Here is a 144179-nt window from a genome sequence, read left to right on the forward strand (position 1 = left end):
GCTCAAACTTACAACCCCCAAGATCAAGAGTCACATGTTCTACCGGCTGAACCAGCCAGGCGCACCCCTGAAAAAAATATATTCTAAATATACTGGAGGGATGAGATATTTTAAAGGTGATTTAAATATGCTTAGGTGTTTTTTTTTTTTTAACTTTATCACTTTAGCAAGATCTCTTATCAGTAAAGGACAATAACAGCAGAATGATCCTAGAAGCTAGAGTCAGAAAAGCCAAGTTTGAGACCTTAATTTGGCATCTATAGCTCTCTCCTTTAAGATGTGAATCACATTTGAATACCATAGTATTATTAAAAGTTTTCTTAAAATGTCATCTGCATGTTGTGTTAAGATCAGTCTACAGGGGTAATTTTAGAGTCAGGAAGACTTTGGAAACCTATTGTAGTAATTTTAGCCCCAGGCCAGAGTGACAGTTACAGAGAAGGGAGCAACAGTCAAATTCTGGATACACTGACAAAGCAGAGCCAACAGGATTTCCCAAAGGATATGGGTGAAGAGGAAAAGAAGCACCAAAGATGACTTCAAGGTTTTCAGACCGAAAAGTGGAAAAGGATAGAGGTGGAACTCATTGAAAGAAGAAAGGTATAGTCGGAGTAGATCTGTGGCAGAATACCAGGCATTCATTGTAGACACTAGGTGCAAAATGTCTATTAAATATGACAACAATGCTGAAGAGTGAATGTACAAGTCTCACGTTTAGAGCAGAAGTCTGGGACAGGGATATCAATTTGGGAGTCATCAGCATATGAATGTTTTTTAAAATCAAGAGACTGGATAAGATCACCAAGGTAGTGAGTATAGATAATAAGATAAGAGGTTGAGCCCTGGGACATCATATCAGCAATAGTCAGTATTAAAGATCTTTACCTGTCATGATGCAGGGGTGACAGATGATAGTGAGGCCTCTCCATTCTCTGTGTCCAATTATAGATCTGGGCCCACAACTGTCCACCCTGTCACACAGTTGTCATTCTGTATTTAACTATCATTTTAGTAGCTATATATTTACTTACATGAATTAAAAATATCTATCCTAATCATTCCTCTATTCAGGAGTGTTTCTAATCAGTGTCTATTATCACTAATGCTGAAATAAATATCTTCCTGTGTTTGATTTTCCCTTCTTTTTGATGAAATCTTAGAGTAAATTCCTAGGAGTGGCTTTACTTCATCAAAGGCAATGAACAATTTTATGGCTCTCAATAGAAAAGTTTTATAGTTCTTGAAATATATCCCCAAATTACTTTCAAAAGGGGTTATACCAATTTATTTTACATGCTACAGCTCTATTAAAATAGGTAATATTACTAAATGAAACTGCAACACTAATTCAACCCAAATCAAACTGTCTAAAACTACTTTTTCATGATATATTCTTTCTACAACTGTTTTGTTTTTTGTTTCACTTCTCCCATTTAATATGTGTCTTCATTTTTCTTATTAAATATCTTGTGTAATGGTATTAGTAGGCATTCAGATGGAATTTGAGAATTCAAATGCAGAGGAATTTGAGAAAAATTGGGCCTACCTTCAGAGCTTGAAAATATGTGTACATAGGAGAGAGTAATAGCTAGAGCTATAGTGACTCAAATGTCTGGACTTAAAAGTTACCCTTTGGCTACCTCACAGAGCTATATGTTGGCATCTGTCCATATGGAGTATGTCAGCAGTAATAGGTTGAGAAGCTGAAGACTTGGAAGTAAAATAATTCTGGTTAATGATGAAATATGAGGATTGGCCATGAAAATCAATTTCTAATATGGAGTCAAAGGAAAGGTCATTGAAGTTGATAAGATTAAAGTATAGAAACCAGATGACAACAAAGGAAGATTTTTCAGCTAGATCCAAAACAGGGTATCTCTTAGCACTCCATGATTGGATATCTCTACTCCCCTATTTAGGAAGAATGGTTAGTATGCAATAAACAGAAAGCTCTTGGGGGTTCAGTTTTTTTTTTAATTTCATCTTTTTTATTATCAATTTAAAGTTCTAAAATCCTACAAGAACAAAACTCCCTTTGACCTTAGTGAAAACAACTTTATGGGCCTGCAAACCTTATGTTTGATCTTGTCTCCATCTCTTAATTTACATGTAGGATGCTCGAGAAGAGATTGTGACAAATATTCTGAAAATGTGAAAGAATTTGTTATACATGTTTGTTTTCAAACTTTACACTACTAATTTACTTTCTCCTCAATTTTTAAATATATGTTTATCCTATTATACAGTCTGCATGTATGTTAGGCATAATTTCTTTTATGCATGATGTATTTGAATAAATTTACAAATAAAATTAAAAGTGCAATTAGTCTCAGGGGCACCTGAGTGGCTCAGTCAGTTAAGTGTCTGACTCTTGATTTTGGCTCAGGTCATGATCTCAGGGCCCTGGGATCCACCCTGCATTGGGTACCCGGCTCAGCAGGAGTCTGTTTGAGGATTCTCTCCCTCTGCCCCTCCCCCTGCTTGCATTCTCTTTCTCTCTAAAATAAATAAATAAATCTATTTTTAGAAAGTGCTATTAGTTTCTCTTTTGTTGATGTTGTTTTTATTGTCAAGGAGAGCTTGGACTCAAGTGAGCCCATTACATTTGTGTTTTCATCATGTTGGCTTCCTTTGTAGGCAGCCCAGTAGATGGTCAACTGGTCATGCGGCAAAAACTTTTCTGGACAATGTCTAAAGTAAGATCTTCATTTTGAGTGAAAAGTTAAGGATGGAGATTTCAGATGTGCTGAAAACAGAGGCAATCCTGAAGGAAGGGCACCTGCATGTCAACTGGTGTAGACAGAGTTTTCATCTTTTTTTTTTAAGATTTATTGATTATTTGTTTGTTTGTTTGTTTGAAGGGAGTAGGGGCAGAGGGAGAGAAAAACCCAAGCAGACCCCAGGCTGAGCGTGGAGCCTGATGTGGGGCTCAATCGCAACACCCTGAGATCACAACCTTAGCTGAAACCAAGAGTTGGACACCCAACCGACTGGGCCACCCAAGCATCCCATGTTTCATCTTCCAAAATGGTCTTTCTGTGTGTTCAATAATTTCCCTATTCAGCCTAATACAAAGGAGGAAAGGCGCAAAAACTAGTACACCTGAGCCTAACAATTGGAATTTATGTACACTGTTCTACTCTTGTAGTTTCTGTGTAATTGATGAGCAAGATGAGTCCTACTAAGTAAATCTATTGGGGTACAAGCTGTGTAAGACTGTCATAGCTGGTTTCCCAGGTAACGACTCTGAGACAGAGATTTGCCACTGGAGATTGACTGGGGCATGTCCTCAGAAACAACATCAATAAGAGGGTAAGAGAAGAGGACTGTGCAGAAAGGAAGTTATTTGCAACCCAGGATCAGAAGCCTCAGCCAATCCCACAGTGATCTCTAAAACTGATGGTCCTTTACAGAAATCCCAAATCGAGGCTAAGGTCTAGGGCATTTGTATCCCTACATGGAACAGTCATTGGATAAAATCTGACCCTAGGAAGGAGTAAAATCCATGGGCAAAGCAGCTCTCTCCAGCTGAAAGAAATTGCCACAGATGGACACAGCTGTGGATCATCAGCTGCCAAAAATCCCAGCAGGGTGGTATGCCACAGAAAAACAACTGCCATAGTGAAGATGAACACTTTAATTTGTCAAATGATAGGATGGGAAAGAAGTGGAAAGGAGAGAAAATAAAATCAGAAAAAAAGATCTTGGCAATAATAAACTCAAAACTTACAGGTGAATCTTATAAAAACAAAACAAAAAAAAACCTAGGTAGCCTCTGGGCCTGATCCATTCATACCCTTTTAAGAGAACCCCAAAATCAGTCTTGATAAGAAAATCTCCCAAGTTAAACAACCAGAGCCTAGTGTATAATTAAGGTATAGTCTCTGGGCTAATTAGGGAAGATAAGAAGTAGAGAGAAAATTAAAGAAAAAGTGAAGGGCAGACTAATAATACTGTGCAGGATTTTCATTGTGCTTTGCCAGGCACTGTACTTGGTACTTAATAGCTATTTCATTGGATTCTATCAATAAGTCTAAGAAGTAGGTATTAGTCCCATTTTATGGATAGGAAGCTAAAGCTCATAGATTAAATGTCCAAGTTCATACAATTTAAGGAGTTGTAAGTCACCTTATCTAGATTAAGAAAAAGTCTTACATAGCACAACTTTCTTCGGACACACAATCAAAACTATGTGGCATGTGAACCCATGCAATGGTAAGTCATATTAAATTGATGTTTTATAGAGATTACAAATTATATCATACTTTTTATTCATAATTTATTATTTAATGATAGGCTATTTTATGCCAATAAAGAAACTGAAGTCCAAAGAAATGAAACAACCTGGCCTAGAATCTCCAACTGGGTGATGGCACAATGACTCCTATGAAACTCCACCCTATGTGACTTTAATATCATCACTCTTCTCATCATTCCACAGTATCAGCTGCTTGGAGAATTAAGGCCAAAACCTTTCTATCCATCTCTTTCACAACAGAATAAGGCTAATGAGCCCCCAAGTGATCTCTAACCCTGTAAAATCTGTAGGTTCCAAAGGGGGCCAGATAATATAGCATCAACCTAAATAAAGAGGTAAACTGAGCCAAGCCTGAATTACCAGAAAGTTTAATTAGGAATAGAAGATAAATTGCAATTTAGGAAACTCAAACTGTGCAAACCACAGGTGAGCCCTTTGAAGGTTTGGGTTAGGCTGTATTTATGGACAAGGAACATAAGGAGTCGGGAAGTTTCGGCTGGAGTCCAAGTAGGAATTTCACTTGCTTGAGGATGGGGAGAGATTCTTGGCAAATGTTCATTGTTGGGAGAAAATTCCAGTTTTCTGTAAGTCAGGCATTCACAGGGAATCAGTCTCACAGTTCTTAAGTTTTTTATTCCTGAGGGCACATGCCTGTTTCATTTTAGACTGAAATCCTTTCACACTAGGTAACTGTTTACTTTCTTTGTTAGTACATATATTGGTATGGGTAAAATCACTTCCCATGGACATGCAGGCCACATTCTAATATTTAATGTTTTACTGGAAACCACATCTTGTTCATTTCTAAGCTCCCTTAACAGTATGGGCCTGGGCAAGAGTTGCTTCATGAGTCTATAATAAATTAGGAGTCTGCCTCAGTCTGGCTTTGCAACTTGTTTCTTTGCAAAACCATTACTTTGTTTTCAAAGATCGGAGCCTGCACAAGGAAGATGGAAGGGATTGATGATTCCTTTTCAGGACTGAAGTAGACCTGATTACCTAACCAGCTCCAACATGCTCTCAAAATAACACAGAAGCATATCAGTATAGAGTGGCTTTGGCGTCACCACAGAAAGATGGCCTCTCCATAAGTAATTGCATTGTAATGAGAAAGAGAACTATTTGGTAGGAAAAATTAACTAAACAGGGAAGAAAGGCAATACTCTGAATGCCAGAGAAATGAGGGTTAGCAAGCGCTTCCAAGAGAGAATGACTTACTTACAAAGTGTTATGGTGACAGCATCATAAAGAATGAACAAAAATTCTCATGAAACAGGATTCCTGGCTGCAGTAGTAATACTAAAAGTAAGTAATAACTAATAATAATCCAGAACATTTATTGAATTATTACTGTGTTCTAGACACTCTCCTAAGTTCCTTACATGTAGTAATTTAATACAAACAATAATGTTATGAATTGGTATTCATAATAATTTATTCTGTTTCATCAACCATATTTCTTCCTCTACTTTCCAAACAAACAACCTTAGTAAAGAGAGATTAAGTGACTTATGTTGTTTACAAATCAGGTACATGCAAGAGCTAGGATCAAAGCAATTTGACTCCAGAACCAGTCACTTAATGATTATGCTATTCTTCCTCTCACAATAAACTGAACATCCTTGAATTCATGTTTCCTTCTCATCGTCACTACCAGACAGTTATGTTGGAAAAACCTTGAAGTCCAAGTTCTTCAAAAGCTTTTACATTGGGTTAAATTCCTGAATCCTCATATTTATCTTCTTTTTTTTAAATTAATTAATTAATTAATTTTTATTTATTTTTTTAATTCTTATGTTAATCCCCATACATTACATCATTAGTTTTAGATGAAGTGTTCCATGATTCATTGTTTGTGCATAACACCCAGTGCTCCATGCAGAATGTGCCCTACTGAATACCCACCACCAGGCTAACCCATCCTCCTATGCCCCTCCCCTCTAGAACCCTGTTTGTTTTTCAGAGTCCATCATCTCTCATGGTTCGTCTACCCCTCCGATTTCCCCCACTTCATTCTTCCCCTCCTGCTACCTTCTTCTTCTTTTTTTTTTTCTTAACATATATTGCATTATTTGTTTGAGGTACAGATCTGAGATTCAACAGTCTTGCACAATTCACAGCGCTTACCAGAGCACATACCCTCCCCAGTGTTTATCACCCAGTCACCCCATCCATCCCACCCCACCCCCCACTCCAACAACACTCAGTTTGTTTCCTGCAATTAAGAATTCCTCATATCACTGAGATCATATGATACATGTCTTTCGATTGACTTATTTCACTCAACATAATACCCTCCAGTTCCATCCACGTCATTGCAAATGGCAAGATCTCATTCCTTTTGATGGTTGCATAATATTCCATTGTATATATATACCACTTCTTCTTTATCCATTCATCTGTCGGTGGACATCTTGGCTCTTTCCACAGTTTGGCTATTGTGGACATTGCTGCTATAAACATCGGGGTGCACATACCCTTTCGGATCCCTACTTTTGTATCTTTGGGGTAAATACCCAGTAGTGCAATTGCTGGATCATAGGGTAGCTCTATTTTCAACTTTTTGAGGAACCTCCATACAGTTTTCCAGAGTGGCTGCACCAGCTTGCATTCCCACCAACAGTGTAGGAGGGTTCCCCTTTCTCCGCGTCCCCGTCAACATCTGTCGTTTCCTGACTTGTTAATTTTAGCCATTCTGACTGGTGTGAGGTGGTATCTCATTGAGGTTTTGATTTGGATTTCCCTGATGCCCAGTGATATTGAGCACTTTTTCATGTGTCTGTTGGCCATTTGGATGTCTTCTTTGGAAAAATGTCTGTTCATGTCTTCTGCCCATTTCTTGATTGGATTCTTTGTTCTTTGGGTGTTGAGTTTGATGAGTTCTTTATAGATTTTGGATACTAGCCCTTTATCTGATATGTCATTTGCAAATATCTTCTCCCATTCTGTCGGTTGTCTTTTGGTTTTGTTGACTGTTTCCTTTGCTTTGCAAAAGCTTTTTATCTTGATGAAGTCCCAATAGTTCATTTTTGCCCTTGCTTCCCTTGCCTTTGGCGATGTTTCTAGGAAGAAGTTGCTGCCGCTGAGGTCAAAGAGGTTGCTGCCTGTGTTCTCCTTTAGGATTTTGATGGACTCCTGTCTCACATTGAGGTCTTTCAACCATTTGGAGTCTATTTTTGTGTGTGGTGTAAGGAAATGGTCCAGTTTCATTCTTCTGCATGTGGCTGTCCAATTTTCCCAACACCATTTGTTGAAGAGACTGTCTTTTTTCCATTGCACATTCCTTCCTGCTTTGTCAAAGATGAGTTGACCATAGAGTTGAGGGTCCATTTCTTGGCTCTCTATTCTGTTCCATTGATCTATGTGTCTGTTTTTGTGCCAGTACCATGCTGTCTTGATGATGACAGCTTTGTAATAGAGCTGGAAGTCCGGAATTGTGATGCCGCCGGCTTTGCTTTTTTTTTTCAACATTCCTCTAGCTATGCGGGGTCTTTTCTGGTTCCATACAAATTTTAGGATTATTTGTTCCATTTCTTTGAAAAAAGTGGATGGTATTTTGATGGGGATTGCATTGAATGTATAGATTGCTCTAGGTGGCATTGACATCTTCACAATATTTGTTCTTCCAATCCATGAGCATGGCACGTTTTTCCATTTCTTTGTGTCTTCCTCCATTTCTTTCATGAGTATTTTATAGTTTTCTGAGTACAGATCCTTTGTCTCTTTGGTTAGATTTATTCCTAGGTATCTTATGGTTTTGGGTGCAATTGTAAATGGGATCGCCTGCTTAATTTCTCTTTCTTCTGTCTTGTTGTTGGTGTATAGGAATGCCACTGACTTCTGTGCATTGATTTTATATCCTGCCACTTTACTGAATTCCTGTATGAGTTCTAGCAGTTTTGGGGTGGAGTCTTTTGGGTTTTCCACATAAAGTATCATATCATCTGCAAACAGTGAGAGTTTGACTTCTTCTTTGCCAATTTGGATGCCTTTGATTTCTTATTGTTGTCTGATTGCTGTGGCTAGGACTTCCAATACTGTGTTGAATAGCAGTGGTGATAGTGGACATCCCTGCCGCATTCCTGACCTTAGGGGGAAAGCTCTCAGTTTTTCCCCATATTCGCTGTAGGTTTTTCATAGATGGCTTTTATGATATTGAGGTATGTACCCTCTATCCCTATACTCTGAAGAGTTTTGATCAAGAAAGGATGCTGTACTTTGTCAAATGCTTTTTCTGCATCTATTGAGAGGATCATATAATTCTTGTTCTTTCTTTTTTTAATGTATTGTATCACATTGATTGATTTGCGGATGTTGAACCAACCTTGCAGCCCAGGGATAAATCCCACTTGGTCGTGGTGAATAATCCTTTTAATGTACTGTTGGATCCTATTGGCTAGTATTTTGGTGAGAATTTTTGCATCCATGTTCATCAGGGATATTGGTCTGTAATTCTCCTTTTTGACGGGGTCTTTGTCTGGTTTTGGGATCAAGGTAATGCTGGCCTCATAAAATGAGTTTGGAAGTTTTCCTTCCATTTCTATTTTTTGGAACAGTTTCAGAAGAATAGGTATTAATTCTTCTTGAAATGTTTGGTAGAATTCCCCTGGGAAGCCATCTGGCCCTGGGCTTTTGTTTGTTGGGAGATTTTTGATGACTGCTTCCATTTCCTTAGTGGTTATAGGTCTGTTCAGGTTTTCTATTTCATCCTGGTTCAGTTTTGGTAGCTGATACATCTCTAGGAATGCATCCATTTCTTCCAGGTTATCTAATTTGCTGGCATAGAGTTGCTCATAATATGTTCTTAGAATTGTTGTATTTCTTTGGTGTTGGTTGTGATCTCTCCTCTTTTATTCATGATTTTGTTGATTTGGGTCATTTCTCTATACTTTTTGATAAGTCTGGCCAGGGATTTATGAATCTTGTTAATTCTTTCAAAGAACCAGCTCCTAGTTTCGTTGATCTGTTCTACTGTTCTTTTAGTTTCTATTTCATTGATTTCTGCTCTGATCTTTATTATTTCTCTTCTCCTGCTGGGTTTAGGCTTTATTTGCTGTTCTTTCTCCAGCTCCTTTAGGTGTAGGGTTAGGTTGTGTACTTGAGACCTTTCTTGTTTCTTGAGAAAGGCTTGTATTGCTATATACTTTCCTCTTAGGACTGCCTTTGCTGCATCCCAAAGATTTTGAATAGTTGTGTTTTCATTTTCATTGGTTTCCATGATTTTTTTAATTCTTCTTTAATTTCCTGGTTGACCCATTCATTCTTCAGTAGGATGCTCTTTAGCCTCCATGTATTTGAGCTCTTTCCGACTTTCCTCTTGTGATTGAGTTCTAGTTTCAAAGCATTGTGGTCTGAAAATATGCAGGGAATGATCCCAAACTTTTGGTACCGGTTGAGACCTGATTTATGACCTAGGATGTGATCGATTCTGGAGAATGTTCCATGGGCACTAGAGAAGAATGTGTATTCCATTGCTTTGGGGTGGAATGTTCTGAATATGTCTGTGAAGTCCATTTGGTCCAGTGTGTCATTTAAAGTCTTTATTTCCTTGTTGATCTTTTGCTTAGACGATCTGTCCATTTCAGTGAGGGGTATGTTAAAGTTCCCCACTATTATTGTATTGTTGTCGATGTTTCTTTGCTTTTGTTATTAATTGCCTTATATAATTGGCTGCTCCCATGTTAGGGGCATAGATATTTACAATTGTTAGATCTTCTTGTTGGATAGATCCTTTAAGTAGGATATAGTGTCCTTCCTCATCTCTTATTACAGTCTTTGGTTTAAAATCTAATTTGTCTGATATAAGGATTGCCACCCCAGCTTTCTTTTGGTGTCCATTAGCATGGCAAATGGTTTTCCACCCCCTCACTTTCAATCTGGGGGTGTCTTTGGTTCTAAAATGAGTCTCTTGCAGACAGCATATCGATGGGTCTTGTGTTTTCATCCAGTCTGATAACCTGTGTCTTTTGATTGGGGCATTTAGCCCATTTACATTCAGGGTAACTATTGAAAGATAGGAATTTAGTGCCATTGTATTGCCTGTAAGGTGACTGTTACCGTATATTGTCTGTGTTCCTTTCTGGTCTATGTTGCTTTTAGGCTCTCTCTTTGCTTAGAGGACCCCTTTCAAGATTTCTTGTAGGGCTGGTTTTGTGTTTGCAAATTCCTTTAGTTTTTGTTTGTCCTGGAAGCTTTTTATCTCTCCTTCAATTTTCAATGACAGCCTAGCTGGATAGAGTATTCTTGGCTGCATATTTTTCTCATTAGTGCTCTGAATATATCATGCCAGTCCTTTCTGGCCTGCCAGGTCTCTGTGGATAGGTCTGTTGCCAATCTAATGTTTCTACCCTTGTAGGTTACAGATCTCTTCTCCCGAGCTGCTTTCAGGGTTTTCTCTTTGTCTCTGAGACTCGTAAGTTTTACTATGAGATGTCGGGGTGTTGACCTATTTTTATTGATTTTGAGAGGGGTTCTCTCTGCTTCCTGGATTTTCATGCCTATTTCTTTCCCCAAATTAGGGAAGTTCTCTGCTATAATTTGCTCCATTATACCTTCTGCCCCTGTGTCTCTTTCTTCTTCTTCTGGGATCCCAATTATTCTAATGTTATTTCATCTTATGGTATCGCTTATCTCTCGAATTCTGCCCTCGTGATCCAGTAGTTGTTTATCTCTTTATTTTCCATCATTTCATCTTCTATATTACTGATTCTCTCTTCTGCCTCAATTATTCTAACAGTTAGCGCCCCCATTTTTGATTGCCCCTCATTAATAGCCTTTTTGATTTCTACTTAGTTGGATTTTAGTTCTTTTACTTCTCCAGAAAGGGTTTCTCTAATAACTTCCATATTTTTTTCAAGCCCAGCTAGTATCTTTAAAGTGATGATTCTGAACTCTAGATCTGACATCGTACTAATGTCCATATTGAGTAGGTCCCTGTCAGTCGGTACTACCTCTTGTTCTTTTTGTTGAGGTGATTTTTTCCTTCTTGTCATTTTGTGCAGAGGAGAATAGATTAATGAGAGAACAAAATGCTAGCAGAGTAATAACGTCCCCAGAAAATATACTCTAAACAAATCAGAAAAGACCTGAAGCAGTGGGAAAAGAAAGGGAAAGAGAGAAAAAAGAAAAAGATAAAGATAAAAACAAAAACAAATAAAACAAAACAACAACAACAACAAAAAAACAGAATGTGACAAATATGATCAGTCTGGTATATAGATCAGTGCCACACACTAGATTTGGGGTGTATTTGGTCTTTTAGAAGAAAGTGCCTCCCAAAATTTTAAAGAAAGAAAAACTTATGTATGTACAAAAATAAGGGTTGATATGATGAAGGGATGGAATATGACTGTAAAGATGGAAATTATAAAAAATTTTATAAAAGGAATTGATAAGAAGTTGTTTGAAAAAAGAAAGAAGTGGATTTAAAAAAAGAAAACGAAAAAAAAAAAGGGAGAGGATGTGATCAGGCAGGGGAATAGAAAACACCATATAGTAGAGATTTAGGGTATATTTTAATCTGTCAGAAGAAACTATCTCAAAATGTTAAAGAGAGAACAACTTATATATATAAGCCAATAATATGGGTAACTACTATGAAGGGATAGAATATGACTCTAAAAATGAAAAATAAAAATGTTTTTTTTAAAAAAAGGGATTGATAAGATGTTGGTTGAAAAAGGGAAAAAGAAAAATTCAAAGAGAAATAAAAAGACAAAAAGACAGTTAAAAAAAATTTAATTTTGAAAGACTAAAGAATCATGGTAAAAAAGCCATGAATTCTATGTGCAGTAGTCCCCTAGCGCTGGAGTTCTGCCGTTCTCATTGATCTGTAAACTTGGTCTTGGCTGGCTGTTCTCGCTGATCTTCTGGGGAGGGGCCTGTTGCCGTTGTTTCCAAATGTAATCTGCTAAGTAATCTGCTCGGGTTTGCTCTCCAGGGCTTTTGTTCCCTGCGAGCTTTCCGTACAGCTTTGGAGGCGGAGAGTGAAAATGGCGGCCTCCCAATCTCCGCCCCGGAGGAGCCGAGAACTCAGGGCCCTGCTCCTCAGTGAGCCCCCAGAGAAAAGCCGTCAGTCACTCCCATTTCCCCGGTCTCTGGCCGCACTCCGTGCTCGCCCGGCCGGTGACCACGCGTTTCTATCTCTGGCACCCGACCCCGTGTGAAGTCTCCAAACCCAGCAGATCCCTGCGGTGCACTCCCATGCAGCTCCTCCCGGGGGAGGAAGGTGAGTCTCCCCGGATCTGCCGCTTGTTGGGTCCCTGCTGGAGGAGCAGTGGCCGGACTGTGCCGCGGATCACGGTTTATGGCAACCCTGAGCTGAGAGCCCGCACCTGGGCTCTGCCTTTGCAGCTGGCTTCCCTGCTCCGATACCTGGGATCTCTGCCACACTCAGGCACCCCCGGTCTTTCTGTGACCCCGAGGGTCCTGAGACCACACTGTCCCAGAGGGTTCCACCCCCCGCTTAGCCACCAGAGTGACGTCCCTCAGCGGAGCAGACTTTTAAAAGTTCCGATTTTGTGCTCCGTGGCTCTATCACTTGCCAGAAGTGGCCGACTGAGGCCCCTCCCCCTCTGTCTATGCTCCCGAATATCGCCTGGGATTCACTTCTCCACACGTCCTACCTTCCAGAAAGTGGTCGCTTTTCTGATGAGAGAGTTGTTACTCTTCTTTTCTTCAATCTCCTGTTGAGTTTGTAGGTGTTCAGAATGGTTTGATCCCTATCCAGCTGAATTCCTGAGAGGAGACGAAATCCAGGTCTCCTACTCCTCCACCATCTTGCTCCGCCCCCCCTCATATTTATCTTCTTTTGAAAGTACAGGAGCACCATAGTTTACTTAAGAGGCAGGGCAAGATTTAGGTCAACTCAAAGTGAAACACACATCATAATGAACACTTCCCTGCTCACTCCAGCCCTTGAAGATCATCAGTCACCCCATAAAGATCATCATAAATTATCTCCTACATATTCTCTTAATAGGTATGGAGAAAAGCTGAGGAATGAATCCAGTGGCATATTATATACTTCCTTCTCCTTAGCATCTTCAAGAATAATATCCCAGACACAATGAAATTGAACTTGAGGTTATCTCCTTCTTGAACCAGTAGTTGTAAATAGATTAATTATTAAAAGGTATAAAAACACAGAAGCTAATTCTTTTTTTTAATATATAGAAACAAAAACAGGGAAACAGAAGAAGTTAATAACAGCAAAGGTTTCTATCTAAAATGACATAGACTCAAGACACTTTTAGCACTTGATTCAGTTTTATTTTTTTATGGAACTACATACATATATAATGATATTAGTTATCAGTTGTTTAGGTATTGTGTATTTCTGCTTGTAAACTGTAAGTCTCATGAGAACTTCTCAATCTTATACTATACTATATCCCCATTTCCTTCAACAATGCTGAAAATATATAAGCACTTTAAATAAATATTTGTCAAATGAACCAAAAGAAGCTATTAAGAAAACAGAAAAATTAATCCAATAGAATCCATGGAAAACTAGCAGTACGTAAATAAATCATTAGTTAGCCCATTTAAAAATAAAGAGAATAATAGAAATACATTAAATTGTGAACAGAAAAAGTAAAATCACATATACAGAGTTATTTTAAAAGGATAAAATGTTATGAAAATATTAATTCATTTGAAAAATATTTTGCAATGATTTTTGAATGATAAAGAAATATGTTTTAAAACCAATAATCCAGAATAGCAAAACTTATATCAGACAAAATAGACTTTAAAACAAAGACTATAAAGATGTGGTGTATATATATATATATACAATGGAATATTATGAAGCCATCAAAAAAATGAAATCTTGCCATTTGCAACAACATGGATGGAACTAGAGGGTATTATGCTAAGCAAAATAAGTCAATCAGAGAAAGACTCATATCATATGATCTCAACGGTATGAGGAATTTGAGAAACAAGACAGAGGGTCATAGGGGAAGGGAGGGAAAAATGAAACAAGACGAAACCAGAGAGGGAGACAAACCATAAGAGACTCTTAATCTCAGGAAACAAACTGAGGGTTGCTGGAGTGGAGGGGGTGGGAGGGATGGGGTGGCTGGGTGATGTACATTGGGGAGGGTATGTACTATGGTGAGTGCTGTGAATTGTGTAAGACTGATGAATCACAGACCCATACCCCTGAAACAAATAATACATTATATGTAAATTTAAAAAAAAAATTTTAAATAAAAATAAAACAAAGACTGTTAACAAGAGACAAAGAAAGACACTGCATAATAATAAAGGAGACAATCCAACAAGAAGATACAACAATTATAATATTTATGCACCAACATAGGAGCACCCAAATACATAAAACAGTTAATAACAAACATAAAAGAACTAATCATAATAATACAATAATAGTAGGGAACTTTAATATCCCACTTACATCAATGAGCAGATCATCTAAACAGAAGATCCATAAGGAAAGAATGGCTTTGAATGACACACTGGAATAGATGGATTTAACAGATATATTTATACATTCGATCCTAAAACAGAAGAATACACATTCTTTTCAAGTACACATGGAACATTCTCTAAAATAGATCACATTAGAACACAAAACAAGCCTCAACAAGTTCAAGAAGACTGAAGTCACCAAACATCTTTTGTGACCACAATGCTATGAAACTAGATGTCAACCACAAGAAAAAAATCTGGAAAGGCCACAAATACATGGAGCTTAAATAACATGCTAATAAACAATGAATGGGCCAACCAGGAAATAAAGGAAGAAATAAAACACTATATGGAAGCAAATGAAAATGAAAACACAATAGTTCAAAACCTTTGTGGTTCTAAGAGGGAAGTTTACAGCAATCTCAAATAAACAACTTAATTTGACACCTAAAGGAGCTAGAAAAAGAACAAGAAACAAAACCTAAAACCAGCAGAAGGAAGCAAATAATAAAGATTAAGGCAAAAATAAATGATATAGAAACAAAAGGGGTACCTGGGTGCCTCAGTTGGTTAAGTGACCACTTTCGGGTCAGGTCATGATCCAGAGTCCCAGAATCGAGTCCTGCGGTCAGGCTCCCAGCTCAGCGGGGAGTCTACTTCTCCCTCTGACCCGCTCCCTCTCATGCTCTCTCTCACTCTCTCAAATAAATAAAATCTTTTAAGAAAGAAAAAAAGAAACAATAGAACAGACCAATGAAACCAGGATCTGGTTCCTGGAAAAAATCAATAAAATTGATAAATCTCTAGCAAGACTTATCAAGAAAAAGTGAGAAAGGACTCAAAGAAATAAAATCACAGATGAGAAGGGAGAAATAACAACCAACACCACAGAAATATAAACAATTTTAAGAGAATATTATGAAAAACTATATGCCAACAAATTGGACAACCTGGAAGAAATGGATAATTTCCAGATATCAATACTAAAATATAAATTTTATATAAATATAAATTACCAAAATTAAAAAAGAAAGAAACAGAAAATTTGAACAAATACATAACCAACCAAGAAGTTGAATCAGTAATCAAACACTCCCAACAAACAAAAGTCCAAGACCAGATAGCTTCACAGGAGAATTCTACCAAACATTTAAAGAAGAGTTAATACTTAGTCTTCTCAAACTATTAAAAAAAAATAGAAAAGGGAGGAAAGCTTCCAAATTCATTCTGAGGTCCGCATTACCATGACACCAAAACAAGATAAAGATACCACTGAAAAAGTGAACTACAGGCCAATATCCCTGATGAACATAGATGCAAAAAACCTCAACAAAATATTAGCAAAGCAAATCCAACAATACATTAAAAAAAATCATTCACCATGATCAAGTGGAATTTATTCCTGGGTTGCAAGGATACTTGAATATTCACAAATTAATCAACATGATACATTACATCAATAAGAGAAAGAATACAAACCATATGATCATTTAAATAGACACAGAAAAAGCATTTGACAAAGTACAACATCCAGTCATGATAAAAACCCTCAACAAAGTAGGTTTAGAGGGAACATACCTCAACATAACAAAGGCCACTTATGAAAAACCCACAGCTAACATCATCTTCAATGGGGAAAAAAATGAGAGCTTTTCCCTTAACGAAGAAGACAGGGATGTGCACTCTTGCCACTGTTGTTTAACATAGTACTGGAAGTCCTAGCCATAGCAATCAGACAACAAAAAGAAACAAAAGGCATCCACTACTGGGTATTTACCCCAAAGATACAAATGTAGGGATCCAAAGGGGTATGTGCACCCCGATGTTTATAGCAGGAATGTCCACAATAGCCAAACTATGGAAAGAGCCAAGATGTCCATCGACAGATGAATGGATAAAGAAGTGGTATATATATACAATGGAATATTATGCAGCCATCAAAAGGAATGAGATCTTGCCATTTGCAACGACGTGGATGGAACTGGAGGGTATTATGCTGAGCGAAATAAGTCAGAGAAAGACATGTATCATATGACCTCACTGATATGAGGAATTCTTAATCTCAGGAAACAAACTGAGGGTTGCTGGAGTGGTGGGGGGGTGGGAGGGATGGGGTAGCTGGGTGATAAGACATTGGGGAGGGTATGTGCTATGGTGAGTACTGTGAATTGTGTAAGACTGTTGAATCACAGACCTGTACCTCTGAAACAAATAATGCATTATATGTTTTTTTTAAAAAAAGAAGAAGATAGCAGGAAGGGAGAAATGAAGGGTGGGAAATTGGAGGGGGAGACAAACCATGAGAGACTATGGACTCTGAGAAACAAACTGAGGGTTCTAGAGGGTAGGGGTTGGTGGGGGGATGGGTTAGCCTGCTGATGGGTATTAAAGAGGGCACGTACTGAATGGAGCACTGGGTGTTATATGCAAACAATGAATCATGGAACACTACATCAAAAACTAATGATGTAATGTATGGTGATTAACATAACATAATAAAATAAAGAATGAGAGATGAACCATGAGAGACTATGGACTCTGAGAAACAAACAGGGTTTTAGAGGGGAGGGGGGAGGGGGGATTGGTTAGCCTGGTGATGGGTATTAAGGAGGGCACATACTGCATGGAGCACTGGGTGTTATATGAAAACAAAGGATTGTGGATCACCACATCAAAAACTAATGATGTATTGTATGGTGGCTAACATAACATAATAAAATTAAATTAAATTAAAAAAAAAAGAAACAAAAGGCATCCAAATCAGTAAGGAAGAAGTAAAACTTTCACTATTTACAGATGACATGATAGTATATATAGAAAAATGGAAAGGTTCCACCAAAAAACTACTAGAACTGATAAATGAATTCAGTAAAGTCACAGATACAAAATCAATGTACAGAAGTCTTGCATTTCTATACATCAATAATGAAGCAGCAGAAAGAAAAATTAAGGAATCAATCACATTTACAACTGGACCAAAAGTAATAAAATATCTAGGAATAAACTTAACCAAAGAGGTGAAAGACCTGTACTCTGAAAACTATAAAACACTGACGAAAGAAATTGAAGATGACACAAAGAAATGGAAAGATATTCCATGCTCATGAATTGGAAGAACAAATATTGTTAAAATGTCTATACTACCCAAAGCAATCTACACAATCTCTATCAAAATACCAACAGGACTGTTCACAGAACTAGAACAAACTATCCTAAAATTTGTATGGAAACACAAAGACCACGAACAGACATAGCAACCTTGAAAAAGAAAAGCAAAGCCGGAGGCATCACAATTCTGGACTTCAAGTTATATTAAAAGCTGTAGTGATCAAAACAGTATGGTACTGGACCAAAAAAAGCCACATAGATCAATGCAACCTAACAGAAAACCCAGAAATAAACCCACAACGATATGGTCAATTAATCTTTGACAAAGGGGGAAAGATCATCCAATGGGAAAAAGACAGTCTCTTCAACAAATGGTGTGGGAAAATTGGACGGCAACATGCAAAAGAAAGAAATTGAACCTCTTTCTTACACTGTACACAAAAATAAATTCAAAATAGATGAAAGACTTAAATGTGAAACCTGAAACCATAAAAATCCTTGAAGAGAACACAGGTAGTAACTTCTTGGAAACTGGCTGAAGCAACTTCTTTATAGACATGTCTCCTGAGACAAGGGAAACAGAAGCAAAAATAAACTGTTGGGATACATCAAAATAAAATGCTTCTGCACAGCAAAGGAAACAATCAACAAAACTCAAAGGCAACCTATGGAATCAGAGAAGATACTTCAAATGATATATCTGATAAAGATTTAGTATCCAAAATATATAAAGAACTGATACAACTCATCACTCATAAAACAAATAATCTAATTAAAAAATGGGCAGAAGAGATGAACAGACATGTCTCCAAAGAAGACATCCAGATGGGGGCACCTGGGTGGCTCATTCAGTTAAGCATCTGCCTTCAGCTCAGGTCATGATCCCAGGATCCTGAGATTGAGCCCCATCTGCTTCGATATCCCTCTGCCTGCTGCTCCCCCTGCTTGTGCTGTCTCTCTTTCTCTCCCAAATAAATAAATAAGATCTTAAAAAAAAAAAAAAAGGCATCCTGATGGCCAACAGACATATAAAAGATGTTCATCATCACTTACTATCAAGGAAATACAAATCAAAACTACAATGAGATAGGGGCGCCTAGGTGGCTCAGTCAGTTAAGCGTCTACCTTCAGCTTAGGTTACAATCTCAGGGTCCTGGGATTGAGCCCAAGTTGGACTCCTTGTTCACAGGGAATCTGCTTCTCCCTCTCCTCCCTGCTTGTGCTCTCTCTCACTTTCTCTCTCTCTCAAATGAATAAAAAAAAAAATCTTAAAAAAAAAAAAACTACAATGAGATATCACCTCACACCAGTCAGAATGGCTAACAATCAAAAACACAAGAGGGCGCCTGGGTGGCTCAGATAGTTAAGCGTCTGCCTTCGGCTCAGGTCATGATCTCAGGGTCCTGGGATTGAGTCCCGCATTGGGCTTCCTGCTCCTTGGAAGCCTGCTTCTCCCTCTGCCTCTCTCTCTCTCTCTCTGTCTCTCATGAATAAATAAATAAAATCTTAAAAAAAAAAAACACACACAAGAAACAAGAGGAAGATGTGGAGAAAAAGGAACCCTGTGCACTGTTGGTGGGAATGAAAGCTGGTGCAGCCACTGTGGAAAACAGTATGGAGGTTGCTCAGAGTTAAAATAGAACTACCCTATGATCTAGCAATGCAATACTTGGTATTTACCCCAAAAATACAAAAACACTAATTCAAAGGGATACATGCACCCTTTTTTTTATAGCAGCATTGTTTATAATGGCCAAATTATGGCCACTGATTGATGAATAGATAAAGAAGATATGGTAATGGAATATCACTCAGCCATACAAAAGAATGAAACTTGCCATTTGCTATGACATGGATGGAACTGAAGAGTATAATGCTAAGTGAGTAAGTCAGTCAGAGAAAGAAAAATACTATATGATTCACTCATATGTGGAATTTAAGAACCAAAGCAAATGAGCAAAGGAAAAAAGAGATAGAGAGAGAGACAAACCAAGAAGCAAACTCTTAATTATAGAGAACAAACTGATGGTTATCAGAGGGGAGGGAGGTGGGGTAATGGGTGAAAAAGATAATGGGGATTAAGGAGGGCACTTGTGATGAACACTGGGTGTTGTATGAAGTGTTGACTCACTATATTGTACATGTGAAACTTAAGATGTATGTTAACTAACTGGAATCAAAATCAAACTTATAAAAACAGCTTCTTTATAAATAATAACTGCCAAAAGTTACCATGGCAAAATATTCAAATAACATAATAAATATAAAATATTAAAAGTACAGTAAAGATATTGAAATATCAAAAAACTGCAATATATATAAAGTAGTGATAATAATCTTGATAATTAAAGAATTTTTACAAAAAGAGAGGAATTTCCAATTCATTTATTTTGCCCAATTTTCAATTGAAACCCAAGTAGAAAATGGATAATCAAATAATAAAGAAAAATCACAAAGACATAGAATAGAAAGTGAATATATGAAAATATGCTCAATTTCACTGTTATGAAAATAAACACTAATATATTCAGATATCAAATGTTATTTTTAAGTGATTAAAAAATGTATACCAACCTGTATACAGTTTAGTGATGATAACAGCAGGTACTTAAATCCATATCTCCCTACATAGTCTCCAAAAACAGTACAGAACAACAGAACAAATAACACTATCCAAACCTACAGTCTAGACGTTATAACCAGAAGATAGAAAATACTCAAACTTCAAGTTATCTATAAGCACGAAATTTAACATCCAAACCCTAGCGTCTCTCATGCTCCCACTGAATGTTTTCACAGAGCAAAGACTTGCATGGAAAAGATAAGTAGGAAACTATTGGCAAATTTAAGATTGACCTAAAACCAAGACAGAGCCCTGAATATAGGTGGGACACAAAACTGTGTATGAGTTGAGGTGACTGTCTTTTAAAGCTCCAGATTTAGGGGGGAAAGTAAGTTAAAAGGAAGGGAGAGGCACCTTTGGAGATTTAGAAGTGAAAAAGCAAAGAAGCAAAAAAGAAATTTGGGGTCATGCTAATTAAAAAAGCTCTAAAATATTAGAGGGCATACAATTCCTCCCTACTTAGTCAAAGAAGATAAAGGAGAAAGATAAGAAGAGGGTCAGAGAGCTCTCAGGACAAAGAGTTGAAGTGGCTTCACAAGCTACTGGTGGTATAAATTTCCCTCTATTTCTGCAGCAGCAGAAGGGGACGGGAGGAGGAAGCCAGAGCAATCATTTAAGGAAGTTCTACTTCACAACACAGACAGACGAGGGCACTCTTGACCTACAAATCTTGCAAATTAGGCCAAATCAAGAAATGAATGATGAAAACTATATTCAAAGCAACAATAAAATGAAATAGAAAATGAGAATCAAAATTCCTCTGCTCCTTATTCTCAAAAAAAAAAGACAATTAAAATTGTAAAACAACACTACAAATGGATGCCAATATCCTCAATCATTTGAAGAGTCAGAAACTACTTTGATTCAGAAATTCGAAAATTAAAAAGAAATTGACCTTTTTTTTTTTAGTATATGTGCTGCCAAAGCAAGCACGCTAAGTGAAATAAGTCAGAGAAAGACAAATACCATATGATTTCACTCATATGTGGAATTTAAGAAACAAAACAAATGAGCCAAGGAGAAAAAAACAGAGAGAGGCAAACCAAGAAACAGATTCTTAACTATAGAGAACAAACTGATGGTTACCAGAGGAGAGGTGGTTGGGGGATAGGTGAAATAGGTGATTGGGATTAAGGAGTTCACTTGTGATGAGCATTGGGTGAAGCATGGATGTGTTGAATCATTATATTGTACACCTGAATCTAATATAACATTGTATGTTAACTATACTAGGATTAAAATTTTAAAAACTTTTTAAAGATTTTATTTATTTATTTGAGAGAGACAGATAGTGACAGATAGGGAGAGAGAGCACAAGCCGGGAGGAGAGGGAGAAGCAGGGTCCCACTGAGCATGGAGCCTGATGTGGGGCTCAATCCCAGGATCCTGGGATCATGACCTGAGCTGAAGGCAGATGCTTAACCAACTGAGCCACTGAGGTGCCGTGAAAATAAAAACTTTTAAAAAGAAAAACAAAAGAAATTGACCAAATAATGTATCAGGAAGAAATGAAAAAAAAAAAGCTGAATGAACTCAGAAAATAATAAGTAAAAGACAAAACTATCTTGGAAACGAAGACTAAAATAAAGGTAGCCAAGGTAAAATGTATTAAAATGCAGTTTAATTAAGGGCATTGAAGAAAGACAGGGAAGCAATCAATAAAATGAAAATAAGAGTGTATCCAAAAGTTGTCAAAATGAACAGGCAAAGAAGAAATATTATTTCTTTAACAAATAAAATTTGAGACTCTAAAAAAAGAAACAAACCAATGAAACAGAATTAATGTTAAAAATCTAAGTCCAGAAAAACTTTTCATAAATAACAAACTGAAAATGTCCAACAGATGTGGAAAAATAAGTTCAGCATAATCAACTCTCACACTATTTCAGTTATCAGAGTTTAAAGATTAATACAAAATCTTCAAATCTTTAAAACAAAATGGTTAATACCTTATAACAGCAAAAGAATCAGTCCAACATGTTACTTCTGAAAACAATTCATACAATGGAGTTGCATTTTTGAAACACTCAAGAAAAGAAATATGCACTAAGAAATTTAAATTCAGTCAAGCTGTCCTTCAAATATTAATGTTTTTGAAAAACAGTTTTAAACATACAAGATCCAAGGAATGCTATTCTTGCAATCTCCTTTTAGACTTGAGAGGACAATCTTAATTCAAACAAAAGATGAATGGGGAAATGGGCAAAAGGATAAGTGGCAAGCATTTCATATATTTAATTATACATCTAAGAATAAAATACAGGTGGGAATGAAGATGTCAGAATAATATATGAGCATTATATGTTCTGAAAAAGTAAAAATGATACAACCAGAAAAGCTAAGAAGGAACACCTGCCTCTGGCCATAATAAACTAACCAGAGCCACACTTGCCATCCCACCATGAACGATTAGAGAACTGGACAAAATAGATGAAATAACAATTTTTAGACACTGAACAAACAATGCAAAACTGTGATCCCTGGAAGAAAAGACTAAAATTAAAGGAAACTTAAAATTACTTTTTAGATTTTGGTTCATGGAGGAAGATCCCAAACAGATCACAGTGGTCTCACTAAATTAAGAAGAGTCAGAAAAGAGTTCAAGGGGCCAGAACAGCTGGTATACAGGGAAAAATTCTGGAGGTGAAAAATCTAGGCAAAGATAAAGCTCCAGATATCATCAGAGGGGTTCCATTGAGTCTGTTGCTGAATGTTAAGCATATACACAAAATGGTGAAACTCCATGAGTCTAAGCAAAGAACAATCAATGACGAGTTATAAGTCAAACCATTCCCAAAGGTTTGGGAGACATTTGAGTTCCAAGCATCTAGAGTGGAAAATCTTCACTAAATATCCAGACAGTTTAGAGACCCATGAATCGTCAGCTAGCAGTAGGGCTAAACGAGTTCTAAGACAGAGATTCTCCACTAGAGCACTATGTACTCTTTGGGCTGAATAATTCTTTGCTGTGGAATTGTGTCCTGTGTATTGTAGGATGTTTAGTAACATCCCTGGTTTCTACCTAATAAGTTTTAGTAGCAGCATACCCACCCCCTCCCCCCAGTAATATAACCAAAACTGTATCTAGGTCTTGACTAATGTCCCCTGGGGGCGAAAATCATTCACAATTCTAAAGTAAATCACAATCATAGATTCAGGGTAAATGCAACTTTAGATCTACCCTCATAAAGTTAAAAATTTGTCCCAAAGGGGTCAAGGTAACTTCAGGTAACTGCTTGCCAAAATATATCCAAAACATTTCAAGGGAAACCCCAAAATCCAACATTCAATGATATAAAGGTCAAAATTACTAGCTACAATTCAAAATTACAAAAAAAAAAAATGCTAAAAGGCAGTATAATCTGTCCCATAACCAGAAAAAAATAAAAGCCATTCAATAGAAAGTTTAGGAAATGATAGAGATAATGAAACTAGCAGATAAGCTATTATAAATTACCCACAATTTAGAGAAACCAAGAACATAATGAACATAAATGTTATTTTTAAAAAAATAACTTCTGGAAATGGAATACACAATTTGTAAAATGAAAATTCTACTATATGTGGTTAATGGCATATTAGAGAGTGCAGATGAAAATATAAGTGAACTTGAAGACTCAGCAATAAAACTATTCAAAATGAAGTATCTCACTGCTAGAGATGGAAGGTACAAATATAAAAAAAGGAAAGAGTGAAACTTGTAGGGTTGGATTGAATTTTAATGTCAGTAGGAACTAGTGGTTTTATGTAGCTATAGATATATATATAGACATTAAAATGGTTATACATGTAAGTATTTACATACATATCATAGCTGTAATTATTGAGAGGGCCTAGAAAGAATGTACCCTGATAACAATGAGTTTTGGTTTCTAAGTATACTCGCCATTAAAAGAAACCAGAACTCTTCAAGAAATGACAGTTTCCTGGAACTGGGATTGGAAAGCATAAGATGAGGTTGAAACATCTTGTTTTTTAAGAAACAAATTTTGTTTTGTTTTTTAAGAAACAAATCAGATAAACATAGGGGAAGGGGAGGAGGAAAAAAAATAAGATAAAGGCAGAGAGGGAGGCAAACCATAAGAGACTCTTAAATATAGGGAAAAAACTGAGGGTTGCTGGAGGGGTGGTGGAGGGGGCTGGGTGATGGGCATTAAGAAGGGCACTTGATATGATGAGTACTGGGTGTTATATGCAAGTAATGAATCACTAAATTCTACCCCTGAAACTATTACTACACTATATATGAACTAACCTGAATTTAAATAAAATCTTGAAAGAAAAAAAAAAGGAAACATCTTGTTTTACCAGATAAGGAAGTGCTCAGAGAATTGTGGACACATTTCAAAAGAATACAGGAACCAACTTGAAGGGAAGGCATTGCAAAATTCAGGCCAAATTGAGCACTGAAATTAATAATAGTAATAATGGATTGTAACCCAATGAATAAAATAAGAAGTTGTGAGTTCAAATGTATTTAAATAAACCAATGGATAAATAAATACGTTAGTTATTTTATTTATAAAGCTATTCCTTTGAGTAGAATGCCAATGGATAAATTAGAAGAAATGATGGTATTAGAAAATCACCAAGTGACAACCATAATAATAAGAATTGATTTAAGGGGGCACCTGGGTGGCACAGTTGGTTAAGCAACAGCTCTTGGTTTCAGTTCAGGTCATGATCTCAGAGTGGTGAGATTGAGCCCCATGTCAGGCCCTGCACTCAGTGCAGAGTCTGCTTAAGTTTCTCTCTCCTTCTCCCTCTGACCCTCCCCCCACCCCTCCCTCTCCCCCTCCCTCAAAAATAAATAAATAAATCATAAAAAAAAGAATTGATTTAGGGAAGAATTATCAACTAATGCTAAAGCTGGTGGTGTAAGTTTGTGAAGGAATAGGATATCCATATAATATCAATGTATCTTCTTACAAGAACTTAACAATGAAAAAAGGGAAAACAGTGATTTTACACAGGAGAAATCCAACACACACCACCTTAACCAGTATCGATGTTAATACTTCCCATAATGAATCAAATCAATATCAAGTGTCTCCTGATACCAGATACGGAGAAGAACAAAAACATAATGTATTATTCTTGCAAAAAAATTGCATAACTTGAATTTTATCATGAAGAAACAAAGTGAAATTTAAAGGGAATCCTAATATACCTGGCCTCCAATTACATTTAGGTCATGGAAAACAAAGATAGGGTAGGAACCATTACTGAATTGAATCTTTGACTTGAAAGATTTTTTTTCTATAGAGTGTTTTGCAAATTGTTGAGATTGAATAAATTTATCAATTAGATTGGCAGTAAATGAACTTTTTTTTGTTTTGATTGGTAGTGTTTACAAGAATCTGTACATAAGATAAAATTGCATAGAACTATACACACACACATAATATATGGAGAAATCATGAAAACTGAGTAAGTTCTGGTTGTGTAGCTAATAGCACTGAACAAATATCATTTTTGTGGTTCCGCTATTGTACTACTATAACATATCACCATTGGAAAAATGGGGTGAATGGCACACAATATATACTATTTTTGCAATTTTCTACATGTTTATAATTATCTCCACATAAAGTTTTTTAAAAAAACTTTATGGACACTCAAGTTTGATATTTATATAATTTTCATGTACCATGGAGTATTAATATTATTGTTATTTTTTCAGCAGTTTAAAAAGATAAACATCATTTTTAGCTCATGGACCACACAAAACCAGCTGGCAGGCTAGATTTGGCCCAGGGTCACTGTTTGCTGACAGGTAAACTAAATAGTATTATTTCTCCATGTCAATAATTGTATTCTGATTATGGTAAAACAATGTCATTGAGTGATTTTAAGAATGACAAAATGAAATGTTTAGGGGTAAAGAAACATAGTATCTGCACCTTCCTCTCAAACAGTTCTCCCTCTCTTTCTCTCTCTCTCTCTCTCTTTCTCTCTCTCTCTCTCTCTCTCTCTCTCTCTCTATATATATATAATACACACACACACAGAGAGAAATGATAAAGCAAATATGGCAGGATGTTACTACCTGAAGATTTGGGGTAAAGGCTTAAAGAAAATTCCTTCTGTGCTTCTTGCAACTTTTCTATAAGTTTGAAATAGTTCCAAAATAAAAAGTATTTACACACACATATAAATCCAGTATTTGCTTAAAAACCCAGAGAAAGGGGATAAGTGGGTATAGATAATCAAATAATGAACTGGTAATTATTTAAGCTGAGTGATTGGTACATCAGGTTTCATTAAATATTGTCTTTCAGTTTATGAGTATTTGAGGATTTCCAAAATGAGAAGTTTATATATGTAAACACACAGAGACCAGAGCTGCAAAAGTTTGTGGAAATCCTTACAGTGTCATTGACAGCAGATAATACAATCTTGGGGGTAGGAGAAAAATGGGAGATGTTTTCCCTTTTTTCACAATTAGCAAGAGAACTTTTTTTTAAAAAAATCATATCACCTGACCCAGTAACTTTATTTTCTAGAATTTATTCTGTGAAACCTAGATATATGTACACACATTTTTTTAAAATTACAAAATAGTTGGGCACCTGGGTGGCTCAGATGGTTAAGCATGTAGCAGGGAGCGGGGAGCCTGCTTCTCCTTCTGCCTCTCTCTCTCTGTCTCTTATGAATAAATAAAATCTTTTTTAAAAACTTATAAAATAGCAACCTGGAGTGTACACAGTGCATCAAAAGAAATCAACATAAAAATGATGAATTTTATGGCTCCAAATTAGTAAGACAAATAATAAATATGTTAACAGTGGTCACCTGTAGGAGGTAGCAACAGGGAAAACCATTTTTTCCGCTTATACTTTTCCATAGTTTTTGGAAATTTCTAAAATATTTATTGTCATAAAATAACACATTAAATAATCTTTTTAAGATTTCTCAATTTCCTGGGAAGGCAGATTAGTTTTAAACCTGTCAATTTTCTGAGCATTCATCAGTATGAGCAGAACTTCTAAACTAAGGCAACACTGCACCAACTTTATACATACAAATGAAAATTAGAATCAATTTTTGTAAATAAACATTCAATCTAATATAAACATGTTTATGAGACACTAGCACCCTTCCTATTCTGGAAAAAAATTAAGGTGCTAAGGAGTTACCTGGGACAACTAGAAGCAGGACTTTGTTGTATATCTATGGATGTGTGCCTAAAACCTTGATGGCAGAGGTCAAAATCTGAAAAGATTTAAACCTGAATCAGACTGAAATACAGGGCTCATCCCAGTGGGAGTGGGTAGATGTTAAAAAGCCTCACCCACAGACAGGGTTTGGTACACACCTGTCTAACATAGAACCAAAAGCAGCACCCACTGTGATCCAAGCCAGAGAAGCACCAGCAGCTAGAGGTTTACTGCAGTGACAACACTCCACCAGGGAACAGGTACTATTTACCTCTAGGATGTAGATTGGCTGGGAGTACAGCCCTCAGCTAGGAGCCCTCAGGCTATATTATGGCTCTGAACCAACAGGAAAGAGAACATTTAGATAGGAAAATAGACTGAAATCAGCTGTCACAATGGCTGGTGATATGGACCAATGATATGCTATGCTCAACCATGGCAGAAAAATCTACACAAAGGGGGGGAAAAACCTGTAATAGGTTTACTGAGGAGTTTCAACTCACTCGAGTAGAAATGAAATGGTTTTCTCTTCTCAGACACTAATTTTAGCCCTCTTTCAGAGCCTTAAAAACATTTCAGGCAAACTAAAAAAATTCTGATTATTTTCAGCCCTAAGATAGTCATCATCCTCCAGGCCTTTTGTTAGACTAGTTTAATGGCTGAGTCTATGGCCCAGAGAAGAAAAGGTCAGCAATCCTTCATTGATCAAGCCAGACATCAGCTCTCCTTTGCAGGCAGCCCAAACCTCAAGAGGCTCTTTTGCAGCATCCCCTTTACTTGCCTTGGATTGGAACAGTTTTCCTACTCTTTCACAGGGACAATAATGAAATGCCTCTCATTCACTGAGCTCTCCTCATGATGTAAAAGTCTCCCTTGATTCTATCTTTCCCTTTCTTGATGTTTTCTTTATATAGAAATGTGGGGAGAAGGTGTAAGGAGGAGTGGTGATTGATATTATTAGGAAGACTTAAGGGAGGGATGGCTGACCCTAATAATTGTAGTTTGTTTGTTTGTTTGTTTGTTTGTTTTTAAAGAGGTGCTAGCTAGTGTCTTTTATGTTCAATTTGGAATCTTCAATTCCTATATTCTGAATCAACAGGAAAAGTCAAGCTCAGCATCGTCTACAAAGAGAACCACTATGAACTTGGCACTATGCCCGGTGCTTTGTGCAACTTACTGAATCTTTATAATAACACCGGAGGCAGTGTTTAATTACTCCCTTTTTGAAAATAAGGAAACAGCAGTTTAGAAAGAATAAATAACTTCCTCAATATTAAGAAGTTTGTGATACAGCAGAATTTATACTCCTGCTTCTCTATTCCCAAAACTTACATGTGATTGTTTTCTATTATGTTTTCACACAGGACACCAGAAACGCTCATTTCAGATATCACCATGGATGAGATTCTAATGGAATTCATTGTCTTTGTGAGATATGAATCAGAACCTATCACAATCTGAGTTTATGGCAGACTACTGTTCTTAGTAATTATAGCTAAGCTGGGCCAGTGAAGGCAAAGAATAAAAATCTTCTTTATAAACTTTGCTTTCCCCAAAGAAGGTCCTCAATGCTGGCCCAATGATGCCATGTATTCTTTATACACCAAAGACTCACATTTCCCTTTGGTTTTATTGCTTAACAGCTTTCCAATTCAGCAAATATTTCACAGCAGCTTTAACATCCTTATTTCTCAAGCTATAGATTATAGGATTTAGCATGGGGACCACTACCCCATAAAACATGGAAATAAGCCCTTCTGTAGCTTGCAGATTGTCATTCCCAAGGTGGTCTTGAGACTTGGGCTTGGCATACATGAAGAAGATGGTACCATAAAATATGATCACCACAGTCAGATGCGCTGAGCAGGTGGAAAAGGCTTTGCGTCTCCCTGTGGCTGAGTTCATTCTCAAGATGGTGTAGAGGATGAACATATAGGAGAAAAAAATGACCAGCAGTGGAAGAACCAAGAATGCCATATTTGATACTGCTAGGGTAACAATATTGAGGGATATGTCAGCACAAGCTAGCTTAAGGACAGCTAATATCTCACACAAGAAATGGTTGATAATATTATTCCCACAGAAAGGCAATCGCATGGCAAGAGATGTTTGCACAATTGAGTTGATTCCACCAGAGAGCCATGACACAGAAGCCATCGGTACATACACCACCTTGCTCATGATGACAGGGTATCTCAGAGGGTTACAGATGGCTACATAGCGATCAAAAGCCATCATGCCAAGGAGCAAACACTCTGTTGAGCCCATTGCAAACCCAAAGAACATCTGTACTGCACATCCAGAGAAGGAAATGTTCCTTTTCTTTGAAATTAAGCTCACCAAAGTTGAGGGAACAGAGGAGGATGTATAGCAGATGTCCAGGAAAGAGAGGTTGCCCAGGAAGAAGTACATGGGGGTGTGAAGACGGGAATCAAAGATGCTTGCTATGATCAGAACACCGTTGCCAATTAGAATCACTATATACATTACTAGAATTAGAGAAAAAAAAATGATCTCAAGTTTTGGGTAACCAGAGAGTCCCAGAAGAATGAATTCTTTCACAAATGTCTTGTTTATCCTATCCATATCCCAGCTTCCAGGATATCAGAGGAAGACTTAACAAAATATTTTCACTGTCAAGCAACAAATGTAACAAATGCTTTGCATAAACATTATTCTGGGGTGAAATAGAGTGTTTTCTTTGAAGCTCTGTCATCTGCTTCTGTCATCTGTTGTTATCCTCAATGATGTTTATGCCTAGAATACAATACCAGGATATTGAGAGTTTCTATGCCCTGTGTCTAATGCGTGAATACCTACCTACCAAAAGCAAGTTCAGAAGCAACCTTCCCTACTGCTGAAGACACTCTAAGTAGAGTCTTCTAAAAGCCCTAGAATATTTCAGACAACAAACCATTTCTTCATTTTAATCAGGTCCAGTGAGAGAGTGATGGGGAAGGCAAAAGACAACTCAACAAGGACTGGAATTTTGATTCAGTGTTTAACAGAAATGTTCAAAAGTGTAAAGCAAATTTTATTTGTATGCATATTTGCCTACCTCACATTCTTTTTAGTCAAATTGTGTGTTTTTATGGGGCAGACATTTGATCATATTAAACTGAATCATTACACAGCAATTTAACATCTGCTCAAAGGCAAAGTTAGTTGAACTCACAGTCATGGCCCACTCTTACTATTTTGCTTTTTCCTATAATAAGACCAGCGTACAGACCAGCTGTGCATGAATCTGATGGAGAATCTTTGAAGAACAATGATCTCTCTTCATTTGTTTTATTCTCTGGCTTCAGAGTTATTTTTCATAATTTATTTACTTAAGTGAACCTGAGAAAACAGTAATAATGCTTAAATATATTTGTGTATACAGTGTAGCACTTTATACTTTATTTAAAAAAAAAAACAAATCAATCTTCTCATTATCCTTATTTTCTTTTTCAAATGTGAATGACAGGATGTGGCCAAAGTTATCCAGCCTGTAAGTAAAAAGTAGAGCTTGAAGCTCAGATCTTTGCCAATAAACTGCAGCTGCTGGGGCTACAACACAAGTCAGTATACCTTGTTTTCCCACTGACTAGCATCCAGAAATTTTGGCCTTGGTGGAATAATACAGAATCAACTATTCCAGTCTTCCAAAATTTTCATATGCACATAAATTACCTGGGGATCTTGTTAAAATGCAGATTCTCTTTTAGTAGGTCTGGGGCAAAGCCTGTGATTCTGCATTTCTTTTTTTTTTATGATTTTATTTTTAAGTAATCTCTACACCCAATGTGGGGCTCAAACCTACAACACCGAGATCAAGAGTCACATACTCTACCAACTGAGCCAGCCAGGCATCCCTGTGAGTCTGCATTTCTAATAAGCTTCAAGTGTATGTCAAAGCAGTTGGCATGAGGCCACATTTTGAGTAGCAAGGCTTTAGTTTACTTAGAGTGAGTTGGCAGACTATCCAGATATTTGTGATCCAAATAGATTTCCTTTTCTTTTATTATATGGACTAGCTTAACAACCTAGAAAATAACCAGAAGCATACTTCTTTTGTGTTTTCCAGTGAACAAATTCCAGAGCCATATCTCACTGTTCAGTACAATTCAGATAATAATACTCTTGAAAGATAAATTTCATAAAAGAAATATGAATTTTTGCTGGACTACTATAATATGTGTAGGATATTATGGATAGCCTAACTTGAGCTCATTTCTGTTCTGAGATGAGTAAGGATAGGACAAATATAACAAATGTCTATAATCCAAAAATCCACAATTTGATAAGGGGAACAATAAAACTACATATGGGACAATTAGATACAGACTATAAATACCTGTGTGACCAGAGTGAACATTACAAGTGTTCACAGAAGGAGGAGGCTAATAAGAAATAAAGTCAAGGGAGAGTTCTAGAAGAATTTCAGACAGGCTGGATCTGTAAACATGGAAAAGTTGAGGCAGGTTTGGAAGACAAGAGGGGGAAGGAGTATTCCAGAAGGGAGAAGAGGTTGAGCAAAGTTTAATAGTAAGCATATTGGCAGTACCTCCTTTTCAGACAAGGCAGTTTCTGTGGAGGAATGATGGGAAGCACATTTGAAAGGGTAAATGAAGCAAGCATATAGAAAGGTCCAAAAGTGAGGCAGAGAAATTGGCACTTCTTTTTGGGTGAAGGGGCCCATCATTAGAAGCACCAAGCACAAGGTGAGTGTTTAGACCTGATGATTTTAGCTACCCTCCAAACTTGACATCATACAGTTTGATTTTGTCAAGTTTTTGAGCAGATATGTGATATGAGGAATTAAAATGTTTGGTTGAGTGGCCAACTATTGATTTTGGTTCAGGTCATGATCTCAGGGTCCTGGGATCAAGCCTTGAATTGGGCTCTGCAGTCAGTGGGGTCTGCTTAAGGATTCTCTCCCTCTCCCTCTGCCCCTCCCCTTGCTCATGCATTCTCTCCTTCTTTCTCTCTCTAAAAATAAATCAGTAACTCTAAAAAGATCTGTATAGAAAACGTGTCAACAACAGAAAATGGCCAGCAAGAAAATGGCCAGTATCCGTGGATATACTGAAGTCTCAGAAGCAAAACTTGACTGAATGCAGTTAACAGTATACAAAAAAAATGGGTCAGTCTTGAGGACTTAGTACTTCTTATCATGGAGGAAGGTTCAGGACTATGGAATTGAATCATATGCCTGGAATACACTATTTCTCTGAAATGATTCTACACTCACTGTACACTACTTCTTAGAATAAATCAGAGTTCTCCCAAAGTGGGGCTAAGAAAATAGTCAAGGAGTACTTTAGATAAGTGACATGGGGAGTCTCATTGGCCCAGGCATGAACACAAAAGAAAGAATATAGTAATACACTGATTTACCAGGAAATGTGGTGATGTTCCAGATCCAGCCTGTTTGGCTCCAGGCCTGGGAGAGCCTATTGGCTTCTCTTCCCCCAAAAAAGGTAGTGACAATATATCTTAAACCACTTCTACTATATGCTTTAAGCCTTCCCCTCCTGGACATAAACTCCCTCACCAATTCAAATCTACCTCGAGCCAGACCTGTCTTGCTGCCTTTATTCTTCTCCCAGAAATCTAAATTGGTTATTTTGTATATTGTAAGATAACAAAAGACATAAGGAAGAAACTTGTCTGTCTTGCTCACCACTACTCACGGATGGCCTAACAAAGGGGCTGCACATTATGAATGGGTTTTGACTAAATAGATAAAGGTTTACTTTCTACACTCTTAAGAAATTTCTCTGTAGAGTATTTGTGGATTCATATTCAAGAGCATTTTAACATGCCCAAATTGTTCATTTGCAGCAGGATCTAAGTTTCAAAAAAATATATCTTTAAGTCAGCACCAGATGCCATCTTATATAGAAATTTACCAATTTATGTAGTGAAAGTGCAGCAGGATTGCCTAATACTCACTTGAATGGATATAGCATGGGATTATCCCAGTTAAAAAGTTCTTGGAACTTAGAAGCAAAAGCTCTAGGTTTAAGGTTCTTTTCTTATAATATAGAGTCTCCGTTTTCTCATTTGTGAAAATCTCACAGGTCTGTTTTCAGAAAAACTTAGGTGGCATATGGAAACTGCTTTATGGATTAACAGGCATTATACAAATAATAACAATAATAATAAATCATAGCTATTCTGTAATAATAAATTAGTAGCTGTATGGCCTCATGCTGTTCACATTTACATCTACATTTGATAACAGCTTTAACTATAGGTTGCCTGGGTGGCTCAATTGGTTAAGCGTCTGCCTTCGGCTAAGGTCATGATCCTGGGGTCCTGGGATTGAGCCCCACATCCGTCTCTCTGCTCACTGGGGAGTCTGCCTCTCCCTCTCCATCTGCCTCTCCCTCTCCATCTGCCTCTCCCCCAGCTCGTGTTCTCTCTCTCTCTCTCAAATAAATAAATAAAATCTTTTTAAAAATAATAGCTTTAATTATAAAAAGTACAGTGTCATGGTATTCAAGACTCACCTGTATAATGATAAATTATTTCTACCTCCTAGAAGACCCAGTTACTTTCTTCTTAGCATTCATGTCAGCATTCTGAATTAAGGTCAGGTTCAACAAACAATGCCAGATTCCACAGATATGGATGAGTAAATATTTGTTATGCAACATTTGTTGTAATTGTTCCCCAATTCCCAAAACAATTTAAAGTTGAAATGAGAGATCTGTGGAATGGAGGAACTTCTGGTGCATTAGGGACAGTGTCCCACAGACCCAATTAAGAATGGTGCTGGGAATAAGTTGTGCTTGAAACACAGCTCAAAAATGAAATGACATTCTCCTACCCATGTAATTCTTGGAAACAGGGGCAAAGATTCACAAAACTAACTTTATGAAATGTGAGAGCTTTTTAGTTTAAAATAGCCAAGTCAACTCAAAGTAAGATCTTAAGTCAAGTGATAATTACCAAAATGGAATGCTAGAATTGAAAAATGATCTAGATATTATGACATACATGAAGCAGATATTTGCTATGAATTAAATGTATTGTCATTATTTGGGGGGGAATGAAAAAAATACAGACAAGCAATAAAATTAATAAATTTATAGGACAAAAGTGAATTCATATGTTTAAGGCCAAAAAAAAAAAAGTTTTAAAAGTCCAGGACAGATAGTTTGGAGCATGAATTCAGATAAGTAGATAGCACATTATTGATTCAAAGTGTTTCAGAAAGTCTATTGAGCTATATTATAGATGTTAACACTTAGATTCTGACTGTAATTTTCCAATAGATGTTACATTTCACTGTAAAATATCTAGATCCTAGAGGGCCACTTCAAGAAGGCAGACCCATACCCAAGTAGGAAACTCAAAGACCATGGACTGTGGTCCCAGCTACTGACTCAGAAACAGCCCTGTCACCTTGTAAACTTGGCTACAGCCCTATTTGCCCTTGATCCTGTCACCGAACCAATTCAAAAGCACATTAAAAGGATCATACACAATGATCAAGTAGGATTTATCCCTCGGATACAAAGATATGCCAATATATGCAAATCAATAAATGTGAAACACCACTTTAACACAATGAAGATTTAAAACCATATGATCAAGAGGGAGGAGCAGGATGGCAGAGGAGTGGGAGACCTAAATTTCATCTGGTCCCAAGAATTCAGTTAGGTAGGGATCAAACCATCTGAACACCTACGAACTCAACAGGACATCGAAGAAAAGAATAGCAGCAAATCTCTGAACAGAAAAGCGACCACTTTCTGGAAGGTCTCTTCTGATTTGTTCAGCATATATTTTTCTGGGATCATTGTTACCCTGTTAGCATTTTGTTCCCTCATTCATCTATTCTCCTCTGGATAAAATGACAAGGTGGAAAAAATCACCTCAAAAAAAAAGAACATGAGGCAGTGCCGACTGCCAGGGACCTAATCAATATGGACATTAGTAAGATGTCAGAACTAGAGATCAAAATGACGATAATAAAGATACTAGCTGGGCTTGAAAAAAGCATGGAAGATACAGAGAAACCCCTTCTGGAGAAATAAAAGAACTAAAATCTAACCAAGTCGAAATAAAAAAGGCTATTAATGAGGTGCAATAAAAAGTGGAGGTTCTATATGCTAGGATAAATGAGGCAGAAGAGAGAATCAGTGATATGGAAGACAAAATGATGGCAAAAAAAGAAGCTGAGAAAAAGAGAGATAAACAACTACTGGATCACGAGGGCAGAATTCAAGAGATAAGTGATACCATAAAATGAAACAATATTAGAATAATTGGGATCCCAGAAGAAGAAGAAAGAGACAGAAGGGCAGAAGGTATATTGGAGCAAATTATAGCAGAGAACTTACCTAATTTGGGGAAGGAAACAGGCATCAAAATCCAGGAGGCACAGAAAACCTGCCTCAAAATCAATAAAAATAGGTCAACACCATGACATCTAATAGTAAAACTTAAGAGTCTCAGAGACAAAGAGAAAATCCTGAAAGCAGCTTGGGACAAGAGATCTGTAACCTACAAGGGTAGAAACATTAGATTGGCAACAGACCTATCCATAGAGACCTGGCAGGCCAGAAAGGACTGGCATGATATATTCAAAGCACTAAATGAGAAAAATATGCAGCCAAGAATACTATATCCAGCTAGGCTGTCATTGAAAATAGAAGGAGATAAAAAGCTTCCAGGACAAAAAAAAACTAAAGGAATTTGCAAACACAAAACCAGCCCTACAAGAAATCTTGAAAGGGGTCCTCTAAGCAAAGAGAGAGCCTAAAAGCAACATAGACCAGAAAGGAACACAGACAATATATGGTAACAGTCACCTTACAGGCAATACAATGGCACTAAATTCCTATCTTTCAATAGTTACCCTGAATGTAAATGGGCTAAATGCCCCAATCAAAAGACACAGGCTATCAGATTGGATAAAAAAACAAGACCCATCAATATGCTGTCTGCAAAAGACTCATTTTAGAACCAAAGACATCTCCAGATTGAAAGTGAGGGGGTGGAAAACCATTTACCATGCTAATGGACACCAAAAGAAAGCTGGGGTGGCAATCCTTATATCAGACAAATTAGATTTTAAACCAAAGACTGTAATAAGAGATAAGGAAGGACACTATATCCTACTTAAAGGGTCTATCCAACAAGAAGATCTAACAATTGTAAATATCTATGCCCCTAACATGGGAGCAGCCAATTAAATAAGCCGATTAATAACAAAAGCAAAGAAACACATCAACAACAATACAATAATACTAGGGGACATTAACGCCCCCCTCACTGAAATAGGCAGATCATCTAAGCAAAAGATCAACAAGGAAATAAAGACTTTAAATGACATGGTGGACCAAATGGACTTCACAGACATATTCAGAACATTCCATCCCAAAGCAACAGAATACACATTCTTCTCCAGTGCCCATGGAACATTCTCCAGAATAGATCACATCCTAGGTCACAAATCAGGTTTCAACCAGTACCAAAAGATTGGGATCATTCCCTGCATATTTTCAGACCACAATGCTTTGAAACTAGAACTCAACCACAAGAGGAAAGTTGGAAAGAACTCTAATACATGGAAGCCAAAGAGCATCCTACTAAAGAATGAATGGGTCAACCAGAAAATTAAAGAAGAATTAAAAAAATTCATGGAAACCAATGAAAATGAAAACACAACTGTTCAAAATCTTTGGGAGGCAGCAAAGGCGGTCCTAAGAGGAAAGTATATAGCAATATAAGCCCTTCTCAAGAAGCAAGAAAGGTCTCAAATACACAACTTAACCCTACACCTAAAGGAGCTGGAGAACGAACAGCAAATAAAGCTTAAACCCAGCAGGAGAAGAGAAATAATAAAGATCAGAGCAGAAATCAATGAAATAGAAACTAAAAGAACAGTAGAACAGATCAACAAAACTAGGAGCTGGTTCTTTGAAAGAATTAACAAGATTGATAAACCCCTGGCCAGACTTACCAAAAAGAAAAGAGAAATGACCCAAATCAACAAAATCATGAAATAAAGAGGAGAGATCACAACCAACACCAAAGAAATACAAACAATTAGAAGAACATATTATGAGCAACTCTATGCCAGCAAATTAGATAACCTGGAAGAAGTGAATGCATTCCTAGAGATGTATCAACTACCAAAACTGAACCAGGATGAAATAGAAAACCTGAACAGACCTATAACCACTAAGGAAATGGAAGCAGTCATCAAAAATCTCCCAACAAACAAAAGCCCAGGGTCAGATGGCTTCCCAGGGGAATTCTACCAAACATTTCAAGAAGAATTAATACCTATTCTTCTGAAACTGTTCCAAAAAATAGAAATGGAAGGAAAACTTCCAAACTCATTTTATGAGGCCAGCATTACCTTGATCCCAAAACCAGACAAAGACCCCATCAAAAAGGAGAATTACAGACCAATATCCCTGATGAACATGGATGCAAAAATTCTCACCAAAATACTAGCCAATAGGATCCAACAGTACATTAAAAGGATTATTCACCACGACCAAGTGGGATTTATCCCTGGGCTGCAAGGTTGGTTCAACATCCACAAAGCAATCAACGTGATACAATACATGAATAAAAGAAAGAACAAGAACAATATGACCCTCTCAATAGATGCAGAAAAAGCATTTGACAAAGTACAGCATCCTTTCTTGATCAAAACTCTTCAGAGTATAGGCATAGAGGGTACATACCTCAATATCATAAAAGCCATCTATGAAAAACCTACAGCGAATATCATTCTCAATGGGGAAAAACTGAGAGCTTTCCCCCTAAGGTTAGGAATGTGGCAGGGATGTCCACTATCACCACTGCTATTCAATATAGTATTAGAAGTCCTAGCCACAGCAATCAGACAGCAAAAATAAATCAAAGGCATCCAAATCAGCAAAGAAGAAGTCAAACTCTCACTCTTTGCAGATGATATGATACTTTATGTGGAAAACCCCAAAGACTCCACCCCAAAACTGCTAGAACTCATACAGGGATTCAGTAAAGTGGCAGGATATAAAATCAATGCACAGAAATCAGTGGCATTCCTATACACCAACAACAAGACAGAAGAAAGAGAAGTTAAGGAGTCGATTCCTTTTACAATTGCACCCAAAACCATATGATACCTAGGAATAAATCTAACCAAAGAGGCAAAGAATCTGTACTCAGAAAACTATAAAATACTCATGAAAGAAATTGAGGAAGACACAAAGAAATGGAAAAACGTTCCATGCTCATGGATTGGAAGAACAAATATTGTGAAGATGTCAATGCTACCTACAGCAATCTATACATTCAAAGCAATCCGTATCAAAATACCATCAACTTTTTTCAAAGAAATGGAGCAAATAATCCTAAAATCTGTATGGAACCAGAATAGACGCCAAAGAGCCACAGGAATGTTGAAAAAGAAAAGCAAAGCTGGTGGCATCACAATTCCGGACTTCCAGCTCTATTACAAAGCTGTCATCATCAAGACAGCATGGTACTGGCACAAAAACGGACACATAGATCAATGGAACAGAATAGAGACCCCAGAAATGGACCCTCAACTCTATGTTCAACTAATCTTCGACAAAGCAGAAAGAATGTGCAATGGAAAAAATTCAGTCTCTTCAACAAATGGTGTTGGGAAAATTGGATAGCCACATGCAGAAGAATGAAACTGGACCATTTCCTTACACCACACACAAAAATAGACTCCAAATGGTTGAAAGACCTCAATGTGAGATAGGAGTCCATCAGAATCCTAAAGGAGAACACAAGCAGCAACCTCTTAGACCTCAGCTGCAGCAACTTCTTCCTAGAAACATCGCCAAAGGCAAGGGAAGCAAAGGCAAAAAGGAACTACTGGGACTTCATCCAGATAAAAAAGATTTTGCATAGCAAAGGAAACAGTCAACAAAACCAAAAGACAACCGACAGAATGGGAGAATATATTTGCAAATGACATATCAGATAAATGGCTAGTATCCAAAATCTATAAAGAACTTCTTAAACTCAACACCCAAATAAAAAAATATCCAAAAAATCCAAATCAAAACCTCAATGAGATACCACCTTACACCAGTAAGAATGGCTAAAATTAACAAGTCAGGAAACGACAGATGTTGGCAGGGATGCAGAGAAAGGGGAACCCTCCTACACTGTTGGTGGGAATACAAGCTGGTGCAGCCACTCTGGAAAACAGTATGGAGGTTCCTCAAAAAGTTCAAAATAGAGATACAATACGACCCAGCAATTGTACTACTGGGTATTTACCCGAAAGATACAAATGTAGTGATCCGAATGGGTACATGCACCCCGATGTTTATAGCAGCAATGTCCACAATAGCCAAACTATGGAAAGAGCCAAGATGTCCATTGACAGATGAGTGTATAAAGAAGTGGTATATATATATATACAATGGAATATTATGCAGCCATCAAAAGGAATGAAATCTTGCCATTTGCAACGACATGGATGGAACTGGAGGGTATTATGCTGAGCGAAATAAGTCAATCAGAGAAAGACATGTATCATATGATCTCACTGATATGAAGAATTCTTAATCTCAGGAAACAAACTGAGTGGTGCTGGAGTGGTGGGGGGTGGGAGGGATGGGGTGGTTGGGTGATCGACATTGGGGAGGGTATGTGCTATGGTGAGCACTGTGAATTGTGTAAGACTGTTGAATCACAGACCTGTACCTCTGAAACAAATAATACATTACATGTTAAAAAAAAGAAGAAGAAGAAGAAGATAGTAGGAAGGGAGAAATGAAGGGTGGGAAATCCGAGGGGGAGACGAACCATGAGAGACTATGGACTCTGAGAAACAAACTGAGGGTTCTAGAGGGGAGGGGGGTGGGGGGATGGGTTAGCCTGGTGATGGGTATTAAAGAGGGCACATACTGAATGAGTACTGGGTGTTACATGCAAACAATGAATCATGGAACACTACATCAAAAACTAATGATGATGATGATTAACATAACATAATGTTGATTAACATAACAAAATTAAATTGATCAACTCAATAGATGCAGGAAAAGCCTTTGACAAAATTCAAAACCCTTTCATGATAAAAACTCTCAACAAATTAGGTATAAAAAGAATATATCTCAACATTATAAAGGCTATATATGACAAGCCCACAGTTAACATTATACTTAACAGTAGGAAGCAAAAAGATTTTCCTCTAAGAATAGGAAGAAGACAAGAGTATCCTTTCTCGCCTCCTGTATTCAACACAGTATTGGATGTCCTACCCAGAGCAATTAGGCAAGAAAAAGCAATAAAAGGCATCCATTGGAAAGGAAGAAGTTAAATTATCACTGTTTGCAGATGACATGATCTTATATCCGAAAATCCTAAAAACACCACCAAAAAAACTGTTAGAACTAATCAACTAATTCTGGAAAGTTCCAGAATACCATTTAACAAAATGAAAGATCTGTACACTGGAAACAATAAGACATTGGTGAAAAAATTCAAAAAGACACAAATAAATGAAAATATATCCCGTGTCCATGGGTTAAAACGTCCATACTACCCAAAGCAATCTATAGATTCAATGCAATGTCTATAGAAATTCCGATTTTATCTCACAGCAATAGGAAAAACAATCCAAAATTCATAGGAACCCCAAAGGACTCTAAATAGCCAAAGCAATCTTCAGAAAGAAAAACAAAGCTAGAGGTACCACACTCCCTGATTTCAAACAATATTATAAAGCTTTAGCAATCAAAACAGTATTGTACTAGCATAAAAACAGAAACATAGACAATGGAACAGAATAAGTAGCTCAGAAATAAACCCAGGTATATATATAGTCAACTAATTTTTGACAAGAGTAACAAGAATACTCAGTGGGGAAAGGATAGTCTCTTTAATAAATGGTGTTGGGGAAACTGGATAACTATATGCAAAAAATGAAGTTGACTCATATACACCATACATAAAAATTAATTTGAAATGGATTAAAGGCCTATCTATAATATCTGAAACCATAAAACTCCTAAAACTCAGGGAAAAGATCTACTTGACACTGATCTTTGCAATGATTTTTTTGTATATGACACCAGAAGCACAAGCAACAAAAGCAAATAAATAAGTGGGTTTATATCAAACTAAAAAACTTCTGCATAGCAAAGGAATCCATCAACAAAGTGAAAAGGCGATCTATGGAAAGACAGAAAATATTTGCAAACCATATATCTGACAAGGGGTTAATATTCAAAACCCATATGAAAAAACTCATACAGGGGCACCTGGGTGGCTCAGTCTTTAAGTTTCTGCCTTCAGCTCAGATCATGATCCCAGGGTCCTGGGATCAAGCCTCGCATCAGGCTCCCTGCTCAACGGGGAGCCTGCTTCTCCCTCTCCCACTCCCCCTGCTTGTGTTCCTTCTCTCGCTGTGTCTTTCTCTGTCAGATAAATAAATAAAATATTTAAAAAAAAAAGAAGAAAGTCATATAACTCTATAACAAAAAAAGGGGTGGGGGCAAAGGAACTGAATAGACATTATTCCAAGGAAGACATTAAAATGGCCAACAGGTACAGGAAAGGTGCTCAATATCCCTAATGATCGGGGAAATGCAAATCAAAACCACAATGAGATAGCTCCTCATATCTGTTAGGATGGCTATTATCAAAAAACAAATGATAACAAGTGTTGGTGAGGGTAGGGAGTAAAGGTAACTCTTGAACACTGTTGGTAGGAATGTAAATTGATACAGCTATTATGCTAAACAATATGCATGTTCCTCAGAAAATTAAAAATACCTTATGATTCAGCAACCTCACTTCTGGGTATACATCCAAAAGAAATGAAATTAGTATCTCAAAGAGATATCTGCACTCCCATGTTCACTGCAGCATTATTTACAATGGAAAAGATATGGAAATAATCTAAGTGTCTGTTGATGTACGAATGGACACACAATGGAATATTATACAGCCACAAAAAGAAGGAAATCTTGCCATTTGTGACAATATGGATGAAACGGGAGGATATTATGCTAAGTAAAGTAAGTCAGACACAGAAAGACAAATACTGCATGATCTCACTTACATGTGAAATCTTTAAAAAATAACAATAAAAAACTGATAGGACCAGGGAGTAGAATGGTGATTGCCAGGGCTTTGGGTAGTGGGAGAAATGGAAAGATACTGGTCAAAGGGTACAAAATTTCAGTTATAAGATGAATAAATTCTGGAGACCTAATGTACAGGATGGCAATTATAGTTAATAACACTCTATTGTATACTTGAAATTTGCCAAGAGAGTAGATCTTAAGTGTTTTCACCACACACACAGAAAGGTAATGTTGTGAGGTGATGGATATATAAATTAACTTGACTGTGGTAATCATTTCACAATTTATAATATATATTAAGTCATCATGTTATATACCATAAAAACTACATTGTAGAACCTAAATATGTTTTAAATAAAATATTTGCATTCTGAGAAATAAAAATTGACTTAAGAAAGATTGGTATCTATGCATGCACATAGACACAAACACACACATGCACCCACTCACACCAGATACCATAGCATGTGTACATTGAAATTCAAATGGAAATATGTCCAGGTTACTTTTACATTATATTTATAGAAGTTTAGAGCTGGAAAGCTCTGTAAAAATAATTTAGTAAGATTTCCCCTTCTATAAACAAGGAAACTGGAGTAAAAATGATGAAGTAATATTCCAATGTCACAAAGTCACTGTTACTATATAATTAGGAAGAAATAAAAATAGTCTTCCTCATTCATTAGAGGAATCAGACAGTAACAATAATGATATGGTATGAATTTTTACTGATTCTCAGACAGTAGCTAATGGACTAGCAATATGGTCTGAAAATATAGACCTTATATGACTGGAAGATAAAGGACTCCTATATAGGGTGGTATGTTATAGGGCACTTTATGGGTTGAAGAAGGATTTTCAAAGTGGGAAATACCTGTGTCTATCATAACATTTTCCACATGAATTCATAAAAGGACTAGATTCAACAAATGAGAGTCCTTTATTCTCTTTTGGAAGTGGCTCCTTGGGGACGAGAAATGAGAGTACATAAAGGCATTCAAGCAATGCAACAATGTGTGCAAAAAATATGCATCCTACAATCTCCCTAAGGATCTGGAAATGTACCTAACAATTGTTATGCTTGTAAGCAGAAAAATCTGGGACTAAAAGTGGTTATGGGCTACCTACTAAAAGGATACAGGAAGAGACATATCTGGCAAGTGGATTACATTGGCCCATTACCCTTGTTTCTGGGTAAATAACGAGTCTTGACAAAGAGAGACACTCATTCAGGATTTGATTTGCATAACCTGGCAAATGAAGCAAAAACTCCTGCCACTATTTAAGGCCTAGAGCAAGAGTATTATTTTAATTTGAATGTTGGTTATCTAAATTGAAATTCAATGAGTTACAAAGCATTAAACATCATATACATTCTTATCCACAAGATGTGGACTAAAGAAAATTGGAATAGACAATTGAAATCCCTGCTTACAATACTGGAGGGTGATAAGAGACCAAAAGGATGGTTTTCAGGACTGAATGAATGTGTGTTAACACTTAATATATGTGGGATTAAAAGAAGATCACCACTGGCTATATTGTTGAGATATCTGGTGAGGGAGATATAGAGAAAATGGTGGGAATGATACAGGCACTCATAGAAACTTCTTCTATAGTTCTAAAAAATTTTCTTTTTCTTTGGTTGACCCTGTATTCCTGTGACATGGATTGCATTTATGAGTTCTGGAGGAAGGGTCAATTGTTGAACATGACACATGACAATACATCTAAACATTACTGCCCACATTCCTAAAAGAAAGATAATATAGATCATTCCTTCTTTTATCTTTTTTTTAAAAAATGGGATTAATGGATAAATAACTAGTAGTGCAATAGCTGGATTGTAGGGTAGTTCTATTTTTATGGGGACCCTCCATACTGTTTTCCACAGTGGCTGCACCAGTTTGCATTCCCACCAACAGTGCAAGAGGGTTCGCCTTTCTCCACATCCTCCCCAAAACCTGTTGTTTCTTGTGTTGTTGATTTTAGCCATTCCGACAGGTGTGAGGTGATATCTCATTGTAGTTTTGATTTGTATTTCCCTGGTGAGCAGTGATGTTGAGCATCCTTTTATGTGTCTATTGGCCATCTGTACATCTTCCTTGGAAAAGTGTCTATTCATGTCTTCTGACAATTTTTTAGTTGGATTCTTTGTTTTGGGGGGTATTGAGTTTTATAAGTTCTTTATATATTGACCCTTTACCAGATATGTCATTTGCAAATATCTTCTCTCATTCCATAGGTTGCCTTCTAGTTTTGTTGATTGTTTCTTTCGCTGTGCTAGAGCTTTTTATTTTGATGTAGTCCCAATAGTTTATTTATGCTTTTGTTTCCCTTGCCTCAGAAGACATATCCACAAAGAAGTTGCTACGGCCGATGTCAAAGAGGTTATTGCCTGTGTTGTCCTCTAGGATTTTTACAGTTTCAGTCTCACATTTAGGTCTTTCAACCATTTTGAATTTATTTTTGTGTATGGTGTAAGGAAGTGGCTCAGTTTCATTATTTTGCATGTTGCTGTCCAGTTTTCCCAATACCATTTGTTGAAGAGACTGTCTTTTTTCCCATTGGATGCTCTTTATTAATGGTTTTTATCTCTTTCTTACCTGGTCAATGAGATAAACCTATATGCTTATACTTATCCAACCATACTCTATAACAGACTAGAAAAAGGGGAATCATTGGCCATATTTAAATTGCTGCTAGCATTATGGGTTCATCCTCTAGCTGAACCTAACAGTCCTACCCCAAGGAGGATAATCTGGGTAAAACTAAACAAAAAGTGGAAAGAAGGGAAAGTGACTGTTGATATAAGGAAGACATAAGGAAGCCTATGGGAAGCTCTTTGGCATACTCTAAAGTATATTTGGTGGTTACTACTATTTGTATTATAGTATCATAGGGAAATCAACTTTTGGAGTAGAAAATACATGCTCAAACTCAATAAGCAGTTAATGCCAACATGTTGTGTATATAAACCAAGACTAACTGAAATGTTCTAAGAGACAGTTGCATAATATTGGCCTGGGAGTTACAACTGAAGTTTCAGAACTCTCCCTTTTAGTTTGTAATTCCTTCCTCCTGCAGGACCATATCCTATACGTTTATGGGAAAGCATTAGCCATACTTGAGTATACACTCTGAAGCCTCATGTATTCTTCAAAATATCCAACTCTGGCTAAGTGCTGCAATATTTAATTTTAAAATCTGCCCTCTCTTGAAATTTAGAAAATCAGTTAATACATAGCCTGCATTATCTCACGGCAACAAACCACTGGCTTGAGAAATAATGTCTTTTACCTGGCTCATGTGCCCTTTTCATGGCTCATAGTCCTCATCAGCACTGCTCTATTGTTTAACTGGAGAAGGCATTGTTCACAGTTTATGTCCCCCAGGAGGTGCATTCTCTATATTTATAAAGAGTCTATATTGTAAATATATAGATAGATAAAATTATGTAATTATGTCCAGGATTTGCTTCAAAATAATCTGGAGGAAGAAGATAGATAATGATGAAGGAAGGTTGACCATGTGCTGGTAACAATTTAAGTTGTATGATTGGTACCTGGGATTTTATTAAATTATTCTCACTCTCTTGTTAAATATTTGAAAGTGAAATTTCCAAAAGAATGCTTTAAAGAAAAAGTAAATATAAATATGTGTATATATAGATAAAGATATAAATATGTATGTGTAAGTATACAGAGCTGTACCATATTGGGGGGAACTCTTCTAATGGTATTTAGGGTGGGTAATACCTTTCTGAGAGTAATTTAACTAGAAATTAGAAAAAGTTCATATCATCTGCCCTTTGAACTTGACCTCTTAAAATTTATCCTTTGAAACCATAGGTATTGTACATCAAAAAACAAAATGAAAACAAACTTTAACCTTAACTGTTCATAGTACATTAAAGTGATAAATCAAAGTAAAAACATGATAAATGTATGACTCCTAATGACTAGGAGAAATATTGAAAATGATATCTTTGGGAGATGGCTATATAGACAACATTTTTTACTTTTTTTTTATTTTAGAGGGAGTACACGCATGTGGCATGTGTGTGCATGCACACTCAAGTGGAGGGGGAGGGAGAGGAAGTAGAGGAGCAGTCTCCCCGCTGAGCGCAGAGCCTGACCTGGGGCTCAATCTCACAACCCTGAAATCATGACCTGAGCTGAAATCAAGAGTCTGCAACTTAACCAACAGAGCCATCCAGGCACCCCTTTAAACACTTTAAAATAATTTTTTAATTTAAAAAATATTTATTAATCAGGAAACAATACACCTAGCAATCTCTTGGAAAATTTCTGATTTTCCACAGAGGGCAACTTTATCATCAAATCTATTACCTTTCTGATCATTGATAGACATGATCAATCCTGTTTATATCAAAGCCCTATTGAATCCACTTTTATGTACCTATGGAATATTTTATTAGGTGAAAGCTTCAACTTGATATAAGCCTGTATATAAGATGCTAACATTCTCGATGTTATGTGGGAAACAATTAAAAATTAAAGTGCTAAGGAGATGGTTTAAACAATATAAATAACATTTTTACATGCCTAAAACCTTGTTGTCACATATCTAAAATTAAAGAGAATTAAACAAGGGTCAGATACAAATGCAGGGCTTCTAGTGGGGAGGGAGGAGGGGAGAAGTGCCAGAAATTCAAAAGCCATTACCCGCAGAGTCTAGGGCATGCCTTTCTGAATAGAACCAAAAGCAACACTAATGTGATCCAACCCAGAAAAGAGAGCAGCAGCTGGAAGTTTTCTGCAGTGACAACACTTCATTCCTGGTGGGGCAGTGGCAGAACAGCAGAATTCAATGACCAGATCATTTAGGTAGAAGCTTAGATCAACCCAAGGCAGTGGACTGGCAAAGACTGTAGCCTCTACTAGGAGATACGGAGTTATAGTGTCGTTCCAAAACAAAGTAAGAAAGAGGAATATTAAGTAGGAAATAAAGTCAAAGCCCAGCTATCACAGTGGGCTAAGAGATGGCAGAAAAGATAGATGGTATGGCCAAAAGACACCCTGCGCTCAGCAATGGCATTCTAGACAAGGGATCAATAGAAAAAGAAAAAAACCGTAATAGACTTACTGAGGAGTTTCAACGCATTGGAAAATGTAAGACCTGATTTTATTTTCCCAGTCATTGTTTTTACCACTCCTTGTGAGCCTGTAAGAACATCTCAGGCAGGTTTGAAATGTTTCTGTTTTATTTGGCAGAGAATACTCACCTTCCTCCCCTTCTAGACTAACTCCTCTGCCAGCCTGCAGCCCCGAGAACTCTGCAGGCCTCCACTCATCAGGCCAGAAGCCAGGCTCTCCTTGTAGGAATCCAAGACCTTAAAGGGCTCTTTGACAGCACCCCCTCACTTAACTTGAGTTGGAAAAAACAATTTTCCATTCTTCCTCAGGGACTACAGAGAAACGTCTCCCACCACCCACTGTGCACTCCCCATAAGGTAGAAAAGTCCCTTGAATAGTTCTTCCCTGGGCCTTAGCTTCTCTTTATATAGGTATAGGGGGAAAGGCAAAGACAGTATGATTTATATTAACAGAGTGACTTTTAGGAGATTTTAGCTCTCAAAATTATTAGCTTACGGTAAAAGAGGTGCTCAGTACTAACTTTTAGCCCTCAATCTGGAGTCTTAGCTTCAATTCTGAAATTCTAGGACATTGTGAAGTAGCACTATGCTAGATGCTTTCTCCAATTTATTGAAACTTTAAATGACACTGAAATCGGGTTTTATTTCCTTATTACAAGTAAGGTAATTATTGCTTACAAAGAATAGTCTATCCAATATCATTGAGGTAGTTTGTGAAATGGCAGATTTTGTACTCTTGCCTATTTCCAAAGCTATGTGTGATTGTTTTCTATTATGTTTCCACACAGGACACCAGAAACACTCATTTTAGATATCACCAAGGATGAGATTCTAATGGATTCGCCATGCTTGTGAGCTCTTAATCAGGACATTTTGGAAACCGAGTTGAAAGTGAACTACAGTTGTCAGAAATTCTAGCTGAGTAGGACTAGGGAAGGGGAAGAATAAAATATCTCTCCTTAACCATAGTTTCTCCAAATAAGATTTTTATTAATTGACCTATGAGTCCATCTTCATGCCTATTACACAAAGACCTGCATTTTCTGTATAGGAAATACTTACTGAATAGGTTTTCGGTTCAGAAGATATTTTACAGCAGCTTTTACATCCTTATTCCTCAAGCTATAGATTATAGGATTTAGCATGGGGGTCACTACCCCATAAAACAGGGAAATGAGTTTGTCTGAAGTTTGAAACTTGTCTTCCCCAGGCAATTCTTGAGACTTGGGCTTGGTATACATGAAGAAGATGGTACCATAAAATATGATCACCACAGTCAGATGCGCTGAGCAGGTGGAAAAGGCTTTGCGTCTCCCTGTGGCTGAGTTCATTCTCAAGATGGTGTAGAGGATGAACATATAGGAGAAAAAAATGACCAGCAGTGGAAGAACCAGGAATGCCATATTTGATATCACCATGGTGATAATATTGAGGGATATGTCAGCACAAGCTAACTTAAGGACAGCTAATATTTCACATGTGAAATGATTGATAATATTATTCCCACAGAAAGGCAATCGCATGGCAAGAGATGTTTGCACAATTGAGTTGATTCCACCAGAGAGCCATGACACAGAAGCCATCAGTACATACACCACCTTGCTCATGATGACAGGGTATCTCAGAGGGTTACAGATGGCTACATAGCGATCAAAAGCCATCATGCCAAGGAGCAAACACTCTGTTGAGCCCATTGCAAACTCAAAGAACATCTGTACTGCACATCCAGAGAAGGAAATGTTCCTTTTCTTTGAAATTAAGCTCACCAAAGTTGAGGGAACAGAGGAGGATGTATAGCAGATGTCCAGGAAAGAGAGGTTGCCCAGGAAGAAGTACATGGGGGTGTGAAGATGGGAATCAAAGATGCTTGCTATGATCAGAACACCGTTGCCAGTTAGAATCAGTAGATACATTATTAGAATTAGGACAAAGTAAATGATCTCAAGTTTTGGGTAGCCAGAGAGTCCCAGAAGAAGAAATTCTGATGCAAATGTCTGATTAATTTTATCCATGTCATCTGCTTTCAGTATGTCAAGGGAAGATCTAATAAAAATACATTCATTGCCAAGAAACAAATGTTACAAATTACCTGAACAACTCATTTTTTAGATGGTGTTATAAGGAGTGTTTGCTTGAAGCTCTGACATCCAGTCATCTTCAACAATGTGTGTGACTAGGAATCAGTGAAATTGGGAATGATAGAAGTGCTGATGCCCACTGCTAATAGGCAAAGCTCTACCTATGATCAAACATACCTTTCCTGCTTTTGACATGTTCCTGTGTTAAGGTTTCTAAACTCCTGACTAATTACCAACTATGAGCCTGACTTCCTCTGCCCCAGAAAGCAAGCAGTGGAGATGGCAAAGTCTACTCAACAAGGACTAGAAATGGGATTCAGCAATGACACCATGGTCACCATTTCACAGGAGCTTGGTATATATCTCTTTCTATGACTGATACTATATACCTTATGTTAGTCAGTTAATTGTGCATTTTATATACATTTAATAATAATATATTGAATAGCATAAAATAAAATTTAATGTCTGTTTAAATATAGTTAGTTGTTGATCTCATATTCCAGCTCCCTCTTACTATCCTTTGTGACTGTTCCTAGGACAAGATCACTGCATGAATGTTACAATCTTTGGAGAACATTACATAGTCTCTAACTTATTTTATTCTGTAGCTTCACAGTGTATCTTGACTTGTTTAAGTCAATCTAAGAAAACAGTAATAAGGTTTAAATATTTTAAATAATTATATATATGTGTATGTATATGCATCACTTTATGCTTTACAAAATATAATCATTCTTCATATTAGCCCCATTTTTTCCAAATATAAAAGATGGAGCTTGTTCAAAGTTAACCAGACAGTAAATAATAAGTGGAGCTCAAGGTTCAAATCAAGTCTAGTTCATAGAGGTGCCTGGCTAGTTCAGTAGGTAGAGCATGTGACTTTTTATCTTGGGGTCGTGAGTTCAAGCCCCATGTTGGACATAGAGATACTTAAAAAAAAAAAATCTAGCTCATAGCTTCACTGGTTTTAATAATCTGGGTATCTTGAAAAAGTTTAGATTCTGTTTTAGAGTTCAGGGCAGATCCTGAGATTCTCCATTTCTCATAAGTGGACAGGTGGTATTTATGCAAAGGTCTTGAAAGCACTTGAGTAGCAAGGGTTTAATCTACACTGAATTGACAGAGTATCCAGATTTTTCTGATCTAAACTGATTTTCTTTTGCCTTATTATGGAATGGAATGCCAATCTGGAAAATAAGAACATACTTTTGTGTTTTCCAGAAAGCTCCAAATTCATATCATGTTGTTATAGACTCTTAAGAAAAAATATTATTAAAAGACATATTTTTTTTAAAAAAAGCAGTTTAAACTTGTGCCAGACTACTACAACAGCTTTAGAATATTACTGATAGCCTACCTTAAACTTCATCATATTCCAAGCACAGTAAGGATAAACTAAAGAATAATGTAAAGTGTCTGCCATTACAAAGCTCACAATTCAGTTAGGGATATAGGAAAAGTACACATGAAAACATATCATAAATATAATTACATTATGTAGTTTGAGTGAAAATTATCAATTTTCCCATAAGGAAGAAGCTTATGAGAAATAAATCATGCGAAGGAGAACTTGGGAAGTGTTTCAGATTTGGGACAGATCTGGAAGCATAGGAAGAATTAGAAAGGTTTGCAAGAAAAGAGGAGAAGTGGGGTAGCCCAAAAGTGAGAAGTTGAGCCAAAGTTAGGAGTAAACAGAGCACATCCTTTTTGGACAAGGGAGTTTCTGTGGAGCGGTGGTAGTGAGCACATCTGAAAAGGAAAGCATAGTAGTACACAGAGTCTCTAAGCTTGGGCAGAGAATTTGCATTTCTTTTGGTAAGGAAGGGGTCCATCATTACAAAGCACAGAGCATGGGTTGAGGGCTTAGACCCTGTGGTATTAATACTCTCCAATAATTGCCATCATACTATGATTTTATGAGAGTTTTTAATCAGAAATGTAACACAAGGAATTAAGGTATGTATATTAATGGGGTTGTCACTAATTACTGACTAGATGTGAAAACTGATCTTTCCAAAATCACGACCAGATTTAACATTGGGCAAAATCACAAATTTAGGCTTCCTGTGAGCTAACAGTTTTGAGAATTTCAGCAGAGCCACACTTCCCCCACTCTACCACTTTGTTTGTCATGGGACAGTAGTTGGGAAAATTACTGTAGAACAGGTATTACTTAGAGCCAGAAATCCAACTTGACGAAAGGATTCTCAGTACAGGAAAATTTTAGTTAAGAATACACAGTAGAAATATTTCAACTCTGAAGAGAAAGACAAACAAGGGAATATAAAAATCTCAATTTTAGGGTGCCTGGGTGGCTCAGTTGGTTAAGTGTCTGCCTTCAGCTCAGGTCATGATCTCCAGGTCCTAGAATCAAGCCCCACAATCCCTCTCCCTCTGCCTGCCACTTCCGCTGCTTGCATGCGCACTCTCTCTCTGTCAAATAAATAAATAAATAAAATCTTTAAAAAATTAAAAAATAAATAAAGATCTCAATTTTAGAGTTGAAAAAATAGCCACAAAGAGATTGTTAATTTTTATTTTTTTCAGCTTAAGTCCAGAACTTCCTTTAAAGAGGAGGGAAGGAAGGTGGGAGGGAGGGAGGGAGGGAGGAAGAAAGATCTTCATTTCATTTATGTAGCCAACTCTTATTTCAGAACCCTATGTGCCTTGAAATTGGTTCAGTTGGAATAATGAGCAGAGGAAAGATCCAAAGCCCATTATCTTTACATTACTAATATGTCTAACTGGTATCATTAAAACTGTATAGAAATTATCAACAGAAGGGAATGCTCAGCAAGAACTGTAGAAATATTGGGGTCACAAAAACAAATTGACTGCATTCATTCAACAGTGCCCAGAGGGAAGGGGCAATTATTCTACAATTATTCTACACTACTTCTTATAATAAATCAATATTCTCCCCAGTTGAGAAATTGGTCAGAGGATGCATTGGATAAGGGACATGAGCACTCTAATCAACCTAGTCATTAAAGCAAAAGAACACAGCAAGACACTGACTTCTTAGGCTACATGGAGATGTTCCAGGTAGAACCCAAAGGTCCAGGCCTTTCCCTCCTAGGCAGGAAACCCCTCACTAATTCAAACCCTTCTTGAGCCAGACTTGTCTTGCTACTTCTGCTCCCAGCTCTCTTCAAACTGGTGATCTTGTTATATTGTCAGATAACAAGAGACACAGGAGAAGTAGCTTGTCTGTCTGGCTCACCCCTCTAACAGGTAAGCCTAATACAGTGGCTGCACATAATAGATGGGGGGTTTGACTGAATAAATAAAGGAGCTGACTTTCTAAACTCTTAAGCAATTATCCTATGTAGTATTTGTGGCTTAATCATCAGGAAAACTTCAATATGTCATATTTAATTTGCAGCAGGTTTTAACTTTTTTAAAGTATCTTTCAGGCAGTACTAGCAAGCTGCCATCTTATACAGATAATTAACAGTTTATGCACTGTAAGTATAGAGGATCACCTAATATTCATTGGAATATATATATATATGACATGGGTTTAGCATGGGGGAAAAGTACCTCAGACTAAAATAAAAGTCTTTGGTTTGAGGTTCTATGCTCCTAATTTATAGCCTCAGTTTTCTCATTTGTAAAATAGTGATAAAAATATCTGCTCTACTTTCCTTGCAAGGATATTGTCAGGAAATGAGATAGCATAAGGAAATTGTTTTAAGGATTAAGAGACATTATACAAATAATAATGAAATACTATCAATAATAATGATTCACACCTGTATTTTGATAATAATAAACTGGTACCTGTATTATACCAGATTATTAACATTACAAATTCATATTAATAATAGCTTTAACTATAGATTGAAAAGGTACAGTGTCATGGTATTCAAGACTCACCTGTATAATGATAAATTATTTCTACCTCCTAGAAGACCCAGTTACTTTCTTCTTAGCATTCATGACAGCATTCTGAATTAAGGTCAGGTTCAACAAACAATGCCAGATTCCACAGATGTGGAAGAGTAAATATTTGTTATGCAACATTTGTTGTAATTGTTCCCCAATTCCCAAAGCAATTTAAAGTTGGAATGAGAGATCTGTGGAACGGAGAAACTTCTTGGTGTGCTAGGGATAGTGTCCCACAGACCCAATTAAGAGTGGTGCTAGGAATAAATTGTGATTGAACCACAGCCCAAAAATGAAATGACATTCTCCTACTCGTGTAACTTTTGGAAATAAGGGCAAATATTCACAAAACTAACCTTAAGAAATGTGAATTTTTTAATTCAAAATATGCTTACCAAAGTAGAGATAATTCAATGTAATAAATTAGTAGTTCAAATAATAATTACCAAAATGAAATACTAGAGTTGAAAAGTCATCTAGATATTATAAATGAAAAAAACAGATATTTTCTGTGAGTTAAGAGTATTGTCATTTAACTTGATTGCTTACTTTATATGCATTCTTTTGGATAAGTTAATTTCATGCAGGATGCCATTGCCAAACTTTTTTGGCATTAAAAGAAATACATATAAAAATACAAATAAATAAATCCACAGGACAAAGGTGAATTCATATTTAAGGCCACAAAAGTAAAAAAAAAAAAAAGTCTAGAATGGATAGATTGGGGCATGAATTCTGATAGGTAGATAACATTAATGAAGTAAAATGTTTTAGGAAAATCTATTTACCTATATTGTAGATATTAACATTGAGTTTCAGTAGTTATCTTTCAGAAATGAAGGAGAAATTAAGACTTTCCTAGATAAACAAAAGCTGAGGAAGTTCATCACCACTAGACCCACCTTACTAGAAAGGTTGAACGGAGTTCTTCAAGCCAAAATGAAAGAACACTAATTAATAATGTGAAAACATATCAAAATATACAATACACTAGTAAAGATAAATACATAGATTCATAAGTCTCTAATTCTGCAACAGGATGGTGTGTTCAGCATTTAACTATAGCATAGAGGTTAAAGGAAAAGAGTATTAAAAATAACTATAGCTACTATAATTTTTTACAAATACAAAATATAAATAGAGATAAATTGTCACATTAAAAACATAAAAGGGAGGGAGTAAAATAGTACAGTTTTTGTATGCAATTGAAGTCAAGTTGCTATCAGTGTAAAATAGACTGTTAAATGTATAAGACATTTAATGTAAGCTGCATAATAACCACAAAGCAAAAACCTATAGTAGATTCACAAAAGATAAAGAGAAGGAAGTCAGAGCGTACCACCAGAGAAAATCAGCAATCCACAAAGGGAGGTATCAAAAGAGAAAAAAATGGAACAATGGAACTATAAAATAGCCTTTAAGCAAATAATAAGATGGCATTAGTAAATCTTTACATATTAAAAAGTACCCAAAACATAAATGGATTGAATTCTCCAATCAAAAGGCATAGAGTGGCTGGATGGATTTAAAAAAAAAGAAAAAAGACCCAACTTTTTTTGGGTCTACAAGAGATTAATATCAGCTTTAATGACAGACATAGGCTTAAAGTGAAGGGATGAAAAAAGATATTCCATGCAAGTGTAAACCAAAAGAGAATGGGGGTAGCTATACTTATATAAGACATTACAGACTTTAAGGCAAAACCTGTCATGGAAGACAAAGAATGTCATTATACAATGATAAAAAGGTCAATTCATGAGGAGAGGGGTAAGATGGCAGAGGAGTAGGAGACCCTAATTTTGTCTGTTCCCTGGAATTCAGCTAGAGAGCTATCAAATCATTCTGAACACCTGTGAACTCAACCAGAGATCTAAGAAAAGAATTGCTGCAATTCTACAAATAGAAAGGTAACCACTTTTTGCAAGGTAGGAGGTGTGGAGAAGTGACTCCGAGGAGATATATCAGAAGATAAATGGCGGCAGGGGGCAGGTAGGTGGGTAGGGGGTAGGGAGCCTCATAAGCTGGGTACCATAAAGTGATATAAGCAGTGGAGCACAAAATCAGAACTTGTAGAAGTTTGCTCTGGTGGGGGACATCCCTGCCTGAAAGGCATGCAGAATCCTAGATAGGACAGTGTGGTCTCAGGATCCCAAGGGTCACAAAAAGAATGGGGGTATCTGAGTATGGCAGATTTCCCAAGCATGGGAGCAGGGAAGCCAGCTGCAAACAGCGAGCCCAGGCATGGGCTTTCTGCTCAGTGTTGCCATAAACCATGAGCTGCTGTACGGTCTGGTGACCAGTCTCAGAGCAGGGGCCCAGCAGAAAGCAGAACCACAGCAACACCCCCCTCCCTTTGCTGGGAAGAGTAGCATGGGTGCACACAACAGTAGTCTGTAAAGTTTGGAGACTCAAAATGGGGTCTGTGTGCCTGAGATAAAAATGATCAGTCGTAGGCTGGCTGAACACAGAGTGTGCCCGGAAACTAGGGGGACTAGAGTGATTGCTGTTCTGTGAGGGCTCACTGAAGAGTGAGGGGTGCAAACTTTCAGCTCTGGGGCTGGAGATCAGGGTGCCGCCATTTTCATCCCCAAATTAGTGCTGAAAGCCTTCAGGGAACAAAAGCCACATAGAGCAATCTGGAGCCACTTACACTAAGCCAGGCCCCATGGCAAGGGGGGTGCAATACAGCCCAAGCAAAGATACTTGAGAATCAGTGCAACAGGTCCCTCCCCCAGAAGTCCAGGAGGAATATCTGGCTAATACCAAGGTTACCTATCACACAGAACTGCAAAACTCCAGCACTAGGGGAAAAGAGTATTACAGAATTCATGGTTTTTTCTCATGATTCTTTAGTCTCTGTTTTAATTTTTTTTTCCTTTTCAGCTGATTTCTTATTTTATCAATTCTTTTTTTAAGTCTTTTTTAATTTTCATTTTTACAGTTACCATTTATATATATATAATTTTGGCTTCCTTTCACTGTATTCGATTTTATTTTTGTGTATATATATATATTTTCCTTTCTTTACAATTTCGTGATCTAGTTTCTTCTAACATACAGACCAAAATACACCAGGATCTAGTTTATTGTTCTGTTCACCTTCTTTTTTATTTTATTCTCTTTTTTCTTTTTTTTCTTTTTGGTTTCTGATCTCTTCTGATTTGTTTAGTCTATATTTTTTATGGTGTTGTTGTTGCTATTTTTGTATTTTGTTCATTTTTCCTTCTATTCTTCTCTGGACATAATAATAAGACAGAAGAACTCACCCCAAAAAGGAGAACAAGAGGTGGTACTCACTGCCAAGAGATTTAATCAATATGGATATAAGTAAGACGTCAGAACTAGAATTCAAAACAATGATTTGGGCAGAAGGGGAACAGACATTTCTCCAAAGAAGACATAAAAATGGCCAACAGACACATGAAAAAGTGCTCAACATCACTTGGCATCAGGGAAATACAAATCAAAACCACAATGAGATAGCACCTCATACCAGTCAGAATGGCTAAAATTAACAGGCCAGGAACCAACAAACGTTGGCGAGGTTGTGGAGAAAGGGGAACGCTCTTACACTGGTGGTGGGAATGCAAGCTGGTGCAGCCACTCTGGAAAACAGTATGGAGGTTCCTCAAGAAGTTAAAAATAGAGCTACCCTATGACCCAGCAATTGCACTACTGAGTATTTACCCAAAAGATCCAAATGTAGTGATCCAAAGGGGCACCTGTGCCCCAATGTTTATAGCAGCAATGTCCATAATAGCCAAACTATGGAAAGAGCCCAGATGTCCATCCACAGATGAATGGATAAAGAAGATGTGGTATATATATCCAATGGAATATTACTCAGCCATCAAAAAATGAAATCTTACCATTTGCAATGATGTGATGGAACTAGAGGGTATTATGCTAAGTGAAATAAGTAAATCAGAAAGACAGTTATCAATGATCAATGATTTTGCTCATATGTTGAATTTAAGAAACAAAACATAGGATCATAGGGGAAGGGAAGGCAAAATAAAATAAGATGAAATCAGAGAGGGAGACAAACCATAAGAGACTCTTAACTATAGGAAACAGAGGGTTGCTGGAGGGGAGAAGGGTGGGGGGGATAGGGTAACTGGGTGGTGGCCATTAAGGAGGGCACATGATATAATGAGCACTGGGTGTTATATACAACTGATGAATCACTGAAGTCTACCTCTAAATCTAATAATACACTATATGTTAATTAATTGAATTTAAATAAAACAATTTTTAAAAGGTCAACTTATCAAGCAAATGTAACAATTGTAAATATACATGCATCTAACATAGAGCACCTAAATATATTACTTAAATACTAGCAGATCTAAAGGGAGAAATAAACAATAACACAATAATAAGAGACTTCAATACCCCACTTTCAGCAATGGAGAGATCATCAAGATAGGAAATCAATAAGGATACATTTGACTTGAGCCATACTTTCGACCAAATGGACCTAACATATATAGAACATTCCATCTAAGAACAACAGAATACACATTCTTCTCAAGTGCACACAGAATATTCTCCAGGATAGATCATATGAGAGGTCACAAAACAAGTTTTAGCATAGTTAAGAGGACTGAAGTCATACCAAGTATCTTTTCTGAGCACAATGGTATGAAACTAGAAATCAACAAAAGGAAAGCTAGACAATCTACACATGTGGAAACTGAACAACACACTCATGAACAACAAAGGGGTCAAAGATAAATTTAAAAAAATACATCTTTAGACAAATGAAATTGGAAAACACCACATACCAAAATCTATGGGATGCTAAAAAACAGTTATTAGAAGGAAGGTTATAGTGATAAATGTATCTATTAAGAAAAAAGAAAGCGGAGCCTGGGTGGCTCAGTTGGTTAAATGTCCAACTCTTGATTTTGGCTCAGATCATGATCTCAGGGTCGTGAGATCAAGCCCTGCATCAGGCTCCACGCTGAGCATGGGAGGCTGCTTAAGATTCTCTCCTGGGACACCTGGGTGGCTCAGTCGGTTAAGCATCTGCCTTTGGCTCAGGTCATGATCCCAGGGTCCTGAGACCAAGTCCCACATCGGGCTCCTTGCTCAGCGGGGAGCCTGCTTCTCCCTCTGCCTGCTCTGCCTTCTGCTCCCCCCGCTTGTGCTCTCTCTCTCTCTAACAAATAAATAAAATCTAAAAAAAAAAAAAGATTCTCGGGCACCTGGGTGGCTCAGTTGGTTAAGCGACTGCCTTCGGCTCAGGTCATGATCCTGGAGTCCCTGGATCGAGTCCCGCATCGGGCTCCCTGCTCGGCAGGGAGTCTGCTTCTCCCTCCGACCCTCCCCCCTTTCATGCTCTCTCTCTCTCAGTCTCTCTCTCTCAAATAAATAAATAAAATCTTTTAAAAAAAAATCTCTCTCTCCCTCTTCCTCTTCCCCTCCTCCCCGCTCATGCTCTCTCTCAAATAAATATATAAATACATACATACATAAATACATAAAAAATTAAAAAAGGAAAAAAGAAAGTTCTCAAATAACCTAACTTTACATCTCAAGCAACTAGAAAAAGAACAAAATAAGCCCAGAGTTAGCAATAGGAAGAAAATAACAAAGTTAGAAAATAGAGACCAGAAAGAAAAAAAAAAGTAGAAAAGACCAATGAAATCATAAAACTCCTAGAAGAAAACATAGGGGAAAACTTCCTTGACATTGGTCTATTGACATGTCCAACTATTGTTTGGACATGACACCAAAAGCACAAGCAACAGAAGTAAAAATCAACAAATGGGACTACATCAAACTAAAAAGTTTCTGCACAGCAAAAGAAATAATCAACAAAATGAAAAGGCAACCTATGGAATGTGAGAAAATATATTTGAAATATATATCAGATAAGAAGTTAATACCCAAAATATATAAAGAAGTCACACAACTCAGTAACAAAAAACAAAAAAATAAAAAAAATTCTGATTTTAAAATGGGCAGCAAAATTGAATAGACATTTTTCCAAAAAAGACATACAGGTGGCCCATAGGAATGTGAAAAGATGCTCAATATGATTAATCAACAGGGAAATGCAAATCAAAATCACAGTGAGATATCACCTCACACCTATTAGAATGACCACTTTCAAAAAGATGAGATAACAAGCATTGGTGAGGATGTGGAACAAAAGGAAACTTTGTGCACCATTGGTGGGAATGTAAATTGCTTCAGCCACCAGGAAAACAATATGGAGGTTCCTCAAATATAGAACTACCATATGATCCAGCTATTCCACTTCTGGATATGTATCCAAAGGAAATAAAAACAAGATATCAAAAAGAGATCTGTACTCCAATGCTCATTATAGCATTATTCACAGCAGCCAAGATATGGAAACAACTGAAGTGTCTATCACACCAATAAATGGATAAAGAAGGTATGGTATATATATAGAATGGAATATTACTCAGCCATGAAAAAGTAGGAAATCCGGCAATTTGGAACAACATGGGTAGACTTTAGGGGCATCATGGTAAGTGAGATATGTCAGACATAGAAAGACAAATATTGTATGAAATAACTTAGGCCAAACTCATAGAAACAGAAATGGAATGGTGGTGACCAGCGGCTGTAGGGTGGGGGACCTGGTGAAATGTTGGTCAAGAGGTACACTCTTGCAGTTAGAAGATGAATAAGTTCTGGGGATCTAATGCACAGCATTGTGATTGTAGTTAACAATACTGTATTACATATTTAAAAGTTGCCAAGAGACTAGATCTTTTTTTAAAAAATTTTTATTTATTTATTTGAGAGAGAGTGAGTGGGAGGGAGAGGGAGAGTATCTGAAACAGACCCCGCACTATGTGCAGAGCCCGAAATAGGGCTTGATTCCTCAACCACGAGATCATGACCTGAGCTAAAACCAAGAGTCGGATGCTTAACCGACTGAGCCACCCAGGAGCCCTAAGAGACTAGATTTTAAATGTTCTCACCACACACAACAAGACAATTGTGTATTGTGTTGGAGGTATTAGCTAACATTATGGTAGTAATTCACAGTATAGCATAAAAGTGTATCAGATCAACTCAGTGTACATCTTAAGCTCACACAACATTATATGTCAATTATATGTCAATAAAAATGTAAATAGCACTTAAAACATAATTATTTCAAGTTTTTAAGGCTGAAGGGACAGAGAAAGAGATTAGGGAAAGAGGACTCAAGTTTTGCTTCCTTTCAGGATCCTTTTTTCTTCAGTGGTTCTTCAATGAAAAGTACCACTCCAATATTAAAGTGACATAATTTCATACTATACAAAATATAGAGTGGCATTTGAGGAACCAAATGTATATGGCAAAATTGCCCATCTACCTACAAATATATATTCTGAGCATCCACCATGCTGAAGGTACATCTTGAGATGGTGCTCTGATACAGAAAAATAAAATAGAAAGTTTTCTGCCATTAAGTAGTTCTCAATCCCTTTAGGGAAACTTGCATACACATATCATGGGCAATGAATAATATCTTCTTGTTCCTCAGTTACTCAATCTTTAAAATTAAAATAATAGTATGTATCTCATAAGATTATAATAAGGATTAGATAAGTTAAATACATGTAAAGTGCAGGGGAAATGCTCCTCCCCCCACTCAGTTGGTATTATTATCTGGCAGTAAATGTCAGATGCCTGAACAGCATAATTTACAGCATTTAGAGTGAACTAAAGAAGAAATATGTAGAAGGTTATGGTGAAATTACCAGCTTGAAAAAATAGGCTTGTCTAAAAAAGCTTTCACAGAGGGGCGCCTGGGTGGCTCAGTCGTTAAGCGTCTGCCTTCAGCTCAGGTCATGATCCCAGGGTCCTGGGATCGAGCCCCGCATCGGGCTCCCTGCTCGACGGGAAGCCTGCTTCTCCCTCTCCCACTCCCCCTGCTTGTGCTCTCTCTCTCGCTGTGTCTCTCTCTGTCAAATAAATAAATAAATAAATAAAATCTTTAAAAAAAAAAAAAGCTTTCACAGAAAAATATTGAGAAAGGAAGATTCATTTCCGGGACAAAAATCGAGTTAAAATGCAAACTTTAGTTATTAAAGTCAAAGAGGAATTGTTTTTAATAAAAAGTCACATTCTGTTCCACATGCTTCAATCTAACTTGAATCTAGAGAGGTTATTGCTCATTTTTAATATTTTATTGACATTTAACTATCAGTTTAAATTGTTTACATTCTTCTAACCTAAATTTCCTGCACTCATTGCAGAGTGGGGATGCAACATTCTAATTCATGGTAATATGCTGGAAAGCACATTAGATATTTGAAAATACTATACAAATGAAGGCATTTTATAATATTAATCATGGAAAGTTTTTAGATAACATCAGAAAAGAAAAAACAATACTTATTAAGGACTATTTTTCTGTTTGAGTCTTAAAATCGTCAAATACTGTGGAAATGTAGATGGTGATATACATTTCTTATTTGAGTTGCATGACAACAAAAACAGACCAATTATATTATATAATTGGATCCAACTACAATTTCCCTGGAGTTTTGGAAAGTTTTTAATTCTCCATGTTTACATTCCTAATATTAGTTTGTTGCAAATACTGGATTCTTCCATGGCTTGCCCCAAAAAGAATTTAAATTGATTTACTGGGATAATGACTGGTCTTTTGGAGGATATTTCCAGAGCTCAAAATATAGAGACACACTTAGATAACCACAAAGGCCTTCAGAATCTATAGATCATCTTACATATTTTTTTCTGATATTGAACTAGAAACTGGACCTGAGAGTGAGGATATTTTAAATAGACTCACCTATCAGTTTTATCAAAGGAATAAACTACTAATAAATTGAAACTTGAAGAAAATAATTACAAGCGTGCTGCTTGTTATCCAAATCTTGCTAATATCCCCTCACTTTATCCTGAAAATTATTACATAAACAAAAAAAGTAGAGAGCACTACCTGAGGCTATAAAGCAAAGCAACTGTTAAGTAAGAAGACTGAACTCAAATCAAGGAAAGGAAACCATTCCTCAAGCTCAAAGGTACATAAATGACATTATATTTCATCTTCTTTTCTTGTAAATATTTTTTTCTCAAATTATGAGTAAGATATCAATTTTATATGCTTTAACTGGATATATCTAATTTTTCCATCTGTCAAGCTTTCATCATTTAGTGTCATAAGGCTTTGCACTAAATTTTAGACCATTGCTGAGTAATTTTCACAACAAAGCTCTTAGGTAGGAATTGGCCTTATTTAAAGTAGGAAAAAAGGAGGTTATGAATCTTTGGGTTTCAAATCTAAGCACTTTAAAATAAAATTCAGTGTTCTTTTGCCACACCTGCCTCTTCAAAAACATTTATTCTGCCTTTCCTTCCCTTCCCACAGCAGATAGAATGAGAACATTAGATTCCTCCATTTGGTGTTCTTAAAGACAGCATTGCAGAACAGGTGCATTGCAGCCAAGAAATTTGAACATTATTATTGGATCTATAATCTGCTTAAAAAATTAATTCTCTGTCCCAAACGTGTGGAATGGCAATGCAATTATTTGACCAACTTCCATAGTTACTATGACCACCATGTTTTTTTAAAAAGTTTAAATAGTTGAGATATCCTATCACCCGTATTTCAAAATAATTGTTGAATTCAAAGTAATTAAGACAAAAAATATAATTACTATATCTAACTCTGTAAATATAAATAAATATACACCATCTCTTCCATTAACCCTTTCTGAAAGCTCCTTGGATCAGGATCACTGTAATCAGTACGTCTTTATCCTAATGCCCCTGAGTTCCAGAGTGAGCTTTGATGAGAATAAATTGTGTGGGAGCAAAACTCCACCACAGGCCCCTTAACTCTGTCTTGTTTTGATTACTACTGACTTGGATTAATCTTGGCTAACAGTAATGTCCCAGAAAAAAAATCTGACCATCTATTCCCTCCATTCCTACACTGTGCGAAGTTCTTTAATTTGTTGCAGAAATTCAGCTTGTGGATCAAACCTGCAGTTGTCATATTCTCGATGTGTCTGTCATTCTGCTTGGATTCCAAGTTTACTTAAGTTAGCCTCTCTGCAATTATCACTAAAACCAATAAAATTAACATAGAACACATTTCCCTGTCTGAAATAATACAGTGTTTCAGAATGTGAGCTTTATAGCCAGACAGTGTTTGCTTCCTACCAATTTTAATTAGGTATAGAACACTAATTAAGTCATGTACCTTCTCTCAGCATTGCTTTCCTTGTTTCTAAAATGAAAAGGCAGTAGTATAGGACATTTCCTTTCAAGCCTCAAAATTATAAAATCATAAAGGAAAAAATTAAGCTGCTTAACAAATACTGAAATATTTTTATAAAGACCTATCCTTTAGTCTTGAGAAAAACAGATGTTATATTGACTTCATTTGCTCACCACTATGCTGTCACCACCAACCCTAGTTACAATGCCTACCACACACAAGGCTACTGCTAAATATGTGTTGAATGAATTAGTGAATGAGCATTTGGATATTACATTCAGCTTGTAAAGTGCTTTCACTGTATCATATCATTGGATTCTTTCATTAAATGTATGAAGAAACTATTGGTAACTTCACAAAGAAACCTACAATCTGAAAAGTAGTGTAGCCCTCACCTACCTAGCATGTGAATTGATGTCCTCAGAATGCAATTTTGAGTCTCACTCTCTCTTAATTGCAACTAATTATGATCCAAGGAAGATTCAAATGTGTTAAGTTCCTACTCTATACCATAAACTTAGCATATGTGATTACAGTTAAACTCAGAACATGCTGCCCCAGTATATAAGTGAGCACACAGTTGCTGAGGGAAGCTAGAATATTAGCATAATGTCACAGAGCCCATAAGAGATGCAGCCAAGATTTCTTTCAGCTCATGTACATTTGACTACCATTGCTTACAATGTCCAACACATCCCAGGACAACTAAGGGTAAAGTGAAGACAAAATGAATGTGTCATTTTTCACCCAGTGAGCAATACCTTAATAAACACTTCTGGAAGAGAAATTTTCTAGGGGTGGAAAATTTTCTAGGGTAGGATAAGCTCTTAAAAAAAAAAAAAAAAAAGCATGAATAGCAGAAGGGTTGGGTTCCTATGACCCCCAGGGAATCAATCTTTTAATTTGTTAACTGGGATGTTTTACTTTTCCTCTGGATATCTATTGAAGTGCCCTTCATACTCAGAAATGAAAAAGAAAACTAAAAAACCCAGGCAGAATGAGCCAGTTCTTATTACTTTGGTTAGTTTAATAACTAAAGCAATCTGTTAAGACCTAGCTGTGAAAGACCCAACGGAGTATTGGTCTCACCTCAAAGTGAAGCTAGGTACACTTTAATTTTCAGACTATTACAGACCATGCAAAGAACCCAGAGGAAATGGGAGGACTGTGTCTTTCCTAAGGGAAATAAAACTTTATGAGACCAATTTGACCTAAAATGAACTATTATGTTTCTAATTCCAAAAGAAGATTAATTTTGAGCCAGGTACACTACAAGCTGGAGGAGGAGCCAATCAATGATTGCTCTGAAAAACAATGATTACAGACCTACCAAGCATACAGGTCACAGTTCCATATTAGTTAGAAAAGTACATGAGCCTGAAGAATGCCTCTATGTTAAATATTTTTTCTGTGTTTTCATCCTTAATATCCCCTGGACAAGATTCCAAAGGTTCCCAAGTGCCTGGAGAATAAATTTTAATTGCTTAATGCTACATTTAATATCAAAAAATGGCAAATCTTTTTTTTCATCTCTTTCTGACTACTGCACCCCTATACACTGTTTTCTTGCCTAGAAGCCCAACTGACACATTTTGCCTCATCCTGTTACCTAAGACTTTTCCCCCTCAGCTCATCAAGGCCAAATTCAACTGACAAGATATAAAATCTTATCCTGGCTCTTTCTCAGATGATCTCCTCTTCTTTGAAGTCTGTTTGTACTTTCTTTTGTCGTTTGAATAAAACATGTATAATGATTGAGGCTTCCCCCAAGGGAAGCTGATGGTTTCCTACCAACAGACCTCACTACTGTGGTGATGTGCTGTGGTGTGGTGTGATGTGATATGGTGTGGTTTTATCAAGGTCCACATTCTGTTCTTTTGCCCCATAGACTCAAAATTGATTGGTTAAAACAAGAGGCTGGATCTCATTCACAGGGGTTGATTCACACTCACTCACAGATCCTATTATGAAGCAGAGTACTGTGCTTTACAATGAGAAAGAATGGCTGATGGAGAGTAAGCCACTTAACTCCTCTGCTCAGTCCATTCTCTCTTTCAACACAAGTGACCTGGATGCCCAGCTTCTCATTCTCATCAGAAGGGATACACTGAACCAAATCAAGGGAGTTATTTATGTGAATAGTATACTTAGTAGAGTCAGGCTAATAGGAATTCCAGATTCATCTATCTCTACATTAAGGACACCTTCCAATGGGACCACAAGACTTGGAATCTGTTGGATGAGTACTGCCTCTCACTGACTCTGGGGACTTCTTTTCATTCTCCATTACTGACCAACCATTTTATGCCTGACTTTTCTTTAGCTAGATTTAAAACTTTATTTTGTAAAATTTTTGATCTAACTAAACTTTAACCCATTTTTTTTCCTTTAAGTGCCTTTTTTCCTCCAATCCATTGTGTGTTGTTTTTATGGAGTCAAAGCCAATTTTCCTTTATTTTTACATTTATGATAGTCCCCTATATTAAAACTACACTTTCTTATCAGAGCTCCTACATTGGGATATACCCTATATTGCTCTCTAGGATTTTTATATGTGTTTTTATTTGTTCCCTTTAAACTTAGGCTTTAGTTAATCATATTCCTCTGTATTTTACATTATTTTCTTCTGTACATTATTTTCCTCAGTCTTTACAAAGCCTCCTATATTCTCCCATAATCACTGATTCCGCAAAACACTTACGTGTTTGATTTGTCCCTAAAATGCATGTACCTTGTAAAATATGTATTTTAAATTTATATGTAAATTTTATGGTGCCATAAATCACAATATTACTTACTTTTCTTAAAGATTTATTTATTTATTTGAGGGGGGGGCTGAGAGAGAGGGAGAGAGAAACCCAAGCAGACTCTGTGCTGAGCACAGAGCCCAACTCGAGGCTTGATCTCATGACCCTGAGGATCATGACCTGAGCCGAAACCAAGAGTCAGATGCTTAACAGACTGTGCCACCCAGGCGCCCCTATTGCTTACTTTTTAACACCTCTTCAGGGATCTATTTATGTTGCTGTATGGAATCTAGTTCATTTGCTTCTCATTTCTGCAAAGCGTTCCATAATGCATGCTTACATGTGATAGAACCATTACTCTGATGATGGGCATCCAGGTTTCTCCAACCTCCTTTGTCACAATGCAATGATGAGCATCCTCATGCTTATCTCCTTATAGTCCTGTGCAAGAACTTTCATGGGACATATTCCCAGGACTAGAATCATTGGGTCCTACACAATTTTAATACAACCGGAGAGTTTTCTAGTGTACTCTCCCAACAGAATCTACTTCCCCATATGCTTGCCAACTTTTAGTATCATCTACTTTTCCATGGCTGTTTTCATGAGCATTTTTCTGATTTTTGAAGTGTGAGAATCTCTCCATATATTCATCAGCCATTTAGGAAATCCCTTCCATGAATCACTAATTCATATCATTTGACCAGTTATCTATTGGTTTAAAGCTTTACCTTTTGGGTTAGCAAAAGAGTTTTTGGTTTTTGTGGTTTTTCTTTGTTTCATTTGTATATTCTATCAAGAGGGTTACTTGTCAGTTTTAGATATTGTAACTCTCTTCTATAGTCCGTTAATTTTATCTCTGATGCCCCTCAATGAATTAAACCCAAGTTTTGCTTCATAGTTTATGCCATTTGGATTTTGTTTTAAAAGATTTTTCCTCCACCATAAGTTCACAAAGATTTCCTATATTGTCTTTTATTAATTTTGCAATTTCTTTTTTCACCTTTAAATTGTTAATTCATCTGGTTTCCACTTTTATGTATGGTAATACAAGGATCTAATTTTTAAAAAAATTTTTTTATTGTTATGTTAATCCCCATACATTACATCATTAGTTTTAGATGAAGTGTTCCATGAATCATTGTTTGTGCATAACACCCAGTGCTCCATGCAGAACATGCCCTCCTCAATACCCATCACTAGGCTAACCCATCCTCCCACCCCGCTCCCCTCTAGAACCCTCAGTTTGTTTTTCAGAGTCTATCATTTCTCATGATTCGTCTACCCCTCCAATTTCCCCCCTTCATTCTTCTCCTCCTGCTATCTTCTTCTTCTTTTTTTTTTCCTTAACATATATTGCATTATTTGTTTCAGAGGTACAGATCTGAGATTCAACAGTCTTGCACAATTCACAGCGCTCACCATAGCACATACCCTCCCCAATGTCTATCACCCAGTCACCCCATCCCTCCCATCCCACCACTCCAGCAACCCGCAGTTTGTTTCCTGACATTAAGAATTCCTCATATCAGTGAGGTCATATGATACATGTCTTTCTCTGATTGACTTATTTCGCTCAGCATAATACCCTCCAGTTCCATCCACATCGCTGCAAATGGCAAGAGTTCATTCCTTTTGATGGCTGCATAATATTCCATTGTATATATACACCACATCTTCTTTATCTATTCATCTGTCGATGGACATCTTGGCTCTTTCCACAGTTTGGGTATTGTGGACATTGCTGCTATAAACATCGGGGTGCACGTACCCTTTCGGATCCCTACTTTTGTATCTTTGGGGTAAATACCCAGTAGTGCAATTGCTGGATCATATGGTAGCTCTATTTTCAACTTTTTGAAGAACCTCCATACTGTTTTCCAGAGTGGCTGCACCAGCTTGCATTCCCACAGACAGTGTAGGAGGGTTCCCCTTTCTCTGCATCCCTGCCAACATCTGTCATTTCCTGACTTGTTAATTTTAGCCATTCTGACTGGTGTGAGGTGGTATCTCATTGAGGTTTTGATTTGGATTTCCCTGGTGCCAAGTGATGTTGAGCACTTTTTCATGTGTCTGTTGGCCATTTGGATGTCTTCTTTGGAAAAATGTCTGTTCATGTCTTCTGCCCATTTCTTGATTGGATTCTTTGTTCTTTGGGTGTTGAGTTTGATGAGTTCTTTATAGATTTTGGATACTAGCCCTTTATCTGATATGTCATTTGCAAATATCTTCTCCCATTCTGTCGGTTGTCTTTTGGTTTTGTTGACTGTTTCCTTTGCTTTGCAAAAGCTTTTTATCTTGATGAAGTCCCAATAGTTCATTTTTGCCCTTGCTTCCCTTGCCTTTGGCGATGTTTCTAGGAAGAAGTTGCTGCCGCTGAGGTCGAAGAGGTTGCTGCCTGTGTTCTCCTTTAGGATTTTGATGGACTCCTGTCTCACACTGAGGTCTTTCAACCATTTGGAGTCTATTTTTGTGTGTGGTGTAAGGAAATGGTCCAGTTTCATTCTTCTGCATGTGGCTATCCAATTTTCCCAACACCATTTGTTGAAGAGACTGTCTTTTTTCCATTGCACATTCTTTCCTGCTTTGTCAAAGATTAGTTGGTCAACTAATTTCTTTCATGAGGGTCCATTTCTGGGCACTCTACTCTGTTCCATTGATGTATGTGTCTGTTTTTGTGCCAGTACCATACTGTCTTGATGATGACAGCTTTGTAATAGAGCTTGAAGTCCAGAATTGTGATGCTGCCAGCTTTGCTTTTCTTTTTCAACATTCCTCTGGCTATGTGGGGTCTTTTCTGGTTCCATACAAATTTTAGGATGATTTGTTCCATTTCTTTGAAAAAAGTGGATGATATTTTGATGGGGATTGCACTGAATGTGTAGAATGCTCTAGGTAGCATTGACATCTTCACAATATTTATTCTTCCAATCCATGAGCATGGACCATTTTTCCATTTCTTTGTGTCTTCCTCAATTTCTTTCATGAGTATTTTATAGTTTTCTGAGTACAAATCCTTTGCCTCTTTGGTTAGATTTATGCCTAGGTATCTTATGGTTTTGGGTGCAATTGTAAATGGGATCACAAGGATCTAATTTTACCTTTTGTCCATCCAAAAAGACATTTTCCTAACATGATCTACTAAGCTGCACTTCCTCATTGCTTTGGGGTGACAATATTATGATTTATCAAATTCCTGTATACACGTGTCTATATTTGAGATCTCTTTTCCAACGGCCTATTTAAATGTCCTTGAGCTATTATCATAATATTTTTATTACTCTAGCTTTGCAGTGTCTTTCAAATATGGATGCTCCCCTTATTTTTCCTTTATAAAATTAACTGTCCAAGTTGTATACTTTTATTCTCCCACATAAAATTTAGGATGAATACTCATATTCCTCAAGAAATTTCAACTAAACTTTTGAATACATTTAATTAAATGTATAGACTAATTTGGGAGAAAATGGCAGCCTTATATTTTTATCCCATATATTAACATGCTATACTTTTTCAGTTACTTATATTCTGCTATGCTATTTATTATAATTTTTAAATGATTTCTTTTTTTTAATTTATTTTATTTTATTACATTATGTTAGTCACCATACAATACATCATTAGTTTTTGATATGGTTATCCACAATCCATTGTTTTTGTATAACACCCAGTGCTCCATGCAGTACATGCCCTCCTTAATACCCACCACCAGGCTGACCCATCCCCCCAACCCCCTCCCCTCTAAAACCCTGTTTATTTCTCAGACTCCATAGTCTCTCATGGTTCATCTCTCCCTCCGATTTCCCCCCCTTCATTTTTCCCTTCCTTCTCCTAATGTCCTCCATGCTATTCCTTATGTTCCACAAATAAGTGAAACCATATGATAATTGACTTTCTCTGCTTGACTTATTTCACTTAGCATAATCTCCTCCAGTCCCAACCATGTTGATGTAAAATTTGGTTATTCATCCTTTCTGATGGCTGAGTAATATTCCATTGTATATATGGACCACATCTTCTTTATCCATTTCTGTAAAGGTCTTGTGCATACTTTACTAGGTTAAAACTCAGATGCTTTATATTTTTTGTTAATTTTATTGCATTCATTTCTACTATGTTTGTTAATCATTTATTATTCTATAGAGAGGACTACTGATTTTTCCATTGATCTTACTACCAGAAGTCTAATCTTTGTCATTAGTTCTTATAAATTTTTTAGTATCTTTTTGTTGCAAACTTCTGTCATTTTCTTGTCTTACGATTTTGACCAGAACTACCAAGTCTATATAAGAGTGGGCATCTGTATCTCATCACAGATAATGAGAATGTATAAACTGTCTCAATTATTAGTGAATAATAATTTGCATAGGTTTATGGCACATAGTTTTCTTTCAAGATTAAGAAGTTATCTCATGTTTGTGAAACTTCAAATAGTTGATATGAAAATAATGAATTGACCTCCATCAAATTTATTTCCTGCACCTCTTGAAATAGTTACTTTTAATTGTCTTTAGTCCATTTATATCATGATTTATTTATGATGTTTACCAAATGTTTAAGGAAGGATAATCTATATATCATACAATAATAATCCCTGCTTCCTTGGATTGTTATGAACAAAAGAATTTAGATATGTATTTGGCATTGAGTAATCAATACATAAATTACTATTTTAGTATTATCATTTCTAATAAAACTATTAAAATGCAGATTATTAATATTACTTCTAACTCATTACATTGGTGGTTTTCAAACTATGCCCCTTGGAATCCTCTTAAACCAAATTGAGGGAGAAAGAGTAAATAGGGTATGAAAAGAATAGTACTTTGTCTTCTCTGGCAAACCAGTGTAACTTCAATCAGAGAAAATTCCTTCTTTGTTTTACATACTATGCTTCTGTATAAATTTGGTTTGCTAAAATGTAATGACTACATATCACTGGCTTAGTTAAATGTGTACATTTTGAATGAAAGCACTATTATTACAGTTGATCCCTAAGTGATAGTCCTTATATGAGGGGAAAATAAACAAGTGGAGCCTACAATACATAACATTATGTGTCTCTGTGATAAAATTGGCTTTTTAAGTACTTTTAATTTATTTCTATTAAAAAACATTTATTTGAACACATAAAAAACAGTTACGTGGACACATATTTCAGCACTGTATTGAGGTAGTTACTGGAGTAATATAAAGATGTGTCCCTCTCTTCTTCAGTGAGGCCACTGTCCTCAATGAGGCTATGTGCAGATATGTTACCAGCAGACCAAAAGGAGCTCTAAAAAGAGATTGGATTAAACAGGACTGCATTGTAATTTTGATGGGCCCTGAACACTTCTGCCTTCATGGGTCCTTTCTTCCATGAAATAATATTAAAAGTTATATTTTAAATCTGCTTTGATATAAAGATAAATATACTAGTATTATATACTAAAGGTCAAAAGTTTATTGTGTTATTCAGATTTTAAAAGAAATAAAAACATTTTCATAGGCTTCTAACAGTATGGTAGGCCTACTGTGCCTAGTGCATAAGTTGGCCCTGCAACCATGGGCCAAAAATTCAAATACATATACAATCCCATCAGGTATTATAAATGAGTGAAATCAACTGAGAATAACATCTTAATTGGCAACTAATATTCACCTCCAGTGACAAGCAGATAAGAGAGAGAGGAGGGTAATCTCGTGGAATGGAGAACATGCTTCAAATCCAATGGGCAAGTTGTAACGGAGCTCCATGATGGAAATAGGTCTAATGATTTTAAATATTATAATTTATTTGAAGACAAGCTGAAAATATAGATTTGTATACCATATCTCCTGCTTGTAAAATGTTGACCTCTAATTCAAATTTAAAACACAGTGCAGAATACTGTCAAACAAAACACATCTCTCTGTTGCATCCAGACTATAGACCACTGATCTGCAGTCAATATGTTAAGAGGCAGAATTAGTAGGAATGGAAATAACCTGGTTTCAGATCCAAATGTCCTATAATCAAATGTACTCTCTCTTAACCCTGAGAAAAATCAGGTTAGGATTCCTGCTCTAGTGGCCTGGGCTTACAGTGAGAAATCTGCCCCAGAGTTATACATCCAAATATAGAACTGCAGTAACAGAGAATATGATTCTTAAAAGAGGTAGCTCTTGCAGATACTGTATTAATAAATTTCTGTTCTACCATCCATAGAGTGCTGTTCAAGAAAGGGTATATGTAATATGGAAAGGACCAATGATTCCACGTTGACAGAATTTGTCTTTGTTGGGCTTTCTGCCCACCCAAAGGTCCGGACAGTTTTCTTTGTGCTAGTTTTGTGGATGTACCAGATGATCCTTCTGGGAAACGGAGTCCTTATCTCAGTAATCATCTTTGATTCTCACTTGCACACCCCCATGTATTTCTTCCTCTGTAATCTTTCCTTCCTGGACATTTGTTACACAAGCTCCTCTGTCCCACTAATTCTTGACAACTTTCTGACAGTAAGGAAAAAGGTTTCCTTCTCTGGGTGCATGGTTCAAATGTTTCTCTCCTTTGCCATGGGGGCCACAGAGTGTGTGCTTCTAGGCATGATGGCACTTGATCGCTATGTAGCCATCTGCTACCCACTGAGATATCCTGTCATCATGAGCAAAAATACCTACGTGCCCATGGCAGCTGGGTCCTGGGTCATTGGGCTTGTTGACTCAGTGGTGCAGACATCTCTCGCAATGCAGTTACCATTCTGTGCTAATAATGTCATTAACCATTTTGTCTGTGAAATTCTGGCTATCCTAAAACTAGCCTGTGCTGATATTTCAATCAATGTGATCAGCATGGCAGGGTCAAATCTGATTGTTCTGGTTATTCCACTGCTAGTAATTTCTATCTCTTACATTTTTATTGTCACCACTGTTCTGAGGATCCCTTCCACTGAAGGAAAATGTAAGGCCTTCTCCACTTGCTCAGCCCACCTAACAGTAGTGATTATATTCTATGGAACCATCTTCTTCATGTATGCAAAGCCCAAATCTAAAAGCTCTGTTGGTGCCGATAATCAAGACATCATTGAAGCCCTCATCTCTCTCTTCTATGGAGTAATGACTCCCATGCTCAATCCTCTCATCTATAGTCTGAGGAACAAGGATGTAAAGGCTGCTGTGAAGAACATGCTGGGTAGAAGAAACTCTGATGGAACCTGATTACTGATTTACACTATGTGACTGAGTATCCAAAGCTGCTGCAGACACAAAATTTGAAAAGAGAAAATTACCACGTGAAAACCAATTAACCACATGGAATTCAGTATCATCTGACAGAAATATTTTGGTGGCTGTTGTTACTATCAGCTTTTTGTTTTAACTACAGAAATAAAACATGCTTGTGGTTTTAAAAAATACTATTATGGAAATTCAAAATGTTGAAAAACTCTTAAGAAGCCCCAGCAAAATATAGTCACTCTTAAACCTTTAGAAAGTAATACAGGCAAAATGTGTACTAAAAACACCTGAAACTAATATAACACTGTATGTTAACTAACTGGAATTAAAATAAAAACTTATAAAAAAAACATAATAATAATGAAATGGAAATATATAATAAGGAAGAAGTAAATGCTCAGTAAAAAAAAAAGTGTATTAAAAATACTCTGTAACTTGGGGGCACCTGGGTGGCTCAGTCGTTAAGCGTCTGCCTTTGGCTCAGGTCATGATCCCAGGGTCTTGGGATCGAGCCCCACATCAGACTCCCAGCTCGGCGGGAAGCCTGCTTCTCCCTCACCCACTCCCCCTGCTTGTGTTCCCTCTCTCGCTGTGTCTCTCTCTGTCAATTAAATAAATAAATAAAATCTTTAAAAAAAATACTCTGTAACCTAAAATAAGTACATTTTAATTAATTATGCAAAAAGAATATTAATTGGAACATGGCATATTATATATTCATTTTAATTTATTCACTTCTTTACTGTTTGTGTCCACCCTATAAGCTCTATGAGAATAAGAACTTGTCTGTTTATTACCCTGCTGCATCCCACAGACCCAGAATAGATCCTGGCACATAATGCTTGATAAATATAAATATTTATTTTAATAAATAAATGAACTGTGTCTTGTTAAAGAGTAGGAATGTATGTCTATCATATCTGAGGTAACAAAGCTTATTCAAAAAGAAAGCTGATTCAATGTAATATTTTCAAAATATACTGGCTTTGAAATATGAACTCCCCTAATAGTTAAAATAATACCTTTTAGTTTCTACGTGATGTGTATTATGATGTAGAGGAAGAGGTTTTGTTAACTAGCTACCATAACTTATCTGGATTTGGTATATAATGAGACTAAGGTAACTAAAAGAGTCCCCTGGTAATGCATCCTAAGTTTTAACATAATAAAATGAAGGTGACATGGTAGCCCAGTTCCTCTTGGACTTTGACAAGAGACCAGGTGGTAATGGGAACTACTTTCCTACTCTGCATTGGATCACATAGCTCTTAAGCAGTAAGAGAACTAGACAGAACTGGTAATTGCAATAAAAGGATAAGAAGTAACAAAAGAAAAAGAGTCAAATCACTCAATAAACTAAAGAGCTATAGGGTTTTGGTGTTGGCAATAAGACAAAAATGGGCCAAAACCGAGATGATCTCTAATGATTAAAGAGTATAGCCATATGGAGCAGTGCCAATGTGAGGACAGAAGCCCCATTTCCATGGAAGCAACTGAGTCACCTGTATCAATAGAAGAAAGCATTCCTTTTATCTAGCCCTTTGAAGAGTCTGTGGGATTTGAAATGGAACACAAGTCTAAAGTAAGACTATAACTACTAAATTCTAAGAGTAAGCCCATAATATCTTCCTTTCTTGTGAATGGGTAATTAAAGTTACTTCATAAGATTAATTCATGCACAGTACTAAATAGTGCCTGGAACATCCTAAACATCCAATAAACATTGATTGTTTTATTAGAACTAGTGTTGAGTGAACTTCAATAGGTCAGAAAGCTTTGAGCAGGAGCAAGGTTTTCATCCTTATTTTTTATGGAGTAATTTTAATGCTATTAAACTACAGTCTCTCAACTTCAAATCCATTTTCTATGCTCCATTTTGTGTTAGGATTGGGTTACTGAAAACCAATTTCTCCTTTGCTAGCTAGCTTCTGTTAAATTCTTCCCAAAGAGTTACTGGAGAATGGAAGGCTGGCTGATGACAAGGGCTTTGAGCGTCCCTACTTGTTGCTTGTTCCTGTCAGCATCACTCCAGCTATGGGTCTTCACCATGACAATGGCAGCTCCTTAGCTGCTTCCACTATTGGTTTCAGTTTTTAATTTTTCTCTATAACCCAGAATCAGTAGCCTACCAGTGCCACCTCCTCAGAGGTTTGATTCTGTCACTCAGCTTTTACTTCTGGAAAATGAATCTTCATATCAAGTGCTTAGTCTGCCTTGAGGTATCTTTAAAGGCAGTAAAATAGGCAATTCACTGCTTGAGAAATGTAGTGAATCAGATAGAGCATAAACAATATATTTGGTCAGACTATGACTTCCATACACAAATAAATAAGAAGGTACTGGGCAAGACATTTGTCTTTCTTCTACAGTTGGTTTCTTCTTTCTAAAAATGTAGATTATGAAAGTCTCTTTAGTATACTCTAAAATAACATAGCAATAGTCATATACTCTGTGAAAGGAGAACCTTGAGTGGTTCACCAACACTAAGATACTTGTGAGAAAGGATAAACTTAGGACTTTGAGAAAAAGAAATGTGAGTATAACTCTTTTCTTTTTTTCTCACCAATGAAATCTTGTCATTTGCAATGACATGGATAGAGCTAGAGAGTATAATGCTAAGTGAAATAAGTCAGTCAGAGAAAGAAAAAAACATATGCTTTCACTCAGATGTGGAATTTAAGAAACAAAAAAAAATGAGCAAAGAGGGGAAAAAAGAGAGAGAGAGGCAAACCAAGAAACAGACTCTTGAGTATACAGAACAAACCAATAGTTACCAGAGGGGAGACTGGTTGGGGAATGGGTTAAATAGGTGATTGGGACTAAGGACTTCACTTGTGATGAGCACTAGGTAATGCATGGATGTGCTGAATCACTATATTGTACACCTGAATCTAATATAACATTGTATGTTAACTGTATTGGGATTAAGATTTTTAAAAAGAAGAAATAAATTTAAACAAATGCTAAAATAATAATAAAATAAAATTTATCAAATGTAGAATAAAGTTTTTTGAGGGAAATGCTTTACTTAAATTCTGATAGGAAACGTGGCTAGAGAAAGAAGGAAACAAAAAGAAAAGGAAGATAAGGATACAGAGCTATCTAAGTAATTTGAATGCAAAGCCAATGTGCAAGCCATTGTGCTATATATTCACATGTTATTATTTCTTACTAAATCTTCACAATAATCATGGAAAGTATATCTTCTTGCTCTTAATTTATAGATGAATAGACTAAGACACATAGAAGTTAAGATCACACAGATTCTAAGTGGGAAAGCTAGTTTTCAAACCAGTCTTGACTATAAAAACATCTATTTCCTTTACTGCCTACTGGTCAGAAGGGAGATATTTTGAAGTCCAGTTGCATCTGAATCAGGAAAGTTAATCCAAAGATATTAGAGGGCAAAAAAGTTAAGATATCCTAATTGGATTTATCCTTGGAATTTCTCTAAAGCTGTTAACAGTATATACAGGTGAATTCAGGGGCCCATGATGATCAAGTCTTCAATGATTTCGGGAAAGGCCATGAATAAGAGTGCATAATACTTTGACTTTGTCTTGAGCCCAGTATTGCATCCTCCTCCTTAGAAACTCATTGATTCCTATACTTAAGGTAATAGATGATATCACCAGGAACCAAGTGTTTCAACCAAGCAGAAAACTGCTGAATAAACGTAGGGTCATGAGTTTTTAGTCTGATGCACTTTAGGGAAGATGAATTTTTAGGGCACAAGAATTTTTTGTTTATCAAGGGAGGCAGAAAACATTAATGGAGAGAATACTGAATATGTAAACTATTTAGCTTTGAATCTCACCTCCACATCTACTTAATTAATCTATTAGCTATGCAAGTAGTTTAACTTCTCTGAACCTCAGTTTTCTCATTTGTTGTAAAAATTAAATGTATCAGCTTATTCACCCAAATTTTGCAGCACTTACCTGACTCTAGAGAAAGGGTCTCAGTTTGAAAAACCAAGGAGCCAGAGGAATAGGGAGAGTTCGACTATAACCAGGTTTGCTTGTGGTGATTATGGATCACCAGACTGATGGCATCTAGCCAGGATATAAAGCAAATTTAAACACCAATGATCGTGTTTGCTGCTGTAGATGGTGTGACTCTTGACACAAATATTACAGGTAATGTCTTTACAATATGAGAAAAATCAGGGCAGTCATTACTAACTATATCCCAAATTTTAGGGAAGAAAGAAGTAAAACTACTGAAAGGAGGGCAAGTAAGCTGCCCAAGAGGTAGAAAGAGAGGCATGGCTATGTAGTGTCACAGAGCACAAAAGGGAGAGTCTCAATAAGTTTAAAAGGGACTGTCGCAACTCTAAGAAAAGAAAATGGAAATTCAGACATTGGCAATATTAGAGATATTAATGCAGAGAAGAGGGACTATGACCCACTTGGTTCAGGAATGGTTTCTGTAGGGCAGACTGGAGAGTCACCAGTGGTACATCCAAATTTGTGATAGGATCAGTAGGACCCTAAACAAAGATGAAAGTGTGATACTTTTACTGAGCCAAGATAGGAAATTCTTGTAACTATCCCTGGACAACTTCCATGAGGTTTCTAGAAAACTGGGAAAAGGAAGGAAGAGCCCTCTTTCCTGTTGCAGATTATTTAAAAATGAAGCAACCACTTCAGTGACTAATGTTTACTGTAGCTCAGGAACAAGAATACCTTAAATATCATTTATGTTGCATATATATTTAATCTTCATAAAAACCTGAAAATATACATATCTTATAAAATAATGTGTAGTCCAAAAAAAAATTATACAAATTGCCCTAGGTCCTACAGGTAGGTAGTGGCACAGTGGGGACTGGAGCACAACTAAACAGACTGCAAATTTCATACACTTCTCATCACCCCATCATGTATTTCAATGTTTTAACTGCTAGAAGACCTTCCTATCTATCTCTCTAGCAAATACACAAAGGACAATTTCCAGCACTATATGACCTCTAATTATTTAAACATGAGGGTTCCAAAGAGGCCAATCGACCTAGGAAGACATTGTTTCTTTTTTACTTGTTATCTCACACCCTGGTAATCTCTTCCCACAGGAATATAAAACACAGTCTCATATTTACACCTGAGCAGGAAACTACATCTCAGAGGACATCATTAAAAGTTGACTGACCTACTTCTATCTGATTGCAAGGTACAAATAGGTTACATTGGGATGGGATCCCATGCTTGCAACAGTCTAAAAGTCAAGCTTGTTAAAGCTTGTAACTTTTCAACAACACTCTTCCCACCACAAGTTTTCTGGAGGGAATCTGGGACTGTTCCTAAGAGATTCATTTCTCCTCCTTAGTTACAACTAAACAGTAAAGAAAAGAGTATATGAGATCATCACGTGGAAAATTCTAAAAGTGGAATCATTTTATTCTGTGAAGAAAAAGCATTCCTCGATGCATTGCCATCACCAAGTTATTAATAAAATATAATTAGACAAGGTAAAGAATAAATATTCTAATAAAAACATTGAGTTAGGGTCAGAAGTGATAAACTAATGGGAATGGGATATTATAGCACATATATTTTGTTTAGTTACATAGAATTAAAGAGATTTGCCACAGTCCTCACTCCTCCATATTGCTTTAGACCCAGTTTGCTTTACTCAAGTATAATCATTGCATAGCAGTGAAGATGTTTGAATTTGTAACTCCCAAGAGACATGAAGTCATGCAGACAGTCCATTTTCATCCTGGGAAATTAATTGAAGACCCATATAATTAATGTTATGATTTTTTTAATCTTTTTTTTGTTTGAAAAATAGAATTTTTTTTTGTTTGAAAATAGAATGATCTAACTTTTGAAATAAAGAGTACCTTTTCTCCAATAGTCACATAAATCCAGGACAACCATAGGGCAGGACACTATAATGGAGAATCCTGAAGCACCTAGAGTAGGATTCAATAAGTACTAAGATTTTTCTCTAACTCAGAATTTACATAATCTATAATGACATCTAAATATGGCACAAGTGCTCAGCTCAGGACCAATAAAGTGAAAATGGCAAAAAAACAAAGAATGGTAAATAAAAAAATCATACTAATCAGCACACCTTTGTAACAGGACTATTCATCACATCAATTCAGAATCACTGAGGAATAATCATGACTACCCTCAAAGAGCAACCTGTTCTCCTAGGGTACTTTTGGGGGATACACATGAACAAATTATTTGTTCATCTGCAACTAGATATGTGAACATCCATGACTGAAATTTTAATATGCAAAATTCCCAAGGTTTTTAAGAGTAGCAATATGATATATATTCATGAGATCATCAACAGAGAGAATATCTGTACTGAATATAACACAAATGTATTAATACTACCTAGCACCCAACAAATAAAAATTTATCAGTATCTGTCCCTTTGGCATCTGGTGGCATTGGACATAGGAATCTGCAGTGAGAAGGGAATTGGGCCATGCTCACCTGCCGACTCTTGTTTCCTGTCAACCCTGCTCTCACCCACTCCCACTCCACACAAAGCTCCAGAAGGAATGAAAGTGCTATCTGGCTGCAATTGAAACTCTCACATATGAGCATGGGAATGCCAGACTTGACCCTTGAAAGTATGAGCCCTACTTCTTCCAAATGTATTACCTTTACTTTTATAGGAAAACTGCTGTATGTGAAAGTAGAGAACATGTAGTCAGATGGCAATATCATCTCTCATTTTCAGACAAATTTCACTGTCTAGAAAGTAATCCTCACAAGATATCAAGTTGTAGCCATTTCCCAGTTTGACTATGGATGTTAAACTAAGTCCTGACAAGAGATGATACTCAAAAAATATTTAATAAGTAAGGCATAGGCTACAACAAATCAGAACAGAAACCCAGCTGGAAGCATATTAGGCTATAAGCAGAGTAGTAGTTTGATCTGTATCACATTTTAAGAAGATCCACCATGCTATCTGGAGAATATATTGAAGGGCAGCAGAGTGAAAGCTGAGAAGCCAGTTAGGAGCTGTGGCAGAAATGCCATGTTAAGCAAGAGCTCGTGACTTGTCTAAGCTGTGCATTACTGATCTTCGTGTCTCCCATGGCTTTTTGGTCTTCCAAAGTGCCTGTTGAGTTAAATTGACTTGAATACACTTATCAAGAAAAATAAGCCTCCTCTAATTTAGATGGAGTTATCTTAAATCATTTGTCAAGGTTTTGTGTAATCAAATTCAAAAAGTTATATAATTTTGTCTCACACAAGCAATCTGTATTTTCCCCAACTCATAAAAAAATAGATTCCATTCTTTGGTGGCAGTGATTCACTTTGATGCTCTTTCTATTGATTTTTATAGCTTCATATTGAGGCAGAATGATCATACGTCTGTTTTATTTACCAAAACCTACTGAGAGTGATTATTTGTAGCATCAACATTAGGCAAACTATACTCAGATTCACTGACTCATAATCAAATACAATGATGCTCTGTCTTCTATGGAGTACCTATTAGATACCAAAAACCATGAAAAGTACTTTTTATCACCTAACAGCCTAACAATGTAGTTATAACACTCACTTTACAACTCAAATAACTTACTCAAGGTCAACAAGCTACAAGTCAGGAAACTGAGGTCCTAACACATGTGTATCCAACTCCAAAGTAAAATGCTTTCTATAATAGAAAAATGCATATTTAAAGTCATTGATATAATTAAAATAGCAAGCACTTTTCCTGAGTACCTAGTATGAATCCATAACTATATTAGGTTCTTCAAATGCATTGCCTCATTAATTCTCAGAATAATAATATCAGGTAGGAATTTTTAAGTTCCTTATTTTACAGACATGGAACCTAGGGTTAGAGAGGTGTAGTGACCTCACTGAGGTCATAGAGGTAGTACTTGACAAAACTGGACTGTCTAACTCCAGAATCCAAGGTTCTCAACCACCTCACTCTCTGCCTCCTAAATTGCAGAAAATACTTCGCTCCTGTAGAATCAGGCAAAACCAGTAACCAGAATATAATACATAGGAGAGGTCCTTATTTATCACAAAGAGCCTCATAATCCTAAAATATTCTCTTCAGTAATACATGTTCTTAATTATTTTAACCAAACACATGGGGAATGGCTGAAGGAACAAAGAATTGTAGCCTGGTGCAAGAAAGACTCAGAGGGAGGCAGCTCAAGATGATGGCATAGGAAGACCCTCAATTTACTTCCTCCCATAGACACTACAAACCTATAGCTACATATGACATAACTCCCTCTGAAAAAGACCTGAAAACTAGCTGAACACCTCCTCCAGAACAAAAGATAAGAGGGCCTCATCGAGATAGGAGAGGCAGAGATGTGGTCTCACCAAAAATCTTACCATCTCTCTGCATCTGTGTTGTGACCCACAACCAGGAGACCAGGAGAGATGTTACAAATATAAAGTTTCTCCCTGAGAAGCAAGTGTTTGTGCCCCACATTAGGCATCTTAACTCTTGGGAACTGCAAGAGAAAAATGAGCTCCCAAAACATCTGTCTTTGAAAATCAGTGGGGCTTATATCCAGGAGAACCATAGGGCTGTAGGGAAATGACACTGCTTTTAAAGGGCTTATGCACAGACTTGCTTGCCCTAGGACCCAGCACAAAAGGAGCAGTTGGAAAAGCACCTAGACCAAATGCGAAGGAGATTCATTTACTAATCTTACAGTGTCTTCCAGAGGAGCAGGAGCCTATTAGGACTCTCTCAGGAACACAGGCACTGGTGGACCTCAATCTTGCCAACACTGGTGCTTGCACTGCAATTTTTACACTCTTCCACTAACCAGCTAGTGCTGTGGGTGGACCCGGTCCCTGTGACAAGCACCCCACATCCATGCTTCCCCCACAGCCCCAGTAAAGCCAGTGGGTGTGCATAGCCCACAGAAGGACAACCTTTATGTGCCTGGCTCTGGTGGCCAGAAAGGATTGCATTTCTGGGCCCCATGGGTTTGAAACAATTGGAGAGACAGTTCTTGGCAGGCTACCACCTCCAGAGTACTGCACAGACAGAAGGCCAAAATACACTCCCAGTCTTCCTGTGAAAAAGGCCTATTTACTTGTCCTGGAGCTTCAGCCTAAGGGGCAGGCTTCAAGATGACCACACATCTAGAGGCTACAGAAGTACTCTCAGGAAACATAGGCCAGGAAGTGCCATCTTTGTATTCTCCCTTGGCCTTGCTACAACTTGCCAGTACCTCCCAGAAAGGAGCTCATACACTTGCCTGGAGCCCTCGTTTGTGCAACTGTCTCCAAGGAGACACCTCCAGATCACCTGGTCTGAAGGTCAGCAGAGTTTATAACTGCTATCCCATAGGACTGTATATATTTGTGTAATTTAAGCATGCTACCGGAGAGTCTAGGTTCCAGTCAGCCTGAAACTAGGGGCTGATTGGGATCCCTCCCTCTGGAACACTCAGAGGACTTGGCTCTCCCTCAACAATTTATTCTTGATAGATATCTTGATAGGTATCTATCAAGAATAAATCAGGCTGCTTAGACATTCACAAAAGTTTGAGAGACAACCAAGAGGTAGGGCAAGGTTAAACAAGAAGTTTCACCTCCTACACAAGGCCACTCCTTTAAGACTGGGAGAGATAGCTATTTCACCTTACCCATAGAAACAAATAAAGAGAGTCAAGCAAAATGAGGAGACAGAGGAATACATTCCAAATGAAAGAGCAAGATAAAACTACAGAAATAAACTGTAATGAAATAGAGATAAGTAATTTACTTGATAAAGAGTTCAAAATAATGTTCATAAAGATGCTCATCAAACTCAGGAGAAGAATGGATGAACATGACAAGAACTTCAACAAAGAGATGGAAAGTATGAGAAAGTACCAAACAGAAGTCACAGAGCTAAAGAATGCAAAAACTGAACTGAAAAATATACTAGAGAGATTCAATAGCAGACTAGACAAAGCAGAAGGAATCAATGATCTGGAAGACAAGACAGTGTAACTCCCTCAACAGAGCTGCAAAAACAAAAAGAGTTCTAAGAAGTGAACATGGGTTAAGGGACCTATAGTTCAACATAAAACAGAATAACATTCTCATTACAGAGGTACCAGAAGGAGAAGGGGGGGAAGAAAACTTATTTGAAGAAATAATGCTGAAAAATCCCCTAACTTGGGGAAGGAAACAGACATCCAGATAAAGGAAGCCCAGAAAGTTCCAAACAATACAAACCCAAAGAGATCCACACCAAAAAACATAATTAAATGTCAAGTTTTAAAGATAAGAGAGAATGTTAAAAGCAGCAAGAGGAAAAACAACTTGTTACATATGAGGGAAACTCCATTAGACTACCAGTATATTTCTCAGCAGAAACTTTGCAGGCCAGAAGGGAGTGGCATGATATATTCAAAGTGCTGAATGCAAAAAACTTCCACCAAGAATACACTACCTGCCAAGGTTATTCAGAATTGAGGAAAAGAGAGAGAGCTTTCCAGACAAACAAAAACTAAAGGAGTTCATCACTACTAAACTGGGCCAACAGGGGGCACCTGGATAGCTCAGTTGGCTAAGCTTCTGCCTTCGGCTCAGGTCATGATCCCAGGGTCCTGGAATCGAGCCCGGCATCAGGTTCCCTGCTCAGCAGGTAGCCTGCTTCTCCCTCTCCCTCCCCTGCTCGTGCTCTCTCTTTCTCACTATCTCTCTTTCTCAAATAAATATTTTTTTAAAAGGTTTTATCTATTTATTTGACAGAGAGAGACAGCAAGAGTGGGAACACAAGCAGGAATGGAAGAAGGAGAAGCAGGCTTCCTGCTGAGCAGGGAGCCCGATGTGGAGCTCAATCCCAGGATGCTGAGATCATGACCTGAGCCGAAGGCAGATGCTTAATGACTGAGCCACCCAGGTGCCCCATAAATAAAATCTTTTTAAAAAATAAAATAAACTGGGCCAACAAGAAATATTATAGGGATTCATTTAAGCTAAAAAGAAAGGACACTAATTAGTAAGAAGAAAACATATGAAAGTAAAAATCTCCCTAATAAGGATAAATATGTAGTAAACGTAGAGGAATAATCACTTATGTGTATGAAGGTTAAAAGGCAAAAGTAATAAAAATAACTATAATAAGAGATACACAAAATAAAAAGATGTGAGTGAAATGTGACATCAGAAACATGTAAAGGGAAAGTAGAAAGTAAAAGTGTGGAGTTTTAGAATGTATTCAAACTTAACTTGCTATCAACTTAAAATGAACTATTATATATATATAGCTATTCTATGTGAGCAACATGGAAACCACAAAGCAAAAGGCACTAGGTAGATACACAAAAGATAATGAGAAAGGACTCTAAGCATCACACTATAGAAAGTCACCAAACCAAAAGGGAAGAAACCAAGGGAAGATAGTAACAGAGAGGAACTACAAAACAACTAGAGAATGTTGACAAACTGGCAAGAAGTACACACTTATCAATAATTAAATGTGAATAATTTAAATGTAAATTTAAATTCTCCAATCAAAAAACACAGACCAGCTGAATGGTTAAATAAACAAGACCCATCCATATGCTGCCTATAAGAGACTCATGTCAGATATAATGACACATACAGACTGAAAGTGAAGGGATGGAAAAAGATGTTTCATGCAAATGGAAACCAATAGAAAGCTGGGGTAGCTATGGTTATATCAGACAAAATAGGCTTCTAATACAAAGACTATAATAAAAGACAAAGATAAGAATTACATAATGATAACGGGGTCATCCCAGCAGGAAGATATAGCACTTGTATATATTTATGTACCCCACATAGGAGCAACTAAATATATAAAGCAAATATTAACAGACCTAAGGGAGAAACTGATAGCAATAGCAAATATATATATATATATGGAACCACAAAAGATAACAATAGCAAATATATATATATATATATATGGAACCACAAAAGATTCTGAATAGCCAAGGCAATCTTAACAAAGAGAAAGCCTTCCCTTTCTCCACATCCTCGCCAACATTTGTTCTTTCCTGCCTTGTTAATTTTTGCCATTCTAACTGGTGTAAGGTGGTATCTCATTGTGGTTTTGATTTGTATTTCCCTGATGGCTACTGATGTTGAACATTTTTTCATGTGTTTGTTAGCCATTTCTTTGTCTTCTTTGGAGAAGTGACTGTTCATGTCATCTACCCATTTCTTGACTGGATTATTTGTTTTTTTGTGTGTTGAGTTTGAGTTCTTTATAGATCTTGGATACCAGCCCTTTATTTGTTATGTCATTTGCAAATATCTTCTCCCATTCTGTTGGCTGTCTCTTAGTTCTGCTGACTGTTTCCTTTGCTGTGGAGAAGCTTTGTACCTTGATGAAGTTCCAAAAGTTCATTTTTGCTTTTGTTTCCCTTGCCTTTGGAGACGCGTCTTGAAAGAAGTTGCTGTGGCTGATGTCAAAGAGGTTACTGCCTATGTTCTCCTCTAGGATTTTGATGGATTCCTGTTTCACATTTGGGTTTTCCATCCATTTTGTATTTATCTTTGTGTATGGTGTAAGAGAATGGTCTGGTTTCATTCTTCTGCATGTGGCTGTCCAATTTTCCCAGCACCATTTATTGAAAGCACTGGGTGTTATATGCAACTAATGAATTGTTGAACACTACATCAAAAACTAATGATGTACTATATGTTGGCTAATTGAACATAATAATAAAAAAGAACGAACAAAGGTGGAGGCATCATGCTCCCTAATTTCAAACTGTACTACAAAGGTATAGTACTCAAAACTTTATGGTATTGGCATAAAAACAGGAACATCAATCAATGAAGCAAGAATAAAAAGCCCAGAAATAAGCCCACGCATATATGGTCGATTAGTTCACAACAAAGTGGGCATGAATATACAATGGGGAAAGGACAGTCATTTAATAAATAGTGTTGAGAAATTAGAAAGCTAAATACAAAAGAATAAAACACAAAATTAATTCAAAATTTAAAGACTTCAATGAAAGGCCAGAAACCATGAAACTCCTAGAAATAAAAAGAGGCAGTAAGCTCCTTGACATCGATCTTGGTGATATTTTTATTTTTAATGAGACTCCAAAGGCAATGGTCACAAAAACAAAATTAAACAAATGGGACTACATCAAAGTAAAAGGCATCTGCACAGCAAAGGAAACCATCAACACAATAAAAAAAGCAATCTACCGAATGGGAGAAGATATTTGCAAATGATATATCCAATAAGGGGTTAGCATCTAAAATATATTTAAAAACTCATACAACTCAATATCAAAATAACAATCTAATTAAAAAAATGGGCAGAGGACTTGAACAGACATTTTTCCAAAGAAGACATACAGATGGCCAACAGGTATATGAAAATGCTCAACATCACTCATCATCAGAGCAATGTAAGTCAAAACCATGATGAGATATTATCTTACACCTGTTAGAATGCCTATCATCAAAAAGGACAAGAAAAGATAAGTGTTAGCAAGGATGTGGAGACAATGAAACCCTTGTGCACTGTTAGTACAGCCACCATGTAAAACAGTATGGAGGTTCCTTAAAAAATTAATAGAACTACTATATACATATTATCCAGCAATTCCACTTCTAGATATTTATCCAAAGAAAACAAAAACTCTAATTCACAAGATATATGCATCTGTAGGTTCAGGGCAGCTTCATTTACAATAGCTAACCTACTATATTAATGGAAGAATGGATAAAGATACACACACACACACACACACACACAGGAATACTACTCAACCATAAAAAATGAAATTTTGCCATTTGTGACAGCATGCATGGAACTTGAGGGTATTATGCTAAGTGAAATAAGTCAGACAACGAAAGAAAAATACTGCATAATTTCACTTATATGTGGAATCCAAAAAATAAAACAAATGAAAACAAAAAAACTCAGATATAGAAAACAGACTGATGCCAGAGGGCCAGGGTGAAGGGGGTGAAATAGGTGAAGGAGATCAAGAGGTACAAACTTCCAGTTATAAAATAAATAAGTCATAAGGATCTAATGTACAGCATGGTGACTATGGCCAATAATATTGTATTGAAAATTTGAAAGATGCTAAGAAAGTAAATCTTAAAAGTTCCCATCACAAGAAAAAAAACTGTAACTTTGTATGGCGATAGATAGTAACTAAGACTTACTGTGGTGATCATTTTTCATTGTATGCAAATGTCAAATCATTATGTTGTATACCTGAAACTAATCTTGTATATCAATTAACTTCAATAAAGAGAAAAAGACCCAGAAACAGCAATCTGAAAAAACGTGAAAAACTGTCATGGAAATGGAGTATATACTTTTTGCTGTTCCACAAGGAAAGATGAGCGAGACACACAGAGAGTTATATATACAGTTAAATGTGAAGAACTTTCTAATAATGAGGATTATTCAGAAATAACCTGTGTGGCTTTATAAAGTGCTCTAACCATCACTGGGTTTGGGGGCAGAAGTAAGAGAAACATCAACCATACTGTAAATGTGTTTCTGTCACCTCATAAGGTTTATAACTAAATTAATATAAAGATTATTTCCAGTTCTAAGATCCAACTCTAAATGAATTTTACTGTTTCACTAGAATGACTGTAATAGAGTATGCATTTAATTACTCTATCTCCCCTTTCATAATTCACTATTCATAATTCACTATGAAAGTTATTGAGATTATTCCAAAAAATAAATAAAATAAAAGGATCCCTTTTAAAGAATAAGTTACAATTATTATTTCAGCATTGTTTATAATAGTAAAAAATGAAAGCAAGACAAACGCCCATTATTTGAGAATAGATTAAATAAATCTTGAGACATAAATATAATGGACTACTATGTAGCCATTATAAACATGTGTTACCCAAGTATTTGATGATATGTGAAAAACTGTTTATGATATAATGTTAAGCATAAGAGGATGTAAATTACAGATAAAGATAGAAATTTTATGATCTATAATATGCTTCTCCTGTTCATCTTTAAAATATTTGAACCTATATTTCTGAACCTATATTTTTCTATCAGCTATGTCCAAGTTCATCTCAACATTGCCATAGTGCCAAGTCCATAAGAGCTGCTCAGTAAGTACTTGATGAATGAATAGGAGAGATTAATGAATGGGAGGGAATGAATAAGGGAAAGGTGTGACACATTTTTAATAAAGTATTTTGGGAAAAAAGTTAACATTTTTAAAATATCAATCTGTCCCATGCCTTAAACATAAAACATTGTAGTTACCATATGGATGAGACAGAAAAATATCAAGTCAAAAGAAAATTTAATTCATATTTTTTCAGGGATCTACGAAAATCTTACCTTAATGAAAATTAAAATAACAAGTCAAAAATAAGGAAAACCACAAGTTGGAAAAGTATTTGAAAAAATTTTGAAGAACAAAGTGTTAATCTATTAAGAATTCATACTAATTAAGAGGTAAACTATCAAAATACAAAGAGATAGTTAAGCAAAGGATGTGGAAGGACAGCCAAAGAGAAAATATAAGCAACAAATAAACATAGAGGGAATGTTGAATCTAACTGGAAATCATAAAAATGAAAAGCTAAAAGTAATGTTTTATACAGGCAGAAAAGAATAAACATGTTCTCTGGTTCCAGAAAATACATAAAAATTTGTCTATGGAAATACTTCAGTAGCACTGTAAAGTGTTAAGTTTTAGATTGGAAAAATAATTTTACATATCTACTAAGAATTCTCTCAATTCACGCACTTTCATTCTATAGTCTTAATCTCTAGAGATTTGCCTTAAATTCTGAATTTTCAGTAGAAGGAAAAGCAGATTAGATAACCTGATACATAGATATCAATAGTCATTACATCAAAATCACAAAAAAATTTGAGACAAATTAAAATATCCAGTAATGGACCCTTAACTCAATGGTCAACTAATCTTTGACAAGTCAGGAAAAAATATCCAATGGAAAAAAAGTCTCTTCAATAAGTGGTGCTGGGAAAATTGGACAGCTACATAGAGAAGAATGAAACTGGACCATTCCCTTACACTATACACAAAGATAAACTCTAAATGGATGAAAGACCTCAATGTGAGACAGGAATCCATCAAAATCCTAGAGGAGCACCTAGGCAGTAACCTCTTCGACATTGGCCACAGTGACTTCTTTCAAGACACGTCTCCAAAGGCAAGGGGAAAAAAAGCAAAAATGAACTTTTGGGACTTCATCAAGATAAAAAGCTTCTGCACAGCAAAGGAAACAGTCAACAAAACTAAGAGGCAGCCCACAGAATGGGAGAAGATATTTGCAAATGACATTAGAGATGCAGGGCTGATATCCAAGACCTATAAAGAACTTATCAAAATCAACACTCAAAAAACTAATAATCCAGTCAAAAAATGGGCAGAAGACATGAACAGACACTTCTCCAAAGAAGACATACAAATGGCTAACAGACATGAAAAAATGCTCAACGTCAGTAGCCATCAGGGAAATACAAATCAAAACCACCATGAGATACCACCTTACACCAGTCAGAATGGCAAAAATTAACAAAACAGGAAACAGCAAATGTTGGCGAGGATGTGGAGAAAGGGGAACCCTCTTATACTGCTGGTGGGAATGGAAGCTGGTACAGCCACTCTGGAAAACAGTATGGAGGTTCCTCAAGATGTTAAGAATAGAGCTACCCTACAACTCAGCAACTGCACTACTAGGTATTTACCCCCAAAGACTCAGATGTAGTGAAAAGAAGGGCCATATGCACCCCAATGTTCATAGCAGCAATGTCCACAATAGCCAAACTGTGGAAGGAACCGAGATGCCCTTCAACAGAGGAATGGATAAAGAAGATGTGGTACATTTATACAATAGAATATTACTCAGCCTTCAGAAAGGATAAATATGAAATGACAGATGTTGGCAGGGATGCAGAGAAAGGGGAACCCTCCTACACTGTTGGTGGGAATGCAAGCTGGTGCAGCCACTCTGGAAAACTGTATGGAGTTTCCTCAAAAAGTTGAAAATAGAGCTACCATATGATCCAGCAATTTCACTACTGGGTATTCACCCCAAAGATACAAAAGTAGAATCCGAAAGGGTACGTGCACCCCAATGTTTATAGCAGCAATGTCCACAATAGCCAAACTGTGGAAAGAGCCCAGATGTCCATCGACAGATGAATGGATAAAGAAGAAGTGGTATGTATATATATATACAATGGAATATTATGCAGCCATCAAAAGGAATGAGATCTTGCCATTTGCAATGACGTGGATGGAACTGGAGGGTATTATGCTGAGCGAAATAAGTCAAACAGAGAAAGACATGTATCATATGACCTCACTGATATGAGGAATTCTAAATCTCAGGAAACAAACTGAGGGTTGCTGGAGTGGGGGGTGGGGTGGGAGGGATGGGGTGACTGGGTGATAGACACTGGGGAGGGTATGTGCTCTGGTAAGCACTGTGAAGTGTGCAAGACTGTTGAATCTCAGATCTGTACCTCTGAAACAAATAATGCAATATATGTTAAGAAAAAAAAAAAGAAGATAGCAGAAGGGGAAGAATGAAGGGGGGGAAATCGGAAGGGTAGATGAACTATGAGAGACTATGGACTCTGAAAAACAAACTGGGGGTTCTAGAGGGGAGCAGGGTGGGAGGATGGGTTAGCCTGGTGATGGGTATTGAGGAGGGCACGTTCTCTTTGGAGCACTGGGTGTTATGCACAAATAATGAATCATGGAACACTGCATCTAAAACTAATGATGTAATGTATGGGGATTAACATAACAATAAAAAAATTTTTTTAATTCAAAAAAAAAAAAAAGAAAGGATAAATACCCACCATTTGCATCGACATGGATGGAACTGGAGGTGATTATGTTAAGTGAAGTAAGTCAAGCAGAGAAAAACAATTATCATAAGGTTTCACTCATATGTGGAACATAAGGAATTCTGTGGAGGACATAGGGGAAGGGAGGGAAAACCAAAGGGGGAGAAATCAGAGAGGGAGATGAACCATGAGAGACTATGGACCCCAGGAAACAATCTGAAGGTTTCAGAGGGGAGGAGGGTGGAGGAAGGGGGTAACAGGGTAATGGATATTGAGGAGGGCATGTGTTGTGATAAGCACTGGGTGTTATACTTAAATAATGAATCAATGAACACTATATCAAAAACTATGTACTATACATTGGCTAACTGAACATAATAAAGAAAAATAAACCATATCTATAAATTTAAAAATAAAATAAAGTAATTTAAAAAATGAAAAATAAAATATCCAGTAATATTAAAATTGTAGGCTAGATTATAGTAATTCCACTTAATGATATATTCTTCAAATGTTAAAAAGGAATATTAAAAAGACTATGAAAAATCACAAAACATGTTACTATAAAGTGGCAAATACCAATTAAAATTTATACTGTGATTTTACCAGTATAAAGAAAAATTATGTGGGGGGGAGGAGCAAGATGGCGGAGGAGTAGGAGACCTGGATTTTGTCTGGTTCCAGGAATTCAGCTGGATTCAGGGATCAAACCATTCTGAACACCTATGAACTCAACAGGAGATTGAAGAAAAGAATAGCAACAACTCTCTCAACAGAAAAGTGACCACTTAATGGAAGGTAGGACATGCGGAGAAGTGAATCCGAGGCGATATTGGAGAAGATAGATGGCAGGGGTAGGGAGCCTCCGTTGGCTGCTTCTGGCAAGTGACAGAGCCGCGGAGCACAAAATCAGAACTTTTAGAAGTCTGCTCCACTGAGGGACGTTGCTCCAGTGGCTAAGCGGGGGGTAGAACACTCGCTGGGACAGTGTGGTCTCAGGACCCTTGGGGTCACAGAAAGACCGGGGGTGCCTGAGTGTGGCAGAGCTCCCAGGTATTGGAGCATGGAAGCTGGCTGCAAAGATGGAGCCCAGACGCGGACTCTCAGCTCGGGTTGCCATAAACCGTGATCCATGGTACAGTTGGGCCACTGCTCTTCCAGCAGGGACCCAACAAGCAACAGATCCAGGGAGACTCTCCTTCCTCCCCCGGGAGGAGCGGCACGGGAGCTTGCCACAGGGATCTACTGGATTTGGAGACTGCACATGCAGTCGTGTGCCAGAGATAGAAACGCTCGGTAACAGGCCGGGTGAGCATGGGGTGCGGCCGGAGACTGGCGAGTTGGGAGTGATTGACTGCTTGTCTCTGGGGGCTCACTGAGGAGTGGAGCCCCGAGTTCTCAGCTCCTCAGGGTGCAGATTGGGAGGCCACCATTTTCACCCTCGTCCTCCAAAGCCAAACGGAAAGCTTTCAGGGAACAAAAGCTCCCGAGAGCAAACCCAAGCAGATTATGTAGCCCAGACCAGCAAGGACGGGGCAATTCTGCCTCCGGCAAAGACATTTGGGAACCATGGCAACAGGCCCCTGCCCCAGAAGATCAGCAAGAACAGCCAGCCAAGACCAAGTTTACCGATCAATGAGAATGGATGGAGAATCCCCTCCAGCGCTAGGGGAATACCGCACATAGAATTCATGGCTTTTTCCCCATGATTCTTTACTCTTTCAAAGTTAATTTTTTTAACTGTCTTTTTTTTTTTTTTTGAACTTTTCTTTTTCCATTTTTCAACCACATCTTATCAATCCCTTTTTTAAAAAATATTTTTTATTTTTCATTTTTAGAGTCCTATTCTATCCCTTCATGGTAGTTACCCTTATTTTTGGTATATATATATAAGTTGCTCTCTTTACAAAAAAAATTTTTTTTTAAGATTTTATTTATTTGACAGAGAGAGACACAGCGAGAGAGGGAACACAAGCAGGGGGAGTGGGAGAGGGAGAAGCAGGCTTCCCACCGAGCAGGGAGCCCGATGCGGGGCTCGATCCCAGGACCCTGGGATCATGACCTGAGCCGAAGGCAGACGCTTAATGACTGAGCCACCCATGCACTCCTCTCTTTACAAAATTTTGAGATACAGTTTCTTCTAACAGATCAAAATATATCCTAAGTCTCTAGTGTATGACTTTGTTCTAGTCTCCTGCCTGATCATATTCTCTCCCTTTTTTTTATCCTCTTCTTTCTTTTTTCAACCAACTTCTTATTTTATCAATTTCTTTTATAAAATCTTTTATAATTTTCATCTTTACAGTCATACTCCATCCCTTCATCGTATAAACCCTTATTTTTGTACATATATAAGTTTTTCTTTCTTTAAAAATTTGGGAGGCAGTTTCATTTAAAAGACCAAAATACACCCAAAATCTACTGTGTGGCACTGATCTATGCAGCAGCCTGATCATATTTGATCATATTCTGGGTTTTTTTTTTTCGGTTTGTTTTGTTTTTGTTTGTTTTTATCTTTATCTTTTTCGTTTTCGTTTTTCTTTCTTTCCCTTTCTTTTTCCCTGGTTTCAGTTCTTTTCTGATTTGTTTAGTGTATATTTTCTGGGGACGTTGGTACCCTGTTAACATTTTGTTCTCTCATTCATCTATTCTCCTCTGGACAAAATGACAAGACAGAAAAAATCACCTCAACAAAAGAACAAGAGGCAGTACTGACTGCCAGGGACCTAATCAATACGGACCTTAGTAAGATGTCTGAACTAGAGTTTTAGAATGATGATTTTAAAGATACTAGCTGGGCTTGAAAAAAGCATGGAAGATATTAGAGAAACCCTTTCTGGAGAAATAAAAGAACTAAAATCTAACCAAGTCGAAATAAAAAAGGCTATTAATGAGGTGCAATCAAAAACGGAGGCTCTAACTGCTAGGATAAATGAGGCAGAAGAGAAAATCAGTGATATGGAAGACAAAATGATGGCAAAAAAAGAAGCTGAGAAAAAGAGAGATAAACAACTACTGGATAACGAGGGCAGAATTTGAGAGATAAGTGATACCATAAGACGAAACAATATTAGAATAATTGGGATCCCAGAAGAAGAAAGAGACACAGGGGAAGAAGGTATACAGGAATAAATTAGAGCAGAGAACTTCCCTAATTTGGGGAAGGAAACAGGCATCAAAATCCAGGAGGTACAGAGAACCCCTCTCAAAATCAATAAAAATAGGTCAACACCCGATATCTAACAGCAAAACTTACGAGTCTCAGAGACAAAGAGAAAATCCTGAAAGCAGCTTGGGACAAGAGATCTGTAACCTACAAGGGTAGAAACATTAGATTGGCAACAGACCTATCCACAGAGACCTGGCAGGCCACAAAGGACTGGCAGGATATATTCAGAGCACTAAATGAAAAAAATATGCAGCCAAGAATACTATATCCAGCTAGGCTGTCACTGAAAATAGAAGGAGAGATAAAAAGCTTCCAGGACAAACAAAAACTAAAGGAATTTGCAAACACGAAACCAGCCCCACAAGAAATCTTGAAAGGGGTCCTCTAAGCAAAGAGAGACCCTAAAAGCAACATAGACCAGAAAGGAACATAGACAATATACAGTAATAGTCACCTTACAGGCAATACAGTGGCACTAAATTCCTATCTTTCAATAGTTACCCTGAATGTAAATGGGCTAAATGCCCCAATCAAAAGACACAGGCTATCAGATTGGATTAAAAACAAGACCCATCAATATCCTGTCTGCAAGAGACTCATTTTAGAACCAAAGACACCCCCAGATTGAAAGTGAGGGGGTGGAAAACCATTTACCATGCTAACGGACACCAAAAGAAAGCTGGGGTGGCAATCCTCATATCAGACAAATTAGATTTTAAACCAAAGACTGTAATAAGAGATGAGGAAGGACACTATATCCTACTTAAAGGGTCTATCCAACAAGAAGATCTAACAATTGTAAATATCTATGCCCCTAACATGGGAGCAGCCAATTATATAAGCCAATTAATAACAAAAGCAAAGAAACACATCAACAACAATACAATAATAGTGGGGGACTTTAACACCCACCTCACTGAAATGGACATATCATCTAAACAAAAGATCAACAAGGAAATAAAGACTTTAAATGACACACTGGACCAAATGGACTTCACAGACATATTCAGAATATTCCATCCCAAAGCAACAGAATACACATTCTTCTCTAGTGCCCATGGAACATTTTCCAGAATCGATCACATCCTAGGTCATAAATCAGGTCTCAACTGGTACCAAAAGATTGGGATCATTCCCTGCATATTTTCAGACCACAATGCTTTGAAACTAGAACTCAATCACAAGAGGAAAGTCGGAAAGAACTCAAATACATGGAGGCTAAAGAGCATCCTACTAAAGAATGAATGGGTCAACCAGAAAAGTAAAGAAGAATTTAAAAAAATACATGGAAACCAATGAAAATGAAAACACAACTGTTCAAAATCTTTGGGATTCAGCAAAGGCAGTCCTAAGAGGAAAGTACATAGCAATACAAGCCTTTCTCAAGAAACAAGGAAGGTCTCAAGTACACAACCTAACCGTCCACCTAAAGGACCTGGAGAAAGAACAGCAAATAAAGCCTAAACCCAGCAGGAGAAGATTAATAATAAAGATCAGAGCAGAAATCAATGAAATAGAAACCAAAAGAACAGTAGAACAGATCAACGAAACTAGGAGCTGGTTCTTTGAAAGAATTAACAAGATTGATAAACCCCTGGCCAGACTTATGAAAAAGTAAAGAGAAATGACCCAAATCAACAAAATCATGAATAAAGGAGGAGAGATCACAACCAACACCAAAGAAATACAAACAATTAGAAGAACATATTATGAGCAACTCTATGCCAGCAAATTAGATAATCTGGAAGAATTGGATGCATTCCTAGAGATGTATCAACTACCAAAACTGAACCAGGAAGAAATAGGAAACCTGAACAGACCTATAACCACTAAGGAAATTGAAGCAGTCATCAAAAATCTCCCAACAAACAAAAGCCCAGGGCCAGATGGCTTCCCAGGGGAATTCTACCATACATTTAAAGAAGAATTAATACCTATTCGGAAACTGTTGCAAAAAATAGAAATGGAAGGAAAACTTCCAAACTCGTTTTATGAGGCCCCCATTACCTTGATCCCAAAACGAGACAAAGTCCCCATCAAAAAGGAGATTAAAGTCCAATATCCTTGATGAACATGGATGCAAAAATTCTCACCAAAATACTAGCCAATAGGATCCAACAGGACATTAAAAGGATTATTCACCACGACCAAGTGGGATTTATCCCTGGGCTGCAAGGTTGGTTCAACATCCTCAAAGCAATCAACGTGATACAATACATTAACAAAAGAAAGAACAAGAATCATATGATCCTCTCAATAGATGCAGAAAAAGCTTTTGAGAAAGTACAGCATCCTTTCTTGATCAAAACTCTTCAGAGTATAGGCATAGAGGGTACATACCTCAATATCATAAAAGCCATCTATGAAAAACCTACAGCAAATATTATTCTCAATGGGGAAAAACTGGGAGCTTTCCCCTTAAGGTCAGGAACATGGCAGGGATGTCCACTATCACCATTGCTATTCAACATAGTATTAGAAGTCCTAGGCACAGCAATCAGACAACAAAAAGAAATCAAAGGCATCCAAATTGGCAAATAAGAAGTCAAACTCTCACTCTTTGCAGATGATATGATACTTTATGTGGAAAACCTCAAAGACTCCACCTCAAAACTGCTAGAACTCATACAGGAATTCAGTAAAGTGGCAGGATATAAAATCAATCCACAGAAATCAGTGGCATTCCTATACACCAACAACAAGACAGAAGAAAGAGAAATTAAGGAGTCGATCCCATTTACAATTGCACCCAAAACCATAAGATACCTAGGAATAAATCTAACCAAGGAGGCAAAGAATCTGTACTCAGAAAACGATAAAATACTCATGAAAGAAATTGAGGAAGACACAAAGAAATGGAAAAAAGTTCCATGCTCATGGATTGGAAGAATAAATATTGTGAAGATGTCAATGCTACCTAGAGCAATCTATACATTCAAAGCAATCCTTATCAAAATACCATCAACTTTTTTCAAAGAAATGGAGCAAATAATCCTAAAATTTGTATGGAACCAGAAAAGACCCCGAATAGCCAGAGGAATGTTGAAGAAGAAAAGCAAAGCTGGCGGCATCACAATTCCGGACTTCAAGCTCTATTACAAAGCTGTCATCATCAAGACAGTATGGTACTGGCACAAAAACAGACACATACATCAATGGAACAGAGTAGAGTGCCCAGAAATGGACCCTGAACTCTATGTTCAACTAATCTTCAACAAAGCAGGAAACAATGTGCAATGGAAAAAAGACAGTCTCTTCAACAAATGGTGTTGGGAAAATTGGACAGCCACATGCAGAAGAATGAAACTGGACCATTTCCTTACACCACACACAAAAATAGACTCCAAATGGTTGAAAAACCTCAATGTGAGACAGGAGTCCATCAAAATCCTAAAGGAGAACACAGGCAGCAACCTCTTTGACCTCAGCTGCAGCAACTTCTTCCTAGAAACATCGCCAAAACAAGGGAAGCAAGGGCAAAAATGAATTATTGGGACTTCATCAAGATAAAAAGCTTTTGCACAGCAAAAGAAACAGTCAACAAAACCAAAAGACAACCGACAGAATGGGAGAAGATATTTGCAAATGACATATCAGATAAAGGGCTAGTATCCCAAATCTATAAAGAACTTTTTTTTAATTTTTTTTAATTTTTTTTTAAAGATTTTATTTATTTATTTGAGAGAGAGAGAGAGAGCACAAGAGGGGGGAGCGGGAGAGGGAGAAGCAGGCTCCCCGCCGAGCAGGGAGCCCAATGCGGGACTTGATCCAGGGACTCCAGGATCATGACCTGAGCCGAAGGCAGATGCTTAACCATCTGAGCCACCCAGGCGCCCAAGAACTTTTTTTTTAAAAGATTTTATTTATTCATAAGAGACAGAGAGAGAGAGAGACAGGCTCCCCGCTGAGCAGGGAGCCTGATGCGGGACTTGATCCCAGGACCCTGGGATCATGACCAGAGCCGAAGGCAGATGCTTAACCATCTGAGCCACCCAGGTACCCTATAAAGAACTTCTTAAACTCAACACCCAAAGAACAAATGATCCAATCAAGAAATGGGCAGAAGACATGAACAGACATTTTTCCAAAGAAGACATCCAAACAGCCAACAGACACATGAAAAAGTGCTCAACATCTCTCAAAATCAGGGAAATCCAAATCAAAACCTCAATGAGATATCACCTCACACCAGTCAGAATGGCTAAAATTAACAAGTCAGGAAATGACAGATGTCGGAGGGGATGCGGAGAAGGGGAACCCTCCTACACTGATGGTAGGAATGCAAGCTGGTGCAGCCACTCTGGAAAACAGTATGGAGGTTCCTCAAAAAGTTCAAAATAGAGTTACCATACGACCCAGCAATTGCACTACTGGGTATTTACCCCAAAGATACAAATGTAGGAATCCAAAGGGGTATGCGCACCCCCAATGTTTATAGCAGCAATGTCCACAATAGCCAAAGTGTGGAAAGAGCCAAGATGTCCATCAACAGATGAATGGATAAAGAAGAAGTGGTATATATATACAATGGAATATTATGCAGCCATCAAAAGGAATGAGATCTTGCCATTTGCAACAACATGGATGGAACTGGAAGGTGTTATGCTGAGCGAAATATGTCAATCAGAGAAAGACTTGTATCATATGACCTCACTGATATGAGGAATTCTTAATCTCAGGAAAAAAACTGAGGTTTGCTGGAGTGGTGGGGGGTGGGAGGGATGGGGTGACTGAGTGATAGACATTGGGGAGGGTATGTGCTATGGTGCGCACTGTGAATTGTGCAAGACTGTTGAATCACAGATCTGTACCTCTGAAACAAATAATACATTTTATGTCAAAAAAAAAAAAGAAGAAGAAGGTAGCAGGAGGGGAAGAATGAAGGGGGAGGGAATTGGAGGAGGAGACGAACCACAAGAGACGATGGACTCTGTAAAACAAACTGAGGGCACTAGAGGGGAGGGGGGTGGGAGGATGGGTTAGCCTTGTGATGGGTATTAAAGGGGGCACGTTCTGCATGGAGTACTGGGTGTTATATGCAAACAATGAATTGTGGAACACTACATCAAAAACTAATGATGTAATGTATGGTGATTAACATAACATAATAATAATAAAAAAGAAAAATTATATGGTGTGTGGCCTAGAGTTAACAAAAATATTAAAGATAAAAAGAGTTTAAAACAAAACGATAAAAAGAGTTTAAAGAGGTGGAATGACTATTTAGGACTCTATTAGGATTGACCTTGTATTATTTCTGGAATAAAAAGAAAAACAAATTCTCAAGGAAAGGTAACTTTTCTGAGAACTTTTAGACATATTCTGATTCCAGCCCTAACTTACGTAGAGGCCATCAAATACAGCTATATTCAATGAGTACTCCAAGAAATGTATAACTGAAGATTCTCCTTAAGTGAAGATAATTGGGTTTTTAGAATGTGCAGAAGTCAGGGACTTTATCTCTAGAGAATCCTAAGTTTCTGACTCATAACCTTAGGGATTGAAGAAGTTTGTAAAAAATAAGTGCTAAATTGACTTCCAAAAGAAGCCGAATCTCTTGAGTAAATGTCAACTTTAGCACAAGTAATGGGAAACTAGAGTTGCATCATGGATCTTTATTTTTAATACATTTTATTTCCTTGATTCCTTCTTATGAAAATTCATGTACAGACTAATTGCCTGATTGTAGCTATTCTTTCTCACATTTCTTTTTAGGAAAGAGAACAACTGTCTTTCAAAGTGAGACTCTTCAGGTCTCATCTGAGAAATCAAATTAAAATCAAATTCCTGGAAATTTTTTCTATTACTTGATAGAATGGAATGGTGTGGATGAGTTTAAAACCTAATCAGGAGGTAAGATAAAGAGAAAAGTTTTACTGAAATTATTTCAAAAGGAAAACATCCTATCAATAAATATAAAGATTTTTTTGTTGAGGTGATCACTGCTGGTGGGATTTTGAAAGTATGTATATATATGTAAAGGAAAAAATATAAAAATCCAGGCATCCTCTTCAACAGCAGAATATTATTTAAATTCTTTTAAAAATCCCAAAATAGTACATGAAAAAGAGACTAGTGAGGAAGAGGAAGTTGCCAACAGACCCTTATAAGTAATAGGTGAATAGCTACTGTATTCAAGTTTCTAGTTCACTAAAATCTTAAGTAAAAATTATCTAGAGAAAGAGCCCACAATTATTTATATATTATTCACACATAAACTATGCTCAATAAGGGTTTGAGGAAACATATAACTAAAGGTGTTTACAGTAAAAGTAGGATTAGAAACAAAAATATGTAATAGAAGGCTGAAGTAATTATAACTGTTACTCTGAACTGTAGGTGTCCAAGGCAAAAGAAGAAATATTAATTTTTTTGTGTTCCCGTTTATGTAACAAATCAATTCTACCACTCTGGATCTTAAGTGTCCATGCTAGACCTGAAAGGAATTTTGGCTTTTTCTTTTTTCATTTTAACTCATTATTGTGGATAATGTCTTCATAAGTGGAAGACAATAAATGCCTCAATGCTTTCAAAAGATTCCAATATATTTTTATGTGTGTATTTATCATATGGATCCTTGAAAGTTAAGTGCTTCATATTAAATCGTGGTTTAATAAGAAGAAATTTTATAAATAAGTAAACATAGTATAGTGCTAAAACAGGCCTGAGAATCAAAGATAAGAGTTTAAATCATAGTTCTGGTATTTATCAACTATAAGATATTGAAAACCAGGTGTTATATGGAAGCGTTGAATCATTACTACACTGTACACCTGAAACTAATATTACACTGTATGTTAACTAACTGGAATTTAAATAAAAACTTATAAAAAAGATACTGAAAGTTGTACTTAAACTTTGGAACTTCTAACTCATTTCCTCATTGGTAAAATTTATAATAATATTTGGATTGTTTTGAAGATTAAATGATAAAAAATTGTATGAGGTGCCTCATACTAGGACCTCACATGACAGTTTCTCTTCTCTTTGTAACCTAAAATAATACATCTTTCCTTGTGGTATATTAATTGAAGATTAGAGTTTATAAAATCTATAAATTGAGAATCAGCAAATCCACTGATTTTTTATAAAGTATCAGTTGTCTTAATTGATATTTTTAGAAGAGCTGGAGAGAATAACAGGATTATTTCCTCTAGTGAGAATCTAGAGTGCAGATAGTGTTTTTCACTGAAAAATCTCAGTACTAATCTAAGTACTAAAGTACTTAGTACTTAGATCTTCAAGTATCTAAGCCAATAAAATAAAATGATACAAAGTTAGACAGTTTCCTTCTAGAAAGTTAGAGAGCTTGACTTCTGGCTTGGATGAAAAGTCACAAACTTTCCTTAGGTCCCTTACAACACTAAAACAGTGCCAAGATGAAGTCCCAGGGCATTGAAACACAGAGTGGTTAATTCTTGTAAAACACCAGGGTTTGGGAGAGGGGGATGAGAGATTTTAGGATCCAGGCCAGTTCAGATCCTTTAAAAATAGGAATGTCTCTTCTAAATGATAATTCTGGGGGTGCCTGGGTGGCTCAGTCATTAAGCATCTGCCTTCGGCTCAGGTCATGATCCCAGGGTCCTGGGATCGAGCCCTGCATCAGGCTCCCTGCTTAGCAGGAAGCCTGCTTCTCCCTCTCCCTCTGCTTGTGTTCCCTCTCTTGCTGTCTCTCTCTGTCAAATAAATAAATAAAATCTTAAATAAATAAATAAATAGATGATAATTCTGTTCCAGGCATCAATAGTCTGCAATCTCTTTTGATAACATATGATTAGGTCAAGAACTCAAGTTCCTTATCTTGGTGTACTTCCTAAAAACAAAAAATACTGTTACTTGGATGATTTTGAGGGTAGGGATTATAAATGCTCTCTTCCACCAGAAATAGTAGGTTCCTACCAATAACTGCATAGGACACATCTCTACAGCTCTGCCTCAAAGTGTAGTTTCTAGACACTTAAGATAATCACTGTACTACTTAAACTGTTTTGACATTTTTTTATTCTGAGTTAATTTTCCTAACATAACTGGAACCTGCTTCAGTGTTTTTCCCTTTTTTGATAATATTTTTTATTTATATATATTTTAGAATTTGGGGTAATTCAGAAAAGTAGAAGAAAGTTCTCTGATATAACCATTAATGTTTTGGGTATTTCTTTTCAGTCAGTCTTTCTATTCTGTCTAGGTTATCTTGGTTTAGGTTTCAGTTTTGCAAAAAACTCTGTTGTTTTGTTTCTGTTTCACTTAATCATTTTAACATAATGTAAACATCATTTTTGTTTTAATACAACATCCTCACAAATGTCGTATTAATAAATGCATAATGGCCCCTCAAATTAGTATGCTATGATTATTTAACAATTCCTGTGGCATTAGCTAAGAATGAAAAACTGTTTCAAAAGACAATATCTAATAATGGCAAAGATTTAGTAGAAATGGAATTATCCAATATACACTTTGCATGGAAAGAAACTATCAAGAATCTTAAAAATCTTCATTCCCTAGTTCCCAGGAACCCATTTAGTGAAGTAAGCTAAAATGAAGAAGATTGGTGGTTTCTCTTATAAATGTTTGCAAGTGAAGTTTTTTTATGGCAACTATCTCTGAACTGTCAAGATACTAAATGCACACCATCATTACTTCCTGCAAGTAATTTCCAAATAGGAATCAACTTGTCCCTAGAAAAGAAAAGAGGGTATCTGACATGATTCACATCCTTCCTGAAACAACAGACCCCAGACAACCGATGGTCCTTCAAAGCCCCTATCAGACTTTCATTTTCATATTCAGAGTAGGTTGAGATATATATCTACAGTCATTCAAATTCCAATCTTAATACCAAATAGAAGTATATCCTGGCCTCCTCAACCCTTCCTACCCTCTTTGTAATGTATGCCTACAAAGTATGGTACAGCTTGAATTGGAGGGGAGTCCTCCTTTCCATAGCCAATAGACATATAAACATTGTATTATGCTGATTAATATGTCTCACCATTATAAGCTAGAGTTGTCATAGAAAGCATGACCTGTTGGCAAATGACTATCACAGAGAAAAACGGCAAACTCTATACCAGAAACACAGCCTTGTTTAGAAACACTAAGTAGAAACTCATCCATTGGATCAATTCTTTTCTTTTCTTCTAGGGATATTTTTTTACAGATGTATTTATTTATTTGAGAGAAAGAGAACGTAGGTGGAGAGGGACAAAGGGAGAAGGAGAGAGAGAATCTTAAGTAGATTTCCCGCTGAGCAGGGAACCGACGATGTGGGGCTCAATCCCACAACCCTGAGATCATGACCTGAGCCAAAATCAAGAGTCTGACACTTAACCAACTGAGCCACCTAGGTGCCACCCTCTAGGGATATTTTAAAGTTTGTCAGAATACCTTGGGAATGAAAAGGTGTTTTCAAAATTATGTTCTTTGATTTATTTACTATAAAAAAGAAGGTCATCTAGTAATATCTACTCCTTAAATTTTTCAAATTAAAGTTATGTGCTCCATGCTCTATGATACACAACTCAGATGACTGAGCTGACCTCAAATTCCTTTTCTGGAACATATTGACCCTAATTGCAAATTTAACAAATGGAAGAGAAATGACTTTAATATGGACAGAAATAAAAAAGCATGTTCTTTTGTATGCAAATTGGTTGCTTGTATATCTAAAATCTAAGGACACAAAACTGACTGCAATACACTCACACAGATATCTCAACTCCAAATCCCAGAACGTGTTCAGTTTTTCATTTTCTACTATTCAATTAGTCCTATATACAATGGAAGCACTAGTGACACTCTGCAATAGTATTGGAGAGAGATGGTCTAAAAGGACTCGCTATTCGTGTGGGTTCTCTAGTCAGCAGCAGCAGCATCTGGGAACATGTTAATAAATTCAGATCTTAGAATCTGCTTCAGACCCACTGATTCAGAATCCTTTACAAAGATCCCCCACACGATTCATCTATATACTAAAATTTAGAGGCACTCCACTGGACAGGTGGTTTACTTCCACATTGCACATTAGAATCATCTGGAGAACATTATTTTTTTTTTTAAGATTTTATTTATTTACTTGAGAGAGAAAGCACGAGAGAGAGAGCACAAGCAGGGGGTGCGGCAGAGGGAGCCAGAGGGAGAAGCAGGCTCCCTGCTGAGCGGGGAGCCCGACGTGAGGCTTGATCCCAGGACCCTGGGATCATGACCTGAGCTGAAGGCAGATGCTTAACCAACTGAGCCCCAAGTGCCCCTCTGGAGAACATTATTTGAAAAGATGTCTGATTCCCACTCCTTAGACAATTTACATAATTTAGAGAGGGCAAAAGCCTGTTGTTTAAAAAGAGCAGGTGATGTAAAGTCAGAAAATGCAGATTTGAATAGTGGCTCACTCATGTTTTTATATACATTTTACCTCTATGAATTTCACTTTCCTCAGATAATTATAGTGATGATAAAATGAGTAATATGTGTGAACATATTTATAAATTATAAAGCCTTAAACCAATGATATTGTTAATGATTGCCATGAAATAAAATCAAATACACAGATATTTTTTAACAGATTAGGCACAGCCTCTCCACAATAATGATATTCAAAGTGGGATCTGTGGGTCCAATGAATTGGAAATAACAGATGTTTGTTAAAAATGCAAATAGTTCTTCCCTGCCTCAGAACTGTGTATCACAATCTCAGGAAATGGAAAAGAAGATAAATTCAAAAAGCTAAACTGACAGCTGCTACCAGCACTCCACTAGGGCTGACACGCTTGGCTGCCCCTCCTCCGATGATCCCTTACTGCATATGGGAATATGTACAGACTTCTTAAACTCACATGCACTTTTCTCTTCTGGATCACTCCAGGTACAAAACAGTAAAGTGGACAGGATGAATTGGACTGACATTGAGTTCATTCTGCAGGGACGTTCTGAGTACCCAAGAGTGGAAAAACTCCTTTTTGTGATGTGCTTGATGATGTACCTGGTGATCCTGCTGGGAAACAGCACCTTGATCATCCTAACTCTTCTGGATTCCTGCCTCCATACGCCCATGTACTTCTTCCTTGGTAACCTTTCCTTCCTAGACATTTGGTACACATCCTCCTTTATCCCCTCAATGCTGATACACTTCCTATCACAGAAAAAAAACATCTCCTTCACTAGATGTGTTGTTCAGATGTCTGTCTCCTACACTATGGGGTCCACAGAGTGTGTGCTCCTAGCAGTGATGGCATATGACCGTTCTGTGGCCATCTGTAACCCTCTGAGATACGCCATCATCAGCAAGGCACTTTGTATTCAGATGGCAACTCTCCTGGGGGTTGGGCTTTCTCAATTCACTGACAGAAACTATTCTTGCAATACGGTTGCCCTTCTGTGGAAAAAAATGTCATTAATCACTTTGCTTGTGAAATACTGGCCTTTGTCAAGCTGGCTTGTACAGATATTTCCTTGAATGAGAGTACTATAATGTTGGGCAATGTAATATTTTTGTTTTCTCCATTACTGTTAATTTGTATATCCTACATTTTCATCCTTTCTACTGTACTAAGAATCCGTTCAGCAGAAGGAAGAAAAAAGGCCTTTTCTACCTGCTCAGCTCACTTAACAGTAGTGACCGTGTTTTATGGGACAATCCTCTTCATGTATATGAAGCCAAAGTCCAAAGACTCTGCTTTTAACAAATTGATTGCTCTGTTCTATGGAGTAGTCACTCCCATGCTCAATCCTATCATCTATAGCTTGAGAAATACAGAGGTGCATGGAGCTATGAGGAAATTGATGACTAGACAGTAGTCCTGGAGGAAAGGATGAGAAACTTACCTCTTTAAGTTCATGCACAAAATAAGCCCATAGATGTGAGACGTAGGTTTTTAATATAAACAGAACAAAAGAAATAAAGATCATATGTAGCATCACAGAATTTAGGAGTTGGAAATAAATTTCAAGATAATAATCTAACTTCACCTTTTTATAAAAATGTAGAGACAACTGGTATAAGAAGTGAGAGTAAACTTTAAGGAATAAGAAAAGAAATAAAATTAGGCTTTTCCAAAAAAATCCAGTACAGATCTTCTTCAACTGATGGGGTTATGTCCTGATAAACCCATTGGAAGTTGAAAATATCATAAGTAAAAAATGCATTTAATACGTCTAACCTACTGAACATCATAGCTTAGCCTAGCCTACCTTAAACGCATTCAGAACACTTACATTAGCCTTCAGTTGTTCAAAATCATCTTGCACAAAGACTGTTTACAATAAAATACTGAATATTTCATACAATAATAAATTATATGAGTACTATACTGAAATTGAAAACCAGAATGGTTGTATGGGTTCAGAATGGTTGTGAGTGTATCAGCTGTTTACCCTTCTGATCATGTGACTCAGACTGGAAGCTGTGGCCACTGCCTAGCGTAACAAGAGAGTATCAAGAGCTACCATGTTGCTAGCCCAGGAAAAGATCAAAATTCAAATTTCAGAGTATGGTTTCTACTGAATGCATATCGCTTTTGCATCATCATAAAGTCGAAAAATCCTAAGTCAAACCATTTTAAGTCAAGGACCATCTGTACCTTTGTCTACTGAACAAGTAAAACACATATTTTTCAGCTCCCTTTTGAGAGAACTACTTGAGTTTTTCTGTTTGTCTGTTTAATACTGATGTTTGTTTTACCCAAGGACTTGATCTGGCCCCAACCTAATTTTTCAGGTATCTATTTCCCCTTCTTCTTTCCTTCCTCTGTTTCTCCCACCCCCTTTGCACAATGCTATGCTCCATTCACTATTAGTTCTCCAATTATATCATGTTCTTTCCCTACCTAAAGACAATAGCATATGCCCACTTCTTCCCCCTCATCACATTTCTCTTTCTATGGTAACAACCTAGCAAACTCATTAAAGAAAATTCAAGTGTTCGATCTTCTGCAAATCCTTCCAAAACTTAGTTAGTTATTCCCTCCTCTATGCTGCCTTGAACTTTACCTCTGCTATGGTAATTTTCCTTTTATACCAAATCATTTATTAGATTCTGAAATCTCCCCAATGGCAGAACTCACTGTTCTCTGTATGAAGTCTAATGTCAAATAAATTTAAAACAGTAGACAATAATTAATTACTGAATTAACATTTTTAAAGAATAGTAAAATATAGGGGCACCTGGGTGGCTCAGTCATTAAGTATCTGCCTTCGGCTCAGGTCATGATCTGGGGGTCCTGGGGTCGAGCCCCACATCCAGCAGGAAGCCTGCTTCTCTCTCTCCCACTCCCCCTGCTTGTGTTCCCTCTCTCCCTGCGTCTCTCTGTCAAATAAATAAAATCTTTAAATAAAAAAAAAAAGAATAGTAAAATATAGTCCAAGTACTTGATATAATACAGTGAGATAAGAGAACTTGAATTTATGTATTATTTCATTGACTAAACAACAAATTCAAAAGTTTTTGATAAAGTATCAGCTAATTTTAAATGTATGGAAATATAAGAGCAGATAAAACATTTGGGCTGGGTAAGACAAAAATCGTATCAGTGTATAATTATTCTCTAATAAAAAATTGCTGAGAAAAAGATAATATCAATTGTATAAATCCTTCTTTTTTAAAAAGATTTTATTTATTTATTTGACAGAGCAAGAGAGCACAAGCAGGGGAACAGAAGAGGGAGAGGGAGAAGCAGGCTCCCTGCCGAGCAGGGAGCCCAATGTGGGCCTTGATCCCAGGGCCCTGGGATCATGACCTGAGCCAAAGGCAGACACTCAACCATCTGAGCCACCCAGGTGCCCCTGTATAAATCCTTCTTAAAGAATACTGACAATTTCGCTTTTTCAGCAGCAATAGTTTCATTTTAAATATTTTCCTTTAAAAAAAAAACACCCTTTGAAATTGCTAGTGAATAATAGTATGCAGTTTTATTTTTTTATGTGATATCATATGTTTATATGATATATAGTTGAGCTGCCTGGTACAGTGCCATAGCCTGAGCTGGATGAGGAGAATCTATGCTAAAGGGACACTCAGCAAAGGTTTCAGCAACCAAACAGTGTTCAGGAGGCATCTTTGCTTGTTCTGCCCAGCATGATGTTTTGGAGCCTGATGGAGTAAGTGAAATATCAACATGAAAGGGAGGCCCAATTCAGGTTGTAAGAACCCATGTAGAATCAAGAGGACATCCACAAAGGGAATGACTCAGCTCAGATTGTCAGAGAAAGACAGAGGGAGAAAGAGATAACTTGGGGTATTTTATGCTTATATCCCTAAGTATTACCAGAGCAATAGGCCTAGACTTACACTAACAAGATGTTGCTCAATACATTTGAAATCACAGGTAAATTCAAACTAACTGAAGCTACAGTCTAGCCAGAAAAAGAAGATCAAAAACTGACTGTATCAAAGTGATAAGCCTATCATCCTAGCTGACTGACAGGTGGTCTTTTGGAATTAGCAAATATGAACTTTTAAATAATTACTATAAATATATTAAATAAATCATTCCCATTTCATAGAAGAGGAAATTAGATTAAGATGTTTAATAAATTGCCTATAATCTCTAAGCCTGTATAGAAACAAAAAAAAAACCCCACTAATTCTTTTTTTTTTTTTTTTTTTTTTTTTTTATTAAAGATTTTTATTTATTTATTCATGAGAGACAGAGAGAGAGAGGCAGAGGGAGAAGCAGGCTCCCAAGAAGCAGAGAGCCCGATGCGGGACTCGATCCCAGGACCCTGGGATCATGACCTGAGCCGAAGGCAGACGCCCAACCATCTGAGCCACCCAGGCGCCCCCCACTAATTCTTTACTCTAGATCCGAAGTGTATTATTCCTTCACCTTTATCACAGTTCTGCCCAATCACAGGAAAACAAAGCCAACAATTTTATAGACAATTGTCCTAAATTTCTCCCTAGATGACATCATCTACAACTAGGGATCAATTTCCATCTCTGTGCAAAAGACTTCCCAACGTATGTATAGCTTTAGTTCTGATTTCTTGCCTGGACTTCACTAATCTGTCTTCTCCTGTAAGTCTGACCATCAAAGCACAGCAAACCAGTCAACCAACTTACATCCCTATCTTCGTGAAGTCATCATCCTTAAGCTTCTCCTCTCATCCAATCAATGACTGTATCTGAGATCTTTCACTTAGACCAATGGACCAATCATCTTCGATGACCATTTATTCATACCTGAGAAATCAAATCAGCGCTACAACCCTGTAATTCCCATATTCATCCTATTTTCTTCATCCCATTGCTTTCTGGATCCAAGCCATCTCAACAATTTTATTGACTCTGGCGACAACTTCATGATGAGCAAATAAGTTTTGCACACTGAACTCACATTTAGTCATCTGGTCCAGAAAGTATATACAAATGCTACAAATGCTGCTGAGTGTACAGTTATATAATAGATATATTCATGTATTTCAATAATTCACACCATTCACACCATTTTAGTGGGTTTGGGGTATTGTATATCTTATAATATACATATCAGGTATTTTCTTTCTAAGAGCTGATAGGTTCATTTATACCCTTGGATTTAAGAAACTAGGTGTCAGGGGAAAGAACAATAAAAAAGGGAAGGGTACTAATAGTTTCAATGAAACATCCTGTAGCTTATTTAAATTTACAAAATAATGTCAGCATTCTTTTTTTTAAAGATTTTATTTATTTATTTGACAGAGAGAAACACAGCGAGAGAGGGAACACAAGCAGGGGGAGTGGGAGAGGGAGAAGCGGGCCTCCCGCGGAGCAGGGTGCCCGATGCGGGGCTCCATCCCCAGACCCCCGAATCATGACCTGAGCCGGAGATAGACGCTTAACGACTGAGCCACCCAGGTGCCCCAATAGTGTCAGCACTCTAAGACCACAACAAACTACTAAACTCTCTTGATTTTTTTTCCAGACTGGCACTCCTACCCATTTCTATTCAGGATACATTTGTACAGACCTTTTCCATGTGTACATAGACATTCACATCACACACATCTATCTGCATGCACAAATATATCCACACATGTAAAACATAGTTACACTTTGTGGAATATGCAATTTCTTCCATTAAATTTAGCTATGCTGAAAAAGAGGTTGTACTAGTTTTCTAAAGCTGCCATAACAAAATACCACAGATTGAGTTGCTTAAACAACAGAAATTTACTTCCTCAGACTTCTGGAGGCTAGAAGTCCAAGATTAAAGTGTTGGCAGATTTGATTTCTTCTGAAGCCTCTCCCTGGCTTGCAGATAGTCACCTTCTTGCTATGTCCTTTCCTCTGTATGTGAGCATCCCTGGTGAATCCATGTGTGTCTAAATTTCTTCTTATAATGACACAACTCAGATTGTATGACACAACTCAGATTGTATGACACAACACAGCCTTATTTTAACTTAATCACCTTTTTAAAAGGCCATATCTCCAAATATAGATACATTCTGAGGTACTGGGGGGTTAGAGCTTCAACATGAGGTTTGGAGGGACACAATTCAGACTAAAACAGAGGTTAATCATAAATTAGCTAAAAAGTCTACTATAGGCATTACATTTGTATATTACATGTACAAAATTTTGAATACTAACAATATACTAACTTAATGTTTAAAATTATACTTACACTCTATAACCCAAAATAAAAATTGAAATTTGTCATCACGAGAGCCATTTGCATAATATTTCAGATATGCTTATGTAAAAGGTATCTATATTATTTTAGTTTCAGTAGTCAAAGAGGAAACTTAGGAAATCATACATCTCACTTAAAATGAGTGTGTTCCTGGGGCACCTGGGTGGTACAGTCAGTTGAGCATCTGACCCTTGGTTTCAGCTCAGGTCATGATCTCAGGGTCATGAGATTGAGCCCCATGTTGGGCTCTGTACTCAGTGTGGAATCTGCTTAAGATTCTCTCTCCCTTGCCCTCTGTCCTCCCATTATGCTCAATCCCTCTCTAAAATAAATAAATCTTTTTAAAAAATGAGTGTCTTCCCCCATTATCCCAATGTTCTGTTGTGTATTGACCACTAAAACATCCCTCAGGTTAATGTTTATTGATATTATTTGCTACTGGGGATTAAAAAAGCACAAAGAGGGTTCCTAATCAGCAATTTTTTCACAGCTGTTTTTACGTCCTTGTTCCGTAGACTATAGATGATAGGATTCAACATGGGGGTTAATCCAGCATATACCAAAGCTATAAATTTATCTATTTCCTGTGAATCTATGGCCGAGGTCTTCAGGTACATGGAGAGAGCTGTCCCATAGAACAAAACCACCACAGTCAGGTGGGCTGCACATGTTGAAAAGGCTTTGCTTTGACCACCCACTGAGCTGATTCTCAGAATGTTGGAGAGAATGAATGCATAAGATATACAAATGAGGAGCATTGGCATAGGAAGAAGAAGTACACTGATCACCAGCATGATTAACTGTACCCTGGAAGTGTCTACACAAACCAGTTTCAACACAGCCAGAATTTCACAAGTGAAATGATTGATGATGCTATTTCCACAGAGAGACTGATGCAGCACAGACATTGTTTCCACCAGGGCAGTGAGGCAGCCTGTCACCCAGGAGCCAGCCACAATCTGCACACAAACACTCTTGTTCATGATGATGGGGTACCTCAGGGGGTTGCAGATGGCTACATACCGGTCATATGCCATCATGGACAGGAGCACACACTCAGTGGACCCCATGGCAAGAGAAAGGTACATCTGAATGGCACATCCTGAGAATGAGATGGTGTTTTTTCCTGAAACAAAGTTTGCCAGCATTGGAGTGAGAGCAGAGGAGGTGTACCAGATGTCTAAAAAGGAGAGGTTGCTGAGGAAGAAGTACATGGGTTTGTGTAGGTGGGAATCCAGGACAGTGATGGAGATCAGAATTATATTACCCAGCAGGGTAATCAGGTACATCAGCAAGCACAACACAAATATGATGATGTTAACTTTGGGGTAGTGAGTAAATCCCAGAAATATAAAATTTGAAATGACTGTCAAGTTTGCCTTGACCATTTTATTCCTTTTTGTTTATCTGCAGTAGTGAATAAAAATATACATTGTATATATTATAAAAATTAAATTCTACCAACTTTCCAGGGGTGTTTGGTAGGGGTACTTTAAAAGGATCATTATTCTGGCAATCCCATATTAATTATTTATGCATTCATTCAACATTTATTGAATATACTACAAGTCACTGAAGATCTAGAGTTGAATTACATAAAAAGCTGCTCTTGGGCAACTCACAATAGAATATCACATAGTCAAGTAACTAAATAATTACAAGAACATGATATAAGCATGCCCTAGGGTACTAGAGAACACAAAGAGTAAGAATCCTAACTCTATGTTGGGGATGATGCTCAGTGAGACAGTTTGAGACTTAGTTTAATCAAAAAATGCATTAGATTTAATCAAGGTAAGGACAGAGATCTGCTGGGGAAAGAAAAAATTTTTGTAAAAGTTACATTGATGAAGGATTTAATTGCATTTCATAAACCTGCTAATTATGTAATACAACAGATGAATATGCTGTACATTAAGGAATATAAACAGAAGATAAACATGCATCCAATCACTATAGTACCACCTAATTTCTCTCTTCAGGAAGGCATTTTTTAATATGGAATATCCTGAACCCACACTTAGAAACAAAATAATTTTCAAAGTTGAGTATTTTATATTGCAATTCAAATTACTTGTGCTGTTTCACAACAGGTCACGTATGGAGACCTGTTTAAAAACCACTGTCCTATAAGTGGAGTTCAAATGAAATCAGTCACAAGTACTCAAGCCTCACATCCTCATCATTGCCTACTTCTCCCTACTTCTCATATCCCAACACTCCACTTTCACACTCTGATCTGAAACAACAACCAGCGTGTAGTTTCTCATACTTACCATGCCATTTTATATTTTTATGTCTTTAATCAACAGTTTATTTCCATGGAGTAGCCTTTCCCCCCAGCTCCAATCTGGTCTTTCATGAATATTTATCCAGTCATCAAAACTGTATGCCACTGTCTCAAGTACAACTTCGTTCTTTGTACATACTTATGTTACTCAAGTATATTACACCAAACTATAGCCATATATGCACATCCCAATTGCTCCCACCCCTGGTAGAAGTGAGCTTCTCAAGAGCTTGTTCCCCATAATACTAGCAAACTAATAACTCACATTTAAGATTTTTAATAACACACCACTGCCTTGAACATGGAAAGCTTTTGATACATATTCAAATAAGTACATTTTCAGTACAGTTCTCCATGTCAACATAAAAGCCTGAAGATTTCTCAACTTGTCATTTACATCTGCACTCTTATCTTTAACATTAGAGAAACTAGTTCATTTAAGAAACAAAGATGATGACGGGGCGCCTGGGTGGCTCAGATGGTTAAGCATCTGCCTTCGGCTCAGGTCATGATCCCAGGGTCCTGGGATCGAGCCCCGCATCGGGCTCCCTGCTCGGCAGGGAGTCTGCTTCTCCCTCTCCCTCTGCCTCTCTCTCTCTCTCTCTGACTTTCATGAATAAATAAATAAAACATTAAAAAAAAAAGAAACAAAGATGATGAGCTCTTAGCTTTAAATATCTGATGTAGACTGAGGGAGGTGGGGAAGGCAATGACCACTTGTACTCTTAGAAGAACTTGTAGTGCTTCCCAAACAATTACCTTCTGTAGGGTTTTAGAGCACTGTCCTCTGAGTATGAGACTTGGACTCTAAATCCAACCATGCTACTTACTAATACATACAATTAGACCAACCGCTTGGCTTCTTTGAAACTCAGTTTTCTAATCTATACCAGGAAGATGATAATTCCTAAATTAACTTGTTTTAAATTCTCCCTCCACCACCCCAATTTCATGAACTATCTAATATTTCAGAGAATCACAAAGAGTTTATGATTTCATGGTATCCCTGCTTTCTAGAACCACATTCACACTGACTCAGATAAAAAAACTTAGCATCTTCTTTATAATCTATTGAAATTTCAACCCCCAACCATGGATGAATATGAAACATTTTACTGATTATTTCCAGAAAGGTTAATGTTAGAAATTTCTGCTCTTTTGTCCACTTTGGGCAGCACACACCACCACTTCCACTGAGGTTTTCTCTATTGTCTTTCCCCACCCAGCACCCAATTTTCTTGCTCTAGCTCTGGATCCTCTTGCCTTCCCCATTCCCTTCTTTCTTCACCACTCTCTTGTCCTCTCTCTCATAAACAAAACAATGAGGTCTCTTTTTCTTATGCAGATTGAGTCCCCACTCATTCCCTTACCCTTATCTCATATCCTTTTAAGAGTCTCACCTATCCTAAATCATTTTATTGAGATACTTTCTTTAAAATGACTTCCGATTCCAGTACTAAAATAAATGTTTTCTAACAAACTCCCCTCTTTCTTTCCTCAATGTCAGAGCCAGAACAGACTCAGAGTTCTAATCCAATCCTCTTATTTTAAAGTTGATGGACACTTGAAGGCATTTAATGACTTATCTGAGGTAAATGAGAAAATCAAAAGCATAAAGCCAAAAGTCCTATCCCATATTCAGGACTCATTTCAACTCAGTATTTTTCCAACCAACTAGTATTTTTTTTTAAGTAAATATCTCTACTCTGGTTTCCTGGTCTAGCTGAGACCCATTAATAAGCTTTATAAATCTGAGGATACAGAAAGAAATGGATAATATCTACTTTCATATACCTTAGCACATGTAATAAGCATCTTCCTTTTTGATTAATGTATGCTTCAATATTTAAAGTTGATCTACAGCATGGTCCTTCTTGTGAATCTTGTGCAGTTCTCAAAAAAGTAAAAGAATCTGATTTTTGTAATTAGGACAATATTCCATGATAACTATATTAGAATGAGTTGTGCAGAGGTATTTTTACTCAGAAGATTGCAATGAAAAAGGAAATGGATGTTCTTGGTTTGCAAAAAATCAACCCAAATCTTGCCTGATTCACAAGTTCTCAAAATACAGAGCTTTTGTTAATTAAAAATATGAAAATATTTCTTAGGAAAAATAACGACATAAAGATTTGTTTTGCCAAAATCACCACCCTATATGATCTGCTCCCCAAAACTTCCAAAGGGTTATCCCTGTATCTAAGACTACTAAAGCTTCCGTTGCTATTAGGGACCTTCCAACTCCCTTAACAATTTAGCATTGTGCTTCTGAAACATAAAGAAGTTAAGAAACTTTCTAGTTCTCCAGGGTATGACTCTCCAAGTTCCATTAACTAATTGGGAACCAAAAAAAATAGATTAAAAAAATTTAAATTATTTCAAGTTATTTGGGTTGAGCAGCATTTGTGCAAGCAGAATTGGAGGAGACCATTTGCCTATTACATGCCTTCTGCAGATAGCCCTTCAATTACACACAGCAAACATTGCAAATAAGAACTATAGAAATATCTGCCTGTATGACCTCAGCTTGTAAAGTGACTGCTCCAAATATTTCAGTTACCTGAGAAATAGAATATAAAACATCCTTACTGAGCTTTTAAATGGCCACAAAGAGAGAGCACTGATCAGTCAAATAATTTATTACTATCAAATGCCCTTGAGTAATATATAGTAATCTTTGAAGGAATAGTGCATTGGAATGAGTACTAGACTTAAAGAGTTGTGGATTAAACCTTAGTTCAACTATTGATTAGTTAAGTAATCTTAGACAATTGTGGTATATTAATTGCATTAATGACCCCAATTCTCACAGACTTTAATAAATGCTTACTTTGGTATGCCACTGAGATTTTATGACTGTTAATTATGTTGTATCATTGTAGCAATGTAAGACTGATGGAGCAATAAATGGTGTCATTCCCTATCCAACACTGACTCACCTGATCTTTATCCTTCTTAAAAGAATCATAACTTTATTCATTTGTCTATCCCATTTTTATCCATAGGAAAATATCCTGATAAGCCCAAGCCTCCTACTTTACTTTCTAGAAGCTTTACATTTTTACCTTTCATACTGAGATATGAAATCCATCTAGAATTAATCTTTGTGTATGGTATGAGGCAAGGGCAAGATTTATTTTTTATTATGTGCACACTATTTGACTCAACATGATTTTATTGAAGAGCTCCCTGTCCCATTGCACTATAGTGTCACTTTGATAAAATAAACAATTGACCATATATGTTTGGATCTGTTTGAGTCTCTTGTTTTGTTCCATTAGTCTATTTTTCTTATCCTTGCACCAATACTGCATTGTCTTATTAGATATAGCTCTATAATAAGTCTTGATTTTGGCCCTCTAAATGATTTCTTCTTTATGGATGGATTGTCTGGTGTTGGCATAATATATTTTAGCATCTGCTTTGCAATTTTCACAATATACCTGCTGGAGTTTTGATTGGGATTACCTTGAACCTACAATTTAGAGAGAATTGACATTTTTACACTATTGCATCTTCTAATCCATTAAATTAGGTCTTTTTAAATTTCTCTCAATAATGTTGTATTGATTCTTCTTGTATAAATGTCTTACACATACTGTATTAGATTTATTCATATATTTTTATATTTTTGATGCTATTATAAATTGTGCTTTAAACTCTTTTTTCTACTTTCTTGTTATTGGTATGTAATGATTTTTCTATGCTAAATTTATATTTAGCAATATTGGTAAATTCACTTTTTTATAATAACTTTTAAAATATTTAATGAAGTATAGTTGACAATAAATTATTTTTTTTAATTTTTTTTAAAGATTTTATTTATTTATTTGAGAGAGAGAGAATGAGAGAGAGAGAGAGCATGAGAGGCGGGAGGGTCAGAGGGAGAAGCAGACTCCGTGCCGAGCAGGGAGCCCGATGCGGGACTCGATCCTGTGACTCCAGGATCATGACCTGAGCCGAAGGCAGTCACCCAACCAACTGAGCCACCCAGGCGCCCAACAATAAATTATTAATTCCAATAGTTTGTAGGCCATTTGAGTATTCTATATACATATAGTGTGATTCATAAATAATGATAGATTTGTTTTAATTATTTATATCATATATCATTACTTTTAGTACTGATTATGAATTCTGGTACTATTACAATGTGACATTCAGGAGCTGAGAAAAATTGGGCAAAATTAGAGAATTTTATTTGAAAAAAGTATTGGTACCTGAAAATGGCTATTTAAAACTATGTTTTGATTACTTAAAAATTAAGATTCTTCCTATAACACAGATTACAGAAGACATAAAATATTTCTAGTTCTAAGATACTGTAGCAAATATAAAGTCCATTTTCTTAGTACTGGGTATAAATGAGCTCCCAGGAATCCTATAAAAAGTATTTCTAATGATTTTAGTGAGACAGAACAAAAGAGAATAAAAATAAATAAAAAATATCTGTCACTCTCTGATGTCTAATAAATGTAAAGCAAATTAACAAATTTCAAAGTAAATTGTGGAATATATCATTTTAATAGAGTATCTGGGTAGATCTTATCTAGCCAATAGATCTGCAATATGAGCAGATTCTGAGACAGAATTACTTGTGTCCAGGTGATAGAGATGCAGGACCTCAGTAGAAAGCTTCACATGTTTTAGCTCAGACCAAGGTCAATTGTCCTGATGATTTTATATCCCAAGATACTTTCTGCCTGGGGTCCAGTTAAGGGGCCTTCACATATCATAGTGCTTATTTAAAAACTTAAGGTGAAAAAAATATACCTGAGGATAAAGCTATTTCCAGAAAAGATAAGAAACTGCTCTGATCTGCACTAATTGAGACAGTGTTGTTAATGATAGGCTGGCATGCCTTCTAACAGAATCCAAACATCTAAAAATGAACACATCTATACTCCTCAATAAGTATGGATATAAATTTATTAAACATTCTACCAAAATTGCAATGGCAATTTGCAATTGCAATTCGCAATTGCAACAGCAACTAAATGCTTGACATATTTATGTTTCAGACCAATATTTTTTATGAGTATCAAGCAAGCTATAGACACAAATCTACATCTGTCCAGAGTAATCCTCTTTTTTGACACATGCGGAAATTTGGCCAGAAAAAAAAAAATTTGCTTACTTGTAGCTTTAGTTGATCTTCCCTCAGCATTCATTTCATGTGCAAGACATGGTTTCCCCAAGTCTCAAGGTAACCTAAAAAAGACAATTAATAGCCCATTTATAGACACTTGAGAAACTTCTTACCCTTCTGAAGTCAAGATAGTTCATGGATGTGATAACTCAAGATTATATTAAATAAGTACATTTTCCCTGGCTTATAAAAATCCCAGAAATTCATTTTCCCCAATCTAGTGGAGAGTAGAAAGTATGGCTTTTAATGTCAATCTTTTCAGGGTCATGGCAAACATACCTTCACATTTTCAAGCTACCTCAGAATTTATGGAATCACAAATTACATCTCATTTTTGGAGATTCCAAATTATTTATCCTTTAAAATAATAGGAAAACCTCTAATGGACTTAAAGACCATTAGCAAGAAGAATATCAAGGATGTCTTATTAAAAAATGTCTGTAGGGGTTCCTGGGTGGCTCAGTAGGTTAAGCATCTGCCTTTGGCTTGGGTCATGATCTGGGACCCTGGGGTTGAGCAGGGCTCCTCGCTCAGCAGGGAGACTACTTCTTCCTCTCCCTCTCCCTCGACTGCCACTCCCCCTGCTTGTGCTCTTTCTCTCTCTCTCTGTCAAATAAATAAAGTCTTAAAAAAGAAATGTCTCTAAGCAATGAGAGGTACAAATAGATATAACAAATGAATATCCACGTGTAAATGTATGACCATCAGGCAACTTTATCTTAAGAGAACTGTTGAATCTTTAGCAATGTGGTGAATAGGTAAGTATTTGAAATTTTTCCTATTTTCCTGTAGGTATTACTCCATTATATATATATTTTAATTTTTATTTATTTTTTGACAGAGAGCAAGACAGCGAGAGAGGGAACACAAGCAGGGGGAGCGGAAGAGGGAGAAGCACGCTTCCTGCCGAGCAGGGAGCCGGATGTGGGGCTCGATCCCAGGACCCTGGGATCATGACCTGAGCCGAAGGCAGATGCTTAATGACTGAGCCACCCAGGCACCCCACTCCATTATATTTTAATATTTAATGATGAGTAACAGGCCAAAGTTTACAAGGTTTAGATTTCCCACACATTCCTCACCTCATAAGAGGCAAAGCCAGTAAGAATGATCTTCTGATGAAAAAGCTAACGTTCCAGTGGGAAAACAGAGTTGCTTTGTTTTGGACCCTCATTCTTTTGTTATACAATGATCACATATCATCTTAGATGAATTGGTTGCCAGTCCCTTCATAATAAAATGAAAAGGAAAAACATTTTTTATAAACACACAATACAATTTTATTATCCTAACAAGGAGCTACCAGAAATAACAATCTTTCTAGTGAATTATTATCTGAAAGGAAGTCCACAGATCCAAATAAAGTTATTATTATGGGTGGATATTAAGCAATTTTTCAGTGACAACTGAAATCTAATGGAGTATCTCCAAATTTGATGAAAGAACCACCCGTTTAATTTGAAGAGTCCTTGGGAGTATCTCCCATGTCCTCGTATGTGTTCACTCTGTCTACCTCAGGACACAGCCATTACAATGTTATGATCTGCTATTCCTATCACTTCCCTGGAATCTGATGCTCCTGCTGCTTCTAATAGGCCCTACTTTTAGGGTGTTCATATATCAGGTCATCCAAGCTAGGCCATTTGACAATGAAAGGAGAACTATTACTAATTACACCAGGGAAACTGGTGTTAACTAGACTAGTTCTGAGCAAATAGAGATATCTGGTCATCATTCCAAGATTGGTTCTGTTAGGGCCATTATGTTACAAAGACACAAGATGTTTCACAAAAAAAAGGGGGGGGGCATTAGGCTCTGTTTGTGCCCTGGCTGACAGCAACTACTTAAGTTTTGGTCCAAATTTAATGTCTTTCAATGCCCAGATCTAAATTCATGGAGTCAGGCTGCAGAAACAATCTCTGGCCAGATATCATGCTTCTCTGGGACTCAGAGTGATGATAAATTTAAGATATAATTCTAATCTGAGACACAGTGAATCCTATTAATATAACAGGAAACTAGGGACTAAGGAAGGAGTTGGATGATAGGAATCTTTATGAAAGCTCATGGTGGAGATTAGGAACAGTGAGATCTGAAGTCTAATTAAGGTTTTTCTTTCTTCCTTTTCTACATTGTCATTCCCTTATATCTTCCTCAAACTTTCAGATAGTAAATAGAAGCCCAGAACTAGCTACAGTTCGGGGAATGAAGGGAATGTATATCCATGTGTGGGATAAAACAAACTGGGCCAAGAACTGCATCAACATTGATGGCAGCAAAGAATAGGCAGAAATAACTGGCCCTGAAGCCAAAATAGTGGTGTGGAACAAGAGATCAGCCACAACCAGTAGTCTCTAAAAACTCTCATTCAGTCACCTTTCAGCTATTCTATCTCCCTCTGAATGGCACATTATTCTCTCCTAAGAAAGTCAACTAAAGTTCAAAAATTGCTAGTCTCTCTTTTCCCTAAATATTTTTCAAAGAGCCAATCTGCAGTATGGTGGTTCCACTTTCTGGGCAGCTACAGAATGACCAGCTCTAAAACCAACAATCCAACCATGAATCAGTGAAACAACTCTGACCCCATTTTTAAAAATCTCTTATTCCATTTTTTAAAGTCTTATTTGGATAAACCGGGTTCTAGCCAGCTTCTCATTGACCATCATGATGAAAGAAAGTAATGCAAAGGAGTGACACAAAAAGTAATATATATGACCTTTCTGGAAAGAAATTCCAAAGAACTCCACCTTGGGAATAAATATATTTGAAGTGTATCAGGCTGTGAACCTGTTATATAAAACTCTACTGTAGTTTGTCAATCAAATCTTTCATGACCTCCTCGGGAATGCTGACAGCTTCTGGTTTGAGACAAATGTTGTTGGCTCTATGTACTGGAGAAATTGAAAACATTTTATCCCCCATATAGTTTCAGGAAATACACCATTCCAAGAAGTCACTTAAGTCTTAGGTCTTTTTGTTATTTTTAGTTAGTCAGATATAGGGTGTAGGAAGGATCTAGAACTTGCAGTTCTCTCAAATTTCCTGAGAAATATTCTCAGAAAATAATTAGGAAGAGAAATAAAAGATTCAAGGAGAGGGACGCCTGGGTGGCTCAGTTGGTTAAGCATCTGCCTTCAGCTCAGGTTGTGATCCCAGGGTCCTGGGATTGAGTCCTGCATCAGGCTCCTTGCTTAGTGGGGAACCTGCTTCTCCCTCTGCCTGCTGTTCCCCTGCTTGTGCTCTCTGTCTCTGTCTCTTTCTTTCTGACAAATAAATTAATAAAATCTTAAAAAAAAAAGATTCAAGGAGACAGAGATAGAAGTAGCGTGACAATGAAATAAAGGAGTGATTTCTCTTTTATTGCTGCCTCTTTCCAAACTATAGGGGGAAAATAAATCTCTACCTTATAATTAAAAGTAAACACAAAATTTTAAAAAAATTTAAAGGATAGAATAGAAAACCAAGAATATTTTAAATAAAATTTTTAAATAAAAATTTATTAAATAATGTGGGGTTTTAACCAGCATTTAAAAACTAAAGCAATTAAACAAATGAATAAAACCAAGTAACTTAAAATCTTAAAGTGTTCTGAAATTGTAAAAGAAACATAAGCTAAATTACTTAAATTTTTAAATAAAAAAATTCTGAGGATAATACAATAGCAGGAAAGAAAAAAAAGATGTAATACCCAACATTAAAATCTAACATGAATATTTAAAGTGTGCAATTCAAATCAGGAAAAAACAAAATGATAAAAAGTAAATATTTTTTAAAGCTGAAGGTTACCATAACAGAATAAAGAAATATAAATCCCAGATAAAAATCAAACATAAAAACCATCTAAAGGTAGACCCACCATTCCCTAATAACAGAATTCCTTTTGGATCAGCAACATACTTCATGGTTAGAGAGCCAATGGGACAAAGGAAAAGATATAGCTCTACTTTAATCCATGGATAGTTCACTCAGAAGTTATTTGCCTTTTTTTTTTTTTTTGCTTTTAATTTTCAAATGGCTTTAAAAATCAGGTATTAGATTCCAAGTCCAAAGCAGTTAGATTCCCATGTATCAGAAGATCTTTGGGAAAAAAAGCTGTCAAAGGAGATATGTTGAAAGTAATAAAGAATGATAATTTAATGCCTCATAGGTGGAGGTGAACAAAAAGTTATAAAAAAATAATACTATTCTAGAACCAAAAAGTTTAATATTATACAGCTTCATAGACAGAGGAGAAACAGCATTACCTATTTGAATAGACTCCAAGTAAATCAGACTCTTCTAGTAATTACAGTACTGTAAATTCATAATTTTAACTGAGTTTTAAAAATCTGTAACCAGTTTTCATTTTGTCTTATAAAGAAAGTATGAAATTGGTTTTGGAAATAATCTTATAAAAAAAAACATGTTACATGCAAACAATGAATCATGGAACACTACATCAAAAACTAATGATGTAATGTATGGTGATTAACATAACACAATAAAAAACAACAACAACAACAACAAAAACACATTTTAAAGGTTTTAATACAAGCGTTAACTTTTTCCTGTCTGGAAATCTCTCTCATTATTATACAACCCCTCTACTTGCCCTCACAATCAAGCTCTTCAACAACAAGAACAAGAACAAACTACAATCATTGACTCCTAAAACATACACATTTATTTACTTATTTTCATTATGACTGCACCCAAAAAATTTTAGAGCTTGAGAGCTTTGAGAGATGAATTTGACACAGTAGCAAGAACCTATTTGGCTCTTTGGTTTCTCTAATTGATTTCCACATTGTGATTATAAAAATTACCTGTCCCTTTCCCATTTACTTTTTAAACACATTTCTTCTCAGTAGGTGTTTAACTGCCTCCTTCACATCCTTGTTCCTAAGACTGTAGATTAAAGGATTCATCATAGGAGTAATAACCCCACAGAACATAGATATAAGTTTGTCAGTAGCATCCAAGTCATCTGAATTAAGTGTCTCTTTAGACTTGGGCTTCATGTACTTGAAGAGAATGATTCCATAGAATATTATCACCATAGTCAGGTGGGCTGAGCAGGTGGAGACTTTGCTTCTCCCCTCAGAAGAGCGAATTTTGAGGATGCTGACAATGATTAATATATAAGAGATAATGATTAATAACAGTGGTGTCAATACAAACAATGTTGTGGCCACAAGCATGATAAACTCATTGCCTGAGATGTCAGCACAGGCCAGTTTCATGACAGCCAGAATTTCACAGGAGAAATGATTGATGACGTTATTCCTACAGAAAGGCAATTGTACCACAAATACAGTTTGTACTGCAGAGTTGATGACTCCTATGATCCAGGACCCAGCTGCCATGGGCACAAAGGAATCCTTGCTCATGATGACAGGATATCTTAGGGGGTTGCAGATGGCCACGTATCGGTCAAAGGCCATCATGCCCAAGAGCACACACTCTGTTGTCCCCACGGCCAACCAAGGAACATCCGCACTGCACAGCTAGAGAAGGAGATGGTCTTTCTTTCTGAGAGGAAGCTCACCAGTGTGGAGGGAATGGAGGTGGTAGTGTAGCAGATGTCCAAGAAGGAGAAGTTCCCCATGAAGAAATACATAGGGGTGTGAAGGTGGGAGTCCAAGATGCTGATTAAAATAAGGGTGCCAGGCGCCTGGGTGGCTCAGTCGTTAAGCGTCTGCCTTCGGCTCAGATCATGGTCCCAGGGTCCTGGGATCAAGTCCCACATCGGGCTCCCTGCTCCACGGGAAGCCTGCTTCTCCCTCTCCCACTCCCCCTGCTTGTGTTCCCTCTCTCGCTGTGTCTCTCTCTGTCAAATAAATAAATAAAATCTTAAAAAAAAAAAATAAGGGTGCCATTGCCCAGAAGGATGACAACATACATTATTAAGATTAGCACAAAAAAGAGTAGCTCAAGCCTTGGGTAACCAGAAAGCCCCTTTAAAAAGAATTCCACCAGAATGGTTTGATTTTCCCATTCCATTTCACTTTCTCTTACCTGTAAGAATTCAAAAAATTTTTTAAGCATAATAATTTATTTATTCTGGAAAATCCAAGTTCACCAATGCACATATATAAAAATTTGCCATGGACCCAATGAGAAGGAAGAAAGAAAATAAAGAAGGGGAAGAAGAGAGAAAAGGTAAAGAAGTGAAATAATCAACAAGGGAAGTATGAAGAATCTACTGTATCCACCATTCTGGGCCAGCAATTTTTGAGGCTGATTTCACACATCACCTCACTTAAACCCCACACTTATGATCATTTCAAAAATAAGAAATTTATCTAAGTTAACCAAAGAGAGTTTAAGCCTAAAGTCATATAATTAATATGTCGCAAAGCCTCGGCCCAAACTCAAGCTTGCTTGTGGTCCCTAATTATCTGAAATGTCTTATGAACTATAAAAGCAATAAGGAATGCATTATATCAGAGATTTGATTAGCTAACTTGTAAAGACAGCCTGGCTCCTAGTCAGGAAGACTCAATAATAACCCATTGCATATTAAAACATGGAAAGAAGTGTGTTAATTGGATGGGACAATGGTCAGCAATAAACCCAACCAGTATTTACTGACTGCCCTGATTGTCCAAAAAACAAGTACAATTCCCGTAAAACCCAATTAACTGAAGTCTTCTTGTTACAATGCAAATATCCTTTTTTTGATGGGAGATAGAACAAAATTGTAATAATTATCATACAGCAAAATACATAGTAAAGTTGATTTTGTCTCTTTTAGTGTATAGTTCTATGAATTTTGAAACATGTATGGATTCATGTAACTATAGCTATAATCAGAACACAGAACTTGTCTATCACCCTAAACACTGCCTTGTGCTATTCCTTTTTCATCCTTCCTTTTGTCTACTCATAAATCTTGCAAAGACTAAAATGCTTTTTATTCTATAATTTTATCTTTTCCAGAATATCACATAAAAGGAATCATATGAGCCATTGGTCTCTGGCTTCTTTCTCTTAGCATAAAGCCTCTGAGATTCATCCAAGTTGTAATTGCTGAGTAGCATGCCACTGTATGGATGTACTAGAGTTTGTTTATTCACCTACTGAAAGACATTTGAGTTGTTTCCAGTTTTATGGCAATTATGAATAAAGCTGTTATAAAATTTATACTCACATTTTTGTGTAAACATAAGTTTTCATTTTTCTAGGGTAAATTTCAGAGTGGCATAGTGGATAAAGAATCGCACATATTTAAGTTTATAAGAAACTGCGAGTATTCCAGAGTAGCTGTATCATTTTTGCATTCCTACCAGAAATGTATGGGAATTATAGCTGCTTTTCATCCACATATATATATGTGTGTGTGTGTGTGTGTGTGTGTATATGTATATATATATAATATTTATAATTACATATATATTTTGCCCATTTTAATTGGATTGTTCATTTTCTTTTTGTTGAGTTTTGAGAGTTCTTCATATATTCTGGCTATGGATAATATTTTGGATATATGACTTACATATATTGTCTATAAGTCTGCGACTTGTCTTCTCATTTTCTTAAGGCAAAAAAACTTTTCATTGCCACTTTAACCAGTTGCTGCTTAAGTTCAATTGATATAACATCCATCCATGTCATGACCAAAAAGACATTTTCTAAAAGGGCAGTTCTTTGACACCTCTCACCTTGGGTTATTCTTCAGGGAAATATTCACTGCCATCACTCAGGGATCAGAAACAGTAGGTTTTCCATCCAAAGACTTTGCCTCATAAAGTCTCAGGCCTTCCTTTACTTTTTCTTCATAAATAGTACCCCTCCAACACACACATACAAATTTCCTTTCTTGTGGACACAGAATCCATTGAAAAGGCTCTAATTCACTCAAACAAAAAGACACCTGACATGTAGAACATTTCTCCCTATTCAGGAAACTTAGTGTGAATTTTAGGTCTGAATCCTTTGGACCTATTTTAACTGGCTTCTTAACTACTTATATTTGCCTTTGGTTATTATTAGGGTACTTGTTCCATCCTATTTTTGCCCTTATTTCAATCAACTTCATCTTCTATAGGTTCTTTTATACCTTAAAGATGCATGCTTCTTTTATTCTGAGTCCCAAATTCACCTTCTTTAATGCTAGCCAGCCAAATCCCAATTCCTCGGTAAATGATGACTAAGAAGTAAATTCACTCTGCAAGTTCACTTTGTCTATTGAAGCAAATGTATTTTTTTTAAGAAACTGAGATTTTTACTGATATGCAGATGCACATTAGAGTTAATGTTTCTACAAAAAGGTTCTATAAACAATAGAAGTCAACCTACTAATTTTCATCACATGGATGAAAATTTTCATGACACGGATGGATGTTATATCAAACTCTACTCACATTGTAATGAAGAGTGTTATGCCCCCATAGCAAAGGCCAGCACCATTTAAAGCAAGAAACTCAGGTTGACATGTTTAAAGAAAGGCTATTTCAATTCATTCATATAAAAGTTAAATGAGCGTGTGTGTGAGTGTGTGTGAGTGTATGAGTGTGTGTGTGTGTCAAATATGATGTCTCAAGTTAACCATAGGAATGCATTACCAACAACAACAAAAAATTAAAAGTACTCAAAACAATTCTCCAAATACTCTTATAACAATGAAAATCAAAATTCTTCCCTTTTAGCTAAAAACTCTTTTCTCTGCTTCATTTACTTTTTACACAAATCAAAATATGTATTCAAGAGTAAGTAATAAAAGTTTTCCAAACAGCAGCCCAGTGAAAGGCTCCAGGACAGGGACTGTTTGTCTGATCATGATTAGCACTAGACAAACATTTGCTAAACAGAACCAAAGAGAACTGAATTGGTGCTATGAGGTAAATTGTTACAGAATCTGAACACTGGAAACACAAGCTTACTTTATATTCTGGATCAAGAGTGCAAATCTGCTGCCTATTGTACAGCAACCTCACCGGACCAGTGGGAAATGACATCATTATATATGTAGGGACTACTGAACCAAGGATCCAGAAACTATATTCTGATTAAATGAATTTTTATTCCCACTAAAATAAATTCTAGACCTAACTATCCATCTTTTTTGGATATTCAAATCATTCTTTTGGTCATAGTTTTAAATTTTGTCTCTATTTTCTCACTATGTCAATGAAAATCCTCTTGGAATTTTTTTATTCCTATTCTATATAGACTCTTTATAGTAAAAAATATTCTATCCCCCATACACATGGCTATTTCAACTAGGTTCATTGGACTGACATCCCCTTGGATTTGTTTTACTAGTATGTTTTCAGCAATTACCTCTAAATGGAAGATCAATTCATCACCTAGGTTGCAACACACAGCAGATTGTTTTGCCTTGATCTTCTATTTGCAGCCTATTGTACAAAATTTTCCATGAGGTTAATGAATGTCTGAAGGGACTACCACTGAGGACCACAATGTCACAGGCCTTGTTGTCTGGAAAACATTGACGGCAAGGGTACTATTGCAAAATTGTTTTAAAAACTATACATTATAGCCAAATATGATTGATCACAAAGGGAGTGTATTTTGGATGTGCTAGCTCAAAAGTAAGATAAAGGGGCACGTGAGTGGCTCAGTCGTTAAGCGTCTGCCTTGGCTCAGGTCATGATCCCAGGGTCCTGGGATCGAGCCCCACATCAGACTCCCTGCTCTGAGGGAAGCCTGCTTCTCCCTCTCCCACACCCCCTACTTGTGTTCCCTCTCTCACTCTCTGTCAAATAAATAAATTAAATATTTTTTTTAAAGTATGATAAAAATAAGTATCTGAGAATATGGAAGATTTCATTTGCCCTTCAAGCCCAGGTGGAAACATTGCCCTATTGTGAAGATCCAGGAATTTCTCTAAAGAATTTTCTCTGCACTCAGGAAGGCAATTTAAATATTTCTTGCTCTAAGGGACTTATGCACTTTTCTAAGCCATAGCTTTAAATTGCTTCAGGGGAAAGACGTTCAAAACTTTTGAAAACTTCAAGAATAATCCCCTACAGACTTAATTATATTAGATCCATTCTGTGTTTCAAATAACCAATCAGGATATGTCTTAACCCATTCTATATTATCATATACTGCTGAAATCCTTAATCCAAATATATTCCAGTGGCTTTGTCCATACCTTTGTTCATCCTACCATGTCTTATTGATAATATAGTAGAAACACCTCATTTAGCTACATTAGCTCTTGGTTATTAATAGTAAGAGTAAAAACTTATAAATTTCCAGGCATTGTTATAAGAATTTTATATATATTAAGTCATTTAATTCTTATTTAATTAGTGAGTGAAGAGAAAAAGTGTTTTATTGTACAAAATAATCTAAAAATTATTGAAGCTGAAAATCAGAATTTACTTGTACTTATGTGAATATGAGTGGCATTTTGATATCCACAACAAATTCAGAAATTTTGCAACCATTCAATGAAAACCTAGAAGTCATTGAGCTGTTCAGTTTTCTTATTGCAACTCTATAACCTAATTTGTAGCTCAATCCCACTCCATACTGTAAGCATCTCCAAAGAATTCACCTAAACAGGGGCACCTGGGTGGCTCAGTCAATTGAGCCTCTGACTCTTAGTTACAGTTCAAGTCATGATCTCTTAGTTTCAGCTCAGGTCCTGGGGTCAAGCCCCACCCCCACGTGTGTGTGTGTGTGTGCACGCACTCGCGCACACCCATGCACACACACCAGTCTTACTTTCTCTCACTCTCTCAAATAAATAAATATTTTTTTAAAAGAATAGATATACTTATCACCCACATGAATTGACATAAAATTACCACCTATCTAATACAAACAGGAAGTAATGATGAATATATGTATAAAATACTAGGTACTCTCAGCCAACTTCTACTTCTGAAGGGTATGTTCTCCTTTCCTTGAACTGCTTCACCCAAATAATGAATATAATTTGTTTACCATGAAACCACTAACCCAGGTAAAACAGACTTTGACTACAGGTCTAAGAATAGTAGGAAAAAAACCATAGCACTGAACAGAAACAAGTTAAAACTGGATATCCAATATCATTGTTTCTGAAGTTCATTGATCTGACCATACAGCTGCAGCCAGCTTCCTGTACATCTTCTTAGGTCCTGGTCTGTCAACATGTGACTGAGCTTCCTTCTCAAAAACAGAGTTCTCTACCCATTTTTTCCCTTCTTCTCAGATCATAAGGGATCCTCAAAATCCTATATCCAACATTACTTAAGTGAAGCACCTAAGTAAGTCATATCAGAACAATGTGACAAGAAAATAAAATTATTCTTTTACATTTTTTGACAGAAAAGTTTTAGTTACTATTTTTTAACCTATCATTAAAGCTGGGACATGGGTCATAATTTTATAAAATCAAATGGCTCATTAAAGAGCTCCCCACCAAAAAAAAAAAATTTGTTTAACTATAATTATCTTTTCTGTCATCACCTAGGATGTACAAAATATCCTAATGGGCATGCAGTGCAACTCAGCCTCAATGTGTAATCTCCAGACCTAAAGACATTGCTGAAATTATTTAAATTGAGATTTTACATTTTTTTACTATAAATTAACCTTTCAAACATAATTAGGCACCTATCTCAATTTTTTCCATTTTTAAAATTACATTTTCTGTTTTCCATATGTATCTATATTTATTCGAGAAACTTGGACAATTCAGAAAAAATACCATGGTTAATTTTTTAAATGTATCTTTCCAGCATCTATCACACATAAGTTTTCCTGGTTAGGTTTTGGCTTTGCAAACAATGCTAAAGACTAGTTTTTGTTTTTCTTTAATGTTACCATTTCAACATAAGTATTTTTGTATTAATAGAAATTCTTTAAAAACATTATTCAATAGTAGTAAAATAGTCCACCAAATGATGTACTATGATGATTTCATAATTCCCCTCCATCAAAATAGACAAGTATGAAAAACTACTTCAAAACGTAGCAGGTAGGAAGACGGCACTGGAACAGGAGGATCCTGGGCTTGTCTCGTCCCATAAACACAACTAGATAATTATCAAATCATCCTAAATACCCCCAGAATCAACCTGAAGACTGACAGAAAAAACTCCACAACTAAAGGGAAAGAAGAAGACACCTTGAAGAAGGTAAGAAGTGCAAAGATGTGGCTTAGAGGAGAAAAAGGATCAGGGATGCTGCAGAAGAGTGGGAGTCTTGGTCATGGAGAAGGGTGAGAGAAAGAGGAGTACACAGGGAAATGTACAAAGAAAACATTTCCCCCAAGCCATCAGCTGGGAAAACTAGAGAGGCTGAATTTTGTGAGTTCTTGCAACTAGTGGGACTTAAAGCCTAGAGTTTTAAAGGTCAGTGGGTTTGGCAGGGCTAGAACCCTAGTGGCACTGCACTGGTCCTGCAGAGAAGGCAGGCAAATAGTCCAGGGGCAGATGGCATGGAAGCAATGATATGAAGAACATCTGGGGCACACAGTGGGGAGATTATTAGCTCCTCTTCTAGGAGCATGTCCCTGAGATAGAGCAGTCACAGAAACACCTCTCTGGGAACAAAGGAGCTGGCTGGCACCTCCCTTGCCCCTTACCATTAACACAGAGCCACATGCGGGAAGCAGTGCAGCACTGACACTGGCTGCCTAACTTACTTACACCAAGCCCCCTGACCTCTGGCAGGACTGCCCTTCTAAGTCACTTGCCTCAGTCTAGCATGGTGGGCCTCTCCCCAAAAGGCCAGCACAAACCCCTGCCTATACCACATCTCCCCACTAGAGAGTCCTGCAAGGCCTCAGTTCTGGTGGAGGTGGTGTTAGGTCTCATATCACAAGCAGACAAGAGCACACTTAATTAAAACTCACCACATTCAAGCCAAGAGCCAAACACTACCCACAGTAGGCAAGGAGAACTTCTGCAGATTACTGGCCTGAAGGATAGAGCAGCCAAAACACAACAGTAGAGTGCATGCAACACCCACTGGAAACACTTCCTGAAGTGTCAGGTCCTGGGCACTACATGACCTGTTCTTCATAAGGCCATTACTTTCAGGAGAAGGAGACATCACTGGCTTTTCCAACATAGAGAAAAAAGCAAAATGCCAAGGTGGAGGTATTTCTCCCAAATGAAAGAACAAGATAAGGCTGCAGCCAGCGTTCTAAGCAAAACAGATATAAGTAACATGCCTGGTGGGGAATTTAAAGCAACAATCATAAGGATACTCACTGGGCTTGAGGAAAGAAGACATCAGAGAGACCCTTACCACAGAGATAAAAGAGTTAAAAAAAAATCAACCAGAGATGAAGAATGCAATCAATGAGACTGTAAGCAGGCTTGGTGCAATGAACGGTAGCTAGAAGCAGGAGAAGAATGAATTAATGATATAGAAATAAAATAACAGAATATAATAAAACTGAATGAAAGAGAGAAAGAAGAATTATGCAACAGGAGAAAAGACTTAAGGAACTTAGTGACCCCATCAAACGGAGTAAAATTCATATTATAGGAATCTCAGAATAGAAGAGAGAGAAAAGGGACCAGAAAGTTATTTCAAGAAATAACAACAGAAAATTCCCCTAATCTGGGAAAGGAAACAGACATCCAGATTCAGGAGGCACAGAAAACTCCCATCAAAATCAACAAAAGCAGGCCAATACCAATATATATTATAATTAAATTTGCAAAATAGACTGATAAAGAAAAAAAGCAGCAAGACAAAAGAAATCCTTAACTTACAAGGGAAAACCCATAAAGCTAGCTGGAGATTTCTCAACAGAAACTTGGCAAGCCAGAAGAGAGTGGCATGATATATTCAAAGTGTTGAATGGAGAACATCTGGAGAGAATGCCTTATCCAGAAAGGCTATTATTCAGAACAGATGGAGACCTGGAGTTTCCCAAACAAAAACTAAAGGAGGGGCGCCTGGGTGGCTCAGTCGGTTGAGCGACTGCCTTCGGCTCAGGTCATGATCCCAGGGTCCTGGGATCGAGTCCCACATTGGGCTCCCTGCTCTGGGGGGAGCCTGCTTCTCCCTCTCCCACTCCCCCTGCTTGTGTTCCCTCTCTCGCTGTGTCTCTCTCTGTCAAATAAATAAATAAAATCTTTAAAAAAAAAAAAAAAACTAAAGGAGTTCACGACCACTAAATCATCCCTGCAAGAAACATTAAAGGAGGCTCTGAGTACAAAGGAGAGACCAAAAGTGACAAAGACAAGAAAGGATCAGAGAAAATCTCCAGAAACAATGATAAAACAAGTAATAAAATGGCAATAAATCCATACCTAACAATAATCACTTTGAAAGTAAATGGACTAAACATATCCATCAAAAGACATAGGGTGTCAAAATGGATAAAAAACAAGATCCATCTATAATGCTGCCAAGAGACTCATTTTAGATCTACAGATACTTGCAGATTGAAAGAGAGGGGGTGGAGAAACATTTATCACTGAAATATAGGTCAAAAGAAAGCTGGAGTAGCAATACATATATCGGAAAAACTAGGTTTTAAGACAAAGACTGCAAAAGGAGACAAAAAAGGGCATTATATAGTCATAAAGGGGATAATCCAAAAAGAATATATAACAATTATAAATATTTATGCACCCAACATGGGAGCACCCAAATATATAAAACAATTAATAGCAAACACAAAGGAATTAATTGATAATAACACAATAATAGTAGGAACTTTAAAACCCCATTTACATCAATAGATAGATCATCCAAACAGAAAATAAACAAGGAAACAATGGATTTGAATGACACAATGGACCAGATGGACTTAACAGATATATTCAGAACATTCCATCCTGAAATAGCAGAATACACATTCTTTTCAAGTGCACATAGAACATTCTCCAGAATAGATCACATATTAGGTCACAAAACAGGCCTCAACAAATTTAAAAAAAACTGAAGTCATACCATGTACCTTTTCTGACTACAATGCTATGAAACTAGAACTCAACCACAAGAAAAAAATTGAAAAGACCACAAATACATGGAGGTTAAACAACATGCTACTGATCAATGAATGGGTGAATCAAGAAATCAAAGAATAAAAAAAAACAAACAAACATGGAAACAAATGAAAATGAAAACACAATAGTCCCAAGCCTTTGAGATGCAGCAAAAGCCATCCTCAGAGGGAAGTATATAGTAATACAGGCCTATTTCAAGAAACAAGAAAAATCTCAAATAAACAACCTAACCTTACACCTAAAGGAGCTGGAAAAGGACAACAAACAAAAATAAAGCCAGCAGAAGGAAGGAAATAATAAATATTAGAGCAGAAATAAATGATATAGAAAACAAACAAACAAAAAACAATAGAACAGAACAATGAAACCAGGTGCTGGTTCTTTGAAAAAATTAGTAAGATTTATAAACCTCTAACCAGACTTATCAAAAAGAAAAGAGAAAGGATCCAAATAAATGAAATCACAAATGAGAGAGGAGAAATAACCAACACTGCAGAAATACAAACAATTATAAGAGAATATTATGAAAAACTATATGCCAATAAGTTGGACAACCTGGGAGAAATGGATAAATTTCTAGAAACATATAAACTACCAAAACTGAAACAGAAGAAATAAAAAACTTGAACAGACTAATAACCAGCATAGAAATTCAATCAGTAATCAAAAAACTCCCAAGAATTCTACCATTTTTTTAAGATTTGGAGCAAAGATGTCCTTCAACAGATGAATGGATAAAGATGTGGTTCAAATATACAACAGAATATTACTCAGCCATCAGAAAGGATGGATACCTACCATTTGCATCAACATAGATGGAACTGGAGAGGATTATGCTAAGTGAAATAAGTCAAGTAGAGAAACATAGTTATCACATGGTTTCATTCATATGTGGAACATAAGGAATAGCACAGAGGGCCATAGGGGAAGGGAGGAAAAACTGAATGGGAAGAAATCAGAGAGGGAGACTAACCATGAGAGGCTCTGGACTCCAGGAAACAAACTGAGGGTTACAGAAGGAGTGGGGGGAAGGGGTAACCGGGTAATGGGTATTAAGAAAGGCACATGTTGTGATGAGTACTGGATGTTATACACAACTAATGAATCATTGAACACTACATTAAAAACTAGTGATGTACAGTATGTTGCCTACCTGAATGTAAAAATTTAAAAAAAAAAGATTTTATTTATTTATTTTAGAGAGATAGAGCAGAGGGAGAGGTAGAAGGAGATGGAGAGGGAGAATCCCAAGCAGACTCCCCACTGAGCACAGTGCCTGATGCAGGGCTCAATCCCACAACCCTGAGATCATGACCAGAGCTGAAATCAACAGTTGGATGCTTAACTGATTGAGCCACCCAGGTATCACACTACCAGACATTTAAAGAAGACGTAATACCTATTCTTCTTAAACTATTCCAAAAAAATAGAAAAGGAAGGAAAACTTCCAAATTCATTCTATGAGGCCAGGATTACCCTGATACAAAAATGAGATAAACATTCCACTAAAAAAACAGAACTACAGGCCAATATCCCTGATGAACATGGATTCAAAAATTCTCAATAAAAATGCTTGCAAACCAAATCCAACAATACATTAAAAAATCGTTCACCACAATCAAGTGGGATTTATTCCTGAGATGCAATGTAGTTCAATATTTGCAAAATAATTACATTAATAAAAGAAAGGATAGAACCATATGATCATTTCAATAGATGCAGAAAAAGCATTTGACAAAGTACAGCACCCATTCATGATAAAAACCCTCAACAAAGTAGGTTTAGAGGGAACATACTTCAACATAAGAAAGGCCATGAAAAACCCACAGCTAATATCATCCTCAAATGGGGAAAAACTGAGTTTTTCCTCTATGGTCAGGAACAAGACAAGGATGTCCACTCTCACCACTGTTATTTAACATAGTACTGGAAGCTCCAGCCACAGAATCAGACAAAAAAAAAAAAAAAAGAAAGAAAGAAAAAGAAAAGAAATGAAAAGAAATGAAAAAGAAATAAAAGGCATCCAAATTGGCAAGAAAGAAATAAAACTTCTACTGCTTGCAGATGACATGATATTCTATATAGAAACCAAAAGACTCCACCAAGAAACCACTAAAACTACTATACAAATTCAGTAAACTCGCAGGATACAAAATCAATGTACAGAAATCTGTTGCATTTCTATACACCAATAATGAAGCAGCAGAAAGAGAATTTAAGGAATCAATCCCATCTACAATTGCACCAAAAACAGTAAGATACCTAGGAATAAACCTAACCAAAGAGGCAAAAGACCTGTATTCTGAAAACTATAAAACACTGATGAAAGAAATTGAAGATGACACAAAGAAGTGGAAAAACATTCATGCTCATGAATTGGAAGAACAAATTTGTTAAAATGTATATGCTACCCAAAGCAATCTACAAATTTAATACAATCCCTATCAAAGTAACAACAGCATTTTTCACAGAGCTAGAACAAACAATCCTAAAATTTGTATGGAACCACAAAAGACCTCGAATAGCCAAAGCAACCTTGAAAAAGAAAAAAGCAAAGCTGGAGGCATCACAGTTCCAGACTTCAAGTTATATTACAAAGCTGTAACCATCAAGGCAGCATGGTACTGGCACAAAAACAGATACAAAGATCAATAGAACAGAATAGAAAACCCAAAAATGCACCCACAACTATATGGTCAATCTTTCAAAGCAGAAAAGAATATGAAATGGGAAAAAGACAGTCTCTTTAACCAATGGTGTTGGGAAAACTGGACAGCAACATGCAAAAGAATGAAACTGGACCACTTTCTTACACCCTACACAAAAATAAATTCAAAATGGATGAAAGACCTAAATGTGAGACAGGAAACTATCAAATTCCTAGAGAAGAACATAGGCAGAAACCTCTTTGACATCATCTGTAGCAACTTCTTTCCAGATATGTCTCCTGAGGCAAGGGAAACAAAAGCAAAAATAAACTATTGGGACTACATCAAAATAAAAAGCTTCTGCACAGTGAAGGAAACAATCAATAAAACTAAAAGGCAACCTATGGAATGGAAGAAGATATTTGCAAATGACATATCTGATAAAGGGTTAGTATCCAAAATATACAAAGAACTTATCAAACTCAATACCCAAAACACCAATAATCCAGTTAAGAAATGGGCAGAGGACACAAATAGATATTTTTCCAAAGAAGACATCCAGATGGCTAACAGACACATGAAAAGATGCTCAACATCACTCATCGTTAGGGAAATACAAACCAAACTGCAATGAGATATCACCTCACGCCAAAATGGCTAAAATCAACAACACAAGAAACAACAGGTGTTGGCAAGGATGCAGAGAAAGGGGAACCCTCTTACACTGTTAGTGGGAATACAAACTGCTGCAGCCAATGTGGAAAACAGTATGGAGATTCCTCATAATGTTAAAAATAGAACTACCCTATGATCCAGCAATTGCACTACTAGGTATTTACCCAAAGAATACAAAAATATGAATTCAAAAGGATACATGCACCCCAATGTTTAAAACAGCATTGTCTACAATAGCCAAATTATGGAAACAGCCCAAGTGTCCATTGATGGATGAATGGATAAAGAAGATGTGGTTTGTATATACAATGGAACATTACTAAGCCATCAAAAGAATGAAATCTTGCCATTTGCAACAACATGAATAGAGCTTGAGAGTATTATGCTAAGTGAAAAAAGTTAGTTGGACAAAGACAAATGCCATATGATTTCACTCATATGTGGAATTTAGGAAACAAAACAAATGAGTGATGGGTAAAAAAAAAAAAGAGAGAGAGAGAGAGGTAAACCAAGAAACAAACTCTTAACTATAGAGAAGAAACTGATGGTTACAAGAGTGGAGGCAAGTGGGAAAGGAGTTAAATTGGTGATGAGGATTAAGGAGTGCACTTGTGATGAGCGCTGGGTGTTGTTTGGAAGTGTTCAATCACTATATTGTACACCTGAAACTAATATGACACTGTGTTAACTAACTGGAATTTAAGTAAAAACTTTTTTAAAAGGTAGCAGGCAATGATGGCAATTTTATCTAAAATTCCAAATCCTATGGGCAATAAATAGAAATTTACAGGTACTATCAGTAATCTTAATTTTTTTCTTTCCTTTACACAGATTCTGGGCCTCATCTTATAAAGAAGTAATAAAAAATGCAGGAAGCATTTCAAACACAAATGTATTCGAGACAGTACTCTTTTGAAGAATGGAATATTTGGAATTTATCAGTTACCTTTTAAAGGAGCTACTCTAGCATTGCAAGAGAAATATAATTACCTCCGCTCAATTTGTTATTTTTTTTAAAGATTTTATTTATTCATTTGACAGAGATAGATACAGCAAGAGAGGGAACACAAGCAGGGGGAGTGGGAGAGGGAGAAGCAGGCTTCCCGCAGAGCGAGGAGCCCGATGCGGGGCTCAATCCCAGGACCCTGGGATCATGACCCGGGCCAAAGGCAGACGCTTAACGACTGAGCCACCCAGGTGCCCCAATTTGTTATTTTTTTAAAGCATCAAAAGAGATGAGTGGCTTTCTGTAGGAATGATTATAAGAAAATCTCTTGGCAGCAGCAATTTTGGGGCTGTTAGAATACCAAATATACCACCTTAGTCTCAGCATAAAAGAATTATTTTCTGAAAATAATTTCCAAATAGGGATAAACATTTTGAAGAACTTAGAAGGGAAGAAATGGCATTTGATCGGATCCATATCTTCCCTAAAACGGCTTCAGTATAGACTCCAGATTACTAACGATTGTTCAAAGCCTCTATCAGAGTTTTACTGGCAGACTAAAAGTAGGTTGATAATGCTTCTGCAGTAATTCAAATTTCATTCTTAAACAGGAGTGTATCTTGGCCTAGCCACCTCCTCATGTTCTCTTTGTAAACTTGCATAGTTTGGTGCAGCTTACATTGGATAAGAGTCCTCTTTCCAATAGCCAATAGGATTGTAAACTTCCTTCTAAATTGACTACATGGTATGATCATTGTTTCCTTAGAGAGCAACATAACTTACTGTCAAATGACAATCACAAGGCAAATCCTATACCATCTCCACAGCCGTTTTTTGAAAATACTAAGTAGTAACTCATCCATTGGATCAATTAATTTATTTATCTAGGGAAATATTTTGCAACTCTGGTTAAAAACATGCAGAGCTGTTTTGAAAAGGACATTCTGTGATTCATTTACTATACACAGGAAGGTCATTTACTAATATTTACTCTCTAATTTTTTTTCAAATTGAAGAAGTTCCATGCTCTTTGGCACACAACCCAGATGCTTTAGCTCACCCAAAGTTCTTTCTTTAAAAAAAATTGGCCCTAACTGCAAATTCAACAAGTGCAAGATAAATAACTTTCAGATCGACAGCCTATATGCAATTTAGTTGCTTGTACATCTACAATCTAAAGAACATGAAACTGTTTTATACAGAACTCTCACCTCCAAGTCTCATCAGAATGTTCAGTTTCACACTGCCTACTATCCAGTTACAATTGTACACACAACTGAAGCACCAACGGTGTTCTCCAAGGTTTTAGAGAGAATCGATCTAAGAGGCCTTGTGACTCGTGTGTTCTGTAGAAAGCAGCATCAGCATCACCCAGTAACATGTTAGTAAGTGTAGATCTCAGGAGCCACTTCAACCCAACTGAATCAGAATCTATATTCTTCAAAGATTCCCCAGGTGGTTCACATATGGCCTAAAGTTTGTGAGACACCACTAGATCAGTGGCTTTCCTCATTTGCATACTAAAATCATCTGGAGAGCATTATTTTTAAAAAGGTGTCTGATTCCCACCCTTTAGCTACTTACAGAATTTTTGGATGACAACAAAGTGTAGCTAAAAAATATATGAGATTTAAAATCAGAAAAAGCAGACTTGAATAGCAGCTTATTTACTCATGATTTTATGTAAATTTCTTCTCTCTGGATTTCATTTTCCTCAGCGAATTATAGTGATAATAAAATAGGTAATGTATGTGAACATGTTTGTTAACTATAAAACTCTAAACAAATGATATTGTTAGTGAATGTCATAGTGTAAAATCAAATAAGTAAATCTTTGTTGAGAAAAATAAAGCATGCTCTCTCTAAAATATTGATTTTTAAAGTGGAGTTTATGGATTGATTGCATCAGAAATAGCAGATGTTTGTTAAAATGCAAATCACTCTTCCCTGCCTCAGAACTTGTGCATTATAATCTCAGAAAACAGAACACAGAAGCCTGCATTTTTAATAAGTTACCCATGTGGGTCAGCTGCTTTATGAGCCAGAAGAGGAATCTCACGAGCTCTCACTACTGTTACCACTATGCCAGCTGGTGCTCACATAGTTGTTGGACCTTCTACGCCACTTATCTTTTACTTTATATAATATGGGACCACCCATTTAACTCATATGCTGTTTCTTTTTCTGGCTTATTCCAGGTATGAAAAAGGAAAATGGAAAGGACCAATTGGACAACTGAAATTCAGTACATTCTGAGTACCAAGGAACTGAAAAAAATTCCTTTTTGTCATTTGGTTAGTGCTATACCTGGCACTCCTCCTGGAGAACAGCACCTTGGTCATCATAACCCTCCTAGAAGCCTGCCTCTACATGCCTTGTCATTGTGGATATCTGGTATTTATCCTCTTTTGTTCCCTCTATGCTGACAAACTTGCTACCATAAAAAAAAAAAAAACCTCTCATTCACAGGCTGTATTATATAAATGTCTATCTCTTCATGTAATGGGGTCCACAGAGTGTGTGTTCCTGGCAGTGATAGCATGTGGCTTCTACATGGTCATCAGCAAATCTCTGAAATAGCCCATCATCATAAACAAGGCAGTTTGTGTTTAGAATGGCAGCTGTCTCCTGGAGATTAGGCTTTTTCAATGGAATGACAGAAAATGTACTCTCATTAAGAGTGTTCCTTCATGGAAGAAATGTCATTAATCATTTTGTGTGAAATACTAACTTTAATAAGGCTGGCCTGAACAAGTGTTTTCTTGAAAAATAGTATAATAATGTTGGGCAATGTAATATTTTCATTTGCTCCATTCTTTCTAATTTCTGTTTCCCATATTTTCATCATCTATACTGTACCAAAAATTACTTCAGCTGAAGGAAGAAAAAAGGCCTTTTCTGCATAACAGTGGTGACTATATCTTATGGGACAGTCCTCTTCATGTACATGAAGCTGAAGTCCAAAGACATTGACTTCAGACAAACTGGTTACCCTTCTCTATGGGTAGTCAACCCCATGCTCAGTCCTATCATCTATAACCTGAGAAATAAGGAAGTGCTTGGGGCTATGGGAAAATTAATGAGTAGATACTGGTTATGGAGAAAATGATGAGAAACTAATATCCTTGAATTCATGCACAAAAGAAGCTCACATCACTTAGGGGGAAAAAAGAAGCTCACATATTTTGAGACAAGGGTTTTCAATATAAAGATAACAAAAGAAGGTCATATGTAGAATCTCAGAACTTAGTCTAATTATATCACTTTGGGAAAATAACTATGATTTCATTAAAAGGTAGGGCTAAGTAGTCTAAGAAATGCAAGTAAACTTATGGAAACAAAAAATATCTGAAATTAAGCCTTTCCAAGAAAATCCAACACATACAGCTATTTAACAAATAAAACATATATTTTAGTAGCTTTTATTTGAAATACTTTTGATATATTTGTTTGTGCTTGTTTTTTTTTTTTTTTAATTTTACCGAGACCTCATTTGGCCCCACCCTACATTTCCAACTACACATTTCACCTTTTTGTTTCCTACCTATACTGCCCCCATTCCCTTTGCACATACTGTACTCCACTCACTGCAGTTACCCAATTCTTTTATATTCTTTCTCACCTAAGAACAATAGTAAATGCTATTTCTTCTGAATTGTCAGATTTCTCTTTCTCTAGTGAAATCTTAGCAATGACAGAAGAAATAGGTTAAGTGTTACATCTTCTGTAAAGCCTTCCAATAACTCCCTTGAGTTAGTTTCTCCCTCTTCTATGCTATCCTGACCCTTACCTACTCCAGCAAATTTTCTTTTATGTTATGACCATTTGTTAGCTTCTGAAATGTTCCCAATGGCAGAACTATGGCTCACTGTTCTCAGTATTAAGTACAATGCCAAATTAATTAAAAATAGTGGGTAGTCTTTAACTGTTGAAATGGAAAAAGAATAGTAAAATTACAAGTCCAAATATCTGAAATACCACTTAGGGAAATAAGAGAAATGGGCTTTATATACTACTTCATCACCAACTACAATTCTGAATACTTTTGTAAAATACCAGCTAATCTTTAAATGTAAGAGAAAATAGGAGATGATAAAAGTAGAACTGAGTAAAATATGCTGAAAAGGTCCTAAAAGTGTCTCCTCTGTGTGACTATTGAGTTGTAATATATAGTGGTGTTTGGAAGATATAATTGCCCTTCGGATTTCATTTCTACTCCAATCGTGCACTATAAACTCAGATTTCATTTTTAAGAACAAATTTTAAATTAATTCCACATACAGGGTAGTAAGATTTCTGAGGAATGTTGTCAAAATACCTTGGAAGACAAAAATTATTTGTTTTTCACATACACACACACACACACACATTTAGTTTGCAGCACAAATGGAAAGACCCTGATTCAAAATCAAAATTCAGAATCAAGGAGAAGGGAAAAGATGGTGGAGGAGGAGGGGACCCTATTCTAACCGGTCCCTTGAATTGAGCTGGTTATCTTCCAGACTACTCTGAACACCCAAGAGATCAGCCTGAGATGTAAGAAGATAGATCTGGATCTCTACAAACAGAATATCGCACACGGTTGGTTTCTAGGTACAAACTGGGGAGCTGTGATTACACTGGCATATATCAGAGGATAAACTGAAGGGGGAGGGAGCCAAGCTGTTGGGATCCTACAATGCCGGTGAGTGATAGCCTCCAAACTAGGGACCGGGCACAGACTCGCAGACCTGTAGCAGTGGGGAAAGGACTTTAGGGCAGCCCCCTGGAATGAAACTGGAGCAGTGGGGCTGCGTGTGTGAACTGTGGGTGGCTGGCTAGAAGCACAATGGCCAGAGATTTGCCCCAACCTGGAGGAGAGGACTGGGAGCACTGCTGAGGGGCACACAACCCAGGATGCTGCAGTTTATAGCAGCACAGACAGAAACGGAGATAGTGTGGCCTGGAGAGCTCACTGAAGAATAGACTGTGATCTCTCTGCTCTGAGGCAGAGGGTTGGAAACAATCTCTTCTGCTCTGACTCTCGGAAGAGATGCAGAAAGCAACCAGAGAAAGCCACCAGAGAACAAAAGTCCCCCAAAAACGGTTTTCACTGAGCCCATCCCCCGCCACAGGGGGAAGAGCAACTCTGCCCAAACAGGGTTGCCTGAGTAATAGCGTGGCAGATCCCTCCCCCAGAAGACAGGCTGGGAGAACAAGAGGCCAACAACCCTAAGGTCCCTAGAAAACATGTGCATCTTGCTTGGGTTGTGGTCAATAATTTGGACTCTATACATTCCCTCAACCACCCATCAACAGAATGACTAGGAGGAGGAACCCCCAAAATAGGAAAGACTCAGAGACTATGACTTATGTCACAGATTTACAAATGGATACAGATATGACCAAGATGTCAGAGATGTCAGAGATGGAATTCAGGGTAGCAACTGTGAATACAATAGCTAGAATGAAGAAATCAATTAACGGCAACATAGAGTCTCTAAGGGCAGAAATGAAAGCTGAATTGGCAGAACTTAAAAATGCTATCAATGAGATCCAATCTAATCTAGATAATCTAACAGCTAGGGTAAGTGAGGCAGAAGAACGAATTCGTGATCTAGAAGGCCAATTAATAGATAAGAAGGAAAAAGAGGAAACCAGGGAAAACAACTCAAAATCCATGAAAATAGAATCAGAGAAATAACTGACACTATGAAACGTTCCAAAGTCAGAATTATTGGGATCCCTGAGGGGATGGAAAGAGAGGACTAGAAGATATATTTGAGCAAATCGTAGCTGAGAACTTCCCTAATCTGGGGAATGAAACAAACATGTGTCCTAGAGGCAGAGAGGACCCCTCCCAAGATCAAGGAAAACAGGCCAACATCCCAACATGTAATAGTAAAACTCACAAATCTTAGAACCAAGGAAACCATCCTAAGGGCAGTTAGGGGGAAGAGATTCCTTACATACAGAGGGAGGAACATCAGAATAACGTCAGACCTATCCACAGAGATCTGGCAAGCCAGAAAGGGCTGGCAAGACATATTTAAGGTACTATATGAGAAGAACATGCAGCCAAGAATACTTTATCCGA

General features: G+C 36.9%; 5 protein-coding genes and 1 pseudogene across 6 annotated transcripts; 2 read left to right on the forward strand and 4 right to left on the reverse strand.

Moving 5' to 3' along the window:
* Positions 1 to 29212: 29212 nt before the first annotated feature.
* Positions 29213 to 30169, reverse strand: LOC123849406 (olfactory receptor 13C4). The gene has a single exon (XM_045881998.1). The coding sequence runs from the start codon at positions 30167 to 30169 to the stop codon at positions 29213 to 29215; it is 957 nt and encodes a 318-aa protein (XP_045737954.1).
* Positions 30170 to 48832: 18663 nt separating this feature from the next.
* LOC123849407 (olfactory receptor 13C3) lies at positions 48833 to 49809 on the reverse strand. The gene has a single exon (XM_045881999.1). The coding sequence runs from the start codon at positions 49792 to 49794 to the stop codon at positions 48841 to 48843; it is 954 nt and encodes a 317-aa protein (XP_045737955.1). The 5' UTR covers positions 49795 to 49809; the 3' UTR covers positions 48833 to 48840.
* A 23133-nt stretch (positions 49810 to 72942) lies between these two features.
* Positions 72943 to 80731, forward strand: LOC123849409 (olfactory receptor 13C8). 2 transcript variants are annotated; one of them, XM_045882000.1, is made up of 2 exons: positions 72946 to 73874; positions 80716 to 80731. In XM_045882000.1, exons 1-2 carry the CDS (start codon positions 72946 to 72948, stop codon positions 80729 to 80731), a joined length of 945 nt encoding a protein of 314 aa, XP_045737956.1. The 2 variants fall into 2 exon arrangements, with proteins under 2 accessions (XP_045737957.1, XP_045737956.1); XM_045882001.1 differs by lacking the exon at positions 80716 to 80731 and having other exon boundaries at positions 72943 to 73905.
* An 18567-nt stretch (positions 80732 to 99298) lies between these two features.
* LOC123849410 (olfactory receptor 13C3-like) lies at positions 99299 to 106663 on the forward strand (annotated as a pseudogene).
* A 5245-nt stretch (positions 106664 to 111908) lies between these two features.
* LOC123849230 (olfactory receptor 13F1-like) lies at positions 111909 to 112868 on the reverse strand. The gene has a single exon (XM_045881860.1). The coding sequence runs from the start codon at positions 112866 to 112868 to the stop codon at positions 111909 to 111911; it is 960 nt and encodes a 319-aa protein (XP_045737816.1).
* Positions 112869 to 123720: 10852 nt separating this feature from the next.
* On the reverse strand, positions 123721 to 124901 carry LOC123849861 (olfactory receptor 13C2-like). The gene is given in 4 exon segments (XM_045882814.2): positions 123721 to 123756; positions 123758 to 124380; positions 124383 to 124567; positions 124777 to 124901. Coding segments are annotated over 4 exon segments (969 nt in total).
* Positions 124902 to 144179: the final 19278 nt, after the last annotated feature.

Source organism: Mirounga angustirostris, unplaced genomic scaffold, assembly GCF_029215605.1.
Source record: "Mirounga angustirostris isolate CCGP_5_RB_7025 unplaced genomic scaffold, mMirAng1.0.hap1 SCAF_15, whole genome shotgun sequence".
Taxonomy (NCBI): Eukaryota; Metazoa; Chordata; class Mammalia; order Carnivora; family Phocidae; genus Mirounga; species Mirounga angustirostris.

What these genes read in the sequence shown, in the direction of transcription:
- LOC123849406 (XM_045881998.1), bottom strand. Translation starts at nt 30,169, where the DNA reads ATGGATAGGATAAACAAGACATTTGTGAAAGAATTCATTCTTCTGGGA.
- LOC123849407 (XM_045881999.1), bottom strand. Translation starts at nt 49,794, where the DNA reads ATGGATAAAATTAATCAGACATTTGCATCAGAATTTCTTCTTCTGGGA.
- LOC123849409 (XM_045882001.1), top strand. Translation starts at nt 72,946, where the DNA reads ATGGAAAGGACCAATGATTCCACGTTGACAGAATTTGTCTTTGTTGGG.
- LOC123849230 (XM_045881860.1), bottom strand. Translation starts at nt 112,868, where the DNA reads ATGGTCAAGGCAAACTTGACAGTCATTTCAAATTTTATATTTCTGGGA.